Raw genomic sequence first — 143715 nt, 5'->3', positions numbered from 1 at the left:
TCTTCTCACGCAGATCATTTAACTCTGACTTTCTCAGAGCAAGCTCTCAAAGCAATGCCTCTCCCAAGTTTAAAATACATGTAGTCATTTGTTTCTTAGCAGGCTGTAAGTTTTTTATTGAGTCCTCCGATCAATAAATGATAAAGCTTTCCAGCTCTCCCATGTTGGCCTTCTCAACCAAGCAGGGGAGCTGCCCAGCTGTATTAACAATTAGAAGGCCTAAGACTGAGCAAGAGAGTAGCTGTACAGAAGATTTTAAGCCTGAGACTGTATCTGTGAAGATTGTTCCACCATGAACTTCCAGGCAGCAACTGAGGGATGAAGTACACAGCCTGGCAGATCCAAGAGTCTTCTTCTTTGGCGATCACTCGTAGCCGAGTAAGATTGTCTTCCATAAGCACGGTTTTAACAATGAGTCCATAAGTGACTGTGGAGGCCAAATCTGGATCCACATGTCCTTCTACAGTGGGGACATTGGTTTCCAGGTGGCAGTTGATCATGGTGAGGGTTTGCCAAACATGCCTTCCTCTTAGCATGTTTCTTCCTTTCATCCTGAGTTCGAGCATCTTCAAAGCCCATGACATCTTTGGTAAAGGCTGTTCTCCAGCTGCAGCGTTCACAGGCCAGTGTTTCCCAGTTGTATCCAGGAGTGTGGATTTCCCCAACCTGGTATCTTCCAGATGTTTTGCATACATCTTTCAATAGCTCCAGCCAGCATGGGGTGTGGTCAGGAATGATGGGAGTTGTAGATCAAAAACTCTGGAGGGCACTTGTTTGGAGAAGGTCACACTAGTTCATGGAACACTAGCTGAATCACAATCCTGACCATCCTTCTGACCCCCGGCCTTCTGACATGAGTATGGCATGTTCTCTGACTCTGACATGTGTGCTGTCCCACTGAGAACAAGGTTTGGTTCAGCCTTACTGCCATCATTGTTTATATCATTTTGATTTATGTAACTAAATGTGTGCCCTGCTTAATGGTAAAAAGTGTATATGCACTTTATATAAAATATACATTAAAACTGTCAATAAAGGCCAAGTGTTCAAAGCAAGTTGATCTATTAAAAATAAAAACAAAATCAGCACACATCTGTCAGGGGTAAGGGATTCTTGGTTCCTCAAGGAAATTTTATATACAGTTGTACCTTGGTTTTTGAACGCCCTGGAACTTGGACGTTTTGGCTCCCGAATGCCGCAGACCCGGAAGTAAGTGTTCCAGTCTGCGAACGTTCTTTGGAAGCTGAATGTCTGATGCAGTTTCCGCACCTTCTGACTGAGTGCAGGAAGCTCCTGTAGCCAATTGGAAGCCGTGCCTTAATTTCTGAATGTTTTTGAAAGTACTGTGCCTCTGAAACTCCATTTCCCTGAGCTGCAGGGTCAGCCCCACCATTAAGAAGTCCCTTCTGGTGAGGAATGCTGTGGGCACATAGTGGCAGTGAGGATAAGGTTATGGCTTTCCCCTAAGGAAGCTGGTTGCTCTCAGATGCTGTCTCCTAAGTAAGATTCAACTTGGGGGTGGGGACATCATTGGTTTATTTTTTGTTTTTATTATGTGTTTTGGGTTTTTTATCTTGTATTTTTATGTTGTGAACTGCCCTGAGATCTACAAATGAAGAGAGACATACAAATTTATCAACAGCACCAGCAGCAGCTTAAGGTGAAGTCCTTTTAACCAGTCAGCCAGCTCCTCGAGAGGGTTGGAGTTTCACACATGGTAGATCTGGTCAGCCTATATAAGTCGGCTGTAGCTCTTTGCAGAAACAACTTCTTTTGCCTCAGTAGGGCTCCTTGGAGCTGTCCAAGGTCCTGAATGCTCTCCTCTTGACTAAACCCTGCCTGTTCACTGCCTACTGCCTCAATCTCCCACAGAACTGGGCAAGGTATATGTAGTTTTAGACAATATTCTACTCCCTTTTGTCTTAGATTATCGTTTTACCATTTCCATGCCAACTGCTTTGGAGTTTTGCCACAAGACTCAGTTGCCTCTTTGTCTTGAGGCATTTTAGGACATTTGAAGGAAGGAATATGCTGATTAAGCAAAAGTGAGCCTCAGCCAGTGGGTACATGTGTTCTCTTCAGTCATTGGAGGTCAGTAATGCTAGATGCAGAGTACACAGGGTCTAAGTAGGCTGAACAATTAACAGAGAAGAATGAAGCATGAATGCAGGAAAACTTTACGTTAGTCTTGTTTCCCTGCAAACCCTATTGCTATTTCCACCTCCCCACCCCCCTGGTGATAACATATGGAGCCAGATTAACTTACCTTGTTCCACTAGCAGAAGGCAGAGGAAGGGCTCTTGCTAGTACAAAGGGGTTGCCCCCCCCAAGTATCCCCCAAATCTACTCTGGAGGGTTGGGAAATCTGTTGGAGCAGCATGCTGTGGGAGGAAAGGGAAGGTGGTTCCGTCGGACAAGCAGAAATGCATGCACTAACTGAATGATCTCCTTAGCACTACACTGAATTCCACCCACTGTTTTGAACTGAGCAATAAGGAGCTTTCCTGGAGGCACTTAAGAAAGCACACTAAGAGAATGCTAGAGATTTATGGTGTCTTTAGGAGAAGCTCAGGCTGAGCAAGTCTCATGGGGCTGCAGAAGCCAACACACAGAAACACTACACTTGCATTGAATGCACATAATGCAAACAAGACCAAATACAACTTTCTGACCCTCTACTGTGCCTTGAACTGCTAGTGTGTAAAGCCATAGATGGCTCAGAACAGGGGTGGGAAACCTCCAGTCCACATGCCAAGCCTGGCTCTCCAAGGCCATGAGGCCATACTGGGCAATTCACGTCCACCTGCCCCACAACTGACATCATACAGATAAGGGCAGGGCTTGCCAAAAGCCTGACCAGCTGGTTGTTGGGAACCTTTGGAGCACTGCACAGAGCAGGGACCCAGTGCTGAGCAGGATTGCTCCTCCTTCATGTTAGCCAATGCTGATCCTCTTTGGTCTAGGCATGCCAGAGAGCTCCAAGCAGAGAACTCTTTCACACACCCGAGCTCAACACTGTGCAGGAATTCCTCTCCCCCAATAGTTGATGTAAAGGGAAAGTGATCCTGCTTGAGCCAGATGTGCCAAAGAGATCCTGCCCACCTGTTAACAAGCCTGATCCTTACAAGGATCTGGTCCATGGAGCCAAGGAAGAAAAAGAAAGAAAGAAAGAAAGAAAGAAAGAAAGAAAGAAAGAAAGAAAGAAAGAAAGAAAAGCACCTCACCTTTGGCCTAGGACCAGGTAACCTGAATGTCTTGTCCTTTGTATGCCGACCAAATCTCTGCGGTCATTGAAAGAAGCCCTCCTGACCATTCCGCATTTAGATTATATTTCTTTAGTTTGTACGTGAGCTAAGGCTTTTAGTGTAGCCGCAGCTGCCATTTGGAACACTATTCCTACTGAACTCAAACCAACACCTACAATTCTGATCTCTCATCTCTTATTGAAAATGGTTTTTTTTTGCCCATCATTTTTTTAGAGAATTGATTTGTTGGTAATGAATTCTGCATTTTATGATTTTATAATTGTGTGATGTTCCAAGGGTTTTATTGTACACCATGTGCTTTTTTAAGAAAGAGGTATTAAACAATGCCTGGAGGAATTTATTACATTGAAATATATTTCATAGAAGCATCAATTTTGCGTGCATAGGTACTGGGGCATCTGGAAGCCTTGTATTCCCTTATCTTTTATGATTTGTGTACTTAGATGGTCACTGTATCTGCAACGTGGTGGTGGTCTATCATTATTGCGGTTATGTATATCTTCTTATAAATCAATAAAACAAAACAAATGTCAGGTTCAGGATGAACAAATCAGTTTTGATTTTAGGCAGGTGGGTGTGACTGGCATTCCACTGACCTGCCCATTATCTCCATTATTGCACCCATTATTTCCATCAATGACCCAGCCATTAAAACTTTTCTACATTGCATAATGATGCAGCAGCATCCAGCATAATATAGCTTTTACTTGACCTCCATTACTGATGGTCTAAAATAAGTGGCCAGCTGGCAGCTGAGTGCCCGATAATCAGAACAAGGCAACATCCAGATTCTAGACATCCACTACACACACTTTGAAACGTCAAGCACACACACTTTGACATGCAGCTCCTGTAGAGTCACCCATGGGACAACATTAGCCCTCAGCCTGAAGAAAAGGTTAGCTGTTTTAGAAGATGTGATATATAGATGCTATTCTTCAGATTCACCTCCTCCTTGCCTCCACCTACAGGTTCATTAATTTCTCTTTGTCTGCTATGGGGGTTCAGGTTCCAACTGTGGTTTATCCAGCAGAAGCTGTCCCCAGGAGATGCCTTTGCTTTCAAGATGGAAACTAGGGCAGTGACTAGGGCAGGTTTTGTGGAGAACAGCCTTGGGAAGAAAGCAATCATGGTGAGGTCTTTCTGCTTTGTAACCTGGGGGAGCAAAACTAATGGGACAGTCCGAAAACTATAAGGAAGTAAAGAATAAACAATAAGAGTGGAACAGAAAAGAATGACTGAAGACTAGGGTTACCATTGCAGAGCAATGGCCTAGTTACACTAAGAGGACGATTTCTGCATAGAATTTTAATAAAAGGGATTGTGGAAGGAATATCCCCCAAGCCCTTGCTCAGTGGTAAAGGATACAATGCAGGATGCAGCTACAGCATCACTAGCAGATGACCATTTAGCCTCCAGTCAAGGATTGCCCACAACCTCCAAGGGAAGGTCATATACCCCAGTGGTTAAGCATCAGTTTTGCCCTGGGTTCAATCCAGGTGGGGCTGAGAATGTTCCCTGCCAGTGAGCGCAGATGGGACTGAGCTAGATATATGGTTTTATTTACCCACATATACAGCCTAAGCATATGATGGAGAGGCGCACAGCATTAATGTCATGAACTAGCAGGGTGACGGGGAGGAGGACGAGGATCCCAGCGAGGGATGAAGCCAGGACTGAGACACACCGGGGCAAGGAAGGGATGGGGAAAGGAAGTACTCATAGAGTGACGGAAGATGGGGGGGGGGGAGTCAGTGCACAGGAACCAGAGAACTAGGATCCATAACCAGAAACAGAGGGGCCTCTGTCTCCACGAACACACAAGGGGCACTCTAGGAGGCTGAGGCAGGCAAGGGTCCACAGCCCAGCTCCCTAGCTGGCCAAGTGGGGCTCGCTAGCTCTGGGAGGAGGGGTGTGATTCCTCAGCTGGAGCTGGCTCAGAACAGGTGAGTGTAACCTGCCTCGTCAAGCCCAGATGCTGCAGTCAGCATGCAAAGCACCAAAGGGAAGCAGAGCTGAGATGCTGTATCTACTCAACTGCCCATGTTGATGGACCTTGGCTTGGCTGCTCCTGGACCTCTATGGGTTTGACACTGGACTGTATTCTGACTGCTGGGCTTCAGGCTTAGCTTACTTGGACTGACCCTGGACTGTGTTTCATGACCTTTGGACTTTGCTTGTATGGCTTGACCCCCAGACTTTGAACTTTGGACTTGACATACTGACTTGCCACCATGTAGGCCACCTCATGAGAAGAGAAGACTCCCAGGAAAAGACCCTGGTGTTGGGAAAGATGGAGGGCACAAGGAGAAGGGGACGACAGAGGACAAGATGGTTGGATAGTGTTCTTGAAGCTACCAGCATAGAATCATAGAATCATAGAGTTGGAAGAGACCACAAGGGCCATCGAGTCCAACCCCCTGCCAAGCAGGAAACACCATCAGAGCACTCCTGACATATGGTTGTCAAGCCTCTGCTTAAAGACCTCCAAAGAAGGAGACTCCACCACACTCCTTGGCAGCAAATTCCACTGTCAAACAGCTCTTACTGTCAGAGCATGAGTTTGACCAAACTGCGGGAGGCAGTGGAAGACAGGAGTGCCTGGTGTGCTCTGGTCCATGGGGTCACAAAAAAGAGTCAGACACGACTAAACAACAACAGGCCAGCGGCTCAGGGCAATTTACATCACAAAAGATTGTGCTTCTCCATTAGTCATGGATTTGGGTCCAGCACAGAGCTTGGATCCATCTCCATATTGCTCCCCCCCCCCTGCTCACCAGCTAGGCGGCAGGGGGGGGGATGGGGACAGGGACGGGACAATGTCAGATAGTTGTAGCAATTGCTACACCTCTTTGAAGTGCTGATGGGAGCACTTAACTGGCCAGTGGAAGCTATTATCTGAACAAAGGCATCCATCTGGCAGGTTCCACTGCAACTAGATTCCAATCCTTACTGGATACAGGATCAGTGCCTAGAAGGGATCCAATAACTGACCCTCCCCACCAAATGACTCTCAGTGCCAGGACTGACTTTGCATGTGCGAAATCTGAAGCAGGCTGGGCGAGACACCAACACCACACAGACACACACACACACACACACACACACACACACCCTTGCCTGTACTGATGAGAAGGCGATGGCACTGAAAATGCAACTGTGGGCACATTTGTGTTCTGTGTCTCTCACACACTTACTTTCATTTCAGCCTGTCATTATTCACTTCCACGGCCATCATTACCGCTAAGCGGTATAATTGTTTTTGCATGCATTGGAAGATAATAAAATTCCTTCTCTCCTCTTTCCTCCAGCCGCACGGTAGATCAGTTTCCACACTTTGGCCATAAACATATTGCCTTATTCCATGGATAGGCAACCTAAGGCCCGGGGGCCGGATCCGGCCAAATCACCTTCTAAATCCGGCCTGCGGACAGTCCAGGAATCAGTGTGTTTTTACATGAGTAGAATGTGTCCTTTTATTTATGTAGCAGGAAGATTTATACCCCATCTCCCCATGAATCATGCCCGCAGTAGCTAACAGCAATAATGAATGCAAATTAATAAATAAAACAACAGAAATAACTTGGTGTGCTAGCAGAACCCATGACAAGGACTCCTTGCTAGCGCAATAGGGCTTTCCTCCTTCCCTATCCACTCACAGTGCCTTCCTCAAATCCACTCTGGAGGAACAAGAGAACCCCCATAACACCACACAGGAGGAAGTATTCCATGATCAGAAAAGCTCCTTCCTGAAATAGCAACAAAGAATGCATATTTTAAAACCCCAACAGCAACAATACACCAAAAATTTAAAAATGAGAGTGTTGGAAGCAGGGGGTGGTTGCTATTCAGACCTTTGATGGAGATCATACTTCCTTCCAGGGATTAAATGGTCCCTTTTGGATCACTGGACTACAGAACCATATGCCTCAGGACTCTCTGGCTACTAACCCTGATGGCTGTGTTCTAACCTCCACAGCAGAAGGCAGTATGATTCTGAATACCAGTTGCTGAAAACTTCAGGAGAGGCAAGTGTTGTTGTGCTTAGGTCCTGCCTGTGGGCTTCCCACAGTTCTCTGAATGAGCACTGTGAGAACAGGCTGCCGGACTAGATAGATCAGCAGGCTCTTCTTGCATTCTTATGGCAGCTTTAGTTAGCCTCTCTCCTTCAGAGGCCAGGTAAAAAGCCATTTCATTTTAGCACATCTGATGGCTGAATTCCTATTCCTTGGCTATCTTGTGATGGTGGTGGGGAGCTCTGCTGTTCCACTTTTAAAGAAACACGATGTTCTGAACATCTCACATTTGTTCCTTTTAAAAAAATTATTGTGTACCTGATGCCCAGGTGAGACAGAGAAATGGGGCATACATTTTTAACAGGCACCTGCCTAGAGTCATGCTTCGACCACTTTCCTTAATGCTGTTGAAGTTTTAATTCCTCTGTAGCAACTGTGGAATCTCTCACGTAAATCATTGTCCCCACAACCATGGCAGGGCCAATGGACCAATTCCAGGGTTTCTTTCCATGCTCTTTCCATCATGCTGGAGAATGACTGGCCTATGCATGACCTATGCAGGGCCTGGCAAAGATGTCAGAATGATCCCTCCTCAGAGATTCATGAGTGCTCTTAGTTTCCAGAATTCTCTTGATGACCTTGCAGCCCTTCCTGTGTTTTGTGTTGAAGAGCGCAAGGATGGAAGAGGCAGAAGACTCCAGCCAGCCCAGACCCAGGTGAACAACGTGTCCAAAAGCCTCTTGTTATGGCTGTAACAGCTATAAGAAAAATGTTTTTTCTCCAGTGCTGTCAACATCTGCACCATACCATCCAAAGCTAGATGGGACAGTGGTCTGACTCGCAACATGGGACAGCTCTGCCCAGAGATCTGTTTCCCTAGTTCTAGCCTTGATGGCTTCTGTTGGACCAGCATGGCCAGTGCTCAGCAGTGATGGGAGTTGTAGGACAACAACATTGTTCTTCATTCCTGAAGATAGATTTGGAAGGGGTAGTTGTGCTGGTCTGTAACAGCGAAAGCAAGAGCACAAGAGTGTTATCGTGTCAAAGGTCTCTATCTAATCCTGAATGCTATTTCCCACAGTGGTCCATGGGAAGCCTGCAAGCCTGCGATACTTTAAAAGCCAACAAATCTATAGTATGAACTGTTGTTGACTAGAGCCCATGTCACCAGAAGCTGTTTATCTATTCATTTCAGTTTATCTCACAGGCCGCCTGTTAGAAAATGCTAAAGAACTTCTGTCAGCATCACTTTGCTCCTTCACATTGCATTGCTTTCCCTCCCTACTTATCTTGATGTGTTCTGGAGAACTTAAAACGTTGCACCTGATGTTCTGACAGTTTGGTTGGTCAACTACATTGTATTGTCCAAAGGTGGCTTTTTGAATTGCATTCATTGGTTACATTTATATCCTCCCATCTTCCAAGACTCTCCATTCTTATTTATGATCAAGCAAGGTTACTCTTGTTTTCCAGGTCCAGACGCCAAGAGGCAGCTTACTGATCCAATTGGCAACGCAGGAAAATGAAAGTAGCCACAGGAACTAGCTAAAGGGTGGAGTCTTTGTTCCAACTCAGGTAATGTATGATGGATGTAAAGCGCTCTGACTTTTTAGATATATAATCAGGGCTTTTTTCAGCCAGAACTCAGTTCCAGCACCTCTCAGGTGGGCGCCATTGCCATCCTAAGACAATGAGGGAGGTGATCATGGTGAGTTCTGACATCTCTTTTTCTAGAAAAATAGCGCTGTATATTTTAAAAATATATGAATAAGTAATTAAATAATAACAGACAATATTAACTCTGTACTTGCTAGTTACTGTACATGGGCAGACAGATAAATAAATGTATAAGTTAGACCCTAGTTAGTTACTACTTGAGGGCTGTTCCTTGGAAAGAGAAATGGGGAGATGGATAACACATAAACACCACAACAACTTTACGCACACGCTTCCATCATCCAGTGTTTCCTGTTAGAGCCGCAGCTACAAAGCTTGTAGGAGGGGGCGGGGGCTTGGTTGGGTAATAAAGGACATCCCTATTCTTTATTGGACGGCGGGAGGGAGGAGGTGGGGCGGCCCTTCAGGTGGTGGGGCTAGAATCTCTCGGCTCTCCACGCCCAGAGCTCAGCCAGAGAGCCACGTGGTTGTGGGGGTGCGGGGGGTGGGGTGCGGGTGGTTTGTATTATTCCTGCCGCTTTCGATTGTCTTTTCCCGACGGCGCGGATTCTCCCTTCTTTTCCCTGTTTCCTCTTTTTTTTTAAACGCCGCTTTTCAGTGTTACTGTTTTGCAAGGGGGAATCGTGGGTGTGTCTTGAGGCGAGGAGGGCAAACAATGGCGAGGAGGGCTCGTTGAGAGCGCGCCGGGAGAGGATCTCCTCGCTCCTGCACTCCCACCCCCCACCCCATGCAAAATTGGGCAAAGCCCGGACGGCTCGTGTGGCCCACCCCGAGCCGCCCCCTCCTCTCCACCCCCCTCCCCTCTCGGGAGATGGAGGGCGAGCTCTGATCCAAGAGGGAGCAAAGGCGCGCACGCCTAGCCGCGCGCATTACAATGGAGCGAGGGGTTTCCAGCTTCCAGCAGCCTCGGAAGTGCTGCGCTGGGCGAAGATAAAACGCCCCTTTGGATCGCATTATCTTTTTTGTGGGGTTTTGGAAACTCGAAGGCTGGCCCCAGACAAAAGGCGTCGGCGTCGGGGAGGCTCGCCAAGGCGCAGGGAAGGAGAAGGCTCGGCCGTTTTGGTTTTGAAGCGCAATGGCCGAGGATGGCTGCCGGCTGCTGCTTTCGGGCGCCCTCTGAGTGAGGTTGTCACTGGCAACGGGAGGCCGAGGGCTGCTGCTGCTGCTGCCGCTTCTGCTGCAACCGGAGTAAGGCGGCTTCCGCGCCAGCGCGGCCATGGGCAAATGCAACGGGCGCTGCACGCTGGTGGGCTTCTGCTGCCTGCAACTGGTAAGGCGGAGCGAGGGCGGCCCCTTCTCCTTCGCCCTCCCCACTCTCGCTCCTCTATTGTGCTACCTTCTCGGTGTTTGTGTGTGATCGCTGCTTCCTCTTTGGGTGGGTGACCTTGCTGCCAAGCCCCCCTGGGCCGGCGGTGGGGAAAGTACTTCCTCCAGCCCACCCCCTATGCCCTGTTTTGGAGAGGTGTGGGCTGGAGAGGGCGCTGCTGGTGGTTCAAGAGTGGGGCGAAGGGGTCGTCTGCTTGCCAAGGATGGTGATGTGGGTGGGGCGTTAGGGTTCCTTGTTTCAGGGAACTTGTGGCTTTCCTACAATTTTGCCCGCCTTCTCAGGCAACTCTTGTCCTCCCAAGCGGCTCGCGCCAATCCAAAAGAGGGAGGCTTTGCCATCGGGTTTACAAACGAAAAAAGGAAAAAAGTCAAGGCACTGGCAGAGTGGAGGCAAATGGCAAAAGAGAGACCTTAAACTTTAACTAGCTTTGGAGTGGATGAGCATCGCAGACAGAAGCAGTCATTTAAAAAGTCGATTCCGGTGTGTTTCATGGGGCTTTGCTCCTTACAGGGGAAGATGTCTTGCACTAAGACAGACCATTAGTCCACCTAGCTCAGTATTGTCTGCCCTGATTGGCAGCGGCTGCCCCAAGTTTTCTGGCAGGAGCCTTTCCCAATCCTTCCTGGAGATCAAACCTGGGACCTTCTGTATGCAAAGCTGATGCTCTACCAGTAAGCTGTGACCTTTCCCCTACTAAGTGTGTTTTAGGATTGCTGGTGGCAGGTCGTCGCAGTGAAGGTGGGCAGGAAAAGAATAGCTCAAGTTTTGGATCTAGGATAGGGAAAAGTCTGCTCAGTAGAATGACATAAAGCCTCTCTTTCCCCCCTTTCACCTTTATGTTGTTTTGCTAGATCTATCTAGTTCAGCACTATCTCCAGAAGTTCTGCTGGATGCATATGAGAAGCTCCTAGCCAGATGCAGATGAGGACAGGACTCCTGCACCTTTAGTTGTTGCCATTCCCTCTTTTCTGTAATTATTAAGCCCCGTCCTCCTTTGCATCTGACCACCCTGCTTCCCCTCTCATTTTGTGGTTGGCCAAAGATCCATCCTGGATCTTGGGACCAGAGGAAAGAAGTGGGACTGGAAATAATGGATGCTTCAGGAATCAGGACGCATAACAGAAATGGAGATGGGTTACTAAGAAAAATAAACAAATAAGCTTGGTTATGTGCTATGGACACAAACTTGCATTCCTCCATTTACCCACACCTGCTTCCCCTTCCCCTGTTGTCTTGCCTGTGTTTTAATTTTAGATAGCACAGAATTCTACAAAGTACAGGCAGATAGGTGTGCAATCTAAGTAATGGATAATAAAGTTAACAGAGGGAGAAAAGGTTCCCCATGAAATTCAGACTTAACCGAGTCTTGGTTAGTGCAAGAAACCAGGAAATATCCCAACAATATTTGCCAAGCAATGCAAATAGATGGCTTTTAAAATACAAGCCCATTTAAATTAGTTTATTAAAAACATTCCCAGGGCAATGTTAAAACAGCCACACAGCCTACAAGCAAATGAACAAAAGGAGTGCTTGGGTCGATTATGTTTCTAGAAAGGCTGATCTTCCTATTTATACAGGAATTACAGGGGTTAATGCCTCTGCAAAAGTGGAATGCTGTGATTTCATGCTTCTATTATGGGGAATATCAATGAGACTTGGGTAATGTCGATATTGTGTAACGTTGATATTGCCTGGAAGCCAGATGTAAACTTAAAAAGCAAAGCAGCAACAAGAGATCCAACAAAAGGTGTATTGCTATTTGTACTTCAGTTTTGCATGAGAGTTCTTTAGTTCTTTCTCATACAAAATACATTCGCTGCCTAGCCTGTCTTGATCAGTGCTCAGGCTTACATGAGACAATTTGCTTCCAAAAATTGTATGGGCGTGCATAACGCTTGGCACATATCTGTATTGCCAGTTGCCAATTGTATTTATCCTACTTTTCCAGCTCAGGGCAGCATATATGTTATCTCCTCTATGATTTTATCTTCATAATGGCCCTGCAAGATTGGTTAGGCTGAGAGAGAGTCACCTGGTTTGTGCGTAATGCTACAGCTTAGTCTGTGTTGACGGACATGAGAGAGTGATCCCTCTTCCAGCACAGCCGCAAGACACAGCATGCAAGCATTTGCTCCTCTTTCCAGCTAGCCGTGGTTACTGTTCATGTCTGATCTGTGCTTAGTGTTAACTGTGGTTTAGTGAAACGTGTCAGGAATCGTTCACTGTGGTTTGAAGTTGTCTTGGGTCATTGTGCGCACGGTGGCAACAGTTTATCTGGGTGTGAGCATGAGTCTCCACATTTAGCTGAAAACAAAAGTGAAAGCCAATGATCTCCTTGTGGCTGTGCCCAAAGAAGAGAGAGAAACAGACGAGCCCAAGCCTTGTCTGCACATGTTGCTAATCCAGGGCTGTAGAACCCTTTATTATTATTATTTCATGGGCCACAAGATGGTGATGGGTGAGGCCAAAACCCAAAGTGCATGGAGCAACATGCATCTCTCCACCCTCCCTCTCCCTCTGCCACCCTCTCTCTCCTTCTACTCTTGATCTTCCTCCCTGCTCAGCTGACTACAGAGGAAGGGAAGATCACTCTTGCCAGAGGTCTGAACTAATGGCTTGCAGAGGGCTCCCCACTCCTGCTTCCATTATTCCACCCATTTTGGATTTTCTGTCTGCTTCCTCCTCCTGCAACTCCTGCCCCCTTTCTCTCCCTTTGGGCCCCTACCCCTCCCCAAATATGCTGCAGGCTGCATGCAGTTCTTGAGCCACAGGTTTCCCCCCTCCCATGCTAAGCTCATGGTTACAACTTTTTCAAGGGCCACATGCCCTTGTGGGAAATCTCCCGAGGGTTACACAATGGAGCCAGATGCAAACGTAGACAGGGCAACGGATGCACGTTTTAGCTTTGCGCAACAGGTTACATTCCAAGCATGCAGAAGTCGGGTCCCTTCCAACTCTACAATTCTATGTTTCTAAGTCAGAGATTCCCAGGGATAACACACACACACCCTGCCGGTCCTCCTTCCAGGAAAGAGGTATTATCACAGTTCAGTGACACTTTCCATCTAGACCAGAAGCACTCAAGGGTGTGGTCTGTGGAATGGGGTGTGGCCGATCAGAGTCCCAAGAGGTTTGGGAGGCCACATTTGACCCCCCAGGCCTGAAGTTTCCCACCCCTGGTATAGTGTTCACATGTGAATGACAGGCTAAAGGTTACCTACAGCTCTTCATGGCCAAGTGGAGTCTTACCACCAGTTTTCCCTGGTTGCAGCGCAGTTCTCTAGCTGTTACACCATCCTGTCTTTTGAAAAAGAGAGCCTGTGAAAGGTTTTATAGCTGTTTTGGGCTGGAGTGGATCTGTCCAAGTATGCTTTGCATCTGCTGCCTTTCAATGTATGCACCCAGGGAAACTATTACAGAGTGAAATCTGCACTAGTGAACAGAGACGGCCCTGTGGATAGCTCAGTCGGTAGAATGCGAGACTCTTAATCTCAGGGTCATGGGTTTGAGCCCCACATTGGGCAAAAGTTTCCTGCATTTTAGGGGGTTGGACTAGATGACCCTCATGGTCCCTTCCAACTTTACATTTCTATGATACTGTGAGGCACTTTTAAGCTTTCCTGCAACTGTATGAGGGCTGAGGCAGGGAGGAGGAGACTCTGTCAGCACCTTCCCCCATCATTAGTAAACGTATGAAAGAGAAATTGTGAACACCTCTTTGTGCTGAAACTTGCTTGTAGAGTATGTTTCAACACTTTGCAGGGAGATTAAAACTGCAGCCCTAAGTAAATTTGCTTGGAAGCAATTCCACTTTAAGCTGGTGCATTAGTAAATATGGTCAGAGTCGAGTTGCACAACTTGCTCTGGGCATAGAGAAAATTATTGCTGCTGGGTACATCATTGATTTTCCCCTTGCTTGGACTTGATCAAATGATTCTAGCCAAATGCATGGAGCGGGAGTGAGCACACAGAGCCCTGCCCACTTGTTGCACTGATTCTACCTTCCCTGCTCATGTATACAGAAAGCATTCAAATGCATCCACATGAACAGCCTAATGCACAGAGATGAAAATGGGGTAGCTTTTCCTATTTATAACTGGAGAAGGGTTGTGGCTTCATGGTAGACTGGGGAAGTTGTGACTGTCCAGATCTTGCTGGACTCCAACTCCCATCAGCCCTAGCCAGCATGGTCATTGGTCTAGGAGGATGGGAGTTGGAGTCCAGCAATACTTGGAGCGACTCCAGGTTCCGTTCTCATAGTGTTGGTCAGAGAAGGGGAACTTTGAGCCCTGGGGCCAAACATGGTCCTTCCAAGCCTCTCTGTCAGGCCCTCAGGACTCTCCCCTATCTTCACCCCTCTCCCCAGGCTACATCCCTCCCTCACCAGCACTACACTGGGCTATCCTCAAGTGTGTTTGCTTGGCTGGAATGTTGTCCTTGAACTGTGACAAAATTCACATTGCCAAGGTCCATCTAAACACAAAAAGTTTCAAAAGGAGGGATGGTTGCTGCTGAACCTCTGCTGGTAGGGAGTTCCACAGGGGAGGCCCTGCCACACTCAAGGCTCAGTCTCTAGTGCTGAGGATCCTGGGTAATCATGATGGAACATACGGAATCAGGTGGTACTTAAGGCCCCATGTTCCCCCCCCCCCAGTTTTGTTTGTATGTTGTTGTTTTCAAAAACTTAATAAAACAAAACCAAAGCACCACCATGCTATTGGGGATAGTGGATGAACGCCCAAGAGGCCATGGGGAGTGGGTACCGGGTACAAGCTGTTTTTCCTTCTCCAATTTTTCCACCTCTGGTCAAGCCTACCTCGATCCCCGAGATACATGATACCACAGTATCCTGGCCCTGTTTTTACATTTTGGGGTTTTGCTGTTTTTCCTGCACTGAGTGAAGGTTTCATTTATTGTTTTTAAGTTGTTGTCTTTGCCTCAGAAGGCAGGTCACCATTTCACAGGTCCTGAAGTTACCACTGGAGCATTGGCAAAAGGAAGGTTTGATTGGAGTAGGGGTAAAGGGATCCATCTATTTCCAGTTTGAGTCAATTTACCTATGTGTCCATTCTGTCCAAGTTAAACAAATCATAGTTGGAAGGGACCCAAGGATCATCTAGTCCAACCCCCAGCAGTGTAGGAATCCTTTGCCCAATATGGGGCTCAAACCCTTGACTCTGAGATCAACAGTCTCATGTTCTGCCAACTGTCCCAGGTGCTGACTGAATGTTCATATTTAAATCAGCATTTCATCACAAGACACGTATTTAGACAATGCTGTTTTGTCTCAGTGGGTGCATTTCTAAACATATTTTGTCCTAAAACACTCTGGCTGATTTCCTCCACACATTTAGTATGTTTAAAAAATATATTTTTTAAAAAATCTGTGGTCCATATTGCAAAAATTGGAGAAGGTCAGATTTGGAAGGATAATAAATTACATCCTGTTCTGCATTTTCATCCAGGAGGTCAGTTCACATGTGAATTGACAGAGATCTAACTCTAAGAAGCATCCCAGAGCAGGAGGAGAGAGTCTTGGCACACACCTCAATACTGGAACCTTTCCCTTGACTTTCATGTCCTGTAAGAGTAGTTCTGCTGGATCCAGCCAAAGGTCCCCCTAGTCTAGCTCTCTGTTTCTCCCAGTGGCCCACCAGATGCTTTTGGCAAAGCCCACCAGCAGGGCATAAAGGAGGCTGCTCATCACCCAACCCCTACTCTGCTCCTGGTATTCAGAGTCACACTCCTTCTGAACCTAGAGGGTGCACGTAGTGGTTGTGCGAAGGTGCTCTAGTGATGGACTGCTGTGGCAAATGCACTCGGCGTGATCATTTTTTACATCTGCCCTTCGTATGCCGAAGACCCTTATCTCCCAAATACCATGTGATTCAGGCTCTTGCAGTCTTTCAGAAGCTTCCTTTGTGGCTGGCTGTTGTCAGTTCAGCAGCCTCTTCGCCTTGATGTTGGCTGTGCTTGATAATTGGATCTGCCTCTTATGTCGTGTCTTAAATGTGCTCTGTGAGTCATCAGCTGACTCACTCCATCCCCAGTCCTTATTCTTCTATACCACACCACATCACTTGACACCACCGTGTTTCACGTCTTGGGATCACTGCCCTGGTGTTCTGGGTTGTGTTTTTTTGTGTGTGTGTGTGTTTGCAGGGGGTGAGGGTGGGTTGTGTGCTACAAATGTTAATGCACCTCAAATGGGTGGTGCAGAATGATTTGGATGCTCTTTGCTTAATAAACGATCCATTTTGGGACCCTTGGAATATTATCCTAGTCACATGGGAAGTTGTGTTAGAAACTCAGATATATAAGGTAGGCACCCAGTGGCTCCTTAAACCAAGGTTGCAGTCACCAAAACAGAATGTCTAGTTGCCATTTTGGGCAAGTCTTGTTTTTCAAACGATGAACCGTCTGTGATTGACTCTCAGTTAAACATCTGCCTAGATGACAACCTTGAGCTAGCTCTGAGAACTTAAAGAAGAAAAGCCACTTGATCAAGGGGCAGTCCATGTATATATTGGCATATTCTGACCTCTTTGCCTCAATGGTGACTGCTCCTGTTCAGGCTGCACACAGAAAAAGCAATTTGGTTCCAGAAATTCATTCCAATTGCACTGATAACCGATAGAATTCTACAGGATGTGGTATTAATGTGTGTGAAAGCAGTCAAGATCCAATGATCCCAAGATACAGTCGTACCTCGGATTACAGACACTTCAGGTTACAGACTCCCCTAACCCAGAAATAGTACCTCGGGTTAAGAACTTTGCTTCAGGATGAGAACAGAAATTGTGCTCCGATGGCATGGTAGCAACAGGAGGCCCCATTAGCTAAAGTGGTGCTTCAGATTAAGAACAGTTTCAGGTTAAGTATGGACCTCCGGAACGAATTAAGTACTTAACCCGAAGTACCACTGTAGTGATGTCAGGTGCCCATACATCTTCACTTGGTTGCAAGTGGTCAACAGCCAAGTGCAAAATGCTAATTTTGAACACTGATGGGAAGTTCTTCCTCCTCTGGGGATCACCCACCTGTCCGCAATCTGATGTCATATTGGCACCAGGTGATTGGCAGGTGGTTGGTTCCATCCACCTGTCAAAGTTGGCCCACCAGCATGGGGGGGGGGGAATAATGCACAAAGCAGGATTGAACTTCCTACGTGTCAGATGAAGTGCAGGATGTTAAACCCTGCCTTTAAGGAGTGCCACTATGGTCATGGTTAGTAAGTTGGACTGGGGAGACATGGGTTCAGTTCCCATTTGTCCATGAAGCTTTCTGCGTGAATCTCAGCCATGCACAGTGCCATTGAGAGCATGATGGTGGTTGGTGGGGAACAATGCACACTTGATGGTGCCCTTAACTCCTTGGGGGAAAAATGGGATAAATTTTCACTACAGCTCCTCTGTGTTCCTTTTAAATCTGTTGTCATGTGCGTCTTGAAATTACAGTCTGTCGTGCATGCTTCTGAACCATAATGTGGCGTAGACATATCTCCCCTGCTCTATATTTTTTCTCAGCAAATCTGCCATTTTTAGAAATGCATTGTCTCATAAAATTAAACTGCTAGCATAATGGATCAATGCTGTACAAATGAAATTGAGCAATTGAAATTGGATGTAACGCCAGTCAGATCTAAAGTCCAAGTTGTAATTAACTTTCTGCAGTTGGCTATGCCTGGGAAGCAAATGTTTTTATGTGCACAGCTCATCAGGCATGCTAAATCTGGTGTGTTAATTTGCAGTGTGTCCTAAATCTGAATAAAATTGTAAACATTCCCCAAGCACCATCCCACCAAATTTACAGCAGGTCTGTTCACGGAGAAAGAAGGGATAGTGGGGAACTTGGAACACAAGTGTAGCCTACCTACATCTCACCCCATCTTCCAGAAATGATAGACCTGTTCTCTGATACTACTCCACTGAGTGTGGTTTAAGTTCTGTACCAAACCAATGCTCCACTTGGAAATGGCTTTTTAAAAATACTTGTAAATATTTTAAGACATGACAACTCAACAACAAATACCCCACTTTACATTATTCACATTTTATATTTCTAGCCAATGGAATAGATGTTTTTGGTCCCCCAGTCCCTGCAGCCCATTTTGTCAATCAGCTGAACCCATCCATCTGTCATTCTCCATGATTTTGGGTGAAGCATTGTTCCTCTTTGCCCTCAGGATTCAATTTCAAACCATGCAGGCGCAGGTATTGGCCTTTGCAAGCAGTTCCAGTCACCTGGTTGCCGGCTCTTGCAACATTTCCATGATCATGGTGGCACTTGCAAAGATGGTGCATGCAAATCCTACTTTTGGCAGGGGAAGATATGCCTTTATTAGCCAGGTGTAGGGCAAGTAGGCATGATTTGACCAATTATTATTATTATTATTATTATTATTATTATTATTATTATTATTCTGGCTGGGTTTCCCCAGTCACTTTGGGCGGCTCCCAACAGAATATTAAAAATACAATAAAACATCAAACATTAAAAACCTCGCTAAACAGGGCTGCCTTCAGATGTCGTCTAAAAATCAGATAGTTTTTTATTTCTTTGACATCTGATGGGAGAGTGTTCCACAGGGCGGGTGCCACTACCGAGAAGGCCCTCTGCCTGGTTCTATGCAACTTTGCTTCTCGCAGGGAGGGAACCGCCAGAAGGCCCTCGGAGCTGGACCTCAGTGTCCAGGCTGAACAATGGGGGTGGTCTCGGCTTAGGCCTGGAGACCAGAGGTTCCCCAGTGCTGATGTCTGCGTAGATGTGGTACCCAGAGATATTAGTGACAATGGCAATAATAATGTTGCTGTTTGTTACTTGGCCCAGCCAAGGTGACCTTTTCAAGATGTGTCACTTGCACTATCCAAGAAGAAAACTTTCATTCTGACATGGCTTATTCTTTCCAATAACTCCCCCCCCCCCTAAGAACTTAAGAAGAGCTTGCTGGATCAGGCCAATAGCATCCTGTTCTCACATTAGCCAACCAGAGGCCTGCGGGAAACCTGCAAGCAGGACCCAAGCATCAGAGCCCTCTCTCCTCCTGTGGCTTCCAGCAACTGGAATTCAGAAGCTTCATCGCCTCCAGCTGTGGCGTCAAAGCACAGCCAAGGAGGCTAGAACTTTGTCATATTCTGAATAGAGTCTGTCCATTGATCTCAGTGACCTGGACATGGACCTCGATGATCTCAGTGCTCCTGACCCGGAAACTCCATCCTTATTTATAGCAATTGCTGAATAGCTAGGCAGGCAGAAGACAACCTCTTGCAATATATGTATCAATTTGTGGCAGCCACTGCAGGACAACAGGGCGGTAGGCCAAGAGATTGGATCAAGTTGCCTTTCTCCATAGATTGGGGATTGGGGCAGAGAGAGAAGGGAGCCTAGATTCTTCTATATGTGAGTTTTCAATTACACAATTAAATGCACAATTAGGTATAATTACCAGTGCTCAGGAGCCGCGACTGTTCATAATAGGCATGTAATCTACTGCAGTCACTGTTTATACTGCTCAGCCCCTCTCCCTAATGATTATGGAATGCTTCCACATTTGCATGGTTGCCATGGAAATCATGTTTGGAGCTGACAAACGGCACTCGGGATGGAAGGCCGAGATATTTCTTTGGGTAGGGGGGAAGCTGCAGCTGTTGGAGGGAGAAGGTTGGCTGTGGGGTCTGTGGTGGCAACTGCGGTGTCCTAAGAAGGTCAGAAGAGCCTCCCTGAATTGGGCCAATGGCTCACCAAGTCCAGCACCCTGTTCTTCCAGTAGCTGTCTGTGTGGGAAGCCCACAGACCAAGACCTGAGCACCATTTGTGATTCCCTAGCAAGGGGTCTTCATAAGTGCACTGCCTTTGGTGTCAAGGTTAGTATCCATTTATATCCTCTGTGAATTTGTCCTCTTTGTAAGCTGTCCAAGTTGGTGGCCATCGCTGCCTCTTGTGGGAGCGATTTCCATGGTTAAACTTTGTGCTGTGTTTGAAGCATTCCTTGCATGTCCGGCATCTCCACTTAAAAGAGCAAAATTATCATGCCTAGTAGATATTTAAGAAGTTGCTGTTTAGGGTGGGTGTTTTAGATCCCATAAGACAGGCATACCCAACTCCCTAGAACAGGGGTCTGCAACCTTTAAGACAAAAAGAGCCACTTGGACCCGTTTCCAAAAAAACAACAACAACTGGGAGCCGCAAAAACATTGCAACATTTAAAACAAATATAACACTGTATATATTGTTTCTTGCCTTAATGCTGTATATACAGGATCGTGCAGTCAGCTGTCAATCTCAAGAAAAAAGGACAAATAGCTAATTAAAATATTTAATTTACAACCAGGTAACCAGGTTAATGGGACTTTTGCTCCTGAACCTCAGTGCTCAGTGTCTGCACATCAGGGCTGTAAGACGTCACCTTCATTTTCACACAGGCTTGCAAGCTGTCATCTGTGAGGCGTGATCGGTGTTTGTTTTTAATATAGTTCATGTTGGAGAAGACCTGCTCACATACATATGTGGAACCGAAGATCGACAGGACTCCATCGAGTCCAACCCCCTGCCAAGCAGGAAACACCATCAGAGCACTCCTGAGATACGGTTGTCAAGCCTCTGCTTAAAGACCTCCAAAGAAGGAGACTCCACCACACTCCTTGGCAGCAATTCACCAAACTTTCACCAAACTTTCCCCTGCTTAAGTTTAAAAAGGGGCTTCAAGCAACTAAAAAGGGGCTTCAGGCAACTAACTCCACGTGGAATTCCACACGACCGCGACTTGCTATGCCCAATAATCAATGCCACAAAATGCCACAGAAAATTAACCAGGGCCCCAGTAAACCATAAATCATAATCAGTGCCTGATGCAAATAATAATTAATAATGAGGGCCCAATGTCATCCTCGTCATTATAAAAATAATCCCTCTCTTCGCGCCGCCCAGCCTCCCAAGAAAAAACCCCCACCTCAAACAGTCACAAAGCACAAATTCCACGCGACCGCAACTTGCTATGCCCAATAATCAATGCCCCAAAATGCCATAGAAAATTAATCAGGGCCCCAGTGTACCATAAATCATAATCAGTGTCTGATGTAAATAATAATTAATAATGAGGCATTCGTCATTATAAAAATACCTTTTTATTATTCATTTGTTTGACCCCTCAGAATTACTCCTCCTCATAGAAATAAAATTAACAAGTTACCTTTTTTTGAGTGTGTGTTCTTCACTCCCCTTCAAAACAGTGACCAGTGTATACGGCCCCTTTCAATGCAGCCTGCTTTCCCCAAGGAAAGAACAATTCACCAAACTTCCCCCTGCTTAAGTTTAAAAAGGGGCTTCAGGCAACTAACTCCTCCGCCTCCTCGCCTCGCCTCCTCGCCTCGCCTCCACTCCTCGCCTCCTCCCCTCGCCTCCTCCCCTCGCCTCCTCCCCTCGCCTCCTCCCCTCGCCTCCGCCCCTCGCCTCCTCCCCTCGCCTCCACTCCTCGCCTCCTCCCCTCGCCTCCTCCCCTCCCCTCGCCTCCACTCCTCGCCTCCACTCCTCGCCTCCGCCCCTCGCCTCCTCCCCTCGCCTCCACTCCTCGCCTCCTCCCCTCGCCTCGCCTCCTCCCCTCGCCTCCTCCCCTCCTCTCGCCTCCACTCCTCGCCTCCTCCCCTCGCCTCCACCCCTCCCCTCGCCTCCACCCCTCGCCTCCGCCCCTCGCCTCCGCCCCTCGCCTCCGCTCCTCGCCTCCTCCCATCGCCTCCTCCCCGGAGCCGCAGCAAAGGCTTTAAAGAGCCACATGCGGCTCTGGAGCCGCAGGTTGCCGACCCCCGCCCTAGAAACTGCGATCTACTCCCAGTATAAGGCAACTGGCAGTGGTCTACCCTTTGTCTTTGTTTTTTTTAAAAAATAATTTTTATTAACAGGCCAATCAAATCACATTAATTCCAAATCACATTAGTTCCAAATTACACAGCCAAATTTTTAAATTTTTGTTGGGGGTACCCATGCTTCGAGCTCAGAAAGGGATCCAAACATCACTCTTGCTGCTGCTTTAATGTACACAGTACTGTCAAAATAGTATTCACAGTTCTGTTCAATCTTCTCCTTGTTATTTTCCTCATCTTCTTGTTATCATATATTCCTTTCTTTGTGATCTCTGGTAGTCTCCACAAGCGGGTTGAAAACAAACGTTGTTATATCCTGTGTGGATTTTGCACTCCTCCAAGAGCCATATCAAGATAGACAGACGCCATTTCCGCACCTCCGTACAAAACATTCCCAAAGTCTGTCCGTCAATTTCCACAGGCCTGCCAGTCTCTCCTCAATTTTCTCAGGGGGCCCTGCCAGGTCAAACTCACAGTCGGGTGTAATGACCAGCCATTTCTATTCATTTTCAGAGAAGTTAAACAATGTTGCATAGTTGCAAGTGCTTTCTTATTGTTTCCACTGCATTCTTTCAACACTTTCTGTCAGCAGTAAATCACACCATTCTAAGTTGGAGTTAACTCTTTGTTAGCAAAGATACAATCTTCACCAACTTGGCAGTGTGTCAGGAGTAATGAGCATAGCAGCTCATCTGTGGTAGGTCTTACCTCATGAATCAGTTGCCAAGACTGAAAGTCCTCACCTAGCTACAGCCGTCCCCTCCTCTCCAGGAGACCCCACCTGCAACCAATCCTTTGGAGAAGAAGGTTTGTTGCATGAGACTTTCCGGTCAACTATAATTGTTCAACTTGAATATGCTTGTACAGTGGTGCCTCGCAAGACGAAATTAATTCGTTCCGCGAATTTTTTCGTCTAGCGAATTTTTCGTCTTGCGAAGCACAAAATCCCATAGGAATGCATTGAAAATCAATTAATGTGTTCCTATGGTCAAAAAAAGTCCAAACAAAGCCAAATTTGGTACAACAAGAGTTTATTAAGTGCTCTTTAAAGTCACACATACTGTAAAGAGCATTTCAAAATTCAAACCCAGAATTTTTTTTAAAAAAACAGCAGAGTGGCCCAATGGTCACAGAAAATCATAAAAATGCAGAAAAAAACACAAGCTTCCAGATTCTTGCAAACCCCTCCCCAACTGTTCCCCCAGCCACCCAGCACACAGAAATTCAAATCCAGAATTTTTTTAAAAAAACAGCAGAGTGCCCCAATGGTCACAAAAAATCATAAAAATGCAGAAAAAAACACGCACAAGCTTCCAGATTCTTGCAAACCCCTCCCCAACACCAAGTCCTTGAATTCCAAACACCCCAACCCAAAATCCAAAACCCCAAAAAAAGTTTTAAAAGCTTAACTTACCAAATGGCTGCAAAAGAAGTTTTGGAAAAGCTTCAAAAATCACCAAAGTCTTTAAAAACTTCAAAAAAGGCTACTATGTACACTGCGTTCTATGAGTTGCTCCTTGAAGTCAAGTCGCAACTGTATTAACGATGTTAAGAAAAAGGAAACAGACTTGCAAGATGTTTTCGTCTTGCGAAGCAAGCCCATAGGGAAATTCGTCTTGCGAAGCAGCTCAAAAAACGGAAAACCCTTTTGTCTAGCGAGTTTTCCGTCTTGCGAGGCATTTGTCTTGCAAGGTACCACTGTACAGGTATGTGCCTGAATCCTGCCCGAAAAGAGTGGCTGCCTGGAAACGCCCCAATTCTGAGTGACAGTAGTGCGCCTGTGAAAATTGAGGCGTTTTCCTCCAGGAAAGTGTTGATTTTGACTGACAGCTCTAGCTTCCAACCAGGGAATAACTTTGACGGGGAGGGGGGGCTCTTTTCACTTCTGATCACAGTGCTCTGTGTTTGGAGGGATGTTGGAGGAACGGATCCGTTGCTGTCAACTGAGCAGAAAACAAAAACAAAATATGAAGGCTGCTTTTTGTACATCACAGTTCCCTAAGCTCTGCACCTGTGTATCCGAAATGTTGCAAGTTGTTTACCTGGGGATGTCTGTATGATGTATGTGATTTTTCATGCTTATTCTTCCAAAACACTAGGAGGGGAGCAAATCTTTCTACCTAAAGACTTTCCTTGCACAGGAAAGTGCAAGGAAAGTTGCTATCCTTATCTGTCTGAAATTTGGTGGGTTTCTATCCCCTCGGAAGGTGACAGAAATTGCCAGGAAATTGAATCTAGTTCTGTTAAGCTATTTATTTATTTATTTATTTATTTATTTATTTATTTATTTATTTAACCAACAGCCAAAACACAGTGAAAACAAACAGTGAAACCCCCCCAGGCGGCTGATACTTTGGGTATACATAATCAATAATAACATATTCAAATCGACCATATGTACAATTCTTAATACTCCTCCCTCCACAAGGTTTATTTAACTTTTAACATTTTAATTGCTCCAAATTGTTTAAACCTGCCCAAATAATTCTATATCTTCTCAAACCAATCCTCCTCCTTCTCACTGACCTTAAACCCTTTCATTTTATGTATCTTCACAGTTAGATATTCTAAGATTATAATATTTTTCAATTTCCCCTCCATTGGTTCCATTTAAGCAATAAGAATAATAAAGATGTAGCCAGTTTCTCATTTCCCTGTGCAAGTCAACAGGGAAAGACATCAAGCTTCAACTTAGGAAGCTACCCTACTGACCATTGATCCACCTAGTTCAATATTTTCTAAACTAGGTGGCAGTGCCTGTCCAGAATTGCAGACTGGATTCTCTCCCACCTCTACTTGGTGTTGCCAGGGATCGAACCTGAGGTCATAGAATTGGAAGGGACCCCAAGGGTCATCTAGTCCAACCCCTTGCAATGCATGTGCAACTCGAACCCATGACCCTGGGATTAAGAGTCTCGTGCTCTACTGAGTGAGCTATCCCAGATCTCCCCTTTTGCCTACAAAGTAGATGCTCTACCACTAAACTGCCACCCTTTCCCCATATGTGGGCCTTAGATTTTCCTAAGCGAGGTTCTTACTCAGTTCTCTGACTCAAAGTGGGTGTGAAGCAGTCTATGCCAAATTAACCCTGTGAAACACCCTGAGACCTCCGGATATAGGGTGGTATATGTTTTGTTCAGGGACACGGGTGGCGCTGTGGGTTAAACCACAGAGCCTGGGACTTGCCGATCAGAAGGTCGGCGGTTCGAATCCACGCGACGGAGTGAGCTCCCGTTGCTCGGTCCCTGCTCCTGCCAACCTAGCTGTTCAAAAGCATGACAAAGTGCAAGTAGATAAATAGGTACCGCTCCAGCGGGAAGGTAAACGGCGTTTCCTTGCGCTGCTCTGGTTCTCCGGAAGTGGCTTAGTCATGCCGGCCACATGACCCGGAAGCTGTACGCCGGCTCCCTCGGCCAATAAAGCGAGATGAGCGCCACAACCCCAGAGTGGGTCACGACTGGACCTAATGTTCAGGGGTCCCTTTACCTTTACCTATGTTTTGTTCTCATTTTGTATTTTTACATTGTGAACTGCCCTGTGATATTTGGGTGATGGGCGGTATACAAATTAGATAAATAAATAATAATCAATAAATTTAAAGTGTCTTTGTCTTATTTTTAAAAAAGTATATACTCCCTTGCACACATGAATCAAGGCAGTGTACTACAAAAGATCAACCACTTTAAAATTCCTTTTAAAACACTATAAAGCAGTGTGCCTGAAACCTTAAAAGGCCTAACCTAAAAAGAAATTAGGTATATGCCTGGGTGAACAAAGGTGCTTTTAACGGCTGGTGGTGGATGCTTGCTGGATCTCTCGGCATCTTGGTATGAGATGTGGGATGGCTGATTTGGATCAGTGTTTGGCACCCCTGCAGTCCTTCCTTTGCAATCTGTTGCTAGTAATGCCTGTTCCTGTGGCCATGCTGGTTGATTTCGTCAGAGCCCTGTTTGAGCAACTGGCTATCTTGCTTCATTGTCTCCCCGTTCCTTGCACTGAATATGGGCTGAGAGTTTGCCAGAGCTGTCAACCCAAAGATTTACTGTGTTGTCTCGAGATGCTCAAATGAAGAAGAGAAAGGGCTCCCTGTGGGCCTCGCAGAAATGAGGCCGGGTGGTGGCCGGATGCTATTTCTCTTGATTTGAATAGTCTTCAGGATTTCGTTTTGCAGCTTTCAAAGAGAGTCTTCCTGTTGCACTTGCTTTCTGGTGATGATTGGGGAATTTCCCACAACTATATTTTTTTCCACAGAGATCATTTATGAAAATGCCTTGTTTTCATAACATTGTGCAATAACAGTCAAACTGATCGGGTTCAAAATTTTGTTTAGGCATTTTTCTGGTGGCTATCTCAGGAAGCATTCATTGTGTGAGGATGATGATGATGATGATGATTTTATTATTTCCTTGTACCTATGGGACCGCCTTTCCTGGTACAGTGGTACCTCGGGTTACAGACGCTTCAGGTTACAGACTCCGTTAACCCAGAAACAGTACCTTGGGTTAAGAACTTTGCTTCAGGATGAGAACAGAAATCACACGGCATCAGCATGGTGGCAGTGGGAGGCCCCATTAGCTAAAGAGGTATCTCAGGTTAAGAACAGTTTCAGGTTAAGAACGGACCTCCGGAACAAATTAAATTCTTAACCCGAGGTACCACTGTATGTCCTATGAAGGACCTTATGGTCTTCAAATAAAAACACCTTGGAGATCCTGGGCCACAGGGAGGTTAGGCTGGCCTCGACCAGAGCCAGGGCTTTTTTGGCCGTGGCCCCGATCTGGTGGAACACTCTGTCAGAAGAGACTAGGGCCCTGCGGGTCTTGACATCTTTCCACAGGGCCCGCAAGACGGAGCTGTTCCGCCAGGTCTTTGACCCCCTCTCTCCTTCTGTAATCCTCATAGAACTCTAACCTAATGGTTGATTCTGACTTGATTTTAGAATGTATTTTAATTAATTGATTGTGTGATTTTATGTACACTGTGCAATTTTTAATTGTTAGCCTCTCTGAGCCCGGCTTTGGCCGGGGAGGGCAGGTTACAAATAAAAAGTTGTTGTTATTATTATTATTATTATTATTATTATTATTATTATTATTATTTATTATTATTATTTATATCCCGCCCATCTGGCTGGGTTTTCCCTACCACCTTGGCCAGCTTACAGCATATATAAAAACATAATAAAACATCAAGCATTTAAAACTTCCCAAAAGAGGGCTGCCTTCAAATGTCTTCTGAAAGTTGTATAGCTCTTTATCTCCTTGACATTCCACAGGGAGGGCGTTCCACAGGGAGGGTGCCATTTTTGTGAACCGCCCACGAAGAAGGATGTAGTAGCCTGTGTTTTGATGGAGTCTTTGGGAAGGGTATGCCATGAAAATCCACAAGGATCCCTTGCTGGGAATCGTGGGGCTGACATTCTTTTTGCACTGCATGCTGCATGTACTGCATGCATTCTCTGCTGATTGGGACATAGAAAAACCATGGTTTTGCACAACAGCTGATTTGCAAGTGTCTTGTTTGGGGGGGGCGTGTCAAAGAAGAGCTGCAGCTGGGAGGTTAGAACTTTGACTTCTGCAGGAATGTTAGTTCCCAGAGTTCCCTGAGAAGTGGGATTTCTTGTTAAACCACTCTGGAGTCTCCAAACACCTTTCAACACTTTTGGCAAACTACACTCCCCAGGATTTTTGGGGGGAAGCCACAAGTGTCAGAGGGCCTTCTCAGTATTGGCGCCCGCCCTGTGGAACGCCCTCCCATCAGATGTCAAGGAAATAAACAACTCTCTGACTTTTCGAAGACATCTGAAGGCAGCCCTGCTTAGGGAAGTTTTTAATGTTTGATGTTTTATTGTGCTTTTAATTTTCTGTTGGGAGCTGCCCAGAGTGGCTGGGGAAACCCAGCCAGATGGGCAGGGAATGAATGAATGAATGAATGAATGAATGAATGAATATTATTATTATGGCACTTCCAAACTACAAACAGTGCAACCTCACTCAGTACAGATCAAATTACCTTGTCTTTGATTAAAGGGAGTACCCTATGCTCCTCTGAGAGGAAGGTGGGCGGATATAAATTAAACGAGTAAACGAGTAAATAAAATTTTTTGGTGTCTTCCTGCGATTGCTGTCCTGCAGCAACCCCAGTAATTCTTGCAGATTCTCTTGCATGGTTAGCTAGCAAGCCACAGCCCTTAATATTGCTGTTACCTTAACACCACCACCAATAGGCTTCCTTTCACGAAGAGAAGATTGAACCTTTGATCTTTTAAATTTAGTAATATCCCTTGTAATATCTGAAAGCATTCCCAGTTACAATAAAAATGCTTGATTTCTAGAACACGAAAACTTTCTGCTTATTTTTATCTCGTGTTTCTCTATAAGAAAGTGTTACTGGAGCCATGTAGAAATTCTGGTTAGATTGCATCTTTCTGATAACCCAAAATGTGCTCAACTCAATTGTGCGTTCATTTAATAGTGTGGATTCATTTTCCAATATCTTAATTCACTTGATCACATTTCTCTATTAAAAAAGCATAGGCCCCACATCCAGGGATGGGAGAGAAATTTGCTTCAGTTCTTAATTAGAGGCAATCTAGCAAATGAACCAAATATTTGCGCTTACTTGAATTTTGCGACACCGTTCTCCAGGCAAAAAATGTATTAAAAAATGGATATTATAAGTTATAAAGTTTGCATATAAATGCATGTGTTAACTTTGGAGAACTTGCTTTGCAAAAAGTGAGCATCTTTTGCAAAATTGTATGCAAAAAATGTGTATATTAGAAGAAATTTGAACTAAAATGCTGAAGAATTTTCATGAGGACTTTAAGGACTATCCATTAGCTGTCCTTTAAAAGTCACACTTCTCTGAAGTTTACAGTGCAGTTCTCCAGCCATGTAATGTGTTCCAAAATGTATATAGTAGGGTAAAGTGTTCATACAAAGGAATACAAACGTGCTTACTGGGAGAAGTTCAGACTAAAACATTAATTATATTTCATGACGACTTCATTTTTTAAAAGTGATGTGCAAATGTTCCAGTCAGACTGCTTAAATTTACAGAAGTGGCAGTTTTACAAGTGCTGCATAATGATCCTTCCACACTTGCAAGAAGTTGATCCTTTAGAGTGGCACCACCAACACTTTGAAACAACTTGCCCATCAGTATTGGGCTAGCGTCTTCACACCATTGTTTTTGACCCTTTTTTCTTCCAGCAAACCTACCCAGGTGTGCTAATTTTTATATGTGATTTTAGCAAGTATCAGTGTTATGAGGTTACTGGTTTTGTTTGATGTTTTAAAATGTTTCTCATATAGTGTGTGTGTGTGTGTGTGTGTGTGTGTTTGTGTGTGTGTGTGTTTTTAGGTATTTTTCATGAATATATTAGACCGTCTACGCAGGTGGCGCTGTGGGTTAAAGCCTCAGCGCCTAGGACTTGCCGATTGAAAGGTCGGCGGTTCGAATCCCTGCGGCGGGGTGCGCTCCCGCTGCTCGGTCCCAGCGCCTGCCAACCTAGCAGTTCGAAAGCACCTCCGGGTGCAAGTAGATAAATAGGGACCGCTTACCAGCAGGAAGGTAAACGGCGTTTCCGTGTGCGGCTCTGGCTCGCCAGATGCAGCTTTGTCACGCTGGCCACGTGACCCGGAAGTGTCTCCGGACAGCGCCGGCCCCTGGCCTCTTAAGTGAGATGGGCGCACAACCCCAGAGTCTGTCAAGACTGGCCCGTACGGGCAGGGGTACCTTTACCTTTACCTTTACTGTAAACAGCTTAGAGGTCTTGTTCTAGTAAGCATTATTTTTATACACACACACACAGAGAGAGAGAGAGAGAGAGAGAGAGAGAGTTGTGCCTTGGTTGACAAACGACTTATGAGTCAAGTGTTTTGGCTCCTGAACACCGCAAATCCGGAAGTGAGTGTTCCACTTTTCAAATGTTCTTTGGAACCCAAATGTCTGGCACAGCTTCTGTGAATTCTGATTGGCTGCATGAGCTTCCTGCAGCCAATTGGAAGCCACACCTTGGTTTCTGAACATTTTAGAAGTCTAACAGACTTCCGGAATGGATTCTGTTCTGCTTCCAAGGTGTGTGTGTGTGTGTATCAGCAAGAAGGGAGAGATGCAAAACCGAGAGGAAGCCTATATTGACAGAGTCACCCATCAGTAGTTCCAGTAACACAATAACTTCTTCTATGATAGCTGATACCATACCCCCAACCAGGTCCCCCCTCCGCCCCCAGCTTACACATCAAAGGAAGTTCAGCATTTTGTGGTCATTCAGCATGCTCAATGTTCATTCGGCTGCTCTCTCTCTTTTTTCTTTTCTTTTTTTGAGGGGGGGGGGCAGAAGAGGAACCTCTGAGCGTGCTCTCATTTCTGAGCAGCTCCATTCTGACTGCATAGCTAATATCAGCACCTCACTTCGCTAATAGCAGGAGTTATTGTTGATCATAACTCTCACCTTAGGGGAGCAATAAATCAATGGGAACCGTTGCTGTGCAAATGTATCAATGACAACTCTGTTAAAAGTTCTGTTCCACCAGATTAAAGGCCTTTCGGGCATGCAAAAGTAATGCAAAAAGTAGATAGCTGAATTATCTTCGGCTTGGTTGTATTAGCATCTCTTATCCCATCAGAGGGCGTTTTTTTCTTTTCTTTTTTAAATAAATAAATAACAAACCAGCAATCTTTTATTGGGATGGATTTTTCTGATGCACAAGGTTACATGTAAAATTTGTATTATAATCTGCATCATTTCGTACAGATAATTATCATCCCAGTCTTTTCACTTTAGGTATAGTATTTAATTTCTCTCTCTCTCTCTCTCTCTCTCTCTCTCTCTCTCTCTCTCTCTCTTTCTCTTTGACATCCCCGTAATTTATCTGCCTTATTTCCAAGAATAGCTGTTTTGCAAAGTTCTGCTCTACTGCATGCACATTAAGATCATCTCATTTCTACCTTACCAGCTGCAACTGTCTATACTATTTCTCAGAGCAATTTAAATTAATGATCTCTTTTTCCTTCAAACAATGATAATTTATTCCAGTCTTCCTTGCTCTCACTATCTCCCCCACCCCATCTGTAGTCAAAGCAATCTTGTATCTGATCCTTCACATAGGGTTGGCATGCCAATTGTGGGACTAGTCATGCATTCTCAGCAGACTGGTCATTTGACCGCCTACTCCTGGTGTGGGGAACTTCAGGTCCAGGAGCCAAATGTGGCCTTGCAGACCTCAGGACTCTATACACAAGCCATGCCCCTTGCTGGATCTGCTTTATACCCCAAATATTTTTGCCTGGCTAGAATGTGTCCTTGAACTCCAACCATGTTTCTTGCTTGTCTGAATGGAGGATTGGAGAGGACTGTGTGAGTATGCATAGAACCTGGTCAGTGTTAGAAACTCAGATATATACCATATTTTTCGCTCCATAAGACACACTTTTTTCTTCCTAAAAAGTAAGGGGAAATGTCTGTGCGTCTTATGGGGTGAATGCATGGTCCCTGGTACTGAATTGCCCAGGGGCGAAAAGCAGATCATGCTTTTTTTTTTTTTTTTTTTGAAAGAAGGAAGTGGGTGTTGAAACAAAACCGCTGATCGTTTGCTGATCGGGGAGAGAGATAAGGGATGCTAGAGATAAAGGAGGCTGCCTGGGAGGGGGGAGGTAAAGACAGCAAACTTGCAAGGAGGGGGGGACAAGAAGACTAAAGCAATAAGGAGAGAAATTAGAAGAAAAGGAGGCGCAAGAAACTGCTCCAGCTAAGGAAAAGACACTAAGGCAAACAAGAGGGAAGGGAGTGTTGAAAGGAAATAGCTGATCGGTGGGAGCGGAAGAGAGATAAGGGATGCTAGCAGAGGCTGCCTGGGAGGAGGGAGGTAAAAGCCCATGGATCCTCAGGATTTTTACATTGGGCCACCCCAAATTCACCATCAGATCACACAGCATGTCCATGGCTACAGCCTGCACCAAAAAAATCACGCATCCACTGTTTCCTGAGGCTGCAGTGGTGCAAAAACGTGGTTACAAAGCACGGATCCACATGCATTCTCAGGATTTTTGCATTGGATCACCCCAAACTCACCATCAGATCACATGTCTGTGGCCACAGCACGAACAAAAATCATACATCCACTGTTTCGTTCAGAATATTTTTGTTCTTGTTTTCCTCCTTTAAAAACTAGGTGCGTCTTATGGTCAGGTGCATCTTATGGAGCAAAAATACGGTAATCTAATCGCCAAATGGCACCTTAAACCTAGGCTGCAGTCACCACAATGGAATGTCTAGGAGCTGTTCCTGCCCCCCATTGGATTTGTTGTGGCTGTTGTTCATTCCATTTCTATACCACTGTATATTTTAAAGAACAAATCTCAAAGCACATTAAAACATCAGATAAAACAACCCAGAATAAAACTAATGCAAGCTTCAAGGAAAATATTTCAGATCCTTCCCAAAGGGACATTTTGCTTTCCCCATTCGCCATCCTGGTGTCCAGAGATCTCCATGTTGTTGCAATTGGACCAGCACAAGTTACAAAACGTGCCTGGCCCCTGGCTAATTTTGTACACTGAACCCCCATTGTTCAGCCCGGACACTGAGGTCCAGTGCCGAGGGCCTTCTGGTGGTTCTCTCACTGTGAAAAGCGAAGTTACAGGGAACCATGCAGGGAGCCTTCTCGGTGGTGGTGCCCACCCTGTGGAACACCCTCCCACCAGATGTCAAAGAAATAAACAACTATTTGACTTTTAGAAGACATCTGAAGGCCATCCAGTTTAGGGACGCTTTTAATATTTGATGAATTGTTGTTTTTTAATATTTTGCTGGAAGCCAACCAGAGTGGCTGGTGAAACCCAGCCAGATGGGTGGGGTAATAATAATAATAATAATAATAATAATAATAATAATAATAATAATACAAACGCCGGCTCCCTTGGCCTATAGAGAGAGATGAGTGTGCAATCCCAGAGACCTCCATGACTGGAACTAACAGTCAGGGGTACCTTTACCTTTACCCATTCAACAGGCTGTGGCTTCAATAAGCAACTCCCAAGCAGGCAGAAATTCACAATTTTTTAATTTTTTCCTTATAGGATAGAGATGCAGCGTATTATTTCTCCACCCACTTTTGCCTCTGGCCCCACCCTCAACTGAGAAGGTTGCTCAGAAGAGAATGTTGCCCTTGAGCTGAAAAAGGTTTTCCACCTCTGGCCTGCTGTGCCACATGAAACCAAGAGAGCCCCTGTGTATGGGGCAGCTTATATTTTTAATGTCATTGTCATATCATCTGTTAGCAAGGGGAAGAGCAAGGGCTGCCTGCCTTCTAGTCCTGTAGCCATCAGGGACAAACCCAGAAACAGTTTATTATTCATTTATTACATTTTATGTCCCACCCTCCACAAAGTGGCATACATGGTTCTTCCCCACCCCCAGTATTTTATCTTATAAGCAACCCTATGAAGCATCAAACCTGGGAGGCCAAGGTTCAAATCCCCACTCGGCCCCAAAGTTTAGCCTTGGGCCGGCCAGTGTTTCTCAGTCTAACTTACATCACATGGTTGTTGGGTGATGAGTGATCAGTGGCGTAGCGTGGGGGGTGCAGGGGGGGCCGGCCACACCGGGCGCAACATCTGGGGGTATGGGTTAGGGGGCGCAAATCCACGGGTTAGGGGTTGCAAATTACTTGCCTTGCCCCGGGTGCTGACAACCCATGCTACGCCACTGTGAGTGATTGATGCATGTATACTTCCTTGAGCTCCTTGGGAGGAAATAAATGCAATAAATAAACAAAACATTTGACTGGTCAACTGAGCAAATCTCTCTCTCTCTCTCTCCCTCTCTCTCTCTTAACCCATTAACCTCTGACAGGCATTTAGTAAATATCTGCATCACTGAAATATGAACATCCTGGATTAAATTTACATCAAGGAAAGAGCCACTCTCATCCACTCTCACTTATAATTTCAGCGAACCTTCCCTCCGGAACAGCATCTGGAGTGTTTTGTGAGCCAGGATTGTAAATTAGACTCGTAGGCTGGAATCCAAAGAGCTACTTCTGGGCTCCCCTAAAAGGATTTGGACATGCCCAGTGGGATTTAAAACTTGATGTCTTTAAGCAGCAAATACCCATAATGGGTGAAGAAATGGCTTTTGATGTTCCTCTTTGCAGGGTTGGCCCACCCACCCTGAGGCAAGTTGAGGTAACTGCCTCAGGCGGCAGGATCCACTGGGGCAACAGACCCCAATGTCAGTCTCTCCCTTCCCCCTGGTTCCTGGTGTAGATCTTCCCTCACCTTTTCTTCCCTGTGAGTGGGATGCCATTTTCAGATCTATCTTGGATCTAAAATGTCTTGGGCCGGCCCTGCCTCTTTGTTTCAAAGAAGCAGTGGTGTTAGGCAGTGGTTTCTCTCAGGCCTACATGGATATGCTGAGGACTGAACATAGGATCCTCTGCATGTAGAGCAGTGGCTTGCCACTCAGTAATAGTCCTTCTGAAAGTCCTGATGTCAGGTGTAAGGCAGGTGGGCGTGACTTGCCTGAAACAACCTCTCGGGCCAAATGGTGAGGACCAAATGTCGCCTGAGAGCTGGAGTTTACCCACCCTTCCTGTACTAGATTTGATGGCGCTTTTATATATGACATTGTTTCATATATGTTTTACTGTATTGTGAAATCTGAGGAACCAATTCGTAGGAACCAATTCATAAATTAGTACAGTCATACCTTGGTTCTCGAACAGAATGCATTTTGGGAGTCCGCTCGACTCCTGGAACCATTTCAAAACCAAAGCACGGCTTCCGATTGGCTGCAGGAAGACACACTTGTTTACTTTGGCCTTTGAAAATTGATCCTGGTTTCCTCCCTGTATTGTGTTGTATGGATTGTTGACTTTGGAATTATGGATGGGGTGGGAAATTTTTACTGCTTTACTTGTGTCCTTTATATGATGTAACTCACCCTTGGATCTTGGACTGGAGGGCAAGTAAGAAGTACCACTACTGTTAACAAATGCTATGAATGCTGTGAGAAGCCATTTACGCCAATGATTGAGTCCTTCCTGGACAGCAAGAACTCTGTGCCTGATAAAAGAAAATCAGTGCATGGAGGCATTCAGGGTCTTGTGAGCAATTGCCAAAATTGAAGGGCAAACGAAAACCAGAGGAGGCCCAGACAGGTGGATTTTCTGTGGGAATCCACTGCATGGAGCTCAGGGGGGGTGGGGGAGAAGCATTGAGAGTGAAATTTCTCCAGCAGATTTCTCTCCCTACCCCCATCACTCATCTTAATAACCTCACCTGAACAGCAACAAACACACCAGAAGCTTACCAGTGTGTGTGTGTTTATCCAGAGAAGGGCAAATATTGTCCACATTTAACAGCTTTCCCTTCTCTCTCTCTCTCTCTCTCTCTCTCTCTCTCTCTCTCTCTCCACAACCAGCTTCTAAAACAAGCTTAGATAGTTGTGAGCTGAGATAAACACATCCCTTTAGCCAGCACTTGCCTCCAGCATTGTCCAATGAGCCGTGCAAAAGCTGATCTTCAGTGTGACGGGCCAAACAGCAAAGCTTTTCATCTTCCCAAGGCTTGTGAGGTGGGAATGCATGTCACGGGGCTCTGCTTACTCAGAGATGCTCCGATGGGTCCTAATGGTATCGGTGTCTCCAGATGTGTCAGTATTTTGTGGGAGGGTTTCAAGTTTATACTAGGCAACTTAGATTTATGCAGTTAAGGTGGATCAAAGTGCTTCTCTCTTTTTTTTAAAAAAAGTCCACTTTAAAATCAGACAGACTTTCTGCAGTTAGGAAAGTGACAGGGGAATGCTTTTAAACAGGTGGGATAACTAATGGGGAAATGTAGAAACACCCTGCAGGCAAATAAGAATGAATGCTCATTGTTGTATAACCTCCCCGCTAACAAATTAGAACAAATGCTCACTAAAGAACATCTGTAGCTCTGTGACAGAGCATCTGCTTTGCGTGCTGAAGGTCCCAAGTTCAATCCCAGGCATCTCCAGGTGGCGCTGGGAGAGAACATTGTCTGAAATCCTGTAGAGCCACTGCCAATTGGTGTAGACCATAAGTCTTCAATCAGTTGGTTGGGACACACAAGCGGGTAGCAAAGCTACAGCAGGTGGGTTGCAGCACAGTTTTTGCTGCCATCTTGGATTCCAGCTGAAGCTGATTAGACCAAAGGAGAAGAACTACACGTGATGTCTGGGTTAAGACGTGTTCTGGTGAACCACTAATTTTATCGTTTTGCTTGAGTGCTGCAATATGTTAGGAGAAAGGCATGGGCCTTTTTAAGAATAAAATGCTTCTTTCTGGCCAACCACATGCCCCACATTCCTGTATCGATGCCTCACTAAAGGCATAGCTCCATATGTAACAAGGGCACTCTGTTCACTTTCTAGACTGTTTCTATGACTTTAAAGACTTCTTCCAGAATGCAAAACCACTGGTTTCCAGTAGCTTTTCACCCTGTCTGCTAAGTGTAAAACCGCTTTTTGTTTAGTAGTAACGCCTAAGGTACACTGCTCTGTGAATTGCCGTTTTAGGATTAACAGTGTGCCTTATTAGCATTATTACCGTACTTTTCAGTGTACAGTGGTAACTCGGGTTACATACGCTTCAGGTTACAGACTCCGCTAACCCAGAAATAATACCTCAGGTTAAGAACTTTGCTTCAGGATGAGAACAGAAATCGTGCTCCGGCAGCGCAGAAGCAGTGGGAGGCCCCATTAGCTAAAGTGGTGCTTCAGGTTAAGAACAGACCTCCAGAACGAATTAAGTTCTTAAGCCGAGGTACCACTGTATAAGACGAGGCTTTTTTCATTTAAAATTATGTTAAAAATTGGGGGTCGTCTTATGCATGGATAGTGCATGGGGGGGGGGGGGGATTGGTTGCTGTCGTGAGCCGGAGATTGTCAGTGGCTGTTGGGCATATTATCGGGGTTGATGTTGATTGGCTGTCACTGCGGCAATTGGGTGGGCGATTGGCGTCTTCTGTCGGCAAGGGGCCATACGATACAATCTGCCCTTAAAGAAGCTGAACAGCTCTGTGCCCCACCCCCCAAAAGCTTGAACCTTTGATCTTTTACTCTGGGTAATCTCCCACCATTTTCTAAATTTGGAGTCCCTAAAAATAGTCTTATACATGGGGGGGGGGCGTCTTATACACAGAAAAATACGGTAAGTATAAACTGAAATGAAAAATGTGAAAAGGGAGTCCCACTTTGTAGATTGTGAGTGAGAGGTGCATCTTGAGAATGGACCAGTTGGAGACCACTGGCATAGAAAAAACTAAGCTGCATGCATGAATGGTCCGATTCAATGCCGGGCATCTTCCTATGTTCTTAAGGACAGATATGGGCAGACCTCACCAAAGTTTTGTGGAAGAAAAAAAGGCTGAATACACACACACACACACACACACACACACACACACACACCATCTTACTTCAGAGGGAAGGAGGGAGGACTGGATCAGTAAGAACCTCCCTGTGCAAATACAAACCGAATATCTTTCTGCAGGCTGTAGCAGCTAATTATATTTAATTCAAAGAGGCAAACAAAAGGCAGCAGAGAGGGCACGGATCCTCTGCAGAGGCGGCTGGGGCAGGGGGAGCCGGGAGCCCTTTGATCATTATACTTGGAGTGTGTAGGCTGCAGCCCACTTCTCCGAGCACACAAAGGGCTTTTGTCTGCACGTCGATGTCAAGTGTGTGTGTGTGTACACATGCTTGCTGGTACCACGGGTCTCTATCGTCAGGCGCAGTGAAGGGGTGGTGACAGTGGACAACTTCCCAAGCAGGAATTCCCTCCAATCACACCCCCCGGGCTTTATTTTTTCCACAGAATGTGCCCCCCGCCAATACACACACATTTCATTTATTTCCACAACAGTTAATTGATGTTTTCCAAAAAAACACCCCCTTCTTTAATGGTTTTTATTGTATGGTTTTATGTTCCTACTAGTGGAAAAAGAAACCTGCTCTGACAAATCTTTATGACATGGTCGTATACAAATATCTTTACAAATAAATCGATAGGAACAAGGTGGGTATAGGATTGAGGCTTACGACTGCAGTCACACCATTCATTTAAAGTACTACCATCCTTTCCGTGTATAAGACAAGGTTTTCTTTATTTAGAAATAAGGTAAAAAATTGGGGGTCATCTTATACACGGGATAGTCCATAGCGGACACGTGTGATTGGCTGCTGCCATGAGCCAGAGATTGTCAGTGGCTATTGGGCGTGTTATTGGCAGCTGCGTCAAGGGCTGGTGTTGACTGGCTGTTGCTGCGGTAATTTGGCGGGTGATTGGCTGCTTCTGCCGACGAGTGGCCAGATGATAAGCGGCTATTGCAATGCATGCTAGTGGCAGTGCAGGTCATGTGGGTGAGCGAATTTCTGCATTCCCCCCTAAAAGTCCAGTACTTTAAACAGTCATGCCTTCCTCCAAAGAATTCTGGGAGCTGTAGTTTGTTACGGGTGCTGAGAGCTGTTAGGAGACCTCTATTCCCCTCACAGAACTACAGTTCCCAGAGTTCCCTGTGAAGAGGGATTGATTGCTAATGCACTCTTGAGAGTTGTGGCGCTGTGAAGCGGTGAGGGGTTGCCCAATAACTCTCTTAAACTACAGCTCCCAGAATTCTTTGGTGTAAATCGTGAGTGTTTAAAGTCGTATCATAGTGCTTTAAATATATAGTATGGAGGTGGCCTTAGAAGAGGAGCACATTTTCTCTCACACAGCATAGAATACCTCTTCTGATGTGGTGCCTGTTACCAGTAGTAGTAGTAGTTGTTTTTAAATATATATTATAGGTTGTAATATTTAAAGGACGTGGTTAAAAAAAAAATCCTCACCTTCATTGACAAGATTAATTGGAGCATAAATTTTAATTACCTTAATCAAGTAATTGGTTTTTAACTTCACCATAGCCAACTGTTTTGGGAAGTGCTATGGGATTGCTGAGGCGAGAGTGGGAGGTTTGCCAACCCAACATAGGCTGTAGCGCAGCACAAAATGGCTGCCGTGTGTGTGTGTGTGACATACCACAAAATGGCTACCACATGGCAGAACCACAAAATGATGTGGGCTTGCTTTAGGGGCACGTGTTCAATGTGGGAGAGGCTGAACCAGTGCAGATGGGAGCTAAGAAGAACATTCAGTCTCTTGTGCACCATGGATTTCTGAGGGAATATCGAAAGAAACTGTTTGCTTGCACCATAGGTGCTGGTAGGCACACTGATGCTATGTTGGCAGCCCTTGCACAACTCCCATTGGCCATGCTGGCTGGGGCTGATAGGAGTTTTAATCCAACACTGGAGAGCCACAGGTGCCCTGTCCCTGAGCAAAGGGTCACAGGTAGCAGGGCTCAGAAAGTCCTTGGAGATCTACTTGCCCATCGTGAATAGATAAAAATGGACCTCAGTGTATAGCATAGCTTCATATGTTCAACTTGAGGCCTCAAGGTGAAAGAGGGGAGCATCCTTGATGCTTGCTTGTCTAGGATCCGTTGCATTAATGCATGAGCACATTAGTATTCATGCATGAATAAACGCCACCTGCAAGTTAAGGGAAGCTTAATTGTCAGCGGCTTAAGTGCAGTTACTAAAGAAAGTGATAATCAGGAAATATAGACATCTTAATTTAAATCAAGCAATCCATTTGCGTCTTCTGGGAGGGTCTTTCCAGCATAAGGCAAGTGTGACTTCCACTCATGACCATTTAGTACAATATTATAAATGCTGACTGGCCGCAAGCTCCATACCCTCCCAACATTTCTCACATGAAAACAAGGACGACCTATTCCATAATAACAATAATAACAATAGTAATAATTTATTTATACCCCACCTATCTGACTGGATTGCCCCAGCCACTCTAGGTGGCTTCTGGCTCAGGAGTCGCAGAAGTTCACCAGGGTTTTCCCAGTCTTACCTAGAGATGCCAGGTATTGAACCGGGGACCTTCTGAATGCAAAACAGGAGCTTCACCTCTCCTCTCTTGCCTGATGCGGTCAAGAGCCAGGGGAGAAGCAGAGCGCTCGTGCTTGCTTAAAGCCTAGTTTATATTAAAAGATCGTTTAATGCCATGTACGAACCAGCTGTATGACACCCCGTTGCAAAAATGATAGTGCAAATAAAAACAATTAACTGGCAATCACCCTGCGGAAACAGAGGGACTATTATCAGTAGTCAGCATAGATTTATTAAGAAGAAATCATGCCAGACAAACCTAATTTCCTGCTTTGAGAAAACTGGTTTGCAGCATGTGTAAAAGCGTGGACTCTCCCTTTGCTTGGGTGACAATGAAGACTCCAGCCTTTTAATTGTGTCATAATAACAGCAATATCCAAAGTATTTTTGCATCAGCATCATATACCGTATTTTTTGCTCTATAAGACGCACCAGACCACAGGACGCACCTAGTTTTTGGATGAGGAAAACAAGAAAAAAAATATTCTGAATCTCAGAAGCCAGAACATCAAGAGGGATCACTGCGCAGTGAAAGCAGCAATCCCTCTTGCTGTACTGGCTTCTGGGATAGCTGTGCAGCCTGCATTCACTCCATAAGACGCAAACACATTTCCACTTACTTCTTAGGAGGGAAAAAGTGAGTCTTATAGAGTCTTATTTAGCTACGGCATTGACTAACAGGGACTCAAAAGAGTGGTGAAGGGTAAGCATGTTTTGCCTGATCTCTTATTTTCTTCAGGGTGTCACAGAGAGGTTTGGCCAAAAGCAGAATTCTGGTCAGTTTCACCCCCTCAATACTTGCTGGAGGTTCCTGAACATCACCTCCTCTATAAAGGCTGACAAACGGAAGCCTATATCAGCCAAATTAGAACATCGAACTGTTACTCTTTGTTTATTTCCAAGTGCTCAGTTAAAACAGTTCCCAGCGTGGGTCACAATGTATTAAAAATAAGCTAAGTGGCATCTGAATATTGTGATGTACATTCAGAGTTTCACAGAATGCACAACAGTGGCATCTAGCGTACTGAATGGAGTGATCATATGCAGATGTAATAAATGTGTTTACAAAACATTAGTGAAAAGTGGTAAAGCTGAGAGAGTTCACGTCAGTGTGAAAGTAGAATTACTAAACTGGTTTGCTCGTTCCTAGCAGCAACCCCAGATTGTGAAGTTGGATAAACTCAAAGAAGCCAAACCAAGACAATTAATGAATATCCGTCCCAGCCTCCTGTCATAAGATCTGACGATTTTTGTTTTGGGCTCAGCTTTCATCATCTTACCAACCTGTAGACCTCCAGATGGCCTGGACCAGCCTTTCTCAACCTGTGGGTCCCCAGATGTTGTTGAACTACAACTCCCATCACCCCTAGCTAGCAAGACCAGAGCTCAGGGATGATGGGTGTTGTAGTCCAACAACATTTAGGGACCCACAGGTTGAGGCCCTGGACTATGATTCCCATCAGCCCCCACCAGCACGTCCAATGGTCAGGGGTGATAGCAGTTGTAGTCCAAAACATCTGGAGGGCACCAGGTTGGGGAAGGCTGCTTTAGAACTGGAACCAAGACTGCAACACTGATGTTTCAGGAGGAAAGCAATGTATCAGCACAGGAATGGTAACACACTTCAAATCATATCATTTTGCTCAACAGCCTCATGTATACACTGAACAGGACTGGGTAAGCCTGGGCTTGCATATCACCATGTTCCAGCTCTTATTAGTGAACTTCCTTCCTGTTAGATTGCTGGGGCTCCGGCGAGGCAGTTTGAGGGTTAATTCCACCCCTGTTGAGCAGAGTTTTTGGAGGCTGAGACTGCACATGGCATCTCTTTGGTGGCTCCAGAAGGTTTGTTGCTTTGGAAATGTCAGTTCCAGTGCAGTTTAATTAAATGAAATCCCCCACCGAGCCCAAGGCATATGGCAAATGAAATAGCACAGCTCAAGGATAATAGTCCATTGGGGTGCAATTAATCTCAAGGTTGCTCTGGTGCTGAGCAGTAGCAATAGCATGGACATGGAATAACAAATGGACTTGGAGTTTTAGACAAAGTGGTTGGTTGACTGTATTGCAGCATCAAGGGCTTTGACTGGCAGAAGCTTAGGGTTTCAGACAGACATCTTTTTCAGCTATCCCTGGGCATGCCAGGAACTGGGCCTTGTACAGTTTAGCATGCAAAACATGAGGAGCTGCTCTTCCATCAAAGGCCTATGTATGCCTGTTATGCAAAGGCAGGCTTATGACTTGAGAATCACACAGGTTAGGTAAACTGTAGAGCAGTACCAGGGAGTCAACATGCTGTTGGGCTGCAACTCCCATAATTCCTAATCATTGGCCATGTTGGCTGGGCTGCTGGGAGTTGAAGTCCAGCAACATCTGGAGGGCAAACACTAGGTTCCTTAACCCTATAGTAGAGATGTCCGCATCTTCTTTCTCCACTGCTCATCTGTAATAGCATTGTTCTCGGAGTACTCTCATAAATACAAGAACAGAGTCCTGCAATTTGAGGGTTCCCTTCATCTGACAGGAGGCCTTTTTCAATTAGGAGAAGGGAATCTTTGTGTCCAACCCATAATGTAGAAAGTCACTGGATCACAATTTTTTTCCCAGTGGGCTCCATTCATGTATGTTGCTTCCAGTCTTCAAACACTGAGAACTGGTGTGATGGGAAATCTAATTATGGAAATGGATTGGCAAAGCATCCCAGCAGTGAACAACTGTTTTAAAAGTCCCTTGGTTTCTGTTTCTGTAGTTTACAACTCTACCCCGTTCCCACTGCCAATACTGTACTATGTTATCTCAGGACTCTGCTAATTATTGTTTATATGGCCATTTTGTACTGCCGTAAGCAGAAACTGAAGCTGGTTTGTTGCAGTAATGGCTTTGATCTAGCAGAACACTTATGTGTACACACACACACACACACACACACACACACACACACCTCTTAACTTCAGAGCTTATTGCATTCTTTCAATCTGTGGCTTGAGCTGAGCTTCTGCCTGCCCGGGCAACGCATTAGACAGGTGTAGAAGCCACTGTATCGCACACTCACTCAGATCTGTCTAGACCTTCTATCTTCATACTGGTACCAATGACTTACACCAAGCAGAACTGCTAAGCTTCTTCTCTCTGGAGCATTTAGCAATCAGCTGTCAACTTGCAGGGACCTGAAATGCCTTCAAAGCGCAGAAACTAGCTAACTGCTAGTTTATGAAATTGTGAATTACGAAGTTGTAAGCTCCGGGTCTATTTCAACATCCTTAAACAATGAGAGGCAGAATTCAGGCCTTGCAGGTTTTGCTCCCCCCACCCTAGAATTTCAAGTTCTATCAACCAAAGCCAGCTGCACAATAGTTGCTTGAGGGATGAGAGAGAAAGAAAGAAGGATGAGAGAATTGCGTCTATGAGAGCTCATGTTCAACACAGGAGTTAGTTTTCAGTCCCATAACCAAGCTTATAGTTCTCTTTTACAGAAATCCACTCCTGTTTTTCCCCTCCATGTTTTTTCCAGCAGGTTAATTTAGGAAAGAGGGTGGAAGCTTTTTATCATTGGTGCTGTTTATCATTGGTGTTGTTTAACAACAAGCTCTTGACTATGTACAGAGGTGCACCGCAAGACGAACGCCTCGCAAGACGGAAAACCCGCTAGATGAAAGAGTTTTCCGTTTTGGAGGCGCTTCGCAAAACAAATTTCTTTATGAGCTTGCTTCGCAAGACGAAAATGTCTTGCGAGTTCCTGCGGGTTTCCCCCCCTTTTCCTAAGCCGCTAAGCCACTTATCAGCTGATCCGCTGATAAGCTGCTTAACAGCTGATCGCTAAAAGCCGCTAAACCGCTAATAGCGCTAATCCGCTAAGCTGTCAATGGGCTTGCTTCGCAAGACGAAAAAACCGCTATACGAAGAGCCTCACGGAACGGATTAATTTCGTCTTGCGAGGCACCACTGTACTGCAAACTACACAGAGCTGTACCAGGAAATTCCGATCCACTTTCTACTCGCTCCTGTCCTAAAAGCTGTATTAAGCTTGTCCCAGTGTGTGGTCTAAAGGACAATGACACAGCCACCTTGCTGAAGCTAAGCAGGTCTGGTCAACACCTCATTGGGAACCCCACAGACATCCACTATGGGGAAAAGGCAAGATATAAATGTAAACATTGATAGACTAAGGTCACAGTCATATCATTTAAAGCACTATGATGCCACATTTAAAAAATCATGACTTCCCCTAAAGAATTCTGGAAGCTGCAGTTTGTTCAGAGTGTAGAGGGTTGGGAGGCTCCTATTCGCTCCCCAGAGTTACAATTCCCAGGGCGGTTTAGCAATCAATCCCTGTTTCCAGGGAACTCTGGGAATTGTAGCTCTGTGAAGGGAATATGGGTCTCCTAACAGTTTTTAGCACCCTTAACAAACTACAGTTCCCAGGATTCTTTGGGGGAAGCTGCAACTGCTCAAAGTGGTATCAGAGTGCTTTAAAATGCATGGAGTGATTATGGCTCAACTGAGCAATGATTCTTCCAAAGACAAACAATGTAACCAAGTAGATCAGATTCGTTTATTTGTATCTAGTTATCAGACCATCGGTAAATGAAAGTTTGTAACAGGATGATGGTGACACAAGGCGACATCTGTGGATCATCAACAGTGAGTCCTAATGCAAGCCCACTGGTAGAAAGCTGTGTATCAAAGGAAGTCTGCAGTCAGGAACTGCTAGAATCTGTGGACAGCTGAAATGTTTGACGAACCTTTGAACTGCAGGAGACAGCTTCTCAGTGAAGTGCCGTCAGGTCATGGACCTACCATACCTCCTGGGTCCTTCTTGACAGGAAGGAGCATTAAGAGGGCTTCCTGTTTTAATTTAGCCTCACTTGAGCAACAATACCTTCCTGATTTCTGGTGTGTTCCAGTGTCCTTGGTTCTGACTTAATGGCTCCACACCAATGGTTAGCCAACTTGGGTGGTTGACAGGTCCAATCTACTGCCCTCTCGGCCAGGGTCATGGATGCTTTTCAGTAGTGGGTAACAGTGCCATTTTTTAAGTTCAGCTCCCTTCCTTGGAGACTGGCCGCCATCTTAAGTTACTCAGCATGTAATGCCCCGGCCCACAGAACTTTGAAATGTATTGATTTTATAGTTCCAGTGTCCAGGTAGGACTATACCTGACCTGGTTGGGAAGCGGACAGAACAAACACCATGGCGAGGGCCTCCTGAAGTCTAGTGCTGGCCTTGTCTGGCATGCACCTTGACCTTGCCTTGCTGTTTTCCCCTTTGGTGCTGACTTAGCTCTTCATTCCTGACTCTGGGCTCAGCCCTGACACAGGCAGTCGATATGAAATCTGGAAGGCAGATAGCAGATACATTGCTCTCTAGTGGCAGCCTAGACTTTAGAAAGGATAAGTGACCTGGCTGCTGTTATCAGACAAACGTAGCGCTTGGCCATATCCAGCAATGGTGCAAAGGACTTCTGTGGGCTCTTATCCTATCTACTCCAGGATGCCCCCCCCCCACTACACCATCAAAATCATGTCTGGAGTGTTTGGGGACTCTCTGGAGCAGTTTTGGGGGTTGCACAGGGAGGAGAGGAAATGGAAGTCCCGTTGTGCCAGCAGAACCAAGTTGGCACTGCAGTGGATGCAACCCTTAATTTTCTGTATATTACTAGTTCTTCTGATACTTTTTAAAATTATTGCTCATAAATAGAAAGGGGATCCTTGGGTCCCTGTCATCGGTTCATCACAGCCCACTGCGTTAAGCCACTTTGACAACCAGAATCTTCCATGTACCCTCCCTCCCTCCGCTCTAACCCAACCGTCCTCTGGAGAGCAGCTTGACAAGTGGCCATAAATCACTGGTGCAGGCGGCTTCACCTTCCAGATTAGGCTAATTAGGTTCTTAATGGCCCTATTGAACACAGACCTCCACGCCAGATGCCCCCACCCTCTCCACCGCCATTCGGAGCTTTTGGAATAAAACTCTTTAATGTAATTTTCAACTTGCTTTTCCTTGTATGATGGGAGCAGATACAACCCACAGACCTGCAATGGTCCTCAGCTTAGGAAATAGACAGTTTTGTCTCTGCCATCATAAAATAGTATAGAGTTGGTGCATTGACTAGATCACAGGGTTGTTGTTTTTTTTAATAAAATATATTATTGTACCTAGGGTTGCCATGTCAAGAGACCTGAGATTTCAGGACCCAAACCTGAGACCTGGGGTGGCCTCTGGTGACTTGTTTTGCCTGAAGCATCTCTTCCCTGGTGGACCTCAAAAACATCTTGCTTGTGTTGGAGGCCTTGCTCGTGGTTGTCCCACCTTCTCAAGTGAAGCAGGTGGCAACCTTTCAGTCCTGGCACCTTGTCTTTGAAAACCCTCCTTTTTTGTCCATCTGTCAGGCTTCTTTTCTGTTGCTGAGTCCCATCTTTTCTCCTTGTAGCTCAAGGTGGCCTTACATATTTCTCCCCCTCCACCTTTTATCCTCACAACAATCCTGTGAGGTGGGTTAGGCTGAGGGACATTGACTGGTCCCAGGCCATCCAGTGAGCTACCAGGCTGAATTAGGGATTCTGGCTTTTAAATGGGGTTTGGTGTGTGATACTGAACTAGACGCGGGTAGCGTTGTGGGTTAAACCACAGAGCCTAGGGCTTGCCGATCAGAAGGTCTGCGGTTCGAATCCCCATGAAGGGGTGAGCTCCCGTTGCTCGGTCCCTGCTCCGGTCAACCTAGCAGTTTGAAAGCATGTCAAAGTGCAAGTAGATAAATAGGCACCGCTCCGGTGGGAAGGTAAACGGTGTTTTCGTGCACTGCTCTGGTTCGCCAGAAGCAGCTTAGTCATGCTGGCCACATGACCCGGAAGCTGTACACCGGCTCCCTTGGCCAATAAAGCGAGATGAGCACCACAACCCCAGAGTCGGCCACGACTGGACCTAATGGTCAGGGGTCCCTTTACATTTACTGAACTAGAATTGAGTTTTTGTTCTTGATTTGCTTGCTCATTTTATGTTGATGGTTTTATCATATTGTTAGCTGGCTTGGAAATCCATTCAATTAAGAAGCAGGGTAGGTTGTAGAGGCGATGCAATGTGATAAATTTTGGGTTTTGACGTATTCATCTTTTATGGATAATAAAGGTCAGCCCTCTAGTTCTTGCTTTGTAATGTTCTTCCTCTGTAATGAAGGACTAGAGAATTGGACTTCACTTATTTATCTAAGTACATCACAATAAAAGGATCAGCAATAAAAACAATAGCATAATTTCATGTATAAAGATGATATCATATACAACTAAAAGCAATTTCATAAGTGAAAACAATTCCATAAGTGAAAACACTTCCAGAAGTAAAAAATAATAATTTCAAATCCGGTGCAGATGCAACCTGTTCTATCTTATTCAGTAAGACAAATAATTTGTGAAAATGTTCAGTGGAGCAAGTTAACTAAATAAATATTGAACCTGTGCTATCATCTGCTTTGAGCTAACTTGCCATGCCGTCTTTGAAAGAAGTGAGTACAGTGGTACCTCGGGTTAAGAACTTAATTCATTCCGGAGGTCCATTCTTAACCTGAAACTGTTCTGAGGTATCACTTTAGCTAATGGGGCCTCCCACTGCCATTGCACTGCCACCATGCAATTTCTGTTCGCATCCTGAAGCAAAGTTCTTAACCCAAGGTACTATTTCTGGGTTAGCGGAGTCTGTAACCTGAAGCATCTGTAACCCAAGGTACCACTGTACAGTGGTACCTCGGGTTTACATATGCTTCAGGTTACAGACTCCACTAACCCAGAAATGGTACCTCGGGTTAAGAACTTTGCTTCAGAATGAGAACAGAAATCGTGCTCCGGTGGCGCGGCAGCAGCAGGAAGCCCCATTAGCTAAAGTGGTGCTTCACGTTAAGAACAGTTTCAGGTTAAGAACGGACCTCCGGAATGAATTAAGTACTTAACCCGAGGTACCACTGTATTATGTTGCGTGACATTTGGTCCTGACCACACCCCTTCAGTACACATCCTAGCTGCATCACACTGTTGACTCACGTTAAGCCTATGGTCTACTAAGACCCCGAGATTCTTCTCACATGTACTACTGGCAAGACAGGTGTCCATCATCTTATATTTTTGCAGCTGCATCTTCCTGCCTAAGTGCAGAACCTTACATTTGTCATGACTGAAATTCATTTGGCCATATCCCCTGTTGCTTTCTGAAGCCGTTTGCTAAGGTGGGGGGGGGGGGTTCCACAAGAGATACAAAGCATTAGCTCCCTGTTTCCTTCCCTTCCTCCCCATGTAATTGGAGTGCTCCCCTCATCTTTTGATCTTGCTTACCCTTTTATATCTCATCTGTGCTCACACCTCCCTTCATACCGTGATTATTCCTAATGAATCCTCTTGCGCTGTGATGTATTTGCTCGACACTGGCCAATGAATCACTCCAACATCTCTGTCTGTAACTAATAGTCTGTGGGATTTCTCATTAATTATGTGCCTGTAACTTTGCTACTTTTTTTGGTGTGTGTATGTGGTAGGGGCATGTTCTGAGAGATGCCGCAGAATGAGTAAGTCTCTGCTCTGTCCTCACCCTTCCCCTCTCCCTCTCTTACAGATCGCAGCTCTGGAGAGGCAAATATTTGACTTTCTGGGTTACCAGTGGGTGCCCATCTTGGCTAATTTTTTACACATCATGGCTGTCATCCTGGGCGTCTTTGGTACCATTCAGTACAGATCTAAATACCTCATACTGGTAAGTACAATGGATAGCCAGGAATAGCCATTTTGGTGCTCCTCCCCCAGATGTTGTTTGGACTTCCAACAGCCCCAGCAACAAGGATGGGGAATATGTGGCGCTCTAGGTGTTACATACATTTTATGAAATAAATATATAATCTCCTACTGTAAAAAAAAGCAACAATCTCAGAGTGGTTTGGACTCCAGTTCCCACCAGACCAGAAAGTGGAGGAATCAAAAGTTGGGGTTGCAGTTTTCACTATTCAAGCTGAAGTACTGTATTTTTCGCTCTATAAGATGCACCAGACCATAAGACGCACCTATTTTTTGGAGGAGGAAAACAAGAAAAAAAATATTCTGAATCCCAGAAGCCAGAACAGCAAGAGGGATCGCTGTGCAGCGAAAACAGCGATCCCTCTTGCTGTTCTGGCTTCTGGGATAGCTGTGCAGCCTGCATTCACTCCATAAGACACACACACATTTCCCCTTACTTTTTAGGAGGGAAAAAGTGTGCCTTATACAGTGAAAAATACGGTAAATCCTTGCAGATTTGTCCTTAGGGGGTGCTGTCTCCCCATGATCTATGCTGAGGACAGCCATACAAATGTGTTTCTCCTCGCCAGAGAAAGTCTCACCGAGTTCTGGTTCCAAGTACCAATGGATCCTTTGGGAAGGAATAGGGTAAATATTTAAGCTTGCCAATAGCCGCTTCATGAGAAACATAATCTGTGTGGGGATTTGAAGTGGAGAAAGGTCATTGGATCTTACGACACAAGGCTGGGGCAGATGTTCATTAACGGATGAAGTCTGGCTTGCTTGAGCATATTCAGGTTCACAATCTTCAGTTGCTACAACCCTGTGAGGTAGGCTAGGGTGAGAGGCAGTGAATGTCCGAGGATCACCCACTGAGCTTCGTAGCTGAGTGGGGATTAGAACCCCAGTCTCCCAGGACTCAGTTCAACACTCTAACCCATGGGTAGGCAACCTAAGGCCTGGGGGCCAGATCCGGCCAATCGCCTTCTAAATCTGGCCCATGGACAGTCTGGGAATCAGCATGTTTTTACATGAGTAGAATGTGTCCTTTTATTTAAAATGCATCTCTGGGTTATTTGTGGGGCATAGGAATTTGTTCATTTCACCCCCCCCCCAAAAAAATATATAGTCTGGCCCCCCACAAGGTCTGAGGGATAGTGGACTGACCCCTTGCTGAAAAAGTTTGCTGACCCCTGCTATAACCCATGGGGAGGCAACCTAAGGCCCGGGGGCCAGATCCGGCCCAATCGCCTTCTAAATCCAGCCTGCAAATGGTTTGGGAATCAGCGTGTTTTTACATGAGTAGAATGTGTCCTTTTATTTAAAATGCATCTCTGGGTTATTTGTGGGGCATAGGAATTCGTTCTCCCCCCCCAAAAAAAAATAGTCCGGCCCCCCACAAGGTCTGAGGGACAGTGGACCAGCCCCCTGCTGAAAAAGTTTGCTGACCCCTGCTCTAACCACTACACCATGGTGGCTCCCCCTGAAAAAACACACATAAAAACCCCAGACTGATGGAGAGCCAGAACATGTCGTTAGAGCAGCTCACCCCACAGTATATTGTTAACTGTCGCTCTGCCCCTTTCTCTCCAGTATGCAGTGTGGCTCGTGCTTTGGGTTGGATGGAATGCATTCATCATCTGCTTTTACCTGGAAGTAGGACACCTTTCACAGGTAATTACCTCTGTAATCATACCGAGTGCACGCCCTTCTCGAACCACTGATCCGCCTGACAACCCAAGGCTTTTCCATCCATCATTTTTGCGCTGCGATTGCTCAGTCAAATAGAGATGGGAGTTCAGGAGGTGGCTTGCATGTCAGGAAGGTGCCACAGCCATTTGGCGGAAATTCATTCCTCCTCTCGCTGGTGCTGATGTTGCCGAGCAGAATTGACTCGTCTGGCCGGCGGGGAAATCCGAAACGTTGCCGTGCAGTATAAATCGAGGGGTTTGGCAGTTTCTTTCTTATATTTTCGGAACGTGTGCACCTTCCTCCCCAAGGAGCAAGACTTTCTTTTAGTGGGATACAAACCTGCTGTAAGGAATGAATGGTTAAATCCCCAGTCTAAAATACTCATGCTGTTCTTATTTTTAAAAAATAATTTTTACTGGTTTTTACATTTTTATCACAATCATATCATAATAAGTAACTACAAATTAAATTCCCCACTTTCCCCCTCTCCCCCCAAGACTTCCCTCAACTTCCCCTTCTGGCTTTTCCTCCCCCATATAAACTTGTCCTGCTTGCAATACTGTGCTTCAATATTATATTCTTAAATATTGTTATATTCTTCTCATTTTAACTTCATCTTTAGTGTTTAGTCAAAACTTACTAGGGAGTCCATTTCTTTACATTGGTTCCGTAAATACAACATAAATGGTTCCCAGTCTTTTTAAAAATATCTATTGTCCTTGTCTGCTCATGCTGTTCTACTAGGAAGGCAGAAAGGGACTGAACGGCTGACTTCCCACTTTTGTTTAGCAAATTACTCCGTGTCTAGGGGAAAGCTGAGAAGGTTTGCAAGGGAATGAGAATGCTAGTGGGTGGAAGGGAGGAAAAATCTGGCAGGACCTTAGTGCTGTGGATCAATACCTGTTTATTCAACTAATTCAACTAAGTTTTCTTCAGAGTAGAAGCAAGTAAATTATTAAATTAATGGACCTAACATAGTCATGCTTATTCATTTAAATGGGTCTACTCTGAGTAAAACTTAGTTTAATACCATGCATTAATTTTAGGGTCCAGTCCAAACCCCCAGTGTGTCACACTGGAAGTTGGGTGTGGATGGGACAGAGATATTTTCTGTATTATTACATTTGCATCCCACCTTTCCTCCCAGGAGCTCAAGATGGTATACACCAGGCACAGGCAAACTCGGCCCTCCAGATGTTTTGGCACTACAACTCCCATCATCCCTAGCTAACAGGACCAGTGGTCAGGGATGATGGGAGTTGTAGTCCCAAAACATCTGGAGGGCCGAGTTTGCCTATGCCTGGTGTCCTCCTCCTCATTGTATCCTCACAACAGCCCTGCAAGGTAGTTTAGGCTGAGAGTGAGTGACTGGCCCAAGGTTACCCCATGAGCTTCCTGGCTGAGTGGGGATTTGAACCATGGTCTCCCAGGTCCTAATCCAATACTAATCACTACACCACACTGTTCCTCGTAAGACATACTGTCCATTTAGCCACTCCAGAGTCACATAATAAGAGGATGTAAGATGGTTTCCTGATCAATCTTTAAAAACCCTTCTGAGTATCTTCCTTGAGGGGATCAATGCATTTGTTACTGAGCAGATGGCAAAATATCTAAATGTTGTTGTGCGTTTTAGATCTTTAGCAGAATCACACAGTCAGTTGCATCTGCCCTACTTAATGCTGGCATAAGGACAGTGGCATAGCGTGGGTTGTCAGCACCCGGGGCAAGGCAAGTAATTTACGCCCCCTAACCCGTGGATTTGCACCCCCTAACCTGTGGATTTGCGCCCCCTAACCCTAACCCCCAGATGTTGCACCCGGTGCGCCCGGGCCCCCCTGCACCCCCCACGCTACGCCACTGCATAAGGAAGTCATTTTCAACAGGGTTGATGTTTTGTGGAGTGGCAGACATTACTCCTCAGTGCTTGTAAACAGGTTAAAGTGCTACACAGAAAGGCATTTGGCCAGAATGGCAACTTAAACTGTTGGAATATGCGCAGCTTGCGGATCTAACCTATAGAATAAGAGAACAAGAAGAGCATTCATTTAAAGAAGATTGGAAAATGTTTATTGAATATATGGGGGGGTGTAACTGTGTACACTTGAAAACGTTGGCAGCTTTAAGATAAATTCAGTAGTGTAAATAAGTTTTGATGGAAGTAACAATGGAATACTGATTGGTTTAGTTTATATAAAACATGCAGGGATTTATGCTATGCAAAATGAATCATGAAAAGAGAAGAAGGGAAGTCATTGATAGACTAAGGTTGTCCAAATGAATATTCTAAATTGTAAAACAGAAAATTTGATAAAAATTATATATATAAAGGGGGGGAGGCAATTGGCCCCCAGTCAACAAAGGAGCATAGGAATCTACCTTAAACCAAGTGAGTACATTGGTCAATCTAGCTCAGAATTGCCTGCATCAACCAGCAGATAATATCCAGGCTACATTTCCAATCCCACCTGGAGATGCTGGGGACTGAACCTGATGCTGTGCCGCTAAGGTACACCCAGAAGCAGTTCTCTTTGTGGTGGGGGACAGAAACACTATACTATCTTCTCAGAAGGTGGGCAGCTGTTGCTTACAAGGAGGAAGAGGTGGCAGAGAGGCTGTGTGGTGCAAAAGCGCCAGCAGGATTGGAGTGGTGGCTGGTTGCAACTGATGGGAGTTGTCGTTCCAAACTTCTGGAAGGCACCAAGTTGGGGAAGGCAGACTTAAGGTCTTAAAAATGTGTGTCTGTATATAGTTCTGGTTGCCTCGCCTCAAAAGGATGTTGTAGAGTTGGAAAAGGTTCAGAAAAGAGGAGGGAGAGGCTCGCCTATGAAGAAAGGCTGCAATGTTGGGGACTTTTTAGTTTAGACTGGCAGGGATGCCCAAACTTTTTTCAAAGAGGGCCAGATTTGATGAAGTGAACATGCATGAGGGCCGATCAAAGTTGTCGAGCTTTTTTTTACAATTTTACCCCAAAGTTGTTGAGCATTTTTTAGGATTTTACCCCAGGACATATACTGCCATTGGGGCCGGATTAAATCAACCAGCAGACTGGATTAGGCCCCCAAAACAGGCTTTGGACATGCCTTTGAAAAGGTGACACAACAGAAGCTAATAAAATTTGGCATGGTGCAGAGAGAGAAAACTTCTCCCTCTTTCAGAAGACCAGAACTTGTGGACATCCAATGAAGCTGAATGTCAGAAGTTTCAGGACAGATAAAAGAAAATACTTCTTCATGCAATGCATAGTTAAACTATGGAACTCCCTGCCACAGGAGGCAGTGATGGCCACCAACTTGAATGGCTTTAAAAGAAGATAGGACAAATTCATGGAGGAGAGGGCTATTGATGGCTACTAGCCATGATGGCTGAGCTCTGCCTCAAGAGCTGGAGGCAACAGTGACCCAATGCACTTGGGAGGCTACACTGGAACACTTTTGATTATCATGTGGCAGCAGCATCTTACTCCTGAGAGTCCCTGGACCCCTCCAGACCAGTGTATTCTGCACCACGCCATGACATAATAATATTGCATTAGCAATTGATTTATACTGGACCATCCAGACATTCATCAGTTGTGCTGTGGTGCTTCCCCAGTGTTACTGCATTGCTGCCATCTGCAGGGGGCACTTTTTGTGCTAGAGTGCAAGAAAAGTGGGGCAACTCACCACCGCCCCTGAAACAAATGTGAAATAAAATGTTGCAGGGCTTCAACAGGATGCTACACGCACTGATTTCAATTCAAGCAGGGTGTCTGCCTCCAAACCTTTGCAGGCACCAACAGTTTAGAAAGCAGGACCACATAGAACTAGCCTGGTGCGATCATGAGCACAAATAATCATGAATGCACCTCTGGATTGTGGGGTGTGTTTGGCTTGTGTCATATGCTCTTTAGAAGGACTGTAGCTTTTAGGACAATCACCTTTGTGAAGAGATTTCAAACATGCATGGAGCATGTCCTGGAGCTGTATCAGTGATGAAAGCAGCTCTTGAAAGTGAAACGAAAGCCCTTTGTCGAATCGTCTTCTTTTTTCTATTCTGTTTTGCCGAACAGGCCAGACATATTGATTAGACCCAGCCATTCCTGGAAGCAAGCCCAAAACTGGCACTAGTGTCTCTATCATATTTCAGAACAAGCCTTTCCCACATGCGTGTGTGTGTGTGTGTGTGTGTGTGTGTGTGTGTGTGTAATATTTAGGCTGTGTCCTGGTTCCATCCGGGGAGCCACAGTTGCCCCAGGCCTTGCTGGAGACAAGAAAGAGGGATTTTGTGTGTGTCTTTGCTTATCCAATCTGTGGCCCATCTCATTCTAAAGGAAGCATAAAAAGGAGAATGGAAAGCTGTGGCCTCTTCGTCCATCTAGCTTGGGACTGACCAGCTCTTTAGGGTTTTTGATGGAGGATATTGCCAATCCTAACCGGAAGTGCAAGGAAGTGGACATGTTAAGCAGATCCCATATACAGTATCAGAGGCTTTCAACCTTTTTGAGTCTGCAGCTCCCTTAACCAACTACATGCTTTCTGCGGCATCCCTGTGGGGCTCAGGAGACCCTTGCCTACCAAGCTGGCAGCCTCTCACCCTTTCTCGAAGACCCTCCCTTGTGTTCCCTCAGCCTCCTCTCCCCTCCCCTGTCCTCTGGGCAGCCGCAGTTGCTGCCCCTGGTCTCTGAGCTGCCCCCCTTGCCCCAAAGAGAGGTTCCTCCTCACACTGCCCCACAGGGGCCTGGGAAGCACCCCCTGGTCAGACCCAGAGGTACCATTCTCCTGGGGAGCTTGTAGCTAGGGCTGCTGCAACAAAGAGGCAGAGACACAAGGGGACATCAGAGGAGAGAGGGAAAGAAAGAGGGACAATAAGTAACTCGTTCTCCAAGATTGGAGACTTCTGTATCCCAAAAACAGCACCATTCACAGTCAGGAGTGATTCATCAACAGGCTTGGGGTGTCATCAGGGTTTGCAGAAGTACAAAAAGAGGTTGGAGAAAAAATCCTAGTGGGAAAAGACCCTCCCACAAGCTGGCCAGTGCCCACAGAATATGGACTGAATATTGCAGGTGGTGAGGATGGAATGGAGTGTTCTGGAACAGGGCAGGGGTGTTTGGAACCCTAAGCAGGAACACTCCACACTACAGTGTTTTGTGGCAGTTCCCACTTTCAAAATGCCAATAGTTCATTATAGCATTCACTGGATATATTTGCAACTCAAGAAGAACTCAGTGGGTTCCCTGCCCCATCTGACAAGGTGGGGTACTAATAGTAATAGTAATGGTAGTAGTAGTATTAGGTAAAAAAGGTAAAGGACCCATGGATGGTTAAGTCCAGTCAAAGGCGACTATGGGGTTGTGGCGCTCATCTCGCTTTCAGGCCGAGAAAGCCGGCGTTTGTCCACAGAGAGCTTTCCGGGTCATGTGGCCAGCATGACTAAACTGCTTCTGGCACAACAGGACACCGGATGGAAACCAGAGCACACGCAAACACCATTTACCTTCCTGCCACAGCAGTACCTATTTATCTACTTGCACGGGTGCGCTTTCGAACTGCTAGGTTGGCAGGAGCTGGGACAGAGCAACAGGAGCTCACCCCATTGCACGGATTCGAACCACTGACCTTCCAATTGGCAAGCCCAAGAGGCTCAGTGGTTTAGACCACAGTGTCACTCGCGTCCAATAGTAATAGTAATAGTAATAGTAATAGTAATTGGTAATAGTATTACAAATAGTAGTAGTAGTAGAATATGCCCAAGGAGAATAATAGTCTCTTCATTCATAGTCTCTTGCACATTCATTCATGCATGCATCTAGAATTTTGATGCAACATTCAGTTTTTGCTTTTTTTTTTGGCAGGCTTAAAGCATCCATAGAAAATAACACTGCTGAATGCAGTGATGCATTGGTTGTTGTACGTGGGCACTTGGAAACTGTTCCATATGCTTCTGCCAGCGCTCCATGACTTCCGCCACCAGCTACCTTTCCTTGTGGCTCCAGAGAGTCAGAACGACCTCAGCCATGCCAATTTGATCTGAGTTTCTGGAGCCTGTAGTTGGGAATCACAGCTTGTCATGAGAACCTCTGTTGCCTTTGTTAAATGCTCCGGGACAATCACAGCAGATGGATGGAATGCATCTCACCCTGAAAGCTCCCTCTGAAAGGCCAGTGCCAGGAGGCAGCCAAACAGGGGCAGCTGTCTCATAATATGTTCTGCTGGCTGGTTGTGAAACTGGGCTGACTTGGTTATTGAAGGTCCTGGCAGGTAAACAAAGCAAGGCAGAAATCCCTTCTGCCACTAGAGCCCTGCAGTCAATATTGTGTTCTACTGTGGATGGAGGGACAGAAGCTCTGACAAGGGTTTTATTATTATTACTACTACTACTACTACTACTACTACTACTACTACTACTATTTATTTATATTGTCGAATAAGTCTCGCCAACTTGGAAGAACATTTCCTACACATGTATAGAATTTTAGGTTTCTAGGTGGCAGTGGCATAGATCCTTGCTTTGAGGACTGAGTACTGAGAAGTACTGTTTTGGGAGGACAGGGGGCAGGCTGGTGTGGAGGACTCCCTGGTCCTGAATGGGGTAACTGTGCCCCGAAGGAGCAGCTGCGCAACCTGGGAGTCATTTTGGACTCCCAGCTGTCCATGTAGACGCAGGTCCATTCTGTGACCAGGGCAGCTGTCTACCAACTCCATCTGGTACACAGGCTGAGACCCTATCTGCCTGCGGACTGCCTCTCCAGAGTGGTGCATGCTCTAGTTATCTCCTGCTTTGACTACTGCAATGCACTCTACATGGGGCTACCTTTGAAGGTGACTCGAAAACTACAACTAATCCAGAATGCAGCATCTACAGTAGACTGGTGACCGGGAGTGGCCACCAAGACCGTATAACACCGGTCTTGAAAAACCTACATTGGCTCCCAGTATGTTTCCAAGCACAATTCAAAGTGTTGGTGCTGACCTTTAAAGCCCTAAATGGCCTCGGCCCAGTAAATCTGAAGGAGAGTCTTCACCCCCATTGTTCAGCCCAGACACTGAGATCCAGCTCTGAGGGCCTTCTGGAGGTTCCCTCACTGCGAGAAATGAGGTTACAGGGAACCAGGCAGAGGGCCTTCTCGGTAGTGGCACCCTCCCTGTGGAACACCCTCCCATCAGATGTCAAGGAAATAAACAGCTATTTGACTTTTAGAAGGCATCTGAAGGCAGCCCTGTTTAGGGAAATTTTTAATGTTTGATCTTCTATCGCTATTATTATTATTCTATTGGGAGCCACCCAGAGTGGGTGGGGTATAAATAAATAAATATATTATTATTATTATTATTATTATTATTATTATTATTATTATCATATTGCTTTCCTGTGTCCTGCTTCCTTAGGACCGAGACTTCATCATGACCTTTAACACATCGCTGCATCGCTCATGGTGGATGGAGAACGGGCCTGGTTGCCTGGTGACCCCGGTGATGAACTCCAATCTGGCCCTCGAAGACCATCACGTCATCACAGTCACTGGGTGCTTGCTTGATTATCAGTATATTGAGGTGGTGAGCAGTGCAATGCAGATATTCCTTGCGGTAGGTGGTACCAGCATCCGTCTCCAGCTGACTCTTCCACCACACTGATCCCTAAAAAACAACTGAGACACTGAAGGTGATTCTGCCCACTCGTGTGTAACAAATTTCACACCCATAAACACTAGATTTATAGAACGGGTTTGCTTCTGATTCCTTTTTTTTTTTTTTTTTTTGGTCCAGGGAGCCAGAGAGGTCTTCTGGCTAGGAAGAGCATATTAAAATGTCTGTATTTGTTTGTTTACTTTCGACTTAAAAAAAAAAACTACCAAGAAACCAAGCATTCCATTTCGGTTCCCTGGCACTTTGTGTTACTAGCATACTCCAATTTGCTCTCTGCAAGTTTGTATGAAATGAAAAAACAACAACAACCTGTCTCTGAGAAGGTGAGTCTGGAGGTGTAGATAAATTTGAGGGGCTTCAAGCCCTATCCACCCATTCCCCAGTTGAAAAAAAAGTCATCAAAATAAAAATGACAGTGACAGTGCATTTCTAGACCAATTAGTCATGTGGAGTTCAGTTCCTAAATCCCTGGTATGAGGGGGGGGGGGAGGAAACAGTGATCCTGTCTAGAATGAAAGATGCAGAAGGTTGAGAAATGGACTGTGCAACAATTGGGTTGCATTCCTCTCTGCACACTTACCTAGGAGTAAGTCTGCTGTATTCCATGGGGCATCCATCTGAGCTGACATTCCTTAAAATACAAGCAAGAAGATCCTTAAAAAGAAATGGCACAAAGGCAGGAAGATTTTTGGTTTTGGTTGTTGTTGTTTTTTGACAAATGAAGGAGGGCAAAGACACAGGGAAACACACACAGGGAAATGAACATAGTGCAAAAATAATTGGCACTGAGAGAGCAAACCATATGTCCTAGAGGATAGAAAGCAAGAATGAAAAGCAACAGACCCAGAACTCAACCTTGAGGTTAAGGCCAAACTACTAGCTGTGCTGGAAGATGTTTTATTGATATTGTTTCTCTTACGAAATGCGGTTGTGGAGGCTCCTTGTTTGATCAGTGAAGGAGGGGTGGGGGAGCGATTGATCCTCTCCTTCGTACTGTTTTCCTCTAAATTATGAGTGCACAGCTCCTGTTTTTAACCAGTGTGCAGTGGCTTCTGGTGCACCTTGGAGCTCAGTTCAAGGGTGCTGGTGAAAATGGCTTGGGAATAGGATGCTTAAAGAGAACCATTATTTCCTGCACCTATCTTTCTCAAACATTTAAGATCTGCATCAGGTTGTTGTTCTTGTTGTTGTTACAAATTATTACCTGCCTGTCACTCTAAGGTCCCAGGGCAGATTACAACAATAAAAATGCAACACTAATTTTAACAATGCAGTATTGCACAAGATTAAAACAGTTTGAAAGAACTTAAAATGTTTTTGTGACTGACATTGACTTTTTCAGGTTCTTTTAGTAACCCTTAGGCTTGATTATTGCAATACCTCTAGCGCACATGAGAGTAAACCAGGCCAGGCCTCTTTTTAAGGCGTAGGTAATTTTAATGATGCTTAACTTGCCCATAGGGGTGCTCAGCTGGCGCCAGGCTTGTGCAGAACTTGTCTGAAGCCCAAGGCCATAGTCCCTGATCAGCTGGGAGTCATGGGCTGGTGTACCGGCCATAGCTGGCAAAAGGCACCCTCAGACATTGCCATCCCCATAGCTTATAAAAGCAGCAACAGGCCAAGGAGCATCCTTCAGCCTGCAGACCTGATTCGGGGGTGGGGTGGGGGAGGAACGCACAGGATTTAGCTGGGCCTGGATATCAGCATATTTAATGCACACACACAAAAATAGTAATCTGCAGGTTGATTCCTTTGTTAGAGCTGATTGGAAAGTCACAGAGAAGCAAGCAAGCTTTGGAATTCAGTACAACAACAACAATTTACTTATACCCCACCCATCTGGCTGGGTTTCCCCAGCCACTCTGGGCGGCTCCCAACAGAATATTAAAAACACGATAAAACATTACACATTAAAAATTTCCCTATACAGGGCTGTCTTCAGATGCCTTCTAAAACTCAGATAGTTGTTTATTTCCTTGACATCTGATGGGAGGGCGTTCCACAGGGAGGGCACCACTACAAAGAAGGCCCCTGCCTGGTTCCATGCAACTTCACTTCTCACAGTGAAGGAACCGCCAGAAGGCCCTCAGAGCTGGACCTCAGTGTCTGGGCTGAACAATGGGGGTAAAGACTCTCCTTCAGATATACTGGGCCGAGGCCATTTAGGGCTTTAAAGGTCAGCACCAACACTTTGAATTGCGCTCAGAAACTTACTGGGAGCCACTGTAGGTCTTTCAGGGCCGGTGTTATGTGGTCCCGGCAGCCACTCCTAGTCACCAGTCTAGCTGCCGCATTCTGGATTAGTTGTAGTATCTGGGTCACCTTCAAAGGTAGCCCCATGTAGAGCACATTGCAGTAGTCCACACGGGAGATAACTGCTCTTCATCCATTGTGTGGGTTATTCAACAACAACAAAAAGCCCAAACAAACAATGGCAACAAAAATGGTGGGTGGGGGTGGGTGGATGGAAGTAAAAGATTCTCCTGGACTAGATCAACAGCGCAATCCTATGCATGCCTAGTTAGAAGCAAACCCCCTTGAGTTCAATGGGATTTATTCTCCACGTGTGGTCCCAGTAAGTACAATACATCTCAGCAAACATTTTCTTGCCCCAATCCCTGGCTTTTGTTTCTGATACCCAGCTGAGGAAGAGTGCTAATGAACTCCAAAACTGGCTCACTTCTCTTTCACTTTGAAGTTGAGCCCAATCATGGTATTGCTCTTGATCTTGTTTTGATCTTGGGGGCCAATGTGACTGCCTGCGATTTTGCATGTGCGATTTGATGACGCTATTCAGCCTCATCTTGACCATTTCTGATTCTCGCCGAACTGCCACTGCTGTTTCCTTGCTTTCAAATAATTTGCTTTTCTCCCTTTTTTCCCCTTCCTTTTCTTTTCTTTTAAAAAAATAATTTTATATTTTGAAGCTCTTCGGATTTGTTTATGCCTGCTACGTCAGCAAAGTGTTTATGGAGGAAGAAGACAGCTGTAAGTACCTTTCATCTACAAATAATTGGAGATTACTTGGCTATGGAGTACTCCATTTAGGTGTAGAGGGAGTGTGGCATGTAGCTCAAACTGTTTATATGACGCAGTAATCGAATATGGTTCAAATGCCATCTTGGTGGCCTAGCAGGGATTTTGAACCTAGGTCTGCCCAATTTAAATCCAGCACACTTATTAACCCATGGGTAGGCAAACTAAGGCCCGGGAGCTAGATGCGGGCCAATCGCCTTCTAAATCCGGCCCGCGGACGGTCTGGGAATCAGCCTGTTTTTACATGAGTAGAATGCGTCCTTTTATTTAAAATGCATCTCTGGGTTATTTGTGGGGCATAGGAATTCGTTCATTTTTTCCCCTTCAAAATATAATCCTGCCCCCCACAAGGTCTGAGGGACAGTGGACCGGCCCCCTGCTGAAAAAGTTTGTTGACCCCTGACCGCTACCCTAGATGGACTCCCTGTGTTTTGTGGGTACCAATTCGAGTGGGGTTGATAGTAAACAGGGAGATAAAAGCTTCTTTTATATATTACATTTATACCCCACTTACCCTTCAAAGAAACTCAAGATGGTGCCTGTTGTGCTTCCCCCTCACTTTCTCCTCACAACGATCCTGTGAGGTATGTTCTGAGAGAGAAAAAGACACTACATTCCAGCAGGCAGAAGCTAAAGGTTTCTACATTCCTCCCCTTCCAATTCTCTCCATCCAGACAAGCAAGAGGCAGTATCTGTGTTCAAGGACACATTCCAATAAGGCGAAACCACTGGGGCAGCACAGAGCAGGGCCTGGGGAGAGTCCTGGGGACCACACAGAGAAGCCTGAAGGGCCACGTTAGCCCTACGGGCTGGATTTCCCCACTTCTGTTCAATGCCATTCACCTCCGATGCCTGTGGAGGAAGGCTGGAGTCCCAGTTTGCAAAAGAACAATGAATGTATCCTCTAGCACGGTTAATTTGAAAATGTTTCTGCAAGCAAATCACCCTGCCAGCCTGTGGCTCATGTTGCGATAACATTCTAAATAGATGTAGCGGAAAATTAAAACCTTTTGTGTAAAACAGGACACTGCCTGGCCATTGTAATAAGTTGCTTGGAATATATTTGAAGCTGGCAGAGGCTTATTTGCTCCTGATAGCTTCCAAACGGCAGCATCTGACACAAATGAAATTATTAATAAAGTTTACACATGAAAAAACCCATTTAGGGAGCAGCAAATTATACGTATCATCCTATTCAGAGCTTGGAATACAGGCGGAAGCTGGCCCTTCCCTGCATGTTTGTCTTTCCTAACAAACTTCAGAGAGAGCTCTCGTCTTTGACAGTCATTCATTTAATTCCAAATCTAATCAGACAGTCCATTATAGAAAGAAGAGACTCAAGCTCAGCTATGGCAAAATTAATATTAGAAGTGTAATAGAAGCATCTCTGAATGCCTCTAACACAATATGGAATGGAAAGTCAGAAGACCAGGCTGGAAAGGGGGACATCATTGCTCCATCTATGTATCTATATTGCAAAACAAAAAAATTCCTTCCAGTAGCACCTTAAAGACCAACTAAGTCAGTTCTGGGTATGAGCTTTCGTGTGCATGCACACTTCTTCAGATATGAAGAAGTCTGAAGAAGTGTGCATGCACACGAAAGCTCATACCAAGAACTGACTTAGTTGGTCTTTAAGGTGCTACTGGAAGGAATTTTTTTTGTTTTGACTATGGCAGACCAACACGGCTACCTATCTGTAACTGGATCTATATTGCAAAACATTTTTAAAAACAGTACAGTGGTACCTTGGTTCTCAAACTTAATCCATTCCGGAAGTCCGTTCCAAAACCAAAGCGTTCCAAAACCAAAGCGTTCCAAAACCAAGGCGCGCTTTCCCATAGAAAGTAATGCAAAACGAATTAATCCATTCCGGACTTTTAAAAACAACCTCTAAAACAGCAATTTAACATGAATTTTACTATCTAACAAAACCATTATGAAAGCAATAATCATTGTACTGGACTGTAAAATAAATAAGACAGTATTGTAGATGATAAAAATTTAAATTATTATTTTCTTACCTGCACTGATGATCGTTACTGTTTGGATGGGGGGGCTTTTATCCATTTCCGCAGTCAAACAATCAATCAACCAATCAGTAGCTGAACTGGGTTCCACACAGTCACAAAAACAAATTAACTGAAAGAGTCTCAAAAACAAAAAACACAAAATAAATAGCAAAAACAAAAGCGCCAAACTTAATCTGTTCCGGACGTCCACTTTACTTCCGAAATGTTCAAAAATCAAGGCACAGCTTCTGATTGGTCCAGGCGCCCTGGAAACAATAGCCAACAGCTGCATCGGACGTTCAGCTTCCAAAAAACGTTCAAAAACCGGAAGACCTACTTCTGGGTTTTCGGCGTTTGAGTAGCAAGGTACCACTGTAATGTCAAGGCTGCCAGAAATAGTGTCTTTCAGCCATCAAATTCATGAGAAAACAGATGTTTTTTAAATTCCTCTTGAAAGACAGTAATGAGGGAGACAAATGCACCTCACCAAGTGGAAAAGGGGCCTCAAAAATGATGATAATAATCAAGAAGTTGAGTTAAGAACCAAAAATCTCTAGAGACACTTCTGTAACTTCCCTTATTCGCACACCATATACTTAAAGCACATGGCTTTGCCCCAAAGAATCCTGGGAGCTGTAGTTTGCCCCCACTCACCAAGCTATACTTTCCAACACCCTTAACCAATTACAGTTCCCAGGATTCTTTGGGAGGGGTCATGTGGTTTAAAAATGCATGGCGTGTCTGCAGCCTCCACTGCCACGTTTTGTGTGTTGCTGCTTTTGTTGTTTTTTCTGTTGAACCTGAGCTGTTTGATATGAATGCTTACTCCTTGATTTTCACCCCACAGTTGATTTCATTGGGGGATTTGATTCATATGGCTACCAGGCACCCCAAAAGATGTCACACTTGCAGCTACAGCCTTTGTATACGTGAGTATCTCTCATTTGTGGGGATCAGGGATGCATGGGGGCTGCTAGACATTGCCCTTACCTAGATCCTCTTGCCTCCATGTTGAGAGAAATGATATGTGTCCCCTTCGCTAAACACTGCACCGATCCTGCCACTGGCACTATGGGCTGTCCATATGACGGTGGAATGATCAACGGGGAGGGGATGCACATCAGTCAGTTCATGAAATTTATGTGGGATATTGAACCACATGCAACCACCCTATTTATTTAAACCAGATTTATATACGGCTTGATCATCAAAAGCAGTGTATATAAGATATCAAATTATTGATAAAATCAGAAGTTGGAAACAAGTTAGCCTTTAAGCACCTCTTATAGATTGACACAGACAGTCCTGAGCTCTGACACTTAGGGATGTATTCAACTTAAGTTTTACCCAAGAGTAGACCCATTGAAATTAATGGGCCTAACAGAGTCCTCTCCATTAATTTCAGTGGGTCTGCTCTAAGCAAGACTAGCACTGGATACGACGCTTAATTTTCAATACTGTTTTTAGGAAATTGCATTGAATGCCATTGGGTGTATCTTTTAAACAGTTTTTTTATGTAAAGCACTCAGAACTTTGTATCATATAAAAATATTGTACATAAATAAGAGTGAATGAATGAATGAATGCATGAAAAAAACTGAATGGGCCCTGTTTCATTCAGGTTTTTTGTTTGTTTGTTCTGAATTTAACTGACCGCCCTTAATGGTGTTTGCTGAAGCTTTGCTGCCAGCCCTGGACTAAATCTGATGCCTTTGCTCTGTTTTGCTCTTTTAGCTCTGGATAACTGTTTCCTTAACTACAGTGAGCTGGCCCCTGGGGACGTTTGCAAAAAACGCAAGGCAAGCGGGGTGCCGAATATGATAAAATGATTCCAAAGCCAAATGGCAGTCACCTCCTCTGGAGATCTGGTGTGGCCTGAAATCCCGCCCAGAGACAACACCGTGACTCTTCCTGGGTTCATTTCCTCCCCTCCTTTCTCTTTAACTCCTTCATTTGAGTGGCCACAGAGAGTCTCCATGCACCTGGAAGATGATTCTGGCACAAGTTCTCTCTGCTCAAGACTGAGGAACCAAAAAGAAGCTCGACGCTCCACCTGCTGGCCAGTGTTTGTAGTGGTGCTGGTAACTCCAGCGAATTTTTTAAAAAGGAAAATCAAGCAAGGGCAATATTATGTTTCAGAGAGGGCAAGGAAAAGCCCTATTTTTAAGGAAGACCTTTTTGGGGTTTTGAAGTGTTGCTCTTTATTTCTTTTTTGTTTGTTTGTTCCAGATCGCTTCCTGTTGTCCCATTTGCTTTTGAGCAAATGGCTTTGCAATGTGGCACAGGCTGCAAGAGAATCCATACATTGCAATAAAGAGTGAGATAGATATATATCTGACATCTGGAAAGGGGAGGCTTCATTAGGTCTGAAAGGTGTTCTTCCCACTCCCAACCCGTTTACTATTTAAATAAGCATCAGTTAAAAATCCAACTCCTGGTAACCGCTGGAGAAGAAAAAATAGTTCTTTGATCATGGAGACAGAATTGAATATATGCGTACTGTGACAAATGTGTGGGTTTATTTCTGAGCTGGTATTGCATCCCAATAATTCCTAGTTTATATGTGAGAATCCAGTGGGAGCTATTCCATTAGGCCAAAAGGGGAGGTGCCCCAGCAACCTCAACCTGCCCTCAGCCAGCCCCTCCTTCATCTCAGTATTGCCCCTTGTAGAACTCAGCAAGGAGGAGGACGGGAGCCAGACCTAGAATTAGTTGCCTATGGCTGTCTTTGGCTCTGGCTCTGCCTGCTGTGGCTGGCTCTGCCCACCATTAGTCCCCTTGTCCCAACAGTCCCAATGGGTACCAGCCACCACTGGGAGACATAGTGTTTCCAAGAGGGTGGCAAGAGCCATTTCCGGGAACATGATAAATGCCTTCCAAAGGGCCAGAATCTCATCAGCTGGTTTCTCTTTCTTATTTTCTTTCTGTAAATTGGTGATGCAGGACCCTCTTCCCTCCAGGTGAACTACTTTCTCAACATCTCAGTGCTGGACGCTGCAGGGTCAATAATTTATGCAGCCTTCTCTAACTTGGTGCTCTCTAGATGCTGCTAACCTACAACTCCCATCATCTGGGACCACTGGTGGAAATGGAAATCTAACAACATCTGGAGAGCATGGTAGGGTGAGGAAGGCTGCCATAAGTTTTCATAGCCTCTATCTATCTATCTGCCCAAACACACAAAAGCTTGTTCAGAATTGGTCGCAGTTGCCTCATTCTGACACCAGGCAGTTCCCAGCAGTGGCTGGTGTCACTCGCCTCACCTCCCATCACCAGCATCACTGTAGCTTACCATGCATAGGCCACGGTAAGGGTGGTGCAGTGCAAATACACCAGTAAAAAACACCAGATTGAGTCTAGTAGTGTGTTTGCACCACACAGGCATTGCCACCGCCTTGCCCTTCTTCTTCCCGGTACGCTGAAGGTCAGGTGAGCACCACCATGTGCTGACCACTATTGCCAGTCCTTGTCACTCCAAACTAAAGTTATCGCTACCAAGCCATGTTCATAATGCCAGTATATTCCGAGGTGTGGGCTTCCAAGGAAAAAGTTCTCCTCCTTTAGCTCTTCAACATTAAAGTTGCGGTTTTAGTCATGTATTCCTATTTACAAAAATTCTCATCCTGAGGTTGGAAGCCTCGGTTATTGTTTCACACATACTTTTTCTTGTAAAGCTGCATACACAGAGCAGTGCCATTGAAATTAATGGACCTGACTTAGACATGGTCATTACTTTCAGTGGGTCTTCTCTGAGTAGGACTAGCATTGGAGACACCCCATACCATTTCAATACCCACTGCGTACGCCTGACTTCCTTCCCACTTCACTATGCAAAAGACCGATAGACATGCGAACACCCTGCCAATTTAGTCATCAGTTTCCCCTTCCCTTCGGATGAACTGTCTACCTTTTTTGGTTTATATATCACCATTTCTGCATATTCAGTCACATGCTCCTTCATTGCCTCCTTTTTTAATATAGTGGGGGGGGGGGTTAAACAAAAATATCAAAGCTTGTTCTGAGGATGTTGGAGTAAGGATATATTTGCGATAGCTTAAGTACTAGCCAATCCATGCTGTGCACATTCAACTTCTGCAGACTTGAACTGTGAACTAACCCCTCACATGAGAACTGTCCATCTCACCCCAACACAAGTGTGCATCCTGAGCCACTCCAGTAAGGTTTCATTTGAACACAGCTAAAATGTGTCCTCCTGTGGTTAAATAAAAATAGAACCCATTCCTCTCTCTCAGAGAAGTGTTTCCACTCAAGGAAATAATTGGAGCCAAATAACAAATACTGTGAACGATAGGGCAGGTGCTTCAGACCCAGAAAGTTCTGAGCCTGGGACTTGAGGATGCCTAGTGGCACTAGTCTTTCCTGGAAGCTTTGTCTCCTGAAGCCAGCCTTCCTGAAGCTGATGTGCTCCAGATGTGGTTGAACTCCATCTCACATTAGCCCCAGGCTGTATGACTAGTGGTCAGGGATGATGGGAGCCACAGTCGAACAACATATATGGAGGACAGCAGGTCGAGAAAGATTGCTAGAAGGTATCCCCCCTAATCTCACTTGTGAAGGTGTGAGCAATAGTTATTCATTCCACGGTGGGAGAAATGCAGTCAGTACTTGCTCAGGAATTCCTTGAACTGCCGTAATGCATTAATGCAGGACGGAGAGCTGGGTATGTAGGAACCTATAATTTTTTTTGCAGCTGGAACATAGCATACTGTACAAAGGTAGGCGTTCCATCCATGGCTCACCCACTTTGGGCCTCTTGCCCCACCCACCACTGCCAACCCACACCCACACCCATCCACCCACCAATAAAGCTGCCTGCCCTCAGATTGAATAAGATTCTGAGCAGTTGGGTTAGAAACTGCAAGGCTAGATACTTTTCTGGACCTGCCTTCCTCCAATTTTTGGTGCCCTCCAGACGTTGTCATACTGCAATTTCCATCATTCCCAACTGTGGACAGTCCTGGCTGGGTCTGAAAGGAGGCCATCAAGTTGGTGTGTCTACTTCATCTGGCTAATTCTGCACCAAACATAACTGTGGCCTAATAACTGCCAGCCTTTCTATGCACTGCTGAATATCTCCCATATCATGAGCATGGCACATAGAGCATGGCACATAGAGACAATAAATGGGGACATATAAACCCGAAGTATGTGTGTGCATGCACGCTGAAGTTTGCTCCTTTTGCCTGCCTGCAACTGGTATTTCTGGAAGAAAAGTCCACGTGCCATCAGTTTCTTTTCCCCATTACCCAAATATACCTAATATAAGATGCCTGGCAATGCATCCTGCCTTAACCAGTCTGGGGCAAGCTGAGCAACTAGAACAGGCTTTCAGCATCACTTCTAGTAATATATTCCCCACTGGCTGAAAACTCTGCTCAGAGTTTTGTCCTGCTGAACTGGACAAAAGAATGTGGGAATCTCCTGATATGGGGGCAAGATGCGGCAGCTGTAGGACTTAGTTTTTGAATGAAAGATTGTGGTTTTCCCCAAAGCCCATCTCAAGCTAACCATTTCCCTTTCATTTGCAATCCATGTCCCTTCACTCTCTACCAATCTGATTTGTAAAAAGGCAGCAATCACAAGTGTTACTGGGGAGTAAACCCCACTGAGCCCACTGGGACTTCCTGCTGAGTAAGCATGCATAAGATTGCGCTGTGACGCATGGAAGTAAGGAAGGGGCAGAGTTCACCCTATTGGCTGTCAGCAATTTTGGTAACAGAGCAGCTTCTTCTCATATCAGATTCAAGGTGAGCATTCTCAGGACTGAAAAAAAGGAAATACTCTTTCCTCCACCCTCCAGCTCAAAGAGAAGGAATTTTATAATTGAGATAAATTTATTGCAGTTTCCCCACCATGTAGCTAGGATGATCAGGTGCAAACAGAGAACAGGGCTCGTGCAATGTTAGCAGTTGTTTCTTGCCATGCAAACTACACCTGCTGAAATTGCTTCCTCTATAAGCAACTATTAAAGGTTCAGGGGCCACTGTCTTCTTTGGCATACTGAAACCAACATAAATTTTGCACAAAATAACATTTTTAAAGCAACATTTCATTAGTTTTCTTTTTGAAGCAACTTTAGAACAATTTATTATAAATTTTATTTTTAAAGCTTTGAGGGCTACTTTTTAAAAAGCAAATAATGATGAATTGTAATGCAATAATGTTAAGTTTCAGTTTGAAAATTTCAATGCTTGTGCACCTTGTTCTTCCACCTACCACCCCTGAAACCTCTTAACATCAAAAGGGATTCACAATTGGGAATGATGTGAAAGGGAGGGAGGAAGGCGGACATAAATTAGAGCTCTCACCTGTCTTGCAGCACATTTATTTCGTTCATAAGTGTGCATAGGTTTGTATCCTTAACTGATTAATAGCAGGAGGTTTTATCAATTGAGTATAAATTGATTCAATTGGAATAAGTGGCAAAACAACAGTTCTGAAGCGGGGGAGGGGCATGTTTTATCCATGCAGCTGTTGCATTAGAAGAGATTTTCCTTTCTGGGTGAAAGGAACAGGGACTGCCTCTTCTTGCCACCAGCAAGAAATATTTGTATTAAAAAGTCAATGTGCAGTTGACCTAGGACTGGGGAGCCCAGGGTTCAAATTCCCATTTGGCCATGGTTGTTTTGGCCGGTCTCTATTTCTCAACCTAACCTACCTCATGGTACTGCAGCCAGGATAAAATAGGAGGTTTGGGGGGGCGTGGAGGGAGAGGGACTACATACAGAACATCACCTTGAGATCCTTGGAGGATAGGGAGCATAATATAAACGAAGCAACAAGTAAAAATGATAATACTTCTTTTAAACAAAACTGATGGGTTAATCAGGGCTACTTGTTTTTTAGTTGGTCCAAAAGTTTTTAATTAATCTAAACCATGGCTTGGGAAGAGCTGCTCCTCACCCCTTCCAAGGTAGACTGGGGCTGATGACGCTAGGAACCCAACAACAAAGTAGTTGCTTGTTCATTTCCAGGCCAAGTTCAAGGTGCTCACATTAGTGTTTAAAGCCTGAAATGACTTGAGGCCCCAAATACCTGAAAGAGTGCCTCCTTTTGAGTGTTAGGCTGTACTGTTGGTTCCACCAACCTCAGAAGCTCAGGGATGTGTGTGTTTGTGGTCTGCAGCAGCCCCTCGGTTGCGGAACTCCATCCCCACAGAGGTGCATCTGGCCTCCTCATTATACAACGATTGCTGGAGACACATCTCTTCACCCTGGCTTTTGACACCTGAGTTGTATACTGTTAGAACCCACCTTTCTTCTGTGATGGTTGTGTTAAACCTTTTTTAACATTGTGTTTCACCTTAGGCTGAAGGGTGTGATGATGACGTTGATAATAATAATAATAATAATAATAATAATAATAATAATAAAGACACGGGTTTTCCCATCCCCAATCTAATGCAAATGTTGCAGTCCTTATAGAAATCGTTGCAAGCCTGTTCAAGTTAGGAAAATTTCCCTGCAAATCCACACACAAATCATATCCTCTCTCTGGACTTCTAAATCTCCTTCACATTACTTTCCCAGGTTGTTTCAGTAGCATATTTATAGTATTATTATGTTTGATTCTTGTGCATCTCCCAATCTTCCACTGAAGAGCTCCAAGTGCCTTAGGAGAACAGAAAGCTGCCTTAGACCGGTTCACACTATTTGTACATCTAGACCTTTTACTCAATCCTTTGCTTACTTGGTGCCCTCCAGAAGTTTTGGTCTACAGCAGTGATGGCCAATCTTGGCCCTCCATCTGTTTTGGGACTACAATTCCCATCATCCCTGACCACTGGTCCTATTAGTAAGGAATGGTGGGGGTTGTAGTCCCAAAACAGCTGGAGGGCCAAGTTTGGCCATCAGTGGTCTACGGCTTCCATTAGCCTCACCCAGCAGAGTCGTGTCAGCTACGGGAAGGCAAAGTTACCTGTTTGCTTATACTCCATTTCTGCTAATACATTGAAGGCGGTTTCCAATTCAAAGTGACAGCTGGTAATCTAATAGGCATGGTACAAAAGGAGCACGTGTTGAGAAAGGAAGAGGAGATTAAGCAAATTCAGGCCCTGTTTCAAGCAAAATGTTAGCTCAAAGCTCCATAATGACAAGGCAGAAGGTGGCCACTGTGCAAGGTAGTTCTGGGAGGCAAGGAGACAAATAGCCATTGGTCCAAGCTGACTTCAATGGAGCTGCTTTCTCTCTCCCTCTCTGACAGCCAGGTCAATGGTTGTGCCTTTGTAAGGGTTATGGGAATGAGTTGGAGCGAGTGGATCCTGAGGCAGTGTTTACTTGCACAATGGTCCAGGAGCCTATTCTGATTCAGTGCCTCAGGGGAAGATATGAACATAGGAAGTTTCCTTTAGAATGTGCATGTTATTTATGCACATTTGCAGTGGTTTTCCAGGGTTTCAGACAGGAGACTTTGCCAATCCTACCTGGAGATGCCAAGGATTAAACATGGGACCTTCTCCATGCAGCCTCTAACTCTAACCACTGAGATACATCAGCTCCCAAGATGAGAGGGTGATATTTTTTGGCTCTTTGGATATGTGAGGATTATTTAACTTGAGACCCTTGTGTGCATTGGGGGATAACCAACATTCCCTCCAGGTGTTGTTGGACTACATCTCATCATCATTCTTGACCATTGGCCCTGCTGGCTGGGACTGATGGGAGTTGTAGTCTAATAACATTTGGAGGGTTCCAGGTTGAGCACCCCTGATTTTACACAATAGAACTGTGCACAGGGATAGCACTTGATTCTTGGACAGGCTGAGTTCTGCCTAGGGATGCTGTGCCAAAACCACACAGAACCCAGGACGGATCCATGCTCATCCTAAAGCCAAGCTGGAGTCTAGCAAGGGTGATGATTCCATGATCCAAACCCAATATTGTTTCAGAGCTTCATATCACCAATGTAGACCATCTTGGGCTTTATTTGTCATATATCTCCCCTCCAATTTCGCAGGACGGCGCTTGGTCAGCTGTAGGGGAACCTGAAATTGTGAAAAGACCTGTGTTATTTGTCATGGACAGCCCAAGACATTATCCTCCCTGAGGCTAGAAATAAGACGGTTGGCCCACCAATTTTGAATACAGAAGCCAACTGGATTGTCAGTCATATCACTTCCGACACTTCAATCAGTTCAATATTGGCGACAGGACAGTGGCCCTCTACTGCATCTGGAGGCATGCAATTGTACCCTTCCAGACATTGACACCAATGCTCACCTCCTAGCACCTGCTTCCTGAGGTGGCTTCCCAAGTCTACCTAATGACAGGGCCGGCACTGTGTTTTCCTGCTGTTAATTTCCTACAGTTACTTCATATATAAAAAATAATTGCTGTTGGGATTCTGACTGACTCAAGTGGCTCTTGTTCCACAAATGTATGCTTTCAGTGCTTAACTTGATGATGATAATTAATGATGAATGACCAGAAACAGAGCTATATTCATCCTCCATCCACACTAGCAAATCTTACGAAAACTACTAGGGATGTGGGAGGGATTAGGTTTGGATGACTCCATGATTTGCATGTCCCGGAGAAATGTGTGAATTGAAATGCAGCTGTGCTTCGAAACCCGCCCTTTCCCGAAATTTGCGATGTAGTTCTCCAACAAAAAATGCATGCAAAACTGAGGGGGGTAGTGCATATAAGAGTGAAAATAACATAACAACAAACGCATTATGTTAGGAAAAATTTCTTGCAGAAATATCTAGAGAAATTCATGCTAAAATGCAGAATTGTGAACAACTGTGCTTAAGGTTGGAAAAATGAACAACTGAGAGAAATTGAGATTCTTCCTTCCCCACCCCGATTGGGGAGGGGAAAAATGGGTACCCTTAAGAAGAGGCTTCATGAAGTGTACCCTAACTCCTTCATAAAGTCCACCCTAATCCTATACAATGTTTCATTGGAAGTAAATCCTGCTTTTTTCGGTGGGGTGGAGTCCCAGATAAGTGGAGCCTAAGACTGAAGTCCGTAATGGTTTATACGAACGTTTGTGATCATAGAACCAGATTGGAGCATGGGTGGAAAATCCTTTCAGTTTTTGTTTTGGGGTTTTTGGATGAAAATGCGCTCCATCTCCTGTGGTTAAAAATGTGTATCTGCATGTATGTTTGTTTATTGAAGGATGATTTTGGAATTGCCACAATTCAAAATTTGGTAGAAAGTAACTCCATTTCTCCCTTGCACATGGACCTCTCTTCCCTCTTTCCTTTTTTTAAAAAAAACACCCTCACAGATTTTGGCACTGGTGCTTGGACATTTTTTGTTTTTTTAATAAATAAAATTGTATTTGTAATGTCAAAATATTATTTTTCTCTCTCTTCTGTAACTCTAACAAGTCAGATATGTTTGATTTAACAATAGCTGTTTGACTTTTGTGTATTTTTCTGATTTTGTGCAGTTGAACTGATTAAAATGGGTGATTTTTTTCACTCCCCCCTTTAGATTCTTCTGTCTCCAGCTGTGCCAAATACAGGATTTTAAATTTAATTTTGAACACTCATCAGGGTCATCTTTCCTCATTCAAGAAGGGGTGGGATACCTTTTTTCTCTGAGGCACAAGGGCCTCAGGATTAATCCTCTCATGAATTAATGCATTAGCTATTGATGACTATTAGTCACAATAATGGCTTGTCTACAGTCTGAAGCAGTCGTGTTTCTGAATATCAGTTGCTGGAAACTGCATTTTTGTGTTTTTATATTGTAAACTGCCCTGTGATCCTCAGATGAAGGGCAGTATAGAAATGAAGTAAGATGTGCTCGTAGAGTTATAGAATTGGTTCCCACATGCATAGGAATGAGTTCTCAGTCCTTCCATACAAAAATCTACTTCTGGCTTTCCCAACTCCAAGCTTGCTTTGTTTTAAAAGGGACCCCTGACCATTAGGTCCAGTCGTGACTGACTCTGGAGTTGCAGTGCTCATCTCGCTTTATTGGCCGAGGGAGCCGGCATACAGCTTCCGGGTCATGTGGCCAGCATGACTAAGCGCATGGAAACGCCGTTTACCTTCCCGCCGGAGCAGTACCTATTTATCTACTTGCAATTTGACATGCTTTGAACTGCTAGGTTGGCAGGAGCAGGGACCGAGCAACGGGAGCTCACCCTATCGCGGGGATTCGAACCGCCAACCTTCTGATCGGCAAGTCCTAGGCTCTGTGGTTTAACCCACAGCGCCACCCTCGCCCCTGCTTTGTTTTAGCAGCACTTTTAATGTATATGTAGGGGATCAGAATAGGGCAGGGAGAAGCCTACTGTTGAACAATTGGGTTCCACAAACCGGTCAGTAGAGCATGAGACTCTTAATCTCAGGGTCACGAATTCGAGTCCCACATTGGGCAAAAGATTACTGCATTGCAGGGGGGGTGGATTAGTTGCTAGATGACTCTTGTGGTCCCTTCCAACACTACAAATCTTAAGCTGTGCAGAATTTACCTGTAAAGCCCCGCTCATCTACATGATCCTGCCGGCCTTTGATGGACGTGGCAGACTTGCAGTGCAACATCCTGGCTATATCTTTGCAATGTGAAAAGTAGCCAAGATGGAGAGAGGATGGGGAATCATCCCTGGAAAACGCGTATGGAAGCAGGAACCTCTGGACACCTTCCTCCTTCTGTCACTTATCTCAGGCAGCTACTTAGCCATCAGGCTTGAACTTACTCAGATTTTATTACATTTTAATCTCTCCCTAAAGAGTTCCTCTCGTGGTGCTTCTGGACCTGCTGCACTTGGAAGCCAAAAATGGCCTTGGCCAATTCTATCCACTGATACAAGACAGTAGCTTTGTCCACACATACACACACACACAAAACCTACAAAAATATTTATTATACAATACAATCGCAGCAAAGACAAGAACACAGCACCAAGCCCATATCTGCCATTTGTGTCTCAGTTACTGCAGTGAGACCTATAAGGCAGGGCTGATGAACTTTCTCCCCAGACTGAGGGCCATACTCCCTCTTAGGCAACCTCGCAGGGGCCACATGCAAGTTATGGGCAAGGCCAGAGGCAAAAATGGACAGAACAATAAACATAAAAGTTACCTTTGTACTGAATTGTTCAAAATTATTAGTATTCTTCACATTTTTTTATCCAACATTTCCACCAAGGATCTCAAGGTGACATTCATGGTTGTCTTCCTCCCCATTTTATCCTCACAACAACCCTGAGGTAGGTTCAGTGGCGGAGCTTCAAGCTCCAGCACTGGGGGGTGGAGAGCAAGCGGGGGGATGGGCGTGACACACATCCTGGGGGTGTGGCACGCCGCCTGCAGGAGTGTGGCGCCCAGTGCGGGCAGGGGGGCAGCCGCGATTGTTGTGTACTGAAGTTCTCAACCTGGGCCAGCAGGGGTATACTGTAGATAGTTCAGGACCACATATGCAAATAAGGGATCGAAAGTGACGTTCAGTGATTGGATAGTTACAGAGAATGGTTACTGTTGCGTTCTAGTGGAGCTCTATATAAGCAGGCTGGCTGAACCCTTCAGTTCAGTTCTGTTCTGGCCTGTGAATAAACAAGAGCTGTTTGAAGAATCGCTGTGTCGTCTGATATGTTCACCCACAACTTAACAGCGATGGCACCTCACCAGGATTGCGCTGCCAGGGGCGGTACGCTCCTCCTGGCCCCCTCTTCCTCCACCAGTGGGTAGATTAGGCTGAGAGTGATGTGGCTGGCTTAAGGTCACCCAATGAACTTCAGGGCTGAGTGGGGATTACTAGCACTGGTCTCTCAGGTGTTAGTCAGAAACTCTAACCACTACACCACACAGACTCCATTGTTATTCATATTTTCAAACATCTAACCATACAGTTTGACACAATAGAAATGACAAATGAGGAGTGCTTCAGTTAGTTCTAGGAAAATGCTGACATCAGTTGTGTTTCATTTTGAAAAGCGGCCAAAGTTTTCCCTGAGAGCCTGGAGAGTTATACCTATGTTCTTTAGGTGCCTAATAAGTAGCACAACTTGACCTCCAAGACATGGTACTTGGGGGAACAGCCATAGCTATGTGGCGAAACGGCGTTCTTCGACTTTGGCCCCACAGATGTTGCTGGACTTCCAACTCCTCATTCAGTTTGGCCAAAGGTTAGGGGTGATAGGAGCTGTAGTCTAACCAACACAAAGGAGAAGGTCTTCAAAAGGAACAACAGACAAGATCACAAGGACTGTAGAAATAATGAAAATGGCATGGAAATTATTTATATGTAGGAAAAGCAAGACTGCATGTAAAATGAGTGTGTGTGTGTGTTAACCACTGTAGTCTAACAATCACAACCTTTATCTCCAAACCTCAAACTATTCTATTGTTATGATGACAGCTCCTGCACTGCATCCTGTTCTATGCTTCATCAGAGCAAAATGGAGAATCTCTCACAATGGCAGCTGTAGATCCTCTTCTTTGTCTTTTCAGAACTGTGTTAATCTTTGTTCATCTTAAGAAATATATAATGCAATAAATAATGAGTGACATTATTTGAGAAATTGTCCATTTTGTTCTGACAAAGCACAAAATAGGATGCAATCCAGGAGACCTCATAACAATATATTAATAATTTGAGGTGCTTAGAGGAATTATTGTATTATTATGTAACTGTTGGCTAATGCATTACAGTATACAGAGAGAGAGAGAATGTTCTGAAATAATTTTGGGGGGTGTGGCTCCTCAAAGTCCAGCAAACAAACTAACAAAAATGCTTAAGCAATTCTAGAGTTTGCTAGCCTCTCAGTCAATGCCCCAACATTAAAACACAGTATTAAAAACAATTTCAAACAACATATATTGAACAACAGCAATACAGCATATACCAGTCTATCAACGCCCTGGTATGCAGAAACACTTTTATTTCTTCACCTGACCGCTCAGTATAAATTATTTCAGTATTTCCCAAAATTTAGAGAAAAATATTTCAGTTCGTTGATCTTTTATTTCAAGAAGAAAATATACTTTTCCATTTAAAAAATATGTAAAACCTTGGATAATTAAACAATGATAAAAATGCGATTGTTGTGTTTGCAGAGGAAATCAGCCAGGGATCATTTCTGTAATTCGCTTTAAATTGCAGTCCTACACACTCATGCACCAGGGGAGTAAGCCCCATTGAACTCAGCGGGACTTCCTTCTGAACAGACACGCGTAGTAACGCGGCAATTGTTTTAGTGTTGCTTTGTGTGGACTCTGATTTCAAAGCGACTGTTCCTTTAACCGCGGTTTATAATCACAGGAACTACAAGTCCCAGAATGCACCGATGAAGTGGCATTGTTCATATCCGGTAAAAGGAGTAAGTGATGGGAGCTGTAGTCTACAATGATTGCCGTTTGGACCTGTAGGAATACATTTCCGGTGGGGACCGTCTTTTGTTTAATTTGGGTGCTCGACTTTTATGAATAAAGTAGCCAATATCTTGCACAAGTAACAACAGTGATTGTCTTAAAATGATCCTTGAGATGGAAGGGAACACGTGCTTGTGCGTTAGAGTACAACAAAGCATGCATATTTTTTTTTTAAGTGAGTCTGATCAACTCACTCTGCAGAGGTTCGTTTGCTGACTGTAGGAAGCTTCCTTACACTCAGTCGGGGCATTGCTCCATCTAGCTCAGTATTGTCTGCACTGACTGGCAGCGGCTCTCCAGGATTTCAGACAGGACTCTCACCCAGCAGCTAGAGACCCTGGGGATCGAACCTGCTACCTTGCAAAGCACATCCTCTACCAGTGAGCTAAGGCCTTTGTCCCTTAGACCAGGGAAATCCTGGTTGCTTTGGGCTTGAGAGCGCAAATATTGTAGTGGATCAACAATAGTTTGCATACGCTGATCTAAACTGCACCTTAAAAGAGAAAACAGCGGTTCTGTCTTTAAGTTCTGCATGTTTGTTTTGAAGTCCCATTAAGCTCATTGAGGCTCATTCCAAAGTACGTGAGTGAGCATCCTGTATTGTCTTCTAAATGCGACTTTGAAATGGGAAGTTTACTTTAATGCCAGAGGGTGCTGCAGATAATCTGGATGTGTATTTCGCATCTGTTCCACCAGGAAAGGATAGGAGTCTGTTGGGTGTTTTTTTAACCTACTTGCAGATGCTCATTCTGTATCTGCTTAAATGTCTACAGTTGAAGCTGACAAAGCCTTTCCAGCACAATGCTGGTGAGAGGAGGACAGGTTAGACCGGTTTGCTTACTGAACAAAGGAGCAGCAGCTAAGCAAGGTTAGGACACACCAGTAGAAAGCCAGGCAGGATTCGCACATGCAGATGGAAAACCTGGCCTACTGAACATGTGAATGGTGTGCAGATGGACAGGGAGTAGGTTACAGAACTATAGCATCCCAATCAAGAGAAGTCCTAGTACTGCTATTTTCTGCCTTGGTTAAACCACACTGGAGTACTGTGTCCAGTTTGGGGCACCACAATTTAAAAAGGCTAATGACAAGCTGGAACGTGTGCCAATGCTGAAACCAACCGAGCCTTATGAGGAATAGTTGAAGGAGTTGGGCATGTTTAGCTTGGAAAAAAGGATGGAGCAAGCTTGTTTTCTCCTGCTCCAGAGGCTAGGACCCGTAGCAATGAATTCAAGTTACAAGAAAGGAGATTCCAGCTAAATATTGGGGGGAGCTTCTGACACTAAGAGCTGTTCGACAGTGGAGTAGACTCCCAGCACAAGGGGTGGTGGACTCTCCTTCCTTGGAGGTTTCTAAGCAGAGGTTGGATGGCCATCTGTCATGTATGATCTAGCTGAGATTCCTGCATTGCAGGGGGTCAGACTAGATGATCCTTGGAGTCCCTTCCAAGTCTACAATTCTTCAGTTCTATAAGTCTATGATTCCGTTACAGATGGCAGCAGAGCAGCAACTGTAGTTGGCGTGTAATCATTCCGAAGGAGCAAAGTCTAGTTGAGCGTAACTCATTTTGTTTTGCAGTGGAATTAATTTCTGCAGTTAGTGAGAAGAACGGGGGAGGGGGGCTTGTTTATGTATAAGAAGAATCACGATATAGCTATACGTGTGCATTTTGTTTTGCGGGGTGGGATACAGACCTGCTATGATTTTCCTAAGCCTTTCTCGCCGTGGTCCTTAGCGTTGCCAACTTCTTCAGGGACGGCTGCTGTGCCTTTCATGGCAAACAAAATATCCAGCAAGCAAATGCCCGAATGTGAACACGACTGAGGGTGTAGTCGTAGCAGCGGCAGCAGTAACAGAAAACTCCACCTGGTCAGTTTCTGCCTGTCACACCCCATTCCAGGCACAGTAGCAGGAGGAAGTGGGGAGTTGTTGACAGCCTCTTTTGGGGGTGGGATAAGGGGCATTTGACTCGAGGACTTGGTTGCCAAGGATCTTTTACTGTTATGCAGCATGTATAAAAGGGAGAGGGTGCTTTTTTGACATCGGGCCCCCCGCACAGTTCACGTTCTATATTAGCAATAAATGATGTGCATCTATATATATTTCTGTATACTGTGTATCATAACTCTCTCATCCTCAGTTCTAAAGGCTCAGGCTACGGAGGTGTTTTTATTTTTATTTTTTTAAAGCCAAACCCAAGCACCCCGATTTCCCTTTTATATGCTGCTGGGTCCCTCCGCCTTGGGGTGTGTGCGTGTGCGCGCGAGGCCACAACAAAGCCCCGCGCGCCTCTGGAGCTCGCGGCTTGAGCTTCCTTGCAAGCCGGCGGCGGCGGCGGCCAGGCTCGCGGAGCCTACCCTTCCCATGATGCAGCGCGCCGCCCCGAGTCCCCAGTGGGCCGCCATGTTGTTGGAGTGAAAGGCAGGGGGAGCGGCAGCCGGAGCTAGAGGCCGGGGGGAGGGGGGGGCCTTTGAGATCCATCTTCATCCTACCGTTCCGCCCGTGAGTATCCGGACCGGAGTGGGCCGAAACGGGACTCGGCACCCCAGGCAGCTCGATGGTAGAGCCGTATTGGGGCTAGGGGTTAGGCCGAGGCGGCGAGGCCGTTCCGAAAGGCGGCCCTGGGCGGGCATTATCGCCGAAGCTCTTCCTCGCGCTTGTTCCTGGTACATATTTTCGAGTCCAAGCAAGGCCTCTATTGTTGTTCCAGGAGGGGAGGGGGGAGGGAGAGAGGAAGGACCGATGGGGGGGGGCGGCTCGAGGGGCCCGGGACGCCCCCCGTTAAACTGTATAGCCCCCCCCTTCCCTGAAAAAGCCCCCACCTTAAAAAAAGAAGCAGCGGCTTATACCATCCCCTGGGGTGGTTTTGTTCTCTCATTCCCTCCCTCCCCTCCTTCCTTTTCTTTGGGGGGGGGGAGGAGAGGCGGGGAAGATAGTTTACTTCGGCTTAAAATAGTCTTTCCAAGCAGCCAGAGTGATTAATATGCTTCATTTTGGGGGGGGCGGGGGGGGCTGTTTGGTGGCGGTAGTCGGGGGGTGGCTGATTTCATGGTGCAGGATTGAACTCCAGCGATGTGGGGGATAAAAGGGGGAGTACTTTGGGGGAGGGAGGTGGGGGGAAAGTGATTAAACAGGGGGAGATAATTAGGGTTTTCAAACGTCCGTAGGTGATGCCTAATTAAAATCGTCCGCGAGCAGGGCATACAGGAAATGGTGTACGTGACTTAAACTTTGTCTGCCACTGGTGTACAGGGTTGGGTGGGTAGGTATGTATATACATTGGATGGGGGGAGCTTCTTAGTGTCCGGTTGGGGGGAGTGGATGGTGTGTTGGATGTTATACAATGGGGGGTGGAGGGTGTTTCTCTTCCCTGGCCCACAGTGAGTTAATACCTCTGGAGCTCGTGTTTCTTTGTAGTAGCTAGTTGGGCTTGTTTTGGGACCCTTGTGTTTGTTTTTTCCAGGGCGAGCATGGTGGTATAGGGATTTCTGTTTTTGTTTTGGTCCGGATGAAAGGGGCATAAAGAATACATGCAGTAATGGATTTCCTGGTTTGTCTCTTTTTTTTATACATATAGCTTGTGTGTTTATCTGTAAGTGAGCAACAATGAAAGGCTGGCTTCTCTCCCCTCTTAGGGCCTTGGCCCTTCTAGCTTCAAGTTAGTTCTTGGTGAAGCCATTCTGAAGTGAAACAAAGTTACGGAAGAGGAAGGGGTAGCCCTTTGTTATCATATGAACCCCATGGAAAACATTATCAATTTAAAGGCTTTTATTTATCGGAGAGGGGCATGCCTGATCATTTAAGAACCATAACAAAGAACTGAATGTACAGTTTGATCCTTTGCATCTTTACTCAGAAGTGAGTCCCACCACTTACTCCCAGGTAAATTTACATAGGATCACAACTTTATGTCATGGCCCAGAATTAATGCTCCTTCAGTTCACTGAAATAAATAAGTTTTAATGTGCTTAACTCTTGTGTTGGGCTGTGGTCTTAGAATTTGTAGGCAACAAACTTCAAATGCAAAGAGACAATTTTCCTAGAAAAAGGAGGATTTGATGGCTTAAAAATATAATATGGGGATAGCAATTTACCTTCTGGATTACAAGTTTTAATTCCTTCCCTGGTATTAACCCTGGAAGGTTTGTTTCTATGTAGCAATTCAGTTGTATTTGTTATGCCATGTTATATCAGTTTTATTAAATTGTTTTAAAGTTTGTTTCTAGTTTATATAAAAGAGAAAGTTACACATTGTGATTCCTTTTACCAATCTGTAGTAAGGACGACAAAAAAAACGTTTTCTTTCTTTTTTGGTAACGTGGATAGTGTTTATGTTGAAGGGTGCATCTTTGATAAGGGCCACAGGCTTCCTTTTTGTTTGTAAATTAGCAGCTATCATAGGAAGCTGATAACAAAACTTGGGATTCAAGTGAGGGGGAAATAAACTGTGGTGGTCATGTGACTTGAACCACCCTTTATAGTTTGAAAGGTTCTCTGTAGATCAGGGCTTTCAAAGTGGGGATTTGGTGTCAACCTTTTTTGGGCAGATGAGAAATGGAGAAAGTCACTTTTTGTAGAACTTCCTCTTGTGGACATGGGATGTTCATGTGGCGTGGGTTCACACTGAGAGAGTAGGCTGCTTTGGACAATTGGGTTGCCTTAGGTGGTCTTTAGGCCTTTCCAGATTACTGATTCTGTGGCACTGCAGCTGTCTTGTTCTCTCTGCAGAAGCTTGACTGAAAGTACATTGATAGGACATTCTGTTGTAGTGTTAGGGAGCAGAGGGATCGTGGCTGAATGAGCAGACTGTGTTGCAAAGTGTGGGTTCTATCCCTCAGGTGTGCAGTGAGCAGATAAGAGTGGTGTGGAGCTTGGTAATTAGAGTTTGGGAATCCCTAGTGTAAGAGTCCTCTGTTTGCATGAAGTGATATAAAAATACCTTAGTTTTAAACTTAAACTTGCCATCATGCTGTTCCCCCTTGCCTTTTCAAAAATGTGTATTTGCATTTAGGGATTTCCTTGCGTATGGTAGATTTAGCATTCGTTGGTGCTGCTGTGCCTACATAGGTGGTTGTACAAATGTACCTTCACAATGCTGAGATTTGAAAAGAAAGCGACAGTTCTTAATTTTTTTAATCACATTTCCCCACTATACAGTTCTCTTTCACTGCCATCGGTATTATCTTCTGCAACAACCCTGTGCGTTTGGCTATGCCAGAATGGACTGTACGTACCCTAAGATTCATCCAATGATGTTGATGGCTTAGTGGGTGTGTAGTCTTAATCTTCTACATCACACCAGCTCTCAGTTCTGTAAGGGAGCAGGAGGAAGTGTAGTGTATTGTAACTGACACATTTCTAAACTTTGTAAGCTGTTCTGGGAGCCTCTTTCGGTGGAAGAGCGGAATAAAAATGCTTCAAATAAATTACGTCTTGAACAAGAGCACAAAGTACTGGACTGAGGAACTGTTGCTTCAAGCCTGGACATGGTATATTGGGCATAGTGTTGCTTCAAGCCTGGGCATGGTGTTTTAGGCATAGTTCTGCTTCTGTAATGCTGGAAATACACATTACATTTCCGGTGTTAAAATCACATTTTTAAAAATTGAGTGATGAGATGACATGGGATATTCCAACCCATTTCTAGCCATATATCTTTCCTTTCATCTTTCGTTACAGCCAGTGGGCAGTAGCCAAAAAACTTGTATTCAGAATAGATCAATTGAAATCAGTGGGTTTAAGTTACTTGATTCCATTGATTTCAGTGAATATGGCTAGTATGTATGACTAGTGTTAGATATTGCTTAGTGAGCATAAAGCTTGCTTTGTGCAATCTTTTTTTCTACTTGTACTTAAAGCTGTCTGCATGGGCAGTCACTCACTGAAAAATCTGGTTTGCTATTTTCACTGACTAAAATAGTGAAATACAGGGGTGCTTAAACTGTATCTTCAATTACTTGTGTGTTTCTTTGGACTAGTCATCAGGGCAGGAAAAGTCAATTGCAAGTTTTTAATTTTAGACCTGATAAGTTTTGTATCTTCTCCAGCCCCCCAATTTGACTTGTATTAATTTATTATATTAGTAATAAATTTTCTGAATCAATGCATTTCTGCAGTACATTACAACAGTGGAACATCTGCCACATTTTTCCATTTGTAAAAAAAAAATCCTCCCCACATTCCTACAAGGTGTCTACAGGAGATGTGGGCTTTCAGTGGTGGGGCCTGCTTTGTGGACACTCCCACTGGTGCTATTGCTAGTACGGTGCAGATGGCAGATTAGGCATGATTGTTTCAGAGAACGTTTCGGTTGTGTATAATTGTCCAATGGCTTCTAATAATTTAATTTCTTTTTGCTGCCACCTTAATGATTTTGTTATGCTGCTAAGTGAGCTTTTTATTTCTGTTAAACTACTGTGCAGATTTTGAAAATTGAAAGACAGGGTATAGTTTTTTAAATATTGCTTTTCTTTAAAAAGGCTTGGCAGATAATAATTCTTCTTGTTAAAGGAGAAAAGTGGGCATAACATAAACATAACAACTATGAATGGAAGATTACTTGTTTATATTTTCTGTCAATGTTTCCATATTTAGAAGGAACCAAAGTGGGGGGAAGCCCGTTGATTATACTTGTTTTTAGAATATTCTGTTTGTCTTGTACTTAATTATAGTACGTACTAGAAGAAGGCTGAAGTAATTTTATTTGAATAAAGATTCCCATCTGCCCTCATTTTGTTACAGAGTAAGATACTTGTTACGTATGGGTAACCAAACCAGAAATCTTTTAAGTTCTATATCAGAATACAGTTTGGTTTTTGCTGCAACCCAGAGCACACTTACTGGGGCAGTTTGCTGTATTGAGACTTTCCTTCAAGTAAATAAGTTTGAAAGTGGGGTTTTAATCCTAACACATTTTTAAAATTAAGTACTGCTTCACATATATGTATTTACCACTTTTCATGTGCACGAACAAGCTATTGCGCATCAAACTTTTGTATACCCAACAAGTATAGTGGCCCACTTCAGTTGTAATGGAAAACCAAAGTTTCCTGCCATGTGATTTCCCCCCCATGACATTCCCCACTCTCCCATCTTCCTCTTTTTGCACACCAGAGGATAAGATTGTCAGATTTTCCAAGGTACCCTACCATTTACTTGAAGATGAGTGCTCCTGCTTTCAATGGAGTGCAATAAGTAATTGGAAACATGGCCTTGGGGTCAGTTCACATGAGCATAGAGGTCACTTAATCTCTCAATTACATTGCTTGGTATTTGATTTGCAGATTAAATGTGTGAACTGATTCCACTTGCCCAATTCAAATTTAATGGTTTCTCACTATCTGAATGAGCATTGGGATTGTTTGTTCCCCTAGCCCAGGGGTAGGCAACCTAAGGCCTGGGGGCCAGATATGGCCCAATCGCCTTATCGATCTGGCCTGTGGACGGTCCAGGAATCAGCATGTTTTTACAATAGAAGAATGTATCCTTTTATTTAAAATGCATCTCTGGGTTATTTATGGGGCATAGGAATTCGTTTTTTTCTTTCCAAAATACAGTCTGGCCCACCACATGGCTGAAAAAGGTTGTTGGCCCCTGCCCTAGCCTCTCCTTTTGGAGATCTAAACAGTTTAGAAGCCACTACTTCTGCTTTTAAACAAAGTGCAGTTCCCCATTTTGTCTGAACCTTGGGAACAGTGGTTTGTAGAAAGTAGATCAGAGTGGTCCAGCCTCTTGAACGAAGTGGGGGGCGGGAGTACTTTGATACAGAATCTGGAGCCACACACTGAATTAAATTTCTATATCATAAATTAAAGTGTTAGCAATAGAGTTACTATTATTTGATATTCACAATTAATATATTTAATTAAATATTTATAATTAATTACATAATCAGTAGATTTTATTTATTAAACAGATCAGAGCCATTCTTATAAAAATAAGAGACGAAAAAGATCCGGCAGGGATGAAGAAGAAAGAGGAAAAGAGCATGCAAACAAGCAACCTGCTACAGCTGCTGGGCAGATTAGTGAATTCCCACTCAACTTTTTTTTGCCCTTTCCCCCTTCTCTCCTTTCTCCTGCACCCAGCATTGCAGTTGCCAAAATATGCAACACACACTAACATGTGTGCACTTACACTCTCTAGGCCAAGGTAGGGATTCCCTGCAAATGTCTACCTCTCCCTCCTACAAGGAAGACAATGCTGGCATGACTGGAGAAACTGCCTCTTGCTCCTTTCCTTTCTTCTCCCTGCCCCAATTCTCATCCCGCCCCTGAGGAGGATTCTCAGCTGCAGCTGGGATGGGTGGCTTGCGGTGGTCATGAGCAAACCAGTGCAAAGTTTTCATCTTGTCCGTTCTAGTTCCCTGCAGCTTCAGTACTTAGCAGGGGCCTTGAGGAGCTTGTATTGGGCCACCCTGGTCTTGATGGTTAACAAGCCGCAATCTAGTTGGATCCTGGCTTGCTTTCACTAACTATAGTTAAAACAAAACAGTGTGGATGCAACAGTAAACTATGGCTTGTTTAAAATGGGGCATGAACCTTGCTTTCTGTGTTGTTTAAGGAGCAATTTCATGCAGTTATCCAAATGCACATGAGCTGGTGTGTTTTCCAGTTTGAAAGGTTCCTACAGTCATTAAGCATTTGCTCTGAAAGGGTTATTCTTCGAACCAAGCTTTGTGATGGTGTTGGAGTGCTCAGGGTTTCAGCTCATGGACAGTTGATACGCATTTGGTAGGCTGTTCTGCCGCAGACATGCCCTCAATGCATGAATAGCTCTTGGAAAGATTGTGTGTGGCACCATTTGGCATGCTTTACATGGTTACAATCATGTGACACTGAATATCTAAAAAGCACTATTGACTAGCCACCTTCTGTTCAAATGAACAGATGCTGCTATCTTCTGATGAGTTGAAACCACCACTCTGAAGCAATTTAGATATAATTTAGGATGTTTATCTGGCTTATGCTTGGTACACAAAACCAAAAAAGTATGACATGCTAACTTTATGTGCTGTATAAATATCTCAGAAATATTTTCCCAGTGACAAAAAGTATTTGAATTGAAACACTTGATTTGGAAATGCAGATAAAGCAATCTGTGATTTTTGTAAGTGTTCTTAAAACGTGACACACTCCTCTTACATTGTTTAGATCATATGGGGGAGGGGAAATCACTGAAAAGTGTAAACTTGGGCCAAGCTCTTAACAAACAGTTGTTTGTGTGCGGCCCAATAGCTCCCACTTTGCTCTTCCTCTGGCTAGAGTGCAGGAACAAATCAGAAAGGGGATAGCTTAGCATTACTATCTGAATCTGGGATCACTTTAAGAAACTACAATTGCTAATCAGACTTAAACCATGTTTTGTAGTTGATTTACGGATTGTGGTTTGGTAGAGTGAAACATCCATGTTTCTGGTGTAACACTAGGCTATTCCCATGCTGGTTTGTTTATCCGCTTGTGCTAGAGAAGGGGAAATGGGAGTGATCAGGTGATTTGCACAGTATGATTTATTAAGCCAGTATCTTCACCTTACCATTACATGCGAATGTGGACATACTAATTTTAGCATGCCTAAGGAGCTGTGTGCTTCCTAGGAACAGCCACTTGAAAAGCTTTAGATTTCAGCGGCATTGCATCCATCCATTATATAGTTTCGTTTTGTTTAAAACATTTTGAGCATCTCATCAATACAAAAGGAATCCCAAAGTGTTTTACATCCACAATTAATTAAAGTCATATTTGGCTGTGATAAAAGTTGAGTAGAACGTTAAACTCATAATAAACTCAGTGGCCAGCAATTTGCCCAAAGGCCTGGGAACATAAAGCTTGGCACCAGCCTTATCTGTGAATGGGAATACTTTTCTAAAAATAAAAAAATTACTGCACAAAAATCAAGTATTCTTGTCAAATCATTGGCCAGACTAGCCCAGTACTGTCTGCTCCAGCTTTCCCCAACCTGCTGCTCTTCAGGTGTTTTGGACTATACTTCTACCAGACTCAGATAGCGTGGCCAACGATTAGGGATGATGCCAGTTGTAGTTCAGCAACAGGTGGAGGGCACTAGGTCAGGGAAGGCTGGCCAGCTCCAGTGCTGGCCTCTCCAAGGTATCTAACAGGCTCCCCCCACCCCCACCTCAGACGTCTTGCTACCTGAGGTATTTTTAATCTGAAACCTTATGCTAAAAGAGTATATGCTGCTTAAACTGAGCTGCAGTACCTCCTTGCTGGCCCTGTGCTCTTCAGTTGGAATACAGTGGTACCTCTGGTTGCGAATGGGATCCGTTCCAGAGGCCCAACCTGCAGCGGCGCGTCTGCGCACTTGTGGGTTGCGATTCGCCGCTTCTGCGCATGCACACGATGTCATTTTGCGTATGCGCAAGCGGCGAAACCCAGAAGTAACCCTTTCCAGTACTTCCGGGTCGCCGTGGGACGCAGCCTGAAAAAAGTAACATGAAGCAAACGTAACATGAGGTATGACTGTACTGATACCTTTACTGGTGCTTTGTGTGCAGTTCCCTCCCTCTCCCACCATCTGCTTGACTCAGGGGTAGTCAACTTTTTTTTACCTACCACCCACTAATGCATCTTTAAGGTAAAATTTCCTTACCGCCCACCAGTGCTTGATGGAAGGAGGATTCAGCTTGTGCTGTAGAACCCCCTACCGCCCACCTAGAATCCTGAAACGCCCACTAGTGGGCTGTAGGGACCAAGTTGACAACCCCTGGCTTGACCTCAAGTGCTGAAGACAAGTGCTGTTGGCACCTTTGTCTTTATTTCAGGTTAGCGGTTGTACAGGATAATTTGGCTTTGGAGCGTGTGTTTTTGGGTCCAAAGATGCTTTCTGTGAAACGCTTTTGAGAACAGTAATTGAGGAGGTAAATCTTGCCTGACATGGTGAGATTTGATATCAGGAGCCATGGATGTGGTTATTAAGCTTATGCTGGTGCATGCTTTAGAGGCTGGAGGAAACAGGCTGATTTAAGCATTTTGAACCTGTCTCTCCTTAGGTATTGGTGGAATGAGCGTTGCGTGTGTTTTGAAGAGAAAAGCAGTGCTCTGGCAGGACTCCTTCAGCCCCCACCTGAAACAGCACAGTCAAGATACAGCTAATCCCAACATGCCTGTTGTTTTGACATCTGGAACAGGGTCCCAGGCTCAGCAACAGCCAGCTGCAAATCAAGCCCTTGCAGCAGGGACCCACTCCAGCCCTGTTCCTGGATCTATAGGGGTTGCTGGCCGCTCCCAGGACGACGCAATGGTGGATTACTTCTTTCAGAGGCAGCATGGTGAGCAGCTTGGGGGAGGCGGAAGTGGTGGAGGCAGCTATAATAACAGCAAACATCGGTGGCCTACTGGGGATAACATTCATGCTGAACATCAGGTAAACAGTTAAATATTTCACAACTGAACAAATGAGCTAAGCAGGCCTGTGACAGTTGCATGCAGTGAATGTTATTAAAATCTGTGTATCTACATGAGCATTTTTCATTCTGTTGCCTCTTCAGCCTCATTTTATAGGACAATGCAGTAAGATAATTCCTCTATCTCTTAAATAAAAATGTGTATATATTTGCAAATTGTCTTATGCTTGTTGACTTGTTTCTGCCTTAGTTGGACCAGCAGGGCAGTGCTTCTCTTCCCCCCCCCCCTTTGTCTTTTCAAACCCACTACTATTGTTAGTTTCCATAGTTAGAAAAATGATGAAACTTCTTAAAGCAGCACTGGTAAACCTTATTAATGTGCTGGGTTGGCAAGATGTCAGTGTTGTACCTGCTTGTGCCTCCCCCTTCCCCCCTACCCATGTGGGGATAAATGCACTCTTTAAACACTTCATTGAAGCATCCATCTCTTCTCCAGCTTCTTGGTAGACTTTTGTACTCATTAGCTGGGGAATGCCTTTTAAAAAAAATGTTGCTGAGCCAACTTTTCTGCTCAGCAACCAGGAGAGACTTAAAAATTGGCTGTCAAATAGAAAAATCTGCCCAGCCACCCAAGAAAAGCCTCAAGCCTTGTATGCACTATTGTGAGCCTCTGGGCACTCCCACGGACTAAATGGCATAGGGGATAAAATTGTCACCTGAATCATCCATTGACAAGCAGTGGAAGCTGGAGAGTACAATAAATATCTAGTCTCCGCCAGCTCCTTCCTAAATAAAAGGGATTTTTTAGGCTGTATAGGAAGGGAAGGGAAGAGTTACTGCTACCTGCTGTTGCTGTCTCTTGTGTGTTTGTGTGTGCGTCCATATTTGTGCGTAACCTATGACCTGTCTGGGTGGGTTGAATGTGTTTATGATATGGGTGGCATGATGCTTATTTTCGGGGGGGGGGGGTAAAGGGGTTGAAGGCAAATTTAAAAGGACAGCTATTCGTAAAAATATTTAGTTGTCTCTTAACTTGCTTCCTCGTAATCAGCAGTGGATCTCTAATGAATCCCGAGTTCCACACCTCTGAGCTAAATGATCTCCCCTCACTAAATTCACTTAAACTTGATAAGTGCTCAGATGATTACTTTTAAATTCACTTAAACTTGATAAGTGCTCAGATGATTACTTTTCTTTTTTTAAAAAAACACTATACCCTGTTCCTGAGCCAGTGAGGAGCTTTTTAGTAAGCCTTCAGTATGCCCACATACAGTATTTGTGAAAACTGCTGAAAAATAAAACACTTTATTTTTTTGGCCAGGTGATGGCCTGAGCATTGATGATAAAATGTGAAGTGGAGCTATGTTTTGAGAAATAAGTGCCCCACAGGGAAAATAGAATGTGCTTTTTGTGTTTTTCAAAAGAATGAGCACTCCAAAATGATTTGTGATGGTTATTGTCTTTCCTGCTGGAGGATTTGAATTGTATCTTGTTTTGAAGATTTATATTTGTAAATATGATTTCCATAGCACCACACAATAAATAAAGAATTCAGAGTACAGTGTAAATAATCTGTATAAAAATATCAAATGAAAGAGCAGTAACAAAAGATGTAGAAACAGCATCCAGATGTAAAAAAGACACAAACCAGATAAGCGCTCAATAGGAGGCCTGTTTGAAAAGTCCTCAAGAATTAAAACTAAAATGGTGGAGCTTTCACTGAGCAGTAAATGGGTTTTAATTTAGCACTTAAAACAGAACAAGGAACTTACCATGAAGAGATCTCTGTGGAGGACATTCTGTGAGTGGGATGTTGCCACTGAGTTGGCCATCCCCTGATTGCCACCCAGCTTATTGCCAAGGCGGAGGGTCCCAGAGAAAGGCCTCTGATGAAGATCTTAGTGCTCAAGCAGGATCATATGGATCAGAGTTGATCATTTGAACACCCAGGTCTTAATTGAGCATCATCCTCTCCAGTGATGATAGTCCTATCACAGGGCGTGTGGGTGTGTTTGGCAGGATCTCTTTCTCTTGTGGAAGATACTAATCTGTCTGCGTTCTTGACATTTGTAAAGGCAGTAGGCTGGTTGCTGCTGCTTTAGGTTCCGGAACTTGTAGGACTTGGTTACTGACAGACTACGTTTCTGTATAAGACCTATGTGGAAATTAAAAGAAACTTCTTGAACCATAATCTAGTGCAGTCTTTCTCAACCTTGGGTTCCTAGATGCTGTTGGACTACAACTCACACCATTCCTAACCACCATGGCTAGTGGTCGGGGATGGTGGGAGTTGTCATTAAAGAACATCTGGGGACCCAAGGTTGAGAAAGCCTGGTCTAGTGTATGGGACAATATGGCTTAGATTAGCCGTCCCCAATGTGATGCCAACCAGATGTTTTCAAGTAACTCCTATGTTGGCTGAGATTAATGGGCGTTGCAGTCCACAAAACATCTGGAGGACTCCAGGTTGGGGAAGGCAGTCCGATATTACACCGTACCATAAAATCTCTTCAGCTACCATAACTGTTCTCTCATAGGGGAATTCTGCCTTTAATAACGTTCTTCCTTCTCCCCTTCAAAGTAAACCACCCTTATCATTCCTGAATGAGTTTTTGTAACTAGGTTGAGAGCCAGGCTGGAAAGTAGCTTTATGTTGTGCATTCTTTGCCTAAATGTAAATGTTTGTTGCTCAGGAGCTCAGTTTGTTGAAATGTGCTAACCTTGCTATTGCAAGTGAACACTTGTAATGTGACCTATGTTTGTGAAGTGTTGGGATGGTGAGTTTATAAGGTATGTTTTTGGTGGTAGTATGTTTTTGGAGCATTATAAACTTCTGTGTTACCTACAAAAACACTATTGCAATAGACATCAAAATACCAGGGAAGTTCAGGAAATGAGAATCATGAAAGTATGGGGCATCAGCAGAGAATACAGAATTTGACTAGATATTGACTTAACCCTGGTGAGGCTACACCTGGAGTACTGTGTCCACTTCTGGGTGCCACAGTTCAAGAAGGATATTGACAAGCTGGAACATGTGCAGAAGAGGGCAACCAAGACATTCAACAGCTAGTAGCTGTTGATAGGCTTGTCTTTCCTGAATTTATCTATTCTCCTTTAAGTCACCCAAGTTGCTTACCTTCACTACCTCCTGTGGGAGTGACCTGCAGGAACAGGTGCTTCCTTTAAACTGTCCTAAATATTCCAACATTCAGCTTCATTGGATGTCCAAAAGATCTAATCTTATGAGAGAAAGACACTTCTCTATCCACTTTCTCCATACCATGCATAATTTTACAAACTACCATGCCACCTCTTGCTCTCCTTTTCTCTAAAGTCCAAAGTCCCAAATGCAACTTTTCCTCATAGAGAAGTTGCTCCATAACCCATAATTGCATTACATGATCCAAGCCATACAACCAAATATTTTAAACAGCTTCAGCACTGTTCCTGTACTATAGAAAAACAAAACGCAGAAATTGTTCCACGTAAATGACTCTTGATATGTAAACCTGAACATTCCTGTTTGGAGTTGGTCAACCTGCAGCCTACAGGGCAATCTTAATCTGGTGTCTGGCAGTTCTATCAAAGTTCAGTGAAGATGTGGTTAAAAACTCGCACTCACTGTTTCACTCATAAGGAGAAAAAAGATTCGCAGTGCAATCCTGTACATGTCTACTCAGAAGTAAGTTCAGTGGGGCTTATTCCCAGGTAAATAGGTATAGATTGCAGCCACAGAATTTTGCGGTTGCATCTCTCTGGGTTTCTTGGAGAAGCAATGAAACACTGTGTATTCCACAGTGTTGCATTCCATGCTGTACCTTCACAATTGATCATCTTTTATTGCCAAAATGCACTGTGACAAGAGCTATGGAATGCCTTCAAAATAGTAAACCCCTTGAACTCAACGTAATATGTCACTCGTGATCTTTGTGAATCGTAGGCAGGAAATATCCCTGGCTTGGCTAAGGAAGGGACATGGTGACCATATTTGTCAGAACCTGCTGAAAGAGGAGGCCCTGCCTGTGTCTGTGTTTTACAGTGTTTTCACGGTTAAACACGTTGCTCAAGTGTGCACATCTTCAAAAATCTTTCTGAACCCAGACACCTGATCTGTGCCATATGGGCCTTGCTTCCTTTTTGGTGAAGATATGTTGGCATGCTTGTTTTACATAGATAAATACAATAGGCTGATTGTCCTCTTGGGAATAAGTGGCACATGGCTGCTTATAGAAGACAGTCTTTGACTTGAACAGAAACTTAAAAGGAGGCAGTTTGAACCATGATCTAATATGGCACAAGACTATATGCTATTCTTATTCCTACTTCCAGCATAACCATATTGCCTCTAAGTACTAAAAGCATGGTCCTCTGACTTCAGGAGCAATTCATCCCATAATTTGAACTTCCTCTGTTGCCAGATCTCTGAATTGAATTCTTTCCCCCTTTAGAAAAAAATAATAATCGCCTAGTATATCTTTCAAATTTAAAGTGTATTGGTTAAAGGGAAAATCCTGTAGCTTCTGAATATGTCCCATAACTCCAGAACTCTTGATGGTCCTGACTTAATGCCTCTTATTTTTGACTGTTTGCTGCCCCACTTTTTTCTAAACTAAAAAGCTCCAAATATCATAACGTTTCCTTGTAGGAGAGTAGTTATAGTCCATTGATCATTTTGGTTGCCCCCCCCCCCCCCCGGTATTAACTTCCTTTTGGAGCTATGACAGCCAGAATGGTATCTTACGCAAAGTGATGAATACCAGGAATCTGTACCCACAGTGTTCTGGGGAGTTCGTCCAACATCCCACCTGAACTTATTTGGGGGTGCATGTGCAGGGAGAAGAGGGAAAGCTCTGTTGCACTGGTGTGATTTATGACTCCTTCAAGGAAAATTATTTAGTTGAATCCAGCCCTATGTTAATAGAAGCTCAAGTCCGATTTGGTCAAATATACCATGGTTGAGGTTGTCTTACTTCTCAATCACAGTTCCTTTGAGGGGAAACAATGAATAATGCCAATGTCAGCCTCTGGTTTGTTTCCTCCCAAGTGAAGAGCTACTTGGGAATGCTTCAGCTGCATACCAGGGCACTGGTCATTCGCACATTAAATCATAGCTTGATGTGAACTAAAGCAGCGGTGGAATTGATGTGGATGAATTTGTCTGTAGCATTGAAATGTTCATCTACATACAGGTTGACCTTTTTATCATTGGTACTTAAGTGGCTGACAGCCCACATACACACATTGCTGATGGTTCAAGAAAATTACTAATAGCTGAATTCTTCTAGCTAAAACTTGGTAGAGGATGTTTCATTAGTTGCTGCTTTAGAATGGGCAGAATTATGGAAGGCTTTGATTATTCTTTTTCAATTTTATTAATATAATCTGTTTTGGTTGGCTATATGTCCAAAAATTCCCATTTGATTTCCTTTGTGTCTGCTAAACCTCCTTTTCTCTTATTAACTTAAATATATAAATATGCTTTTTTGTTCTGCTGTTATTAGTTATATTGGTATGCATTTGTGTTTTCCCCCCTTCAAAATATGTTTACTTTACAGAGCTAATTATGTTCTGCAAGTCATATGCAATTGCTTATATGTTGTTTGGAATTGGTGTACAATTGTTCTGTCTTTTAGTTTTATAGGCCATGTTGACAACGCGTCTTTCACCTGTTTTTCTTGCATCTTTCAATGTTTAATAGGTTCGATCTATGGATGAATTAAATCATGATTTTCAAGCACTTGCTCTGGAAGGAAGAGCTATGGGAGAGGTAAGTGAACATATTTTGTTGCATCTCTTTCTTTATTTCCTCCCAGGTAAGCCCAAACAGTGTCCCATTTTCTCTTGGATACTCCCCTGGCCCAGGCCTGTTTGTCTTTTCAGAGATGGAACTATAGAAGGTGCTCTCATGTTATTTTTTGAGATGGAAAACTCAGTACTGTATAGTATAATGGTATTTGTCCAGGTACTACATGTTTTGCTTTCTCTCCCCACCCCCCCAACCTACATCTATGCTATCTTAAATTGTGTAGGATGTCTGTTTTTTGTTTTTTTACCCATGACTGCTACAAAGCAGGGTTTGTGATTCTTGAAAGAGAGGTGGATATTGCAGAGATTTGAGATGATCTTTTGGTGCTGCAGTGTAAATGAAAAATGAGCACTTGAATAGCAGCAGTGTATAGTGTAGACCATTCTTCCCCAACTTTGGCTACCCAGATGTTGCAGAACTACAATTCCCGTCAACCCTGTCCAATGGCCAAATAATCTGGGACTGAAGGGAGTTGCAGTCCAACAACATCCAAGATTGTGAAATACATTAGGGATGTTCCACCCTGAGGAATGAACGCAGGAAGCTGTCTTATGTCAGGTCAAAAAAAATTCTCCATCTAGCTCAGTCTGAGCTACTCTGATCATACCCATCACCTGATCATTTAATTGGAAATGTCAGGAATTGAACTGGGGATCTTCGGCATGATAAACGTGTTCTCCAAATAATAAATGCTGTGAATCCATATTTATTTGCATGGTGGATGAATTAAGACCAGTGTTCAAAATTAGCCAGGTACATTTTGCATCTGATTATTGGCCACTTGCAACCAAGTGAAGCCATCTCTGCCATTTTGTGGTGCATGCCTTGGGATCATTGGATCTTGACTGTTTTCACACACTAATACCATATCCTGTATAATTCTATCGGTTATATTTTATCTGCACAATCAGAATGAATTTCAGGAACCAAAATGCTTTTTCTGTGCAGCCTGAGCAGGAGCAGTGAATGAAGTTAATAGCTAATTAACTAAATTAGTTTGTCTGCACTTTCCCCACCCCACTGCCCTACTCACAGTTGTGAAGAATATTCTTACATTATGAATGGTCCATGTCGCCATTAAGAAAAAGAGGTAGGAATAGGCCAATATTTATGTGGACTATCCATGGAAAAGTTCGCAGAAGTTCTTAACCTAGCTCAAGGTTGCCATCTGAACTAGCCAGATGTTTAACTGATAATCAGTCACAGCGCCGTTGATCATTTGAAAAATACAGATCCTTACACTATATATGAGTCCACTTTAGAGACCACTTTTGGCTGTGGGGCTCAGAAAGCAGAGTACATGTATATGGGTTTTTATTCTGGAAATAATAGCAAAAAAGCGGGAGATTATATGAATAGAATATTCAAAGATGGCTCATGAAGCCCACACAATCCTCCATTGTCCATTCTTGACGCTGATATTAAATAAAATCCACTGACTGATTTGCAAAATGCTTGTCTAAGAACCAAGTATGCTAACTTAATTGCTTCATAATTGGATAAAGGATATCATCACTCTAATTAAAGTAGTTGCTAGTATGCCCCTGAATATGATTCATGTTGACGATGACAGTGAAATAAGTAACAGGAAATTAAGTAGTTCTTTGGCGGGAAACAGTGGTATATGCTGCACTGGAAGATTTGGAGAATTAATTTTGATTGGGTAGGGGGAGAGAACAGGGCAGACTCACAGTTTGTGATCCCCCCTCTGCCCCTTAAAGGATCTAAATGGCATGATCCAGCAACCTTCTAATGTACTAGTTTTTACATTTGCCAGCACTGAAGAGCTTTGCACATACATAATTATAGAGTGAGTGTACAGATAATGGCAGTCCAAAATTTCACAGTGAGGCAGACTTACTAGCTTGCCTCTCGATTGAATTCATAGAAATGAAAAATCATAAATAGAAATTGCTCACTAAGAATGTCTCTGTTGTCATACTGCAAAATTTAGCACCTGAGAGTCAGCAGTTTAAGCTAATCATGGCATGCAAACACCTTGTATCATTGAAATTTATGTAGGCCCCCCCCCCCCATAATCTTTTCCATCCAAGAAACAAGTGAACTGTCAAAAAGTCTGGGCCTGTAGCAAACAGCTGACTCCATGGTATAGATATCTCACCATGGAAATAGTTTGGCAGAGAGTATCTCACCCTAAGAACGGATGACTTGGATTACTTCATGACTTAGAATACCAGAAAAAGAGCAGCTGGTTGGCTGGGGAACTGAATAACTAAGCTGTCATGCCTGTAAGCAGTGAATAAAGTTTCCAGCCACCTAACTAAATGACTAAATAGTTTTATCTATTTTGAAAAACCAAACAATACCAATGTTTATTTTCATGATGCTATCTGAATTAGTCAGCTTGGAAAAGAGATTGCTAGGCAAATAATAGTGAAAAAAATAAAATGTTTGAGGTTTTTTACTTTGCAGTCAAGCAGTATATAATTTTTATTTAAAAAATAAAATATAAGCATGAATTTTAAACACAACAAACAGTTGGTTTTATATATAAGCTGGGAAAGGAATAAATATAAGAGACCAGGAAGGGAGGCAAAGTGTTCCCAAGGCCTAAGAAAGGTTTAATAAGATAGTGAGCGAATATTTATTCAGGTTCATAGCCTTAATAGCCAAGCTACTGAAATTCAACACACCTTGAAAAATACCAGAAGGTGTTTTGTTTTTAATAAGCCAGATCTTGGGTTTGATTTGTAAAACTCTGGCCCCTCCATGTGCCATGGTAACGGTATCTTTCCTTTGAAACACTGCATAACCCAAGAAGACCGCAAGGACTGCATTGTCAGTGCTTTAATTGACTCTGATTCAGTTTGGCATACTGTGAGCAGAATAAGTGAAGCTTGATTCTGCCCTTTATAAAGATGTTAAATAAAAAATAATGAATAAAGGCAACTGGTTAATGGTAGAGTGTGGGAGGTAGACTTTCAGGATGTACTGGTGTTGTGCAAAAGGAATAGAAATCTGCCAGACCTCAGGGCCAGCAATCTCCATGTTTGCCAGTGGAAGAGTCATTCTCAGAAAGATTTACAAATTGATGTTGTTTATCACCAGCTAAACGTACACAGGAAAACCATTCTGACACATATTGTGGTAGTTGTGATGGAAAGGTGCTATGCAGTTGGTAAAATGCTTGGCTTGTGGCATGACAACGCCTCCCTTCACTCTGCCACAGCTGTTTCCCAGGCGTAAGCATCCCATGTAACTTACTCTTGTTCTGAGCGTATACAGGGCCTGAGTTAGGCTGGTATGGATGTGGGAAGGCTAGGGAGATCTTTTAGCTGGAGTTCATACTATCTCACTTCCTTCTAATAGCAAAATCAGCTAGAGAGTGCCAATAGAGTTGTAGCCAAAACAAGACAACTGGGGACACTAGAGAGGGCTATCAGCATGCTGGAGGGGAAAAAATAACTTAATAATCCCCCGTCAACCCCCCAACCCCAGCACCATGTGTACTAATCATGCTAAGTGGGCACAGAATGTTGAATATGTATTAGAGGGGGGAAATCGAGAAGCAGATTCAGGGATGGAATGGAGTTTCCTGTAGACTAATAATAATAATAATAATAATAATAATATAATTTTATTATTTCTATCCCACCCATCTGGCTAGGTTTCCCCAGCCACTTTGGGCAGTTTTCAACAGAACATTAAAAACAGAATAGAACTTTGAACATTAAAAACTTCCCTAAACAGGGCTGCCTTCAGATGTCTTCTAAAAGTCGGATAGTTGTTTATTTCCTTGACATCTGATGTGAGGGCGTTCCACAGGGCGGGCGACACCACCAAGAAGGCCCTCTGCCTGACTACCACTGGCTAGCATGAACACTGAGCAGGAGCACTTCACATTGCAACATTTTACTGCAGATCTCACTTGTCAATTATTATTTGAAAGGTTCTAATATGTGCTGGATCATGTATGTATGGAAATAATGAAAAGAGAACCTGCCTACAGGCTCATATGTCTATATAACATGAGGGAAAGGGGACTTGTTTTTCCCGTTCAATTATTCTGCTCCTGACTTGTTAAACCTAAGAACAAAGGAGACCCCACTAGATCACACCCAACAGTCTGTGTAGTTCTGGACCCTGTTTTCCAGTTTGCTGCTTATGTGGAGCCTAGAAGCCTCCACCTCATTTTCTCCTTCCTCTGGTGCTTCCATCATGGCTTAATGAAACTGGCTATTAATGTATCGGTTTTATAACCAGGATCCCCATTATTGTGCTGGACAGGATGGAATAATAATGCATTTGCCCCCTTTCCAGAGCTAGATCTCTTCTTTCACTCCACAAATTGATTTTCCCATGTGTCCGCCAGCCCCAAGCCAGCCCCAGAGCTTCAGTTCTTCTGGATATTTTTGGATACAGTATTTTTGGTCTGGATTGGAGAGAGAGCAGCAGAGAGAGCATTTAAAGGGTGTTTAGAGAGTGTTCCCCACTTAACACAATTTTTGCTTCTGCATACATGGGCCTGGAACATAACCCCCGCATAAGTTTGGGGAACACCTGTACCAATATCTTAGTTATTTCTTAAAAGATAACCTTTAAACATACGGTATATTTCTCTTTTTGTTTTACAGCAGCTTTTGCCAGGTAAAAAGTTTTGGGAGTCTGATGATTCAAGCAAAGATGGACCAAAAGGAATATTTTTGGGTGATCAATGGAGAGACAGCGCTTGGGGGACATCAGGTACCTCAAACCATCACGTAAATCATTTGGAGCAAGTTTTTCTACTCTTTTCTTTTCTCTCTTCTTCACAGCTCCTTAAAGCACTATAGTAGAAACATTTTAGAAAAGAGGTAAATAATATCCCTAAACAGTTGTACAGCACAGTTAGATAGATATACAAGGTTCTCCTATTTAAAATTTGTTTAATGCAGGGCTTTGCTGATCTGTCTGTGTTTGTGGGGGATGTGGAATGGACAGTTGAGGACAGGTCTAGCTCTCTTTGTCACTGTTTTCCCGGGTTCTCTGGAAGGGAGCAACATGAGAGAACGAATGAAAATTACTGGAGAAAGATGTAGATAGTATCCCATGAGTAATTATAAGGCAGATCTTGTGGCTGCCGTCTTCATCAGTAACCAGATGTTAGTTTGAATTCTGCATTTTCTTGAAGTCTGTAGTTCTCTTCCCTCCTGTTTTCACCTTACTTTTAAGCTGTTCAGAGGAAGTTAGGAAGCACATTATCTGAAGATGCACAGTAATCTAATGCTGAGCCCCTTCAATTTTGCTGCTGATATATGTATAAATATAGCCATTTGTTTTTGTTGCAGATCATTCTGTTTCCCAACCAATCATGGTTCAGAGAAGACCTGGCCAGGGTTTTCATGTGAATAATGAGGTTAACTCAGTGCTGTCCCCACGATCGGAAAGCGGTGGACTTGGAGTTAGCATGGTAGAGTATGTGCTGAGCTCATCTCCGGGGGATTCCTGTCTCAGAAAAGGAGGATTTGTAAGTATAGTGGATGATATCTGGTGTCACTGTCTCTAAATCATTATGTCTGTTCCTGTTATGTCCAATACATCACCACAGTTTTGGAACAGTTGGGAATCTATTACATTCTAAATGCCCAAAATACAAAGCTGATACAGGATAGTTTTTTAAAGGGATGGGAAGTGAACAGAGTAGCTAGGCCCAGAAGTGAACGTCCAGTTGCTTTTTAATGATAGGCACTGACAGTTTATTCAACAGAATTAACTTGAGTAACTTACCTTATTAAGATCAAGATTGTATGTCACAATTCTGCAGGAATGCAGAAAAAGTGCAGATAGGTGCAAAATTCAGCCTCCTGAGATTGTATCTTTTGTCCTGAAGAAAAGGATAGTTCTAGGTTTTTATGTGCAAACAGGTTCTGAAGAAAGCTCAAAAGTCAGAGCGGCAGCTAAGTAGGGTTTCCATTATGTGTGCACAATTGCATTCACATGAACGTGTGTTCAGGTGTGGGGATTAAGTGCTTCAAAGATGCCGCTATAAATTGCACAGTAAAATAAGCAACAGCAGTAAAGCTGAAACAGATTTTAGGGTGATGTCAAATGCTAATTGTAAAATTTCTTGATTCAGAGGTGTGTGGTTGTTGTTGTTTTTTAAAAAAGAAGACATTGTGAAGTGCTATATTTTACACAGGGGCCAAGGGATGCTGAGAGTGACGACAATGACAAAGGGGACAAGAAAAATAAGGGCACATTTGATGGTGATAAATTAGGTGATTTGAAGGAAGAGGGAGACGTAATGGACAAGGCAAATGGATTGCCTGTACAAAATGGAATTGATGCTGATGCAAAAGATTTTAGGTAAGTATGTACCTATATGTGAGTCCAAAAAAGCACTGGAACTGTAATTTGGAAAGCAGTAGAGCAGAAGGAAGGAATTGGGTTTCACTTGGGAGCTGCTAGTTGTAATCAACATTTGTTTGGTGTTCCTTTGAGATACGAAAAGAACACATTTTTGCTCACGCAGGCCAGGCTAGGTTCTTTTTCAGCTAACCTACTTTCTTCCCATCTGATGGCTTCTCCACACCTTTGATGTGGCTTTTCAAGGGATACAGTGAGTTGAAGCAGGAGGCAGAACAATGCTATGCTGTCAACAGAACTCTGCTTATGACTCAGGGCCAATGAATAATCTGTGTTAAAATATGCTGCTGTGGTTGGGCTCACTTTCCTATAGTTAAGAAAAGTGCAGTGACAAAATAGCAAAACAAATGCAACTTCTGTTAATGAAAGCAGCTGTGGGTTGCAGTCTCCCTGAGCAGGCCCGTTATAAATGGCAGGAAACAGTGGCAGGGTGCCACAGGGTTCTGTCTTGGGCCCAGTCTTATTCAACATCTTTATTAACGACTTGGATGATGGACTCAAGGGCATCCTGACCAAATTTGCAGATGACACCAAACTGGGAGGGGTAGCTAACACCCCAGAGGACAGGATCACACTTCAAAACGACCTTGACAGATTAGAGAACTGGGCCAAAACAAACAAGATGAATTTTAACAGGGAGAAATGTAAAGTATTGCACTTGGGCAAAAAAAATGAGAGGCACAAATACAAGATGGGTGACACCTGGCTTGAGAGCAGTACATGTGAAAAGGATCTAGGAGTCTTGGTTGACCATACACTTGACATGAGCCAACAGTGTGATGCGGCAGCTAAAAAAGCCAATGCAATTCTGGGCTGCATCAATAGGCGTATAGCATCTAGATCAAGGGAAGTAATAGTGTCACTGTATTCTGCTCTGGTCAGACCTCACCTGGAGTACTGTGTCCAGTTCTGGGCACCACAGTTCAAGAAGGACACTGACAAACTGGAACGTGTTCCAGAGGAGGGCAACCAAAATGGTCAAAGACCTGGAAACAATGCCTTATGAGGAACGGCTAAGGGAGCTGGGCATGTTTAGCCTGGAGAAGAGGAGGTTAAGGGGTGATATGATAGCCATGTTCAAATATATAAAAGGATGTCACATAGAGGAGGGAGAAAGGTTGTTTTCTGCTGCTCCAGAGAAGCGGACACGGAGCAATGGATCCAAACTACAAGAAAGAAGATTCCACCTAAACATTAGGAAGAACTTCCTGACAGTAAGAGCTGTTCGTCAGTGGAATTTGCTGCCAAGGAGTGTGGTGGAGTCTCCTTCTTTGGAGGTCTTTAAGCAGAGGCTTGACAACCATATGTCAGGAGTGCTCTGATGGTGTTTCCTGCTTGGCAGGGGGTTGGACTCGATGGCCCTTGTGGTCTCTTCCAACTCTATGATTCTATGATTCTATGAAACATGTTTGGGGATGGGTAATTAGAGGCAATGCCTTGGGGAAGGGTACAGTTGGTGTAGTACAGTGTCTAGTATATATTTGAATAGGGAGAACACTTGGTGAATGAATGCACCTTCCATTCACTAGAAGCTGAACTTTTGCAGCAGGGAACCTTTTCTGTGCATGTAAGCTCCCTGTGTGGTTTACATCCATGATCTAAGTAGGTATAGGGCAACCTGCACAAGTAGAACTGCTTTCCCTGCATGAAGCAGGCTACAGGGTAAAGGAAATGTGATACATCTGGAAGGGGTGGAGGGTGATGGTAACTGAAGAAGAGATACTGAATCAAACCAAGGAGGGGGTGAATGATTGGGGCAGGCAAAATATAGGCGACAAAGCCCACAAACAGTGGCTGCAGGGAGGATCCACTGTCATCACCCCATTTCCAAGTTCAGGAGAAGAGAGAAGATTGCCATATCTGATGGGTTGGGGCAGTAAAGGGTGCTCTCCAAGGTGAGTGTTGCAAACAAATTTATTGGCAGCTGTATGAAAGAGAAGGCAAGGTCTTTAAAAAACAACAACCCCAGAGTTTTAGTTGTAGTTTAATAGGGCAGATATTGGGGATAAAGTGGGAGACAAGGGAACTCTTAACAGTTGATAGCAGCAGCAACGACCATAGATCTACAATACAAAACAGCCAGGTGATGGTGGTGAGTTATTTGGTGTTTCAAAAAGATGGGACTGATGGTGTTTATTTAAAAATATATATATATATATATAAGAATTTTGCTCTGAGTAACTGTTTCGTGATGCTTTTTCTTTTTCTTTAGTCGGACACCTGGTAACTGCCAGAACTCTGCAAATGATGTGGATCTTTTAGGGCCAAACCAGAATGGATCTGAGGGCTTAGCCCAGCTAGCTAGTACGAATGGTGCCAAGCCTGTGGAGGATTTCTCCAACATAGAGTCCCAGAGTGTTCCACTGGATCCCATGGAACATGTTGGCATGGAGCCGCTTCAGTTTGATTACTCTGGCACTCAGGTACCTGTGGATTCAGCTGCAGCAACTGTGGGCTTATTTGACTACAATTCTCAACAACAGGTAGATCTTGCATTGATTAATATGGATCCTTCCCCCCCCCCCTTCTGTCTCCTGCAGGGCACGGGTTTGCACACACAAACCTATGCACCTGGAATAACCTCTGTGTACTAACCATGCAACTTTTTCTTTTGATATGTATAAAACGGCTGGATATCCCCATCCCTTTCCCCCTCCCTTGATATTTCTAACTGCTCTGGGCACTTGCACTATAGGTTAAGCATATGGGTTGTGCACTTAAAAGCTAGGGTCATCATAGCTGAGGAGCTTACTCCGCTCAGTAAATGAACATCAGCTTTGGTTTGCTGGCTAAAGTGTAGGAGGATCCGTGTAGCAAGAGCTAGTTTATAGAAGTGTATATTTTATAAAATATTATCCTGCGTTTGCTTTCCACTTCATTCTATTGCTGTAAGATCCTTCTGCACCCATTCGTTGCACAGTCCTTTTGTGGCAGGAGCCACAGCTGCATTCTCAGGAGGGTCATGAAGTAAGAAAAATATGCATCTTAGCTCTTTGATGACTGCATACAGAGTTGTCACTTGGGACGTCCCACCCCCTTCGCAGCAGGCATTAGAGTGGCGGAAAGTGAGAAAGAAATATGAGAGTAACTCTAAGCAGATTGTGACCCTCTGAGGCAACGAGGTGCTAACATTCATAACGTTAACAGCACTGGATTGAAAATAACCTGCCAGACACATTTTGAATCTTTTCTGACTAGGCTTTAATTGGATGACCTAGGCCTGGTGCCTACGAAGTTTAGCCCAGTTGGAGAAAAGTTCGCACAACTACCTTTCAACTGAGAATTTTAACTGAGTTGTAAAACACATCTTTAAATTTGATTTCTCAGCTGTTCCAAAGACCGAATGCACTCGCTGTTCAGCAACTGACAGCAGCACAACAACAGCAATATGCATTGGCAGCTGCTCATCAACCGCACATAGGTAAGTCTTTCAGTCCCTTATTTATCAGTAGAGTCCAGGTTGCCTTCTGTTGATCATCAGCATTTCTCCAAGTTTCTTTCAAAACAGCATTCATTTGTTTTGAAAGGGTAACACAAGGGGTAATATAGGAACTTGGGTTGGTGGGATTGGGGGTTGGAAAGGTTTGAGATTCTACTGTTTGTAACTCTGGCAGGGTGTGAGCATCATATTTTTGGCTCACTCATGTCTAGCAATGATGACACTCTTGCCCTCACTGAGAACATTGGTTCTGTAATGAGAGTTTTTTAAAAGTACTCATTTGCTCTGAGCCAGACATGAATGGGCTACTTGCAATATACAAACCAGTTGTAGTTAAATAATTCTGTGTTTTTCTCCTGAAAGCCCTCTTTGAATAGACCCAACAACGTGGATTAGCAATGCCCATTATTTCTGGTTCTCCTAACAAAACTGCTTGAATACATTCTTTGTTACCTTGCTCTCACATTCTTTCCTTTGCACCATTAGAAAATGGATATACATGTAATTGCTTATATGGGCGTTTGGTCGAAGGGCAAACGTCCATATTTGCAATTAATAATGAGAGTTGAGTAAATAAGTAATTCCTGGGTTTGACCCAAACACTGTAAGTAAGAATAATCACTTCCACCTCCAGGGTTTACATTCCCTTTTAAATTGTGATCAGTACAATTTTCCATTATAAGAGCTTCAGTGTTGCATTATATTTATTTTACGCTAGATTTTCAAAAGACCATTTAACCTATATTTTGTAAGATTTATATATGTTGTCATGCATATTTTGAAATGTATATGCAAGGGCATACAGGCATCTGTTTGCTTGTTTTTTCCTTCAGTTATTTTGTTTTGCCACTTAATATTCCTTGCATTCATTGTTGGCGTCCCAGAAAGGGATATGTGGATGCCTGAGAGAAAAGTTCACACCGAGAGCTTTGCCGCCTAACTTCCCTACAGATGTTCTCTCCTGAAGAGGCAAGCTTCTCTGTAAACTGCACAGCTGCTTGTCTCCGAGGTGCAAACAGCTTCACAAGAAATCATGCCTCACAGTGTGCACATATTGTGTCCCCATATGGTGTCCCCCTGCTTCTTTTTGTATCCTGCCAGTGTGTGTATCCTGTCTGTTTTAGGACTTCCTACTTCTCCAGTCTATTATTAATATGCCTTTGCATTGTTCTGAATTCTTCTAAGAGAATTCTCAGAGTCACAAAGGAAGATACACACACATGAGTAATAAGGTTCTTGGTAGAAGTAGTGTGATGCTAGTGTGATGTTTGCTGTGACTAATTTCCAGATATCCCTGGAATAATTTTTGTTTTTATGAAGTGGTTTTCATCTTTTCAATTTCACGGCGTCCCAGAGCTGACACAAAAATCTAGGAAGCTTTCAACGTCTTACAGCTGAACGTGAAAATTTGTATATTGTACATGCTCTCATCTGATTAAAGAAACCTTGGTCAGTAAATTGTATCATCTTCAATTAGATCTGCAGATGAGAGAAAAACAACAACATTGTTCTAATGTGGCCTTCCACAACCTGGTGCCCCCTAAATATTTTGAGCCATCATCAAAATCATCCCTGACAATTGGCCATGCTGGCTGGAGCTAATGAGATTTGAAGCCGCAGTAGCATCTGTAGGGCACCAGGTTGGGAGGTACTGTTCTAAAGGGGGGGGGAATGCTCTCCTTTTGAATGATGTACACATGTATTACAACAGGCATTCTCTTACAAAAGAGGAAGGGCATGACTCCTCCAAGACATCACTTGCCACCTTCAGTTCATGCCCACCAGTTAATCATGGCTACCTTTTTAGTTAATGGAAATTAATAGACTTAAGAGACGGCAACCCTAATCGCTTGTTTTCTGAGTGAAGCTTCTGACTTTTACAGCTGAAATTTTAGATCCGTGTCTTTTTCCATGATAGATAAGTCGGCTCAATCTCCAAAACACGCACGCACACATGCAATCTCTCTCTCACACACACACACACACACACACACACACACACACACACACACACGTTTTGGTAGGGTTACAGTTCTAGTCAAGTTTGTTTTTACTGACAGGTATGTTTTCAGCAGGTTTAGCTCCTGCTGCCTTTGTGCCCAATCCGTACATCATCAGCGCTGCTCCTCCAGGAACGGACCCCTATGCAGCAGGGCTTGCCGCAGCTGCAACGTTAGGTGAGATGCTTAATGAGATGTATGGTTATTTTTTTAAAAAATATCTATTTATCTTATCTATCTATCTATCTATCTATCTATCTATATATAATGCTGTAAGTTTGGGGAGTTTCCTGCTCATGGGTGGAAAGTTTTTACACCTTGCAGTAGAGCACTGGATGAGAAAGCATAAAACTGAACCCAAAGATGTTTTGCTTCTGCAGCAAACGGTAGAACTGACCTGTTATAGCACCAACCTATCATAGCACTGTTTTTCTTCTGCTCATGGTTATTTGGCTCAATTTTTGCTACTGAACACCATGTCAAAAGTGATCCTGTGAATTGGGGTGATGTAGGTCTTACTTGCATGCAAGGGCTCTCGTGTTTGAGCGTCTAAACAGCTTAAGCAGCTGAAACCATAGCAAGCTTAAGATAATAAAGGGAAGTCATACAAGGCTTGGACAGCTGGGGTTAATGCTCTTTCTCCCCACCCCCTTTACTGTATACTGTTGCACTTCCGTGGGAAGGAAGTATCCCCTTTCAAAATGAAATATCAGTTGGATGTCCAGCAGATACGCAACGTTGTCTAAAGCATAAGTTAGATTGTATGCGTTCATCAATATTCTCTTGCGAAATTGGTCTGGGAGATGAGAAACTATAGCAGGATCGCCATGGTACAGGGATTTTTTTAATAAAGGGCTTGTGATGACATTTTCGTAACCACGTTTTAAATATTGGGGCCACGGGGCTATTTTATTTGTTATACAAGTGTCTCCCCACTTAAGCACAGGTTATGTTCTGGGCCTCCGCGTGCTTAACTGAAATGAAGTGGAGAGCATCTTCTAAAAAGCCTCCAGTTGCTCTCCTACTTTCCCCAATCCAGGCCAAAATATCTGGAGTTGAAGCTCTGGGGCTGGCCAGAGGCTGGAGGGTGCATGGGAAAGTGGACTATGCTGCTGCTGCACTACCCTGAGTGCCAGCTATTAGGCGGGAGGCTGAGCAGCTGAACCTGAATTGGAAATAGAAAGAGGGAGCACATGATTAACTCCACCTATTTCTGCCCCATTCTGAGACAGCAACAGTTGGGAGGCCATTTCCATAATTTTTGGAAAGTGGAGGTGTGAAAGCATGGCACTTCTCACATGGCTCTGTCCCAAAATGTGTTTAAATATAGGAAATTTCATGGAACATGGCCAAGGACCTGGTTACTTGAGCACCACCATGGGATGCTGTTGTTATGTAGAGTTACCATGACATAGGCCAATCCCATTATCTCAGGCCCTATTTATCTTTATATCAATTGGTTTACTCATGTCTAGCAATGATGACACTCTTGCCCTCACTGAGAACATTGATTCTATAATGAAAGCTTTTTGTAAGTACTCATTTGCTCTGAGCCGGACATGAATTTTCACCTACTTGCAATATTAAAACTATTTTAAGGAGATGCATACTTTTATCTTGAAGCCCTCCTTGAATAGATGCTGCTGGTGGTTGATAAACGCTGCTCATTCTTCTCTTCCCTTCTAGTAATACATATGTTACTAGAGAAGCATGGAATTGGAGTTATGGGGAAGGGGCAGTATAATGGCAATACAATCTGGTGCCCACCTTTTAGAGCTGGTGGGATGGGTTGTAAATGTGTGACATGCTGATCTATCATCTTTTGACAATGAGAAGTTTGTGCTGTCATTATGACTACGTGGGAGATTTTGTGTGAATGCCTAGAGTGGTGGCTTTGGTTATTTGGAGCCTGGATGCAAACTCCTGCTCAGCCATGATTCTTCATCTTGTGTGTTAGTGTGGTGTAGTAGCTAGAGCAGGAATGCAGAACCTGTGGCCCTCCTTAACTGTTGTTGGACTACAACTCCCATCATCCCTATCCATTGGCCATGTCAGCTGGGGCTGATGGGAGTTGTAGTCAAACAGCACCTTTAGGACCACAGGTTATCCAGCTCTGGGACAGAGTGTTGAACTTCAGCTAAGCAAGCTTGGGTTCAAATTCCCACCAAAATGGAAGAGCAATATTTTTATCCAGGATAAAAGAGGATGTAGAACTATTCATATACCTTTGAACTCCATGTAAGACAGATGACAAAAGCATGTAATGAATGCGTGCAGTAAGTTCAAAAGCATGCTTTCAGCTTCTGTCTACTGATCTCTCTTCTTTTTCTGGCCAGGAAAAACCAAATTATCAACTCCCTCTTTAGAAAGAGTCAATGCAAGCTAGTTACTTCAGTAAATTCAAATTACATTTTTCGCTCCAGCATACACACAAACATTAATTCGATACTCTGCACAGCTGGTAACAACAGCTCATTTAATTAGAGACTGTTAACACCCCAGTCAAACACGCAGGTAATCTGAAAAAAATTGCATTGGCAATTCATTTATCTAGCCACAGATGGGGGTGGGAGGAGTTTGATTAAAATCTAGGTGATTTTAAATCATGGTTTAAATTGCCATGGGAAAAGTACTGATCTTTTATTCATTTAATTAAAATCAAGCTTTCCGTCTAAACTTCAGATAATTTCCTAAACAAAAGTTGCTTGACATAACCTGGTCTTATGGATCAAGTAGGGGCTTTTGTCTGCATTATCCAGGCAAATGTTAACTGTATAACAAAAAAAATGTTTTTCACTGTTTTAGCAAATGGCACATTAAACATTGCCTGTTTAATAAGCTTTATTCACAACTTGTGTCGAATATTAGTGTGGTAGCTAGATGCTAATTACTCCACGGAGACACTCTTATTTCAAAACATAGATTTCAGTTTATGAATATTTATGTCTGTCTAGAAGCCAAACAATAACACAAATGTGTTTATTTCTCTTCTCTTGGAAAAGCACTGTTTCTGTTTTTAAACTACATCATGGGTAGTTAGAGGTTGTAAGATAGGAGAATAGGATCACCTAGAGATTAAACAGGCTTAGTGGATTGTCTTGGATAGGTACAGGATGTCCTCTTCTGAAGTCATATTCTGGATCCCAGTTTCTGTGATGAGCGACTAGTCCCTGACCTCCAATATCAAACTGATGTACATAAGAACAGAAGAAGAGGCTGCTGGATCAGGCCAGTGGCCCATCTGATCCAGCATCCTGTTCTTACTAAGACAGACCATATGCCTGTGGCGAACAGGCAAGCAGGATTCGAGCACAGGAGCGTTCTGCCTTCTATGGTGTCCAGCAATTGGTATTCAGAAGCATTGCTACCTCCTAACTGGAGGGCAGAGTATGGCCCTTATGGCAGGAAGCCATTGACAGCCTTCTCCCCTATGAATCTGTCAAATCGCCTTTTAAAACCATCTAGGTTGGTGGCCACCAGTGCCTCCTGGGTGAATGTTTTCCATAGTATGTGGTGTGTGAGGAAATACTTAGTTGTATCTGTCCTGAATCTTCCAACATTCAGCTTTTTTGGATGTCCAGGAGTTCTCGTATTATGAGAGAGGAAGGAAAACTTTTCCCTATCCACTCGCTCCATGCTGTACATAATTTTATAAACTTCTATCACGCTACTTCTTACTCACCTTTCCCCCCAAACGTAAGATGTTCCAAATGCTGCAGCCTTTCTTCTTAGGCAATTGTTCCACCTCCCATCATTTTGGCTGCCCTTTTCTGATCCTTTTTCAACTTGACAATATCCGGTTCGAAGTGAGGCGACCAGAACCACCGTACACAGTATTCCAAATGAGGTTGTGCCATAGATTTGTGTAACCGTGTTATGATATTCGCATTTTTATTTTCAGTTCTTTTCTTGAATTTCCTATCATGGAACTTGCCTTTTTCAAGGCACACCAGGTCGGCATCTCCATTGAGCTGTCTACTGTGACCCCAAGGTTTCGCTCCTGATCAATCACTGCCAGTTCAGACCCCATGAAATGAAAAAAACAAACGGGAGCCTGAATGCATCACTTTACACTTGTTCACATTGCTTTGCTTTTGTCATTTTACTGCCCACTCAGTTTGGAGAGGTCCTTTGGGGAGCTCTTTGCAATCTCTTTTTGTTTTAACAACCCTGAACAAAGTATCATCAGCAAACTTGGCCGCCTCATTCCTCACTCTTAACTCTAGATTGTTTATGAACAAGTTAAAAAGGACAGGTACCAATATCAGTCCCTTGAGGACTCACTTTTGACATCTCTCCATTCAGAGAACTGTCCATTTATTCATTCTGTTTGCTTCCTGCAACTTAACCAATTCCTGATCCACAAGAGAACGTCTCCTTTTATTCCTTGGCTGCTAAGCTTATGCAGGAGTCCTTGGTGAGTTATTTTGTCAGAAGCTATTGTTTATCAGCCAGATCACCTCTATATCTATATGCATGTTGACAGTCTGTAAATGTATATTTTCTTTCCCTGTGATCTCTTGTTAACAAGGGAAAGACCTTTAGCTCAATTTGTTTAATATTGAGCGCTGTGTTTGACAGATGGCAATTCTTTATAGTTTTAAGTCATTATACGTGTAGGCTTCACGTCTAACGCATTGAGTCAAACTAGGCATAACATTAAATGTGTGAATGCATTTAATGTGTATTTTACTTCAAATGTCTAAAATAACAGCCACATGGGTGTAAGGTTAACCCTTTTCTCCAGTGCTACAGTCCCATTTAGAAGAGCTATAATTGATCTCCGGGGGGGGGGGTAGTTTTTGGCAGGACCATGGCCTTTTGCTGACAACCTTACAATCTTCCTCCTCACTGTTGCCATGGGGGGGGGGGGATAATCCTAAAAACAACAAGTAAGGTAATGATTCCTTTCCACAGCTATTACTTTAGATTTTTTTTTTTTTAAAAAAGACACATTAAGGACATCCATACACTTTACACCATCCCTTAGTACTGTGTTTAGATTTCATTTCCCAGGCTATTCTAATTAAATGAACATGAGGTGGTTATTTTTTTAAAAAAATAATAAATCAAAACCAGATTTTACTTCAAAAGATTTTTTTTTTTTTTTTGTCTCTTGTTGCCCTGAAAGATTTGGGGAACAATTGGAAATTTGTGGCTTTCTATGATAAACTGCAAGAAAACATCAGGGACTTGTCACTTTTTCAGTACCTGCAATGTAGCATGTTTATAAATAAGTAGATGCTGAAATGTCACCGGGCAGCAGTTTGGACAAGCAATAGCCACAGAATGATACAAAGCTCTGCCATCAAAGGCTGAATTGGGAACCAAGCCAGGCTAAACAGCAGCATTGGAGGGTGGTGGGGGAGCAAAGACCTTTCCAGTGAAATGGTTGAGAAAAGAAATAACAATGTAAGTACAGCATGGGGTGCTTCAGGTTTGTAAGGACTGAAGAAGGCTGCTGCTGAAAAGTGCCCACTTGCTGGCTGAACAAACTGTAGAAAAATGGCATAAATTGACAGAATGTGCTTGACCATGAAAAGGATGAGAGACAAATGGGACTTGTACGATGGTGAGCTGGTCAAATGTCAGCAACAGAAAAGGGTGTGAATGGCTAGAAAAAGCTGCATTTTTAAATTTCTGTATGAGAACGACACACACACACACACACATTTTCACTCTCCACCTTTTATTCATGCATCTCAGATAGGGGTAATGCCAGCAAGGCATTGTAAATATTTGCACCAATAAGACAATCCTGTCTGTTAGAAGGTTTAAAGGCTTAGTAGGAAAAGTACATACATTACTTCTGAGTCAACATACAGTGATCTGAAAAGCTTTATGATCTAGAATAGCTTTGCTAGGTCCAAATTAGAACTTTTCAATTGGATGAATGGGAAGCACAAGCATCTTAGGTGAAATACTTTATCTGAGCAGGTGCATGATGTTCTGAAAGACTTGCAGTGCTCTTTCTGCCGAAAGTGGCAGACCATTGGAAATGGCAGCTATAGCTTTGTTATTCCACCACCCCCTACTCCCACCGTGGAGGAGTAAGCAAAACCACTATCCCTTCAAGGCTCTTGTTCTGTTAATGAATTACGCAAAAGCACCAGCAGGAGATAAAGTCAGTCCTCTGTTGATATTTTAGGTCCTGCAGTTGTCCCTCATCAGTACTACGGAGTGGCTCCCTGGGGAGTATATCCTGCCAGTCTCTTCCAACAGCAAGCTGCTGCTGCCGCAGCTGCAACAAATTCCTCAAATCAGCAGACCGCTCAGCAGACGCAGCAAGGACAGCAACAGGTGAGCACCAGTGCGCTTTTGCACCAGCCATTAATTGGCCTGAGTCTGCAGCCTTTTTTCAGGCACACATGAGCCTTTCTTGCTGCAGGAAGGGCTGAAAAGAGGAAGCGGAATTGTTGCCTAAAGATTAAAGTACTTAAGCTGCCCCTGCTCCCTTTACATATGTCCTAGTTCATCTGCATAACTTGGGGCCAGTCAAGAAGGAGGTAGATTCTCTGTGATGTGTTTTGTTAAACCAGCAACGGGGAACCTGTGGCTATCCAGGCACTGTTGGACCATGGCTGTGATCATCCCTAACCACTGGCCATGCTTGTTGGGGTAGAGATGAAGTGGGAGTCCCAATAATACCTGGAGGGCCACAGGTTCCCCATTCCTGTCTTAAACCCATATTAGATGCTCCCAAAGTAATGGGTGACTTTGTGGTGTTTTGAGAGGCACAGTTGTTGGCTGCTGGGTAGATCATCTTTAGCGACTCATGTGGAGTTCTGATTTCCAGGCTCCAAAGAATCAATGGGCAAATTGGGAAAGGGGCAAAGGGGCCTTCTGAGGCACCTAGATATCACAATGCAGTTGTGTTTATTTCATTAATGTGGCTGCTCCATTCACACACAAACTATAGAGGAGGAGGAGTTTATCTTTTTTGACATCAAGGGGAGCATGCAAATGAGGGGAATTTAAATTATGTCCCCTCTCCATACCTTGCTGAGCTGCATTGCTTCAGGCATTTTCCCTCTGCAGTCTGTCTCACTTCCTGTACTGAAGTTGAGCTGGTCAAAAAGTGCTTGAAGCAGTGCATCACAGTGTGGAAAGGACGAGGAGCTAAGATACGGTTTCACTTCCCAAACCTGCATGCTGTATTTCATGTAGAAAAAGAAAAAGAAATTCGCTTTTTATGCGAACAGGGCAGAAGCACAAATGAATATACACGGTTGCCCTTTCATGCCTAGTTTACCTTGGAGGGGATTTAAAGGCTCTTCATCTGAGCAGAGACTTGAAAAAGCTGTGAATACTTCCTCCAGGGAAGAGATGAAATCTTTGAGGTGGAGGTGGCAGCAGAGGGTGTGTGCTGACAGTTCGTAAACCCTTAAGACTTGCATACGACTAGAAGTGGGTTTAAAATTGCAAAATGTAGATTATGGTTACATTGTAGCAAAAACGTCTCAAGATCAATTTAGCAAGTCAGAATCCATTTTTTCTGAACTTGCTACAAGAGAGTACTGCAGAGCCAGTGTGTTGTAGCTGTTAACAGTGTAGGTCTGTGGAGACACCATTCACATCGCAACTCAGCCTTGAAGCTCACTTTTGGTGACCGTTGGCCAGTTGTAGTCTGTCGGTGTAGCCTACCTCACAGGGTTGTTAAGAAGATAAAAGCATGTGAGAGAGGAGGGGAGAGGGTTAATTATACCACTATCTTGAGCTCCTTGGAGGGAAATATGCAATGTGAAAGTAATAATAAACAAAAATTCTGAAAGTTGCTCATTAATCAGGGTTTAATAATGGTCCCAGTATTAGGGACCGTGGACCTGGTAGGGTTGTCTCAGGCATTTGGGGTTGGTTGGTGCCTGCTGTGCTAGTGTAGCATCAACGGGATAGGTTACTGAAAGCCGGCAGGTAGAACATGTATATGTGTATTTGTGTATAGTAATGGAGAAGAGCATCTTTCTTTGGCCACCCCAGTTGTCCTCAAAGGTCTGGCAGTGATGACACTCTTGCCCTCACTGAGAACACTGTTCGGTAATGAGAATCTTGCTTTGTACTCAGGTGTGCTGAGCTGGACCTTCTTAAACAGAAAGCAGCAACAATGTTAAAAGTTGCCAGTTTCTTCCTTTGCCCATTGAAAATGCATCCGTCCCCTTTTGAGATATCCAAGGCAAGAGTGCATATTTAGGAATATATTTTTATAGCACGGAGAAGGTAATAAATTCCATAGCCATTGCAAGACCTCCCTCGGTAAAACTGAAGTAAAATACAGTAAGCTTATTGCTATTCATTGCCAAAGGAAGTTCAGGCTGTATTTTAAATTAGATCAGCTTCCAGAAGTTTGTAGAATTGCAGGCTTCGGTCTGTTAATTGTCGATTAGTCAATAGTCCACACATTTTGGAAGTGCTTGGTAGCCAGTGTTTGTTTTTTCCTAGTAACCAATGAGGCTGCTTTTTCACTTCCTGCTCTATGGCAGCAAAGTGAGTGTTTTCTTCTTTGTACTTGGTACCCTACAAAGTTGTTGGTTTTTTTACTGGGAATGATTAGTGGAGTGTGTGTGTGTTTGCAGTCCCCTCCAACCTATGATGTAGCATGGCAGCACAGAATGCAGACGAGCTATTTTGAAAGTGGCACCCTCTTGTTTCTCTGTGCTGCCACTGAAAAGCCATTGGAATGTATGAAACCTTTGGTGTATACTATAGAGGCTTTTCCTGTTCTTTGCCATAATCAAATTTGCAGTAGCCACTGGCAGTCACATTCCCAGACCACCATGGCTAACCAACTATAAGGATTTTATAACTCCATTTGCTTTCTGTGCCTTAGGTTCTCCGTGGAGGAGCCAGCCAGCGCCCTTTGACACCAAATCAAAACCAACAGGGCCAGCAAACTGACTCATTAGTGGCTGCAGCAGCAGTGAATTCGGCTCTTGCTTTTGGGCAGGGGCTGGCAGCAGGAATGCCAGGTAGGAGCTTTTGGTTCCTTGTAGCAGCAGATCTTCCTAAGCTTTAAAAGGAGCCTAGATTTTTTTTCCAGGAAGGTGGACAGCGGGCACATTGGGGGCATTGCGTTTAATAAGACAGTAGTGTTATGTAAAGTCTCTAATATGATTAATTCATCTGTTTTTGTAGGTTATCCAGTGCTGGCTCCTGCAGCTTACTATGACCAAACAGGTACTCTTGTGGTGAATACAGGGGCTAGGAATGGCCTAGGAGCTCCGGTACGACTAGTGGCCCCTGCTCCTGTCATCATCAGTTCCTCAGCAGCACAAGCAGGTAAGCCTCCCTATAATAGTTTGGGATAGCAGTGATTTCCAGTACTTCCGTATGTTCGTGATTGATACAGTCAGTGTATTAGAAATCCAGTGAAGCAATGACCCTCCTATAGAATTCAAATTATATTGAACATTGAAGGTGGTGTCATTTTACATGTCTAGGAAGGCACAGCACACACTAAACTAAAAAGTCACAAGCTAAAGCTTTGTGGTTCAAAAAACCTGGCTAAAAAGTGTAGAATTATAGAGTTGGAAGAGACCACAAGGGACATCTAGTCCAATCCCCTGCAATGCAAGAATCTTTTGCCCAATGTGGGGCTCGAGATTAAGAGGTTCAGATTAAGAGGCTCATGCTTTACCGACTGAGCTGTTTCGCTTCTTCCCACACCGTTTGGCCCCATCCCGGGGCCCAGCCAGAGCAGAAAATGTTTTAGCTGTGATTTTGACTACCCTCACAAATGTAAAGTCAAGAGTATGGGCAATATTTTTAGACATGTAAATGAATGTACATAAGAGAGGAAGGAAAAGGCGAGGCCTTGACTTAACCTTAAGTGCTGCTCAGGATCCTAGTGTAAAAGAAGCTGAACCACTTTGTGAAGAGCACCATCAAAAGCTGCATCAGTGTGAGCGGTCAGTTGTATACACAGTCTAATACAATTGCATTTAATTTTAGAAGAAGGGATGTCTCAGAACAAGGGCAGTAATTTTATGGAAAGCTGAAAAAAAGACAGTTGGGAGGTTTTAAATCCTTTCATTACATCCAGAGCTTATTTAAGACCAATACAATAAAGGCTTACGTAAAATGTATACTGCTACAAATTGGAAATGGCAAAACACAAAGCAAGTACCTGAAAATGTTGGCGTGATTGAAAAGCCAGAGATGGTAATAGGCACGAATGTTTCCTGTAAGGCAGCCTTCACCAGCCTGGTGCTCTGCAGATGTTTTGGAAACATGGCTCATTTCCAATGGGATCAAAGAGAACATCTGGAGAGGGGCACCTGGTTTAGTAAGACCACCAGAGGCGAAAAGAGCACAAACTGGCAAACAACATACCTTGACCATAAATCAAACCAAGATGCATTAGCCAATTGCTAATGAGAGAAAAGCTAATAATAGTTTTCTTCATATGCATTAGGAAAACTGCAAGAGAAGCAGCAGGACCATTAGACAGACAAAGTGGTTTGCCAGGGGAATAGCAGGCAACCTAGATGAATTCTTAGCATCAGAATTTGCAGCAGAGTTCAGAAATGCATGCGGCTGAGCCATTTTTTTCTTCCTGAAGTAAACTTGAAGGAAAACAGAGAAAATAGTACATCAGGACTCCTGGCGAGAAGTGAATGCATGTGAATAGTCTATGGCAGTAGACTAGGACTCCTGGCAAGACTCGAGGTCCACCATTCATAGTCAGTGGGCTTCTGGCAGGACTTCTGCACCAAGCCTGGCCCATGCATTGTTGGTAGCAACTAAGACAGGGGTGGAGATTGTGGTGCCTTCCAGATGTTTGACCACAACTCTTATCAGCCCTAGCCAGCATGACCAATGGTTGGGGGTCATGGGAGTTTGTCGTTCAAAACATGTGGAGAGCAACAAGATGGTGAAGGCTGCCATAGGCCAAGGTAACAAAAATAAAATTCCAACATTTAAAAAAAATTCTGTATCTCAGTGGGTTTTTAAAACATTTTACCTCAAATTGAAATTAAAGGCACACTTCACTTGTGCCTTCAGAGATCTGCTTCTTAGAATGCTAAAGAGTAAGAGCTGTTTATGCTCAGAGCAGCCCAGCAATGCTGCCTCCAGCCTGGGATGGAGCGAGCTCAGAACTGATAACAAAGGAAAGGAGGCAACCCTTGATTTAAGAGAGGCAACACAACTGCTTTCCTCTGTGGAGGCTGATTGAAAAGAGAGAGGTCAGAGCAGTAAATCCTTGTGGAGATGTTGCAGTCAGCCTTTTCTAACTTCAGGCTTACAGGAACCTTTATAATTTGTTATGTTGATGCTTTGCGGCACATCTGGGAATTGCTGACCTAGGTGCTAGGTGGAAATGGTGTCGGACCTGTTTTGTGGAGTAAACGACAGGTGATGATGCACAGATGATGTAAATGTAAAACGGGAGCGCGCTATAAGCAGGTTTGCCAAATTGCATTTTGTTTGTTTTACAAAACCTTTTCCCTTCTTTTTGGTAGCAGTTGCAGCTGCTGCTGCTTCAGCAAATGGTGCTGCTGGCGGTCTAGGAGGAACAACCAATGGACCATTTCGCCCTCTAGGGACTCAACAGCCGCAGCCACAGCAGCAGCCCACCAGCAACCTGGCATCCAGCTCCTTCTATGGCAACAACTCCCTAACAAGCAATTCCCAGAGCAGCTCGCTCTTTTCTCAGGGCTCTGCCCAGCCTGCCAACACTTCCCTTGGCTTTGGGAGCAGCAGTTCCCTTGGTGCTACACTGGGGTCTGCGCTGGGAGGCTTTGGAACAGCAGGTAGGAGTTGTGGTTGTCTTGAAGGGGAGGGCTGTGTGTGATGGGCGAGAACAAACAAATCAGTTCTGAAGAAATTTAACCGTTGTGCCCTTGATATACCCAGTAGCAGAAATCTACTGCCTGTAGATCATGTCTGATGGTTTCAGTTGCCACATGCCTTACGTATGTACCAAGGAATGTTTTCTTTCTCTGCCCTTTCTCCAAAAGAGCTTAGGGGTGCTAGTCCATATGGTCCTCCTCGTTTTCTCTAAACAGCTGTCCTGCAATAACTAGCTCAGGGGCCCCCAGTAAGTTTTATTGCCGAATGGGGATTTGGAGCCAGCCCTCCTCCATATTATTCCCTGCATTATTCCCACTGTTTCGTACAGCTCTCCACTAAATGTACAGTGTAAAATGTGGAGCAGGAGAAAGCTATTCATCTTGGACATCCCATTAACTTTAAGGAGTTCTTAAATGTCATGTTCAAATATCTCCACATTTCTTTTGTTTGCACTTCTCCTAGGCCAAAGCGTAGTACCTCTCCTTGTTAATATCCATATCCTCCTTTCCCAATTGTTCAATGCCCCAATCAGATTTATCCTCCCATTTCTTCCTTTTGCAGTTGCAAACTCTAATACAGGCAGTGGCTCTCGCCGAGACTCTCTAACGGGCAGCAGTGACCTGTACAAGAGGACATCTAGCAACCTGACTCCTATTGGGCACAGTTTTTATAATGGCCTTGGGTTTTCCTCTTCTCCGGGGCCTGTTGGCATGCCTTTGCCTAATCAAGGACCTGGCCATTCTCAGACTCCACCACCACCCTTATCTTCCCACGGATCTTCTTCCAGTTTAAACCTTGGTAAGGGGGTATTACTGCTGTTGCTCTGGGGTGGAAATAGGGATGTCTGTCCTCATGCTTCTGAGCGACAGTTTGGGAAAATCATATCTCTGCTTAGGAGATAGGCCAAGAACAAGCTATGTATGAACTTTTTGTTTCCACATGTCCCTTCGCTCTGAGCTGTAGTTAAACTAGAAAGCCTCTGATTTAACCAGCTTTCCATTTTGTTCCAACCAGGAAACTATGATTACCAGCTTTGGAAGAAAACAGGTTATTAAACCACAATATGAAGTTGGCTTAATATTTGACCTTATTCCAAGAGCCTGGTAATCATGATTTCCAAGGTCAGATGAAACAGGGAAACTGTGATTGGTTAGAGGCTTCCTGGTTTAATCATGGCTCATAGTGAAGGGGCTGTGTTTGTGGGCAAAAAACCTATGCTTTCAATTGTAGCCCATTTTTTGGGTAAAGTACTGCTTAACCATTGTGGTTGCCTATTTGGCTTGCTCTCTGCATATTCTAAAAGAAATTGAATGTCATATATTCATAATCGTTGGTGTCACCTCACACTAATAGCCTATTCTCCCTGTTACAAGTTATGGAAAACATTCAATTTTTTGAAAAGGTTTAATAGATTTTCTGATCCTCCAAGAAATTAAAATTTAAACCTGCTGTCCATGTTGCATGACATGATAGAATAAACAGGCTCTAAGAAGCAGCACATTTGGTCCCCCCCCCCCCCCGGCAACAAATGTACTTGTTAGATGAGTTTCTCAATATTTTGCCATCATTTCATGTCCTCCTTGTTGTGGAGAAACTACTGCGAGTTATTTACAACACCACCACACACACATGGTATGTTCCAAATGTCTTGCACTTAATCTACTGTAAGGAAAATAATCTGGACTTACATGAATGACAAAGAGGAAGTGCCATCTGTGTATTTATGGGGTGGGTTTCTATAGAAGTTAATCCTTAAACAGAAGCATAGGAAAGCACCTTATACTGAGTCAGACCATTGGTCCATCTAGCTCAGTGTTGCTACACTGACTGGCAGTGGCTCTAAAATTTCAGGCAAGGGTCTTTCCTAGCCTTTCCACTCACAAATTGATTGCACTATATTGCCTTATTCATGTGTTTCTAATAAATCATGCTGCAGGCTGAAATAATATGCTGTGCCACATGCCATGACATGCAGCTAACACTAAGGAGTAGTGTCCCATTATAATGGGCTTCATTAAGCTTTCCACCCTTGCATTTTTTTAAAGCAAAAATGTGACAGACACTGGGCAAGAGGTAATAGGTGCATCTTAAACCCATTCTTCAAGATGTAAGGTGGTATCAAGAATGAGACACAGCAACCCCTGTCACTCAGGCACTTTCACCTTCTCTTTCACAGACGAGAATAAGCTTTTTCTTTTAGGCTAACTACAGTTCCCGGTAATGTCCAAACTCAGGAACTATAGTTAAACTATGGTTAATAAGAACAAACAGGAATCTATAACGGAGCTTGATTTTGGCTTTTTCACACTAACCATAGTATAAACAAAAGACAGTTCCCTGAGTTGTAGTATCAGGAGGGAGTATGGTTAGTTTAAAAGTGGAAGCACTTGATCCCCTCTCCATAGGTGCCAAAGAAGAAGGGAATGCAAAAGTCTGAAACAGTCATCCATGCAACTTTTCGGTTGCAATGTTTAGATTTCTCCTTATTAGATTATGCTCTGCCCTGGTTGCAGTCTGTTGTTGTTGTTGTTGTTTTTTTTTAAATACATACATTGTATTCACAGCCCTGATTCTTTCCAGTCAGCTCCCTGTTTACTGTAGTATTTCGACAAGGATTTTAAAACTAAAATCACAGTCCCTTTGCAGGAGGGCTTCCAAACGGAAGTGGCCGTTACATCTCTGCTGCCCCTGGAGCTGAAGCCAAGTATCGCAGCGCAAGCAGTGCCTCCAGCCTCTTCAGCCCCAGCAGCACACTCTTCCCTTCACGTGTGCGTTATGGGATGTCGGACGTCATGCCCTCTGGTCGCAGCAGGCTGCTTGAGGACTTCCGTAATAACCGGTACCCGAACCTACAGCTGAGGGAGATTGCCGGGCACATCATGGAGTTCTCCCAGGATCAGCATGGATCCAGGTGAGATGGGGAAGCTAATTGAGAACAAATCACAGGGTTGCCCTTTTGCACAAACGCTCACAGGTATGTAGGGACAAGTGGGCATATGAACATCAACCTTACCTGTAGTGACCTCTGGCATTCTCACTCCACTTCAGCCTTCCCATGTTGAAGAAGAAGGTCTGAAGGGGGCTTCCTAGCATGTTCAACTGAAGGTGCTTAGAAACCTCCTTGCAGCCAGGACCCTTCATCCGCAGGGAATCTAGGGATGTGTCTTAATGCCTCTTGTGGAAGGCACTGGGATGTGTTGGGCTTGCTTTCTTCAGCTCTCTGCTAGTGGCATACTCTAATTTAACTCATCTGAGTTAAAATAGGCATGGAGTTTTTATACAGAGGGCAGGGGGTTAGACCAGAATATCTCTGTGGTTCTTCTCCAGTTTGCAGCTGATCCTCAATTAAGCATGTGAGGCAGCTGAATGACTTTCGTCAAAATTTCAGCTCAGATAAAACCATAAACCCATTCTCTTTAATTGCAACCTCTGCAGATTTATCCAGCTTAAATTGGAACGTGCCACCCCAGCGGAACGGCAGCTTGTATTTAATGAAATCCTACAGGCAGCTTATCAGCTGATGGTTGATGTATTTGGAAACTATGTGATCCAAAAGTTCTTTGAGGTGAGTCATATCCACGATGCTAACTATATCTAGTCGTTGAACTGCTTCCATCTTAAAATAAGAGGACAATCTTATTTTGATTCTAATCTGTATGCTATCATTCCCTCTAGTTTGGCAGCCTGGAACAAAAACTTGCCTTGGCAGAACGTATCCGTGGCCATGTCCTCTCCTTGGCTTTGCAGATGTACGGCTGCAGAGTTATCCAGAAGGCTCTTGAGTTTATCCCTCCAGACCAGCAGGTAATTGTAAGTTTCCATTTTAACTTTACTACTTGATGTTGAATGTTGTTGTTCAACTGAGTTACCTTGTTGTCCTTTGGTGTGTGTGTGTGTGTGTGTGTGTGTGTGTGTGTGTGTGTTATTCTTTTAGTTTTTGTGGTGCATCTGTTCTGTGACCTGTTTTCAGTGTGCAAATAGTAATAAACCTGCAGAGATCAGGGCTAGGGATTCAGGGCTGAGAGGAATACTGTGAGTGAGTTTTCAGATGAGTTCTGTCAGAAACTTACTGAAGAAAACATTTCTTAAGGAACTTTTAAAAGTATGTTCTACTTTTGGATTCTCTCTCTCAGATCAGAGAAGTGCTGATCAGTGGCTAGCTCTCAGTCAGAAGGAACAGCAGCTGAAGAGATCCAACTTGCTCTCTGCCCCACAGATTAACAGCATGCTATGGAAATCCTCTCCTTGCTAACTGCAAGTATAGATGGAAATGTTCCTTCCCTTGGATGGAGCCATAGCTGAGTGGTAGAGCACATTTTACTGCACGCAGAAGGCCCCAGGTTGAATAAAAGGATCAATTTGCAGATGATAAGAAAGGGCTGTTTCTCCCTAACACCCTAGAGAACTGCTGCCAGTAGATGATACTGGTTTAGATGGAGAATTGATTTGAGCCTGTTCAAGGGGCTTCTCACTGCCCCTGTGTTGCTTGCCAGTTGCGATTCTGGTGGTGCTTTCTCTCTCTCTTTCTCTCTCTCTTTGCCCCTCCTTCCATAGAACGAGATGGTCCGGGAACTGGATGGACACGTGTTGAAGTGTGTGAAAGACCAGAATGGGAACCACGTTGTGCAGAAGTGCATTGAATGTGTGCAGCCCCAGTCCCTGCAGTTTATCATTGATGCGTTTAAGGGGCAGGTAAGTGTGTTGAGGGGCTGTGTATTGGGGGGGGGATTTCTGTAAGATGCTGTGGTTATAGTGGTGAGAATCTATAGTGTGCTCCTTGTTTGACAGAGCAATATGAGCCAAAAAGATAGGCCCCTGACCTGAGAACACTACACCCCAAAACCCCACTCTGAATTTTCCCCGGGGAACAGGCGTAAAGAGAGTATTCCACTTTAATGTTATTAAGCTTGCTCCTAATTCCCTGCTGAAATTGAAGGACTGAAGCCAAAGTTATATAGGAGAGGTAGATTTTGATCAATGTTTAAAAGGTAGCAATGTGTATATTGTAAGGGAGTTCCAGCAATGAAGAACAGCAAAGGAGCTCCTTTCAGGAAAGCTGGTGGAGCAAAGGCTAGGGCAGGTGTATAGCAGCATTATCTTTTTCTCATGAACCCATTTGTGACCCAGGAGACCCTTGGCTTCTCCTATCTAAGAGCTACTTCTTTTTTCCAGAATTGGGCTCAGCACGAACTTTTAAATGGTGATACATATACATCAGGGCAATGAAAAGGTTTTTGAAAGCTGGGCTGACAATCTTAAACTCTCAGCTGCACCTGCCTGTTTATAATGAAGGCTCTGAAGTGGAGCAGGCTTTGTTTCACAGCTTTCAGAGCCTCACTCTAGCCGAATAATCATCATATTCTAAACTTTTTATGTCCTGCAGAATATTTCAGTTTGTTGAACTTTAGGCTGTTCTGAGTATGAGGAATTTTCCCCTGTCCTCACTCGTGTCTGTTGAACTCAGGTGTTCGCCTTGTCTACCCATCCATATGGCTGCCGTGTCATTCAGAGGATCCTTGAGCACTGTCTACCTGAGCAGACTCTCCCCATCCTGGAAGAGCTTCACCAACACACAGAGCAGCTTGTGCAGGTAGTGCTTGGGGGTAAAAGCAGGTTGCCTGCAAACCATAGGGGCTCTTGTGCCTTTTAAGGCTTGAATAGACTCTAGAGATTTCCAGGGCCTGTTTTATCACACCACAGTGCTGGGATTGTGGTAGAATCTTCCATTCTGTAAATATCCTTAAAGCTAGACAAGCCCTCTGAGCGGGTTTGGGGCTGGCAGCTCTGTTACCAAAGTTATTTTAAAACACTCCCAGAATGACTTGCATATGCTCTTACTTGGCCACCTCGGTCAGCTTCTTTCTTTTATTTGAAAATTTATAACCCGCTATTTCATAAAATATAAAAATGCAGCTTACAACATGCAGAATCCAGCCTACATTGCTCACTTGCTTCACAAGCATACAGTGGTGCCTCGCAAGATGAAATTAATTCGTTCCGCAAGTCTTTTCGTCTTGCGAGTTTTTCGTCTTGCGAAGCACGGTTTCCCATAGGAATGCATTAAAAATCAATTAATGCGTTCCTATGGAAACCGCCTTCAGACCAGGTCCGGGGACAGTCTGTCCCCCGACCTCTTCTGAAGGCCGGCGGGGGGCGAAAGTCTTTGCTCCCCCCCGCCTGCCTTCAAAAGCCATCCGGGGGCTTTTAAATCCCCCCGGGCAGTCCCGGGGCGATTTAAAAGCCCCCGGGAAGGCAGGCAGGGGGAGCAAAGACCTTTGCCCCCCTCTTCTGAAGGCAGGCAGGGGGGACAAAGACTTTTGCCCCCCCGCCCGCCTTCAGAAGAGGTCCTGGACCTCTTCTGAAGGCCGGCGGGGGGCAAAAGTCTTTGTCCCCCCTGCCTGCCTTCCCGGGAGAGCGGAGAAACGCAGCGCTGCTATCCCGGACTGCTTTTAAAATGCTGGCGGTGGGGAGCAAAGCCTTTCGGCCCCCACCGGCCTTCCTGGACCTCTTCTGAAGGCCGGAGGGGGGGGGGAAAGGCTTTGCTCCCCACCGCTAGCATTTAAAAGAGGTCCCCGGAGATTTCCCTATGGGCTTTCTTCTTGCGAAGCAAGCCCATAGGGAAATTCGTTTTGCGAAGCGCCTCCAAAACGGAAAACCCTTTCGTCTAGCGGGTTTTTCGTCTTGCGAGGCGTTCATCTTGCGGGGCACCACTGTATATTCACAGCTCCTAAGGACAAAATCTCAAATAAAAGCTTTGAATTCTGGAAGCCGAATGTTGTACCCTATACCACATTCTGCAGTTTGTTTCTGTCCTGTCATTTATGTGCTCCTACAGAATGGTAGCAATCACACCCCTGAATATAATAAAACCTGGGCTTGGGGTGGAGGTGTGGAGTGTTCATAATTAAACTACAATTGGGCTTACAATCACATGTGAACAAGGCCACTAGCAGTGTGTACATTGTATGGTTTAGGACCAGATTGCCAAAAGTTATGCTTAGGGTAAAATATAAGGTAATGTTTATATTTGTAATTGTATGAAATATCAACTTGTGGACCTTATGTATGCCATCATGAGCTCTGAGAAGGAGAGGCTGAACGTAAACAAGTTCCCATATACACCAGTAGTTTCATTTTCATTGTGGGTTATTAATACTGGATTTGGCTATGTCCTTAGGTGTTTTTGAAGAGCGTTAAGAACTTTTGTTGTTCCAGAACGCAGCACCAGGTTGTTAACTGTGTTCCACTGTATTCATACCATCTTACCAGTGTTTAAAGGTCTTCACTGGCTCCCAGTCTGATCCCAGTTTCAATTCAGAATACTGGTTTAAAGCTCTAAAAACAGGCTGGGACAAGGTTATCCAACGAACCGTTCTTGCGTGTAAACCTTTCTGTTCCTTAAGCCAATCTTCTGAAAGAGTCTGTACTCCATTTGCCTCTGCCTTAGGGGGGTTAGGCAGTGGGAGGTGGCATGGGACAGAGCCTGTTAAGTGATGGTGTCCCATTTGCAGGCTGCCCTCTCCAGAAATATTTGCGGCACCTCCTCTTCTATCTTTTAGGCACCAAATTAAGACGGTATTATTTACCTGGGCCTTTGGTGAGTTTTACAGAGCACTCTGTTGTTCCTGATTCTTGTGTGTTGAAATTTTATTATTTTATTTTTTTAAAAAAAAGTTTTATGAGGTTTTATTGTCATTTGTTGTGTTTGTAAACCACCTTGAAGGTGGCTCCTTATGGTGGGAAGGCAGAGTGCAAATGTCACAGAGAAAGAAAGAAAAAAACAATGCAAGGATTTCTGATACACGAGGTTCTATTAGAGCTAATGTGCTTCCTGCTTGTCTGCCCAACAGGATCAGTATGGGAACTATGTCATCCAACATGTACTTGAACATGGGCGACCTGAAGATAAAAGCAAGATCGTGGCCGAAATTAGAGGCAATGTGCTGGTCCTGAGTCAGCATAAGTTTGCCAGGTAATGTGTGTTCCTTGTGGTGTGTTTTTTCTAAACACGCGCAAACACGCACAACTCTAGATTACACCAGAGGGTGTGGGGAGAATCCAGCTTAGTGTACCATTACAAAAACAATTACGACAGAAACTAGAACAGGATTTCTTAGTGTGATGTGAGCAGAATAGGAGACTTAATTTCCAGTTGTTTACCATAGCTGCTAAATAGTGGCCATTGTTAGCCATGGTGCAAGCTTTCATTGGAGTGTGTGTGTGTGTGTGTGTGTGTGTGTGTGTGTGAGAGAGAGAGAGAGAGAGAGAGAGAGAGAGAGAGAGAGATAAAATAAAAAGAACCTCTTGAATATAAAGCTTATGTGTGGTCTTGGTTGAAGTTCTTACTGGCTTAGTTCAGATGGTATCGCCAAAATGGCTTGGAGCTATGAGAACAGATTTGTGCATCGTGATTCCTTCCCTGCTTTCCTGGTCGAAGGTGCCTGGTGTGCACATGTGCTGTGGCATAAAGCAGTTGCTCTAGGATATATACACACCTCTTGTTTCTAGCCCTTTTGTGGATGCATCAAGTCTTCGCTACCCCTGCCTCTAATGTCAGTGAGCCAACATTAGCAAATGCTACCGGCAGATGCATTTTGATGAGCGGTAGGGAGACGAGAAACGACGTCTGCATCCAGCTTCAGGCATCCTAAAGACTAAAGTCAGCCTTGGCCATTTCTATTATTTACCCATTCTGCATTCTCATACAGCAGTGGAGATGCTAGTGTCACCATTCAGATGTTAAAATATATACTGTTGATCCAGTATAAAACTCCTCTCTGCTTTGGGAAGCATGTGGTTGTGTTTTTGGAGTGCTGTGCTTGGGTATTCCAGATAACCTGTGGCCCTTTTGCCTTGCTGCAGCAACGTTGTGGAGAAGTGTGTTACGCATGCCTCCCGCACTGAGCGTGCCATGCTGATTGACGAGGTGTGTAGTATGAACGATGGCCCTCACAGTGCCTTATACACCATGATGAAAGATCAGTACGCCAACTATGTGGTACAGAAAATGATTGATGTGGCAGAGCCGGCCCAGAGGAAGATTGTCATGCACAAGGTAAGCGGCTGGCCTGGCCAGTTGTAGTGAACTGAGCAAAGCCGGGAGAGAGCAGGGGAGGTGAAGAAAGAGTCCTAGAGAGACCAGCCAAGAGGCCTGGAGGACTCCACTCTCTTGTTCCAGGGAAGTAAAAGTTCTCACTGCTCTCTCGCTAGCATTCTGTCTTCTTTGTAGACAGAATGCTACATCACACTTTGTACACACACATTTAACAAGGTGGCTCAAGTCCTGAACTCTACATAAATTAATACAAGGCAAGCAAATTTCCACACATTTGCTTATTTTGCATTATTCTGCTTGTCCATTGTCATAAGGAGGGTGGGAGAAAAGCTATTTAGTTCAAAAGCACTTCAACTCTCAAGGGGCCGGGTGTTGCTTGTGTGTTAATGCAAACGATACATTGTCAGGAAGAGCCACAAGGGCAAAGTCTCTACAGGTACTTAGAACAACACAGGGCAGCTCTGGAGGAGACAGCGCATACAGGTGCATGGAAAGATGGTCTTATTCTGAGTGATGAACATTGGGAAACTAGTTTTTCCTCAGTTTCCGCCCCCCCCTCTAAATCACACTTAGTAGGTTGTCAGTAGCAGTAACTAGTAAGGAAATTAGCAATAAATAACCACAGTAGTACAAGTGGGGTTTTTTATTACACTTGCATCAGATGAAATGGACTCTAGCCCATAATACATTTGCTGCTGTCTAACATGTCACAAGATTTGTTGTTGTTTTTAATTCCAGAGGGATAGTCTTTTACAGTGAACACACACAGAAGTCACCTTGCAGCACTGGTTTATTGCGACAGAAGCCTTTTGTGGATCTGATGAAATGGGTTCTAGACCTTGAAAGCTTACGCGGCAATAAATCAGTTGGTCTTTAAAGTGTCACAAGTGTGTTTATGCAATCCCAGGCATATTAATTGACTTTAATGAGCACTTGAAACATTTACATAGCACATGAGAATGAACTAGGTTCAGGAAACGTAGTAGCTGTAGTACACATTTGGTGCAGAAGAAAACAAGGGCTTTGTTGCAGATTTATTTAGAATGCACAATAGAAACAAAGGATCCCCAGCAAATTACCTCTTGTTTTTCTTCAGAGGCGTTGTGCCCCGATTCAGTCTGCAATCCACCCTGTAGGAATTCAGTTTGCAAACATTTCTCGGTTTCAGAATCATGTGTAGGGTTCATCATGACCTATAGCTTTGGTTACAGGAGTGGTCCTCTGCATATTACTCAGGATTCATGAGCATCATTTGCATGGGTTGTTCCTAAACTCCTGTAACCCTCTTGTTACCCTCTAGATCCGGCCCCACATTGCCACTCTCCGCAAATACACCTATGGAAAACACATCTTGGCCAAGCTGGAGAAGTACTACATGAAAAACGGGGTTGACCTCGGGCCCATTTGTGGACCACCAAATGGTATCATCTGAAACAATGAGCTACAGAAGAGAGCCAGTGACCACCTGGAATTTACAGCCAGCAACCACTCATATTCCAATATATGCTTTGAAAATATTCATGGTTGCTCAACATAGACGTGAGAACTACAAGAAAAAGAAAAGAAAAAAGGCAAAAAGACCCTTTGTAAATTTCTTTAATTTTATTCTGCATAACATGTACTAATTATTTTTTTAAATACTTAATTGCCCTGCTGTTTCAGTGGTGTATAGAATTCTTGTACATAGGCAACAGATGTACATGGAAAGCCACATTTTTTTTGTTCACTGATGTAACTATTTCAAATATGGAATCTTTTCAGGGTGGCTAATCTGAATTTAAATGAAATGCCCATTTTTAACTCCTCTACCTTAAAGACAGAGCTTTTTTTTTGGAAAATGCCTGTTCTGTTCTCTTTTAGTCAAAACTCAAAAGAGAAGTATAAAGTTTTAGTTAAATTGCACAAATCTGCATTTAACAGTTTATAAATTTAAAAAAAATCAATTTGCTAAAGCTTCGATTAAGATAAGTTTTTAAGTTTCAGAGACTTTTAAAATTCCTTTTTCTTAGTATTAACGTGCTAAAGAATTAAGCTTAGCAGTAAATATCGGGAGAGAACACACACCAAGGAAGTTTTTAAACGTAGACAATGGGTGTGTAGTTACTGCCTACTCCTGTTTCTTCTGTTAACACGGAGGCAATTTTTTTATTATTATTTAGCATGTAGAGAGAAAAAAATCCAACTCAACTTTGGTCTTGCTTCTATAAATATATAGTGTATACTTGGTGTAGACTTTGCATATATAAAAATTTGTAGTATTTTCTTGTTTTGATGTCTAATCTGTATCTATAATGTACCCTAGTAGTGGAACATACTTTTGATTGTACAATTGTACATTTGTAAACCTCTGTAATGTAAATGTGGAGAAGTTTGAATCAACATAAACCCATTTTTGGTAAGAAAATAAATTAGCAAACCCTGTGCATTTCAGTGTATATTCACCCCTTTTATGGTCGTAGCATATAGTGTTGTATATTGTAAATTGTAATTTCAACCAGAAGTAAATTTTTTTTTTCTTTTGAAGGAAATGTTCTCTTTATACAGCCTGGTTAATGTTTAAAAGAAATGCTTGGTTTTTTATTTGTCACCTAGTCAAGAGAGTAGCAATCCTTTCTAAATGTTCTACACAAATGATTCAGTTCAAAAATAGTGTTTATTTGACTCTTTAAAAAGAAAAAGTAATGTTTTACTTATTTTGTGGCAGTAAAAAAGTGCAGAAAAGTACAACCCCCCCTAGTATTCCTTTACAATCAGAGTTCCCCTTTCACCTTGTAAAGTGTGAATCACTTTGCCTTTTTGTACAGAAGATAAACTGTATTTTGCATTTTGTCTACTTGTAAGTGAATGTAACATACTGTCAATTTTCCTTGTTTGAATATAGAATTGTAACACTACACGGTGTACATTTACAGAGCCTTGTGTATATTTCCAATGAACCTTTTTGCAAGCACACTTGTAACCATATGTGTATAATTAACAAACCTGTGTATGCTTATGCCTGGGCAACTATTTTTTGTAACTCTTGTGTAGATTGTCTCTAAACAATGTGTGATCTTTATTTTGAAAAATACAGAACTTTGGAATCTGGGTTTGTGTTTTATTTGAATATTTTCAATATAGTGCACCAGGTCAAAAATATTCTTACTGTTTGTCTGTCTTTCTTTCTGACTTGAAAAGTGTCATTTGAGGGAACTGTTAAGATCTGAGTAGCTTCTGTAATGGAATATTTATTAATTGCGGCTACATACTGTCTTTTGTCAAAATACTCAAGGGCTTACAGCAGAGCTTTCCAAACTTTTCATGTTGGTGACACACTTTTTAGGCACGCATCATTTCGTGACACAGTAATTCAGTTTTACTAGCAAACCGGAGGTTAAACTAACCCCTTTCCAGCCAGGGGAGGAGCGTTCACGTGACACATTAACGTGTCGCAGAACTCAGTTTGGAAAGCTCTGACTTATAGCATAGAGTCGGGGGAGAGATGATAAAAGACGAATGGAGAGAGAAAAATACATGCCAATAGCATTCATTACATCAGGCATCCCCAAACTCAGCCCTCCAGCTGTTTTGGGACTAAAATTCCCATCATCCCTGACCACTGGTCCTGTTAGCTAAGGATGATGGGAGTTGTAGTCCCAAAACAGCTAGAGGGCCAAGTTTGCCTATGCCTGAATTATATGATGAAGTCACATTATGACCAGGCAGAGTTGTGGTTTTTTGGTCAGGGGGGTAGTGGAGCAGAAGGCAAAGGGTTAACTGCTCTTCAGGAAGAAGGCAGGGACTATTTAAGTCCTTCCTGAAGGGGAGAAATACTCTTACTTTCTTGGCTCTGCCTTCTGGAGAAGAGCAAGGTGGCTTGCTGTTCCTGAGCTCTCTTGCTTCTGTGTAGCTTATAGGCCCTAAGCCTAGAGCAAAAAGGGAAAAGAATGTGGAATGTGAGGTTGTCTTGGTGTTGTGATGGTGCCTGATGTTCTCCATTATGCACAGCCTGTTAGTTTGCTGTGAGGTCTACTCTGGGTAAAGAAGGAGCCAGCTCTCATTTGGAGTTTCCACCCACTTATCAGAAAACTGGTGTGGAAACCAATCTTGTCTTCTCGGGCAAGAAGCATCTTCCCACCCAGAGCTCTCCAACATGGGAGAATTCAATCTTGCTACCAAGAGAAGCATAGCTCCTGACTAGTTCTTGAAAGCAGGCAACATTAAGATTCCTTTCTTTGTGGCTCATCAGCATTTTTGAAGTAGCTTTGCAAAATGTGAAGAGCCCAGAGCAGCAATTTGGGCACACTGCTAATTCAATCTAAGGTGGGTGGGGATACCACTAGTAAAAACGTTGGAAACAGCTAAAAGCAATTTGCAATCATAGAAATAAGATGCCATCCCTAGGTCTCAGGTTTGGACCCTGAAATGCTCCTAATCCGGCAACCCTGGACTACCCCAGTCCTGAGCAGCTGAGGGTGGTGGGGGGAAAAGATCAGCAGAGGGAGGCTTGAACACCTGAGGGTGTCTAGGGAAGGAGCCTGGATAATTCTGGGCCTTAAACACTAATATGAGCACCTTGAATTGGGTCCCAAAATAAATTGACAACCAATTGATTTACCACAGTACTATTGAATGAATGGTTCACGAATTTTTCATCAAGTTTGGAAAGTTTTCCTCTTGCTGCAACTTGTCAAAGCTAACAAAGACTTGAAAACTTTCTCTGCTGCAGCTCCGATTTGGTGGAACGCTCTGCCACAAGAGACTAGGGCCCTGCGGGACCTGACATCTTTCCGCAGGGCCTGCAAGACAGAGTTGTTCCACCAGGCCTTTGGCCAGGGCGCAGCCTGACTCCCTCCTCTGGCATCCCTCCTCTGGCAACCTGCACAGAATTTTGCTTAACGGTTGCCATCAATTTGATTTTAATTAATTTTTATAATGAAATGTTTTTAGAATGTTGGATTATTTGATTGTTGTTAGCCGCCCTGAGCCCAGCTTCGGCTGGGGAGGGCGGGATATAAATAAAATTTATTATTATTATTATTGAAACAAATTCAGCAACACCCTTCAGTATCGTGCAAAAGCTTGGCATTAATGTATATTCAGCAGAACCTGATCTGCTTTTCTGGAGCAGTACTAGCACAGTGGATACTAGGCAATAATACACCCCTCCAGCCCAAAGTACAAAATAGTTTTCAATTCACTCATTTCATTAAAAAGTGCATCTCTTCCTCTGTGGGTTTTTGTTTGTGTGTGTATACACACACACACATTTCTGAATGACAAGTCTTCCAGAGCCCAGCTGGCAATGAGATCCAGAGTGATAAGACCACCAATGACAAATTCCCTTTAAAAAAGAAAGCACCACTAAGATCAGTCTTAAACCAATGAAAGCATTTCATTCATTCATGGACCTGGAGTACTTTTGCCTTCTTCCAACACAGCTATTTTCCTATATTATCAGTAATAATTTTGGACCGTGGACTTAATGGTCTTTCCAAACAGTTTATTTATGTATTGCATTGCCCCCAGATGTAGCCGTCTCTGCTCAAAATAGCCCTTGAAAAACCCAGTCTAAGTACAGAAGTACAATAAGAATACATTAAGAAGCATAATATCACAACAACATAACACTGAAAAAAATAAGCAATTAACCGTTCAACAGGCATCAGAATTTAAGTGAGCATAAGGCACACAAACAGATAAGTTAAAAACAAAACATTTAATAGCTTCATATCCAAAAGAAGCCCCAAAGCTGCTGGTGGGGGAGCGTTAGGTAGTGATGTTTGTTTCTTCATTTGTGAAACACTCTAAACATTTCACTTTTCTCTCTGCCCCCCCTTTCATGCTTTAAAACTGCTCCTTCATTCCCAGTACACCAGAACAAAATATGGAAGTTTGCTAATCCTGATTTTTTAAAAGAAAGAAATCCCCTAAGCATATGCACTGTAATACACACAAATCAAGATCTCAGGAGTAAAACAGTTTGCTTCTGCTGTCCTGATGCTAAACTTCTCTTGAGAATAATCACCATTTTTATTGTTGGAAAAGAGAACACCATTTTTAAAAAAGTAAAAATGATAAAAAATAGTTTTGTGTATATCCTTACATTATCATAGTCTTAAATTATCAGGCTATATTCTCATATTATCCCCCTCTGTATCAGCGTACATGGCTTAGACCACATGGGGGTGCTGTGTTACCTAGCTCATGCTTCTAACTGCCGCATAGGCAAGAAAGAATTGTAAAGGAACACAGTCGCTTGAACCGCTGAATTGGAGCAAATGTCAACCAGGTTCTCTGCTGACTGATATTTTCTCTGATTCAGCAGTAAGATGTGGGTTTTCCGAGGAAAAAAGAAATGCTCGGGCACAGAGCTTTAAAGCATGGACCTTCACTGGAAAGCGTGGTGCAAAAGGAAGTCTGGATGAGCCCTGAGTGGCTTTCCTGGGTTTTGGGAAAGGATGAGATGCCAAGAACTGAGCCTAGGAGCTTGTGCATTCAAAGCAGATGCTCTATAACCCTTCAATACGTTTTGTGGAATGAGCTTGCAAAGACCAGAGCCCAATTTGTCAGCAGCAGGAAATGGCAATCTGTTCTAGGGGCTATGCTGTGATGAAAAGATAAGGTGGTCCTTTGACTGCAGGCTCACCGTCTGACAGACACAATGCAGAAGGTGGGAGGGAAGAGACAAGCGAGGAAATACAGGTATTGGGTGTTGAAGTGACACATGCCCAGTTGAAGTGTTACGCCAGCGATTGCGATAGTAGTGCAAAGGAGGAGTGCTGGATTGCCCTTGCAGGCTCTCCTCCAACCAGCAGTGGTGGGAGGCAGAGCAACTACTGTATTTTTCGCTCCATAAGGCGCACCGGACCATAAGGCGCACCTAGTTTTTAGAGGGGGAAATCAAGAAAAAAAATATTATTTTCGCCCCCCCAGCCCCAAAGAGCAAAGAAGCCAAGACAGCCAGCAGGATCCATCCCGCTGGCTGTCTTGGCTTCCTCTTTAGCCGTGCACAATCTCTCCGGCCGGGATAGACTGCGTGCGGATATGGCAATTCCCCCACCTCCCGCAAAAGCCCACAAGAGCCGCACACCCTTTAAGGAGTGTGCGGCTCCTGCGGGCTTTTCTACGAGGAGGGAGAAGGGACTGACTGGCCGCGTCAGTCCCTTCTCCCTCCTGGGGAAAAGCCCGCAAGAGCCGCGCGGAGCTTGTGTGCGGCTTTTGGGGGCTTTTCCTGCCTGCCTCCCCCCTGCATTCGCTCCATAAGACGCACACACATATTTCCCCTTACTTTTTAGGAGGGGAAAAGTGCGTCTTATGGAGTGAAAAATACAGTAATTGAAGTTGGGCCCCCATCCTCCTCTCAGCTGAGTTCTCCAAGGGAAAGATAGGAGGAGGAAGCTGACAATCAGCTCCATGCCCCAAACTGGATGTAAGTAAGAAGGCAGGCAGGCATGTTGGGGGCTGCCTGAGGTCCATGCACTCTGGGCCCCAATGGGCCACTCTCCCCTGCCACACATGGCAACCATACAGGGTGCTAAATGGCACAAGGAACTTGCATGAGTACAGCAGGCTCCTAAGTGTGGATATCCACCCTCAAAAAATAAATAAATGGTAGACTGGGCACAGGGGTGCAATGAAGAGGCTAGCTAGTGCGTCTAACTCAGAGCAGAGCATTTAGTGAGGCATCCACCACCTGCACTTTCCGGAAACGGGAGCTATGGGGTGTGGGTGGGGGCTAGCTGGGTTTTCTGCCCTAGGTGAAGCCTTCAGAGTGGCACCATTGAGGCTTCCAGTCTGTGTGCACACGTGTGTGTAAGCAAATGCATCTGTGGGGTGTGCCAAACTGTGCCTTTGACTGGGGTAAAATAAAGCCCAGTTTCACCCCTGCTGGAAACACCTGAAGACATTTTTTGTTCCTACAGATTTTCCCAGCTGGATAAATGGGCCTTTGCCACAAGTGTCCACTTTGGTTGGTCTTTGGTCTTGTTTTAAATGTATTTCCGTTATTACGTAAATTGCCTGGAAATAGCTTGGAAGGAGATTAATAAAATCACCGTCATCTTTGCTCTACATCACACAATCCTAATTGTGGGGGTGAAACTGAGTATCCAAATGAGGCTTAAGATGACTGGGTACTGGAAGTGAAAGCAGCGGTGTTCTTTTCTAGTTCTTGCTGATGCGTTGCAGACTGGCCCAATACATCTCAAGGAATGGTGTGCCAGTTGCTATCTATTTAATTCTAATTTCAGTGCACCACTCTTTGCCTTACATACTTGCAAAAGTAGTTTGCATGACAATCCATATTGTTACCCATCAAAATAAGGTGGGGTTTAGAACCCAAACAGCACATGTAATAATATAAACAAACAAACAAACAAACAAACAACCAGACTATGATGAGGTTGGAGAAGATATTGAAAGTGTTTCGCTCCCCCCCTCCAACAGCTGTGTGGACTTTGTCCCAGGTGTTGGAAAGTGGCCTAAACTAGGGAGAGGGAAGCTCAGGCCTTTCTATCTAGCTCCCCAAATTCTCCACAGGCCACACCCCACAACAGTCCTGCTTTGCACTTTTCTAGATTGTTTGTGCCTGGCAGGAATGTGCCCTTAAGCATGAGAATGTCTACTTGCTTGTCTGCATAAACGGCATGACACAGAGGTGCATAGAAAGATGAAACCCACATTCCTTGCTTTGCTTACTTTTGCCTCTGGCCCTCGCCTCTGAAGGTTGCCCAGTAGGGAACATGGCCCTCCGGCTGAGAAAATGCTACCCACCCCTGGGTTAGCAGCGTAGATGCACAGGAAGGGTTGCTTCTACTTCATACGCCACAGAGAAGGTGGGAGAAAAGAAGCAGAAACACATCTCCAGGGAAGAGTGTGAGAAGGATTAATGTGTTTCAGGAAGGTGTGGGAAGATGCATGTTGTCCTCAGTCTTACCTTATAGCAGGCTAAGGCTCTTTGATCCAACAGCAGAGACCAAGAGGAGTTCTAGGCTCTGTCCTCTGGCTAAGAGGGGGCTGAGGACACTCTGAGAACTCTGGAGAATAATACCACACTTAAGTTCAGTAAAGTAGGCTCAGATACTACAGCAAAGGCACATTTCTCTCATCCAGAACAGGCTGAGGTGGTGGCAGAAGCTCCTCAAAGAGTTACCTTTCCATGCCATCAGGGTGAGGGAACACCACAGCTGGGGTGCCACTATGGAGAAGGCCCAATCTTGCTTCCCCACAGAGCAAGCAGCATCCACTGAGAAGGGCATCCTCTGTTTAGCTCAAAGCCTAGGTGCCAAAGTCCCGTTGCTGAGCAACAACGTGCAGAGCTCAGTGGAGTCGGAGGCCACCCAACTGGAAGAGTCTCTGAGGTCTACTTGCCTGGAGGCAGAGTCAGCACTCAAAGACAGGACCAGTCCTTGGGGCAGATGAACAGCAATCCAGGTGGTCAGATGGTCCAGGGGTCAGGGAGTCCGATGATCATGGGGACAAGCAGGAAGCAACAAAGTAGAGCCAGGAACTATAAGCATTGTTTCCAACACCTGACTGCTGCTGGAAGCTCTGCTTAGGAAGGCTGAAGCCAGCTGGTTCTCACCTTCTCCTCTGAGTCCTGGAAGCTTATCAGCTGCAGGTGGAGTCACTCTGCCTTCTCCCCCTTCAGGCTGCTGTTCAACAGGTGACTCTTGGCCCATGATACAGGCAAGCTAGTATGGTAAGAAGAGCTCCACCAGACCAAGTGCCACATGACGTCACAAATAAGTCTCAGCCACCTCACCTGAAGCAATAGTTGCCACAGTTCATAAACACAAGCAAGCCAGGTGTAACAGCAAGACCACCCAGGCCCACCTTCAGTAGCTCAAGAACTACTCTGGCAAGCCCTGTGGTTCCTGCTCATAATACACGTTGCATCATAACAAAGGGCAACCCAACAGCCCTCCATCTCCTATGACAACACATCTCCTCATGCAACAATGACCAATGTCAACTACTGATGCCCTACTCCTTCAAACTCATCCACCACACTCATGTAACATCATGAGGTTGGCAGTTGTTGCAAGTTGTGCATAGGGAACCAAAGTATATCCCAGGGAAGACTCCAACAGGGGCTGCTTCACCACACAGCTGTCAGAATGGAGAGGAAGTCGGGCAGGTGCTCTTTGTGAGCTTGGCTAGGAAGAATTATTGCCGGGCTCCTCGTTCCCGAAACGGGTACCGTCGATGGCTACTGTCTATGAAAGTTATCAGCCTGAGGGGAAGTCGCCATCTTTGAGCTCACCCATCCCACGACAGACACCACCAATAATCATTCCCTATGGCAGCTATCAGAATGGAAGGAACAGAGAGCCAGGGCCTCTGCATCAGCCTAAGGGGACGTCACCATCATCAGGCTCACCTGTTCCAGAAAAGACACCATCAACAGCCAATCCCTATGGCAAATGCCAGAACGGGATGGACAGGGAGCCAGGCCCAATCCATGAGTCTGTGTGGAAGCAACCGGCATTGGGTTACTGCATAGAACGACTTCGATCACTGATAGTTCCACCTCATAGTTATCAGGTGGGTGTGGAGAAAGAGCCAGGCCCAATCCATGAGCCTGTATGGAACCAAGCACCAATGGACTCCTCTGGAACACAACCAGTTCCACCCGTGGTCATTCCACCACGCAAGTGTCGGAAGTGGGTGGATACACCTCTGGGCCCTCTCCATGAGCCCATCTGGACTCAACCATCCTTGGGTTCTTCCCTCTTCCTGCAGGCTCCAGCAGTGCCCATTGACTTTGGCAGCTCTCACAACTGGAAACGGACACAGTACAGCCACCTCTATGCACCAGGCTCCTCACAACCAGGACAGACTCCATCAATTGCTTCTGTATCTGGCAGCTGTCAGAAAGGGAAGGAAAGAGCATTAGGGCCACTTCATGAACCTCTTTGGGACCAACCGCCACTGGGCTCTTCCCTCCTACTGCAGACTCCACCAGAACCCATTGACTTTGGCAGCTCTCACAAGTGGAATGGGAGACTGCAGGACCCGCCATACGCAGCTGACTCCTCTCAGAAAGATCTGGTTCCTTCAGTGGCCATTGCACATAGCAGCCGCCAGAAGTGGAGGGAGAGGCAGCTGGGCCCACTTCATGAGCCGCTCTGGGACCAGCCGCCACTGGGCTCCTCCTTCCTACTTCAGACTCCACCAGAGCCCATTGAATTTGACGATTATCACCATGGGTGGTGAGACTGCCTGACTATGTCAATGGACCTGGCCCCTCGCAACCAGAGCAGACTTCACCAGGGACCATTCCACACTGTAGGTGTCACCTGGCCCCACTCCATGAGCCTCCCTGGTGTCAGCTGCCTCTGGGCTCCTCCTGCCTGGAACGGGCTTCATCTGTGGGTGTCATACCTGGTAAAGGTCAGGAGGTAGAGGGTAAACATTGGGGACCTCTCCATGAACCTCTCTGGGAGTGAGTAACATTGGAATTCTCTTTCCTAGAATGGACTCCACGAGTGAGCATTTCAGCTGCGAGCCAACGGAATGGAAGGGAGAGAACCTAGAACTTCTCCACAAACCTGGCTGGAACCAGAACCTGTGGAACTGCTTGCTCCTAGAACCAACTCCATCAATGGCTATTCCATCTGGTGCCTTTAAAAACAATGAACATACCTGAGCCTTGCAGTTGCTTGTTTCCTACTTTCTTCCATTGTGCCTTCTTTTTGTGTCATGCTTATTAGATTTTAACCTATCCTAGCAGGCTTGCCTGTAATTGAAGCACTTCTGCCAAGTGCTAGACATGACGAGCTGTTGCCAGTCCATGTAGAGAACACTGAGGGAAATGGACCAAAAGCTTGGATTCAGTAGGCAGCTTCCTATGTGCCTATGTGACCTGTCCCCCCCACATTTCTTCTGTCCTGGCAAACTGAGCAGCACTAGGCATCTGGATCTAGTCAGCATCTGGTTTCCCACAATGCCCCTCAAGTGTCACTCTAAGGAATTGTGGGAAATTCAAAGGCAATCTGCCATCTTACATGGTGCATCAAAAGCATCCCCTATGACAACACACCTCCTCATGCAACAATGGCCAATGTCAACAAAAACTACTGATGCCCAAGCCCCTTCCTACTCATCAGCCACACTCACACGACATCACAATGTTGACAGTTGTTGTAAACCCTGCATAGAGAATCACAATAAATCCCAGAACAGACTCCACTTGGGGCTGTTCCTCAGAGCCATTTGCAAAAGGGAAGGGAAGACAGACAGTTCCTCTTCAAGAGCCTGGCTTGGTCTGTCATTAGGCTCCTTCCTCCCAGAAGAGACACCATAATTGGTGACAGCTCCCCACGGCAGCTGTCAGAAGGGGATGAACAAGGAGCTAAGCCCTCTTCAGGAACCCGTCCGGGAACAACCACCACTGGGTCCCTCCCACACAGAAATAATTTCACCGGCGGTTATTCCACCATCCAGTAGCCAAAATGGAAGGGCAGAAAAGCTGGACCCTCTCCATGAGTCTATCTTGGACCAACAGCCACTGAGCTCCTCCCTTAGGGAGCAGACGCCTTCAGTTGTCACTGCACCTGGAGGTCACCAAAAGGTTTCTCTCCATGAACCTGCCTCAGAGCAACCACTGAATTCAGCCTGCCCCCTGCCTGACCCTCTCCATGAATCCTGCTTGGACCAGCAGTTACTGGGTTCTTCCTTCACAGCATATCCACCATCAGATGGAGGCAATCAGCAAGGGAATGAGAGATACCCGGGCCCTCCTCGTGAACATGCCTGGAAGAAGCCACCTTCAGGGTCCATTCCAGCCTGCAGTGCTCAGACTGTATTAGCGGCCATTCCCCCAGGTGGTTTGCGGAAGAGACAAATGGATCCTTTACAGAAGACCACCTTGGGCCAACAGCCATTGCATTCCTTCCAACCAGAGCGTGCTCAGTCAGTGGCCGTTGCTCCCGGCACCAGCCAGAAGGCGAAAGTGCCACAGGTAAGTCTACTTCATGAGAGTGTCTGGGAGGAAATACCAGTAGGAAGCACCCACTTCCTGCAGACTGCAGTCGAGACCATTCCACCTGACAGCTACCAGAAAGGAATGGAGAAGCAGGAGGACCTTCCCCATGCACCAAGCTCCTTCCAACTAGATCAGACACCATTGGTGGCCCCCGCACCTGTCAGCTACCAACAAGAGAAGGAGGGACACCCACACCCCCTCCAGGCTCCTGCTTGGTTTCGACTGAACAGAGAGACGGGCCCGATCCATGAACCTGCCTGGGACTAACTGCTATGGGTCTCCTTCTCCTTCCTCAACCTGGCTCCACAGGTGGGCCATGGCCCAAAGTGAAGGGAGAGAAAACAAGACCTTCTTCATCAGTCTAGCTGGGACCAGTAATGAAGTCTCCTCCTTGAACTAGTTCCATCAGGGGCCATTCTAGCTGGTCTTTTTTTTTTTTAATGAACATACCTGAGCATGGCATATGCTTGCTACCTATTTTCTCCACTGTCCCTTCTTTTTACATCACATTTATCAGATTGCAAAGCATTCCATCGGAGGCTTTTTGTTGTTTTGTTTTAGCATTTTATTTATTTCTTTTTTCTTAAAAAAAGGCACAATTTTTGTATCAATCTTGCTCCAGCCGTTTAGGAGATGAACCGTCAGGCTAACTGCTGTACAACAAGTAGCGGAATTTTAAGAGCAGGAATAATACGTAATTTGAAAACAAGGAATAATATCTGAATGAACCGTAAGTAGCATCACCAGTGTCCTCCCAAGACATAAAGTCAGGCTCCAAGGAATCGGTTTCCTTCTCCCTTAGCAGTAGATAAGCAGAGCAAAGTGAACTGGGTCTTCTTACCAGTTAGAATTCTTTAATAATTACAGCGAGGGATAATGAATGTCTTCCTCTAAGAATGGTGGTGCTTTCAATTAAGGCTACACTCCCCTTACCCCCATCCCTCTCAATCCACGTCACTCCTACATCTGGTAACCTGAGCTTATAGTCGATGTGCTTTCTGTTTAGCAACTTTCTCAGCTCTCCTAGAAGGTGGGGAGGGGGGAAGGGGGATGCTGTCCAGAGGCTGTGAATCTGTTAACCCTCTCTCTTCCAGTGTTTCTTCTCCTAGCTGTTCCTCATCCAGTATTTCCCAGCTTTTCCCTTCTGAACTTTGCCCCTCTGCAAACCACTGTTCTAAATCTATACTGTTCTCCTGCTCCTGAGGAGATTCAGGGCCAGGGACAGGAGGAGGCGGCACACACCGTTCCTCCTCATTGTAGCCCTCCTCAGCACGGTCCCTGACACATAACGGAGGAGTGCATTGAAGGGTCATTTGTAAGGTTCCCAGCATCTTGATGGTCTCCTTCAATGAGGTATGTTGCGCTGGGATTCCATCTGTGGTGCCAAGTCCCCAGAGGCAACTAATGTTTCTCCCGAAACAATATCTGTTGCTCGGTGCTTTGATTCGCAGGGAAATATCCCAGGTTCAGTCCCTAGCATCTCCACATCACACTGGGAAACACCCATGTCTCAGACCCCAGACAACTGTTGCCAGTCAAGTGTAGATGGATGGATTAGTGGTCAGATGTGCTATAAGGCAGCTTCCTATGTTTGGGAATCACCCAGGGCATGATTCCCATTAATAGATTTTTTGATAGACTTTGTCATCTTCTCCATAGTCTCTCTGTCCTTCTTTAGTATGACCTTTTATTATATTCGTTAGTCCCAAATGAAAGTCCCAAAGTGACTTGACGAGATAAAATCCAATAGTTAAAAACAAGAAAAGCTGAAGAAGAAACCAGTATGATATAAAATGCCTAAAATGCTCAACCAGAAACATAAGTCCTGCCCACCTCATTAAAATATGAGCAACCATAGCTTGAAAACCGATAATGATGGTTTGAGGCATGTTTCCCTGTGGGGAGCACTCCACAGATGAGGATCTACCACTGAAGAGGCCCCTTCTCACATGGCTACTGGCTACACCTTCCTTGGGTTAGGCATTTAGAGAAGGAGATCTTTGACTTTTGTCCATATTCCATTAAAGAGTATGCCATGACCCAGCTGGACCTCAACTCAAAGAAGTTCTCCAAGGAAACAACCAGTGTTAGTGGCCGCCAATGAGAATACCCTCAAGAGTAAGAGGCATAAGTGGCTCACTACCCCACTTCAAGATCCATGCTCTGGTTCTGGATCCCCCAGCACTGGCCCCAGGTATCAATAGAAGGCAGGAGAAGGCGATCAGGAGCCCAGAGTTGGTAGTGTAATGTCCAGTTCAAGGACTCTCTTCCTACAATCCTACTCAGGAGGAGTAGGATCAGGCATGGGAGCTTGTAATGGATTGAGACCAAATTTAGGGCCAGGATGGAGTGAAGAAGTCAGCAGTCATATGAATCCTTCAGTGGGAGGAGTGGCTTCATAGTTCTGTGCAATACTGTGCATAAATCACACACTGTGAACGCAGAAGGTCCATTACTTTTGGTCATATGCATTCCTTGAAGCAGCAGTAGGTTAAAATATACCATCAAATTAGAGGATACAAGGTTTGTTTAGTTCCAATTTAGTTCCAATTTATGCTTTTGTATTACACAGAGAAACAAAAATGCCACAAGGAGTGGTGCCAGTTATCATGGGACACAAAAACCCCTCGGCCACTTAACCACAACATTATGCAACCCTACATAAAGCAATATTTATCACAGCCAGGGCTGAAGAACCTGGCAGGTCCCACTACAAACACCTGCCACGCCCGTTTGCATTCCCCCCTCTTGCTTAGGACTCTAAGCAGCATTGACATTTTAATGCTTCCCAATGCCCCTGAGCAAGGAATTGTGGGAAAGTCAAAGGGTGGCTAGACCCAGCCCCTCATATCTGCCAGCTCAGCCAAATAGGTCTTTCTTGATCCACAGAAGGAGGATGTCCACCAGAAGATACTTCAAGCCTACAGCTGGACTTGACCACAGCTACCACCACCAATGGCCTAGGCTTGAGGAAATGGTGATGATCATAAAGGCCAACTGCTAGCCAATAATTCCCCTTGTAAGCCATGTGGTTCCTACTCATCTTACATGGCACATCATATCAAAAGTCAGCCCAACAGCCCTCCATCTCCCATGACAACATGTCTCCTCATGCAGCAATGACCAATGCCAACAGACACTACTAATGTCCAAATCCTTCACACTCAAATGACATCACAATGTTGGCAGTTGTTGCAAGCTTTGCACAGAGAATCATAATAAATACCAGCACATACTCCACCAGTGGTCATTCCACAGTGCAACTGTCAAAAGGGAGGGAGGGACAGACAGTTCCTCTTTGAGAACCTGGCTTAGTGCCTCCCTCCCAGAAGAGACACCAT

The 143715-nt window shown here is 44.4% G+C and overlaps 3 protein-coding genes and 2 long non-coding RNA genes across 28 annotated transcripts in view; 3 read left to right on the top strand and 2 right to left on the bottom strand.

The window, feature by feature from the left end:
- LOC310850012 overlaps positions 1–36914 on the bottom strand; it is an 88189-nt gene extending 51275 nt beyond the window's left edge. Inside the window, exon 1 of the long non-coding RNA XR_014567198.1 lies at positions 36723–36914. This is a non-coding gene — a long non-coding RNA (uncharacterized lncRNA). The remainder of the gene's footprint in view (positions 1–36722) is intronic.
- NKAIN1 (sodium/potassium transporting ATPase interacting 1) lies at positions 9419–65564 on the top strand (the record flags this gene model as incomplete). 3 transcript variants are annotated; one of them, XM_083750998.1, is made up of 7 exons in its annotated part: positions 9419–10229; positions 48711–48848; positions 50459–50539; positions 57928–58125; positions 61113–61173; positions 64081–64162; positions 64968–65564. In XM_083750998.1, the coding sequence occupies exons 1-7, from the start codon at positions 10176–10178 to the stop codon at positions 64975–64977; spliced, it is 624 nt and encodes a 207-aa protein (XP_083607124.1). In that variant the 5' UTR covers positions 9419–10175. The 3 variants fall into 3 exon arrangements, 2 of the variants coding, with proteins under 2 accessions (XP_083607124.1, XP_083607125.1); XR_014567139.1 differs by lacking the exon at positions 64968–65564 and having other exon boundaries at positions 57928–58201; positions 64081–64153; XM_083750999.1 differs by lacking the exon at positions 64968–65564 and having other exon boundaries at positions 64081–64166.
- Positions 65565–79472: 13908 nt separating this feature from the next.
- On the top strand, positions 79473–130491 carry PUM1 (pumilio RNA binding family member 1). 19 transcript variants are annotated; one of them, XM_083750683.1, is made up of 22 exons: positions 79473–80088; positions 88595–88968; positions 94650–94718; positions 99353–99461; positions 100046–100224; positions 100897–101063; positions 103336–103606; positions 104451–104544; positions 106638–106739; positions 112711–112862; positions 115387–115525; positions 115692–115835; positions 118019–118309; positions 118911–119147; positions 120996–121260; positions 121785–121914; positions 122025–122153; positions 122904–123041; positions 123814–123939; positions 126200–126321; positions 127212–127404; positions 128705–130491. In XM_083750683.1, exons 2-22 carry the CDS (start codon positions 88606–88608, stop codon positions 128834–128836), a joined length of 3552 nt encoding a protein of 1183 aa, XP_083606809.1. In that variant the 5' UTR covers positions 79473–80088; positions 88595–88605; the 3' UTR covers positions 128837–130491. The 19 variants fall into 19 exon arrangements, with proteins under 19 accessions (XP_083606809.1, XP_083606824.1, XP_083606826.1 ...); XM_083750698.1 differs by having other exon boundaries at positions 122025–122159; XM_083750700.1 differs by having other exon boundaries at positions 106635–106739.
- A 1960-nt stretch (positions 130492–132451) lies between these two features.
- Positions 132452–137054, bottom strand: LOC310849984. 2 transcript variants are annotated; one of them, XR_014567163.1, is made up of 3 exons: positions 136970–137054; positions 136322–136421; positions 132452–132727 (listed from the first exon to the last, which is right to left on the bottom strand). It is a non-coding gene; the product is annotated as an uncharacterized lncRNA (long non-coding RNA). The 2 variants fall into 2 exon arrangements; XR_014567164.1 differs by lacking the exon at positions 132452–132727 and adding an exon at positions 132872–134266.
- Positions 137055–137173: 119 nt separating this feature from the next.
- LOC310849940 (uncharacterized protein) lies at positions 137174–140851 on the top strand. 3 transcript variants are annotated; one of them, XM_083750961.1, is made up of 2 exons: positions 137174–138675; positions 138862–140851. In XM_083750961.1, exon 2 carries the CDS (start codon positions 139730–139732, stop codon positions 140639–140641), a length of 912 nt encoding a protein of 303 aa, XP_083607087.1. In that variant the 5' UTR covers positions 137174–138675; positions 138862–139729; the 3' UTR covers positions 140642–140851. The 3 variants fall into 3 exon arrangements, with proteins under 3 accessions (XP_083607087.1, XP_083607086.1, XP_083607085.1); XM_083750960.1 differs by having other exon boundaries at positions 137174–138774; XM_083750959.1 differs by having other exon boundaries at positions 137174–138780.
- The last annotated feature ends 2864 nt before the right edge of the window (positions 140852–143715 follow it).

This window comes from Podarcis gaigeae, assembly GCF_964106915.1.
Source record: "Podarcis gaigeae genome assembly, chromosome: 8".
Lineage (NCBI taxonomy): Eukaryota > Metazoa > Chordata > Lepidosauria > Squamata > Lacertidae > Podarcis > Podarcis gaigeae.
This window is presented reverse-complemented; position numbering and strand designations above follow the sequence as displayed.

Bases quoted from the DNA above. Each gene is read 5' to 3' on its own strand.
- PUM1 (XM_083750682.1), top strand. From the start codon at position 88,606: ATGAGCGTTGCGTGTGTTTTGAAGAGAAAAGCAGTGCTCTGGCAGGAC. The intron at 106,740-112,710 runs GTGAGATGCTTA...TTGATATTTTAG, and splicing joins TGCCGCAGCTGCAACGTTAG to GTCCTGCAGTTGTCCCTCAT. The intron at 118,310-118,910 runs GTAGGAGTTGTG...TTCCTTTTGCAG, and splicing joins GGGAGGCTTTGGAACAGCAG to TTGCAAACTCTAATACAGGC.
- LOC310849940 (XM_083750961.1), top strand. From the start codon at position 139,730: ATGAACAAGGAGCTAAGCCCTCTTCAGGAACCCGTCCGGGAACAACCA.